General features: G+C 37.7%; 2 protein-coding genes across 6 annotated transcripts; one reads left to right on the plus strand and one right to left on the minus strand.

Annotated features, from left to right (window-relative positions):
* The first annotated feature begins 11,716 nt into the window (after positions 1–11,716).
* GLDN (gliomedin) lies at positions 11,717–27,465 on the plus strand. Its single transcript, XM_021537460.3, has 10 exons — positions 11,717–11,809; positions 15,587–15,638; positions 17,757–17,774; positions 18,301–18,399; positions 18,582–18,728; positions 19,352–19,477; positions 22,181–22,261; positions 22,341–22,466; positions 23,186–23,336; positions 26,520–27,465. The coding sequence occupies exons 1-10, from the start codon at positions 11,777–11,779 to the stop codon at positions 26,977–26,979; spliced, it is 1,293 nt and encodes a 430-aa protein (XP_021393135.2). The 5' UTR covers positions 11,717–11,776; the 3' UTR covers positions 26,980–27,465.
* A 1,498-nt stretch (positions 27,466–28,963) lies between these two features.
* DMXL2 (Dmx like 2) lies at positions 28,964–76,958 on the minus strand. 5 transcript variants are annotated; one of them, XM_021537462.3, is made up of 44 exons: positions 76,804–76,958; positions 68,768–68,893; positions 66,978–67,049; positions 66,237–66,315; positions 65,427–65,583; positions 64,983–65,049; positions 64,052–64,230; positions 63,554–63,737; positions 62,128–62,302; positions 61,190–61,423; positions 60,796–61,073; positions 59,927–60,623; positions 58,163–58,284; positions 57,186–57,275; positions 55,680–55,797; positions 54,810–54,929; positions 54,125–54,352; positions 51,815–53,494; positions 51,420–51,530; positions 50,512–50,681; positions 49,827–49,924; positions 49,500–49,665; positions 48,469–48,733; positions 46,801–47,888; positions 45,545–45,736; positions 44,741–44,817; positions 44,326–44,453; positions 43,464–43,712; positions 41,684–41,865; positions 41,179–41,309; positions 40,604–40,689; positions 40,167–40,368; positions 38,876–38,993; positions 38,032–38,094; positions 37,551–37,637; positions 37,350–37,471; positions 36,556–36,694; positions 35,585–35,645; positions 35,381–35,508; positions 33,696–33,773; positions 33,011–33,102; positions 32,384–32,436; positions 31,555–31,772; positions 28,964–30,431 (listed from the first exon to the last, which is right to left on the minus strand). In XM_021537462.3, exons 1-44 carry the CDS (start codon positions 76,888–76,890, stop codon positions 30,222–30,224), a joined length of 9,207 nt encoding a protein of 3,068 aa, XP_021393137.2. In that variant the 5' UTR covers positions 76,891–76,958; the 3' UTR covers positions 28,964–30,221. The 5 variants fall into 5 exon arrangements, with proteins under 5 accessions (XP_021393137.2, XP_021393136.2, XP_021393140.2 ...); XM_021537461.3 differs by having other exon boundaries at positions 44,326–44,456; XM_021537465.3 differs by having other exon boundaries at positions 44,326–44,456; positions 76,876–76,925.
* Between the last annotated feature and the right edge of the window lie 67,221 nt (positions 76,959–144,179).

Genomic DNA, 144,179 nt, shown 5'->3' on the forward strand with positions numbered 1-144,179 from the left:
CTGGAAGGAAAGAAAAGCTTTATGAGAAGCTCATATTGTCAGGTACAAAACAATCCATAAGAGCCTCTTGAAATCTTTCTGCCTATACTGCCTGGAGACAGGGTAGAAGTTTTCAGACACCACTTTTGGGTACTTGGGGTTGGTGTTTATGTTTTTGGTGTGTTTCTTTTCGATTGTAAATGTTGTTGATGTAAGAAGCTTTATAAAAGATGTTCCACGTGGCCCTGAACACTAACAAAGATCTCTTTAGTGATTTCTTTTATCTGGAACAAATGCAGGCAGAATGGTCAGTTTTCAGTATGACTGAATGCAGCTCCTTAATTTGTGTACATGAGATTTAATTTTCTTATAAACAGGTCTCATGTTTTTGTGCTCTGGGCTTTATTACAACCATCCTTCCCCTGAATAATCCATGTGTGAGGAGGTGCACAGGAGCCAGGGGGCTGGTTCAGCTGGTTTTTGAGGGTCATTTTCACAAGAAATCTGTAAGGAAGAATCTCCTAGTCTTAGGTAATTAACCTCAAACCTTGAGAGGTGTCTCTGCTCAAGGGGAGAGCCACCTGGAGTGCAGCCCAGGGGCAATTTGGAGGAAGCTTGGGTTGGGCTCATCCCAAGATCTGTCCTTGGCAGAAGGTCTCTGTCCTGAGGAGCCACCTTGGGAAGCTGGAGGGGAGATCTGTGCCCTGCAGCCCCACAGGGAGGGCCCAGAGGAGCTCCCCCAGGCTGTTCATGGAGTGAAGTGTTTGGTTCATCAAGTCACAGAATTCAAAGGGTGCAGGGGACTCCTGTGGACTGCTGCTCTTGGGTCACCCTCCTCCTCTGGAGGAGTTTCTGGCCCAGCTGTGGGTCAGCCTTTGCCTCCTTTGGGCCAAACCCCTCATTTTCTTAAACAGTCAAATGCATCTCTCACATCTCCCCCCGAAAATCACTCTTCTCCTTTTGGCCATGTCATATTGATAGAATAGCAGTAAAAACTCCTAATGAAAGCCAAAGTGGAAAGAGTTAACAGTATATATATTTTTCTCTTAGTAGTCTGCCTACATAAGTTCAAATCTTGAGACTATTGTAACCACACTTGTTAATTCAAGAAGTACTATCTATTTCGAAGAAGGGGACAGCATGTTCTTGTCACAGGCAGAAGCAGCTGTAATGGTGTATTATAGGAACAGGTCATGGATGCACTGTCTAAAACTATTTATTAAGTGCCTGAGCATCTACACTTTCAGCTCTTTAGCTGGTGAACTTGTTTTCATTTTATTCCTTTTCCTGCACTGGCATTTCAGCTGGTGAGAAAAAGAAAGAGGTGTGTGATGATTTTTGTCCTTGATGTGCAAGAACTAGTGAGGACTGTCGTAGATTTTCTGTCTTTGTCCGTGGGCATAAGAATAATTTGAGAGCAACACTTTGGAGAGTGGAGAAAGGTACTTTGAGAGACAATCTGTTCTCTTGTCATGGAAAAATGTGCAAGATGTTCAGAGCAGTTCAGGATGAGTCTTCAAATTGTTACAGGATTCTTTGTCAGTTAAATGCTCTTTTTTTTCCTTGTTTTTTTTTAAGCTTCGCTGTCACAGGGATGTGCTTGCAATGCTCTTTTATGTGGTGTCTGCAATAAAGGTGACATAAACTTGTAAACTTGCAAATACTTCCCCTGTTTTTCCCACCAGTTGCTGTCTAGTAGTGCCACATTTAGAAATGCTCCAGTGTCCACTTACTTTTTCTAAGTGAATTTCTGTTATTTGGCAGTTATAGTAGGAGCCTGAATCCACTGCTCTGTCATTGTACAACATCAAATTCTTTTTAATGGTCACTTGGGTATATTGTGGGATGATTCAAGGCAACATTTTTTTAACAAGTGGGGATACTTTGCATGGAAAGTTCAAAACAAACATGCTAAACTTTTGCTGAAATGGAAATGGAAGTATAGCCAAACCTCCCAGCCAACCAAAGCAGCCCTTCTAAGAAAGTTTGGAGAACAAGAGCATTTCCAGTGATGAAGGTGCTGCAGGCATTTTCTCAATAGAATTAAAGCACTGAATACAATCCTAAAGTTTAGCTTGGAAAGAAGGTACGTGGCCATCAGGTTAAAATTCTGCTAAATACTTCCAGCTGTTCTGAATCCTCTGATCTGCTTCTTCAAGTGCTGCTGGTGATATCAATTTCTCTGTTAAGAGAGTTTTCGCTGCACAATCTCTGAAGTGAAGAGGCTCCAGAGATGCCTCTCAGCACCTGCTTTGAACCATGCAGAGTGCACTGCTTGTAGGCACAGCAGGTCTGCAAAACCATTTTCTGTGCACTGGGCTTGTGGTTTATGCAGTGTTTTAGGACTGTATAATTTTGCCTGTAAATCAGACCAAGTTATGAAGTATTTTGGGGCTCCTGTATTTTTATGGCTCCACCTGGTAAAAGCTGCAAGTCAGTTTTGTAGAAACGTGTTTTATGTTTAAGCCCTCTTATGTAAGAGTTTGATGGAATTTTATATTTTCATGCTACACAGCACAGTGTGACAATTGTAACCGTCTGCACAGGAAGCTGTGGGCAAAACCAAAAGAGTTACCTGTGGCTGTTTCGCAGAACAACCAAAATTGCTCTTTGGTTGTAAACTCAGAATTCATGACCCAGAATGTATGGCAAATGCTGTGATCTGTAAAATATTATCTTTAAAGCTGTATGTAAGTATGCTTAGTCCAGGTAATTTCTGATAAGTTCTGAAATGTAAACAAGGCTGAATGTATCATAGCCTGCACAGGTAAGCATTATCTGTAATTATGTTTATCAGCCAGCCATACAATGAAATGATTTCTTGTCCATTTCAAAATTGCTCACAGTTTGTGGTGTGTCTACACAAGTAAAACACATTGTATTTTCTAAAAACCTACTTGTAACAAGATAAACTCAAGCTGAAGAAGCAGTACTGAAATTTATTCACCTGAAGACAACTATTTGCTGAAGATTATATCTAAGACAGCAGCATAAGGGAAATGGTGCAAAATCTTCTTCAGTGTTTTATGGAATCCAGTCAATTTTAATATCTGAAATGTTTGGAATTATTAGTGATTCTGAATTAAGCCTTTGTAAATAATCTCAAACCAGCACGCTGCACAGGGCAGCACTCCACAGAAATAGCTAAGCTAACTCTGAAGGAAATGGCAGCAGAATGGTTGTGTTACTTCAGTCTCTGCCTGGGATAATTCCCTCTGTTTCCTAGTAAATGTTCTCAGATGGAAGTTTCTCTGCTGTGCTTGGGTGAGTGAATCCACTGGCTGGTGAGTGTGATTGATAGGAAATCTCTTGGTCTGTATTTTCTTAATGATTTAGATTGTATTTCTAGGCCCAGGAGATGCCAGGTCCAGTAGATCTTTCATAAAACTAAATAAATGATTGATCCAAGACTTCAGTGATAAGCAGTAAAAATCAGATTAGAGTATTCTAAATTAAAACTATTCTTTTTGAATGAACATCATTGTGGCTTTGCTTCACATAAATATTTATATATTAAATAATCCTCACCTCTACTTGCCAGACTCTGTACATAACTGTAATAAATAATAAACTGTATAAATAACACATAAATGACAATCCCCCATGCATATGAGCATGAATTCTAAAGGTAGTATATAAATAGATAAATTAGGTGGCTTTGTATAGTTGCTTAGCTGTGCAAAAACACTCATCAGCATCCAAATTGCATCAAAAGTAGACTATTAAAAAAGTTGCTAGGATTAGCCCACAATCAGTCTGCATCTCATCTATATTACTGAGGAGTAATATAATCAGAGTGAATATATATGTGAATATATAGAGTGGTGAATCACTCTAGAAGGTTCAGTTTTCTGTTTGGTGGGTTTTTTTCCTTAGTATCTGATTTGGCTGGAGAAATGCTGCAGTTCTTCCTCACTGCTGCACTTCCCCTGCCTAGTAGCTTAAGCACTGATTTCCAGCTTTCCCTCCTGAAGAAATGTGGGAAAAATATGTGAAAATGTGAGAAAATCATGTTTAATTGCATGGATATTAAACATTAGTTACAAACTGTACAAACAGATCACAAATACATTGCATACACTAAATGTTGTGCTCATCTATGTCATTATTACATCCAACCTACTCCTTATAGGAGGACCTCTGCACTCACAGAAAGTGGATTGGGAATGCAGTGCTGTAGCATCCAGTCATTCATGTTCAGAAACCTGATAAAATGACTCTTTTCTCAAAAGTCTTTCTGACTTGAGCTAGTTGTTTAGAAAATTACAAAGTTGTTTTTTTTTTTTTTTTTTTTTTGAGTTATGAGTTGTGGTATTTCTAGTCCTTTTGTGGAATCTTCAGAGTTTTCACTGTGGAGACAAGAAACACAGATTCAGACAGTGCAGTCTGAGAGCTTCTTCCCAGACACAGAATGTGCCAAATTGCTGCCTGACGTGGGCTGAGCTACAATGCCTGCAAAGGAACGGAGCATTCTGCCAGTGCCCCCTCCATCCTGTATTCCCAGAACAATCTGAATGCTGGGGCACAGCCATGTGCCATTTTCAGATCTGCACAGACTTGCACATTTTCTGCTCTGCAAATCAAGGCACACACAGCTCTGAAACAAGGGTGCCTGGGGGAAGGGAATGTGCCCCTTCCGTCATCTGGAAAAAAAACAAGTGCTTCCACACTTTCTCCCTGGATAGGACAAAATACTCAAAATACAGTTTTATGTCTGTACTTTCTATTATTGTATGTGCAGTTTTTCTGAAAATTGTGCTTCTAGATAATTTATATTTAGAAAACCATATTTAAAGTCCAATTTAACAATGAAAATGCATATTTTTATCTCCTGTTTCTTGCCTTGGTTCCTTTTTCTGTTATGTCTTGAGATTATGGAGTCACTGGAATAGAGAGAGTCTTTTAGGAAATGCGTCTAAATAAGGTCTGTTTTAGTATCAGTCTTTCCCTGTGTGGTAATACTTCTGTGAATATGTTTAATTTTCCTTAACTCTAGACATTTATGTCTAAGCCTGTCTTCTGGCCCTGCTGTGTCAGTGGTAGAGAAAAGCAGTAATTTCTAGGAGTGACTCTCAGGTCTGTGTCTGCTCACTGAGTTCCCAAATCTGTCTGTAAGAGGCACTGAGGTGTCAGAGATAAGCTCATTAAAGGTTCCTTTTTAGTCAATGCAGGGTATATTATTCTTATCCTGATTTTGGGTGAATAGATAGTTGACAATTATTTGGTCACTGATAGAAACTTTAACTCTTCTAACTGAAGAGGATCCAATTCTAGATTATTGCTAGATTTTAAAGATGAAAATGGCAGATTGATTTAAATTGCTTCTATATAGCTGCTTTTTATGTCACTCTAATGCATGGTTTTACTGTTTAATTGTCTTTGTTACCTCTCTGTGTCTTTAAAATTGCAATGGTTTTTCCTATCAGGACCTCAAAGAATATATCCTGTGGTTTTGATATGAATTGGCATATAGTGCCTATAAAAATCTACCTAATACAGAGCAATTTTCTTGTGAGTGTTCTGAGATCACACTGCTGTTCTCCATTTATAAATTATCCCAATGCAGTTGGTAATTTATTTTTCATCTGTGTTTGTGGTTATGACTGTTTTCAGTTTTCTGAAAATCAAAGATACCAGTACTAAATTCATTATTTGACATTTCTTCTGCATGACATATTAAACAATGTTATTATATAGTGCTATTTCTTTCTCTTGGCTTTATAAATAGTCTTAAAATGTATATTTATGGTGTCTATGGTTATATATCAAATTAATGTGTTAAAAGTGCTCAAATAGGCAAAATTATATTTAATCCTCTGTGAATCACACTGGTAAATACGAATGACAAAAAGTTGAGGCGAAAAAAGCTGGAACACTGCTTGTATTCAATGTTTCCTGACTGAAAATCTCCAAGAGATTTTCCAGAGAGTGGACAGTGACAAAGAGCTGGCTGAAGCTCTGTGCAGGAGTAGCTGTAAGGTGATGGGTGCCAGGTACAGTGAAACGATGTGGAGACAAGTTTTTGAAGCAGAGAGGAAATCTTCATTCTGCTCTGTTTTATATCAGCTATTTTATTTCTCCCAGTCTGTTATACCTGGGCCACAGAGACATCCACTCTTGCTCCTTGGACAGACCTCTTAAAAGTGGATGGTGTAAGAGTTTCCAGTATGCAAACTCCAATTTTTTTCTGTGTTTTTGGAATACCTTTACCAAAACATATTCTTTGCTGTTTTGTATCTCAGTATGGAGATAAGTTTGATGATTTGCTTGATACTGAATATTTAATATTTAATATTTAATTCCTGACTGTGTTCAGGGTAGTTGAGGAGTGCCCTTGTCCTTTGCTTCCTTACTGAACTGCAAGATTCACTGCAAAAAACAGGGACTATTTTCAAGGATAGCTATCTGGATTTCTACAGTTCCTCTCATTGTTTTCAGATTTCAATGGTGGCACAAAGATGTGATAGATCTTTTAAGTCATTTCCTATTTGTCATGTGTTTTGATCAGTTGCTTTTACTCCCATAATTTAGATTATGAATGGGTTGTTGTAGCCATGGTATCTGAATTGTTCTCTTTCTTTGCTCCTTAAGTCATCTTTGTCTATGGTGCAGCTTTGATTTTTTTTCTAATGTGTGTTGGAGGAATTCTGAGCAATTTTCTGGGAAAATAGTCTTCAGCTGCCAGTGCCCTGATGAAGCATCTCAAAGGCATCTTCCTCCAATTTATTGAATGTGCATTCAAAAACAATGAGACATTTGCTGATGCCACTGAATAGTACTCTCTGTGCTGCAGCCCTTGCAGATATTTATGGGATTTATTTTGAACTTCAAACACCAACTTGACCTACCTATTAAGAAACACTTTTCACTGAGCCCTAATTTATGATTTATAATAAGGCCAGATATTCCAAAGTAACAGCTGGCATATTCTTTCCTCTACATAGATTTGCTTATTCTTGCAGCTCTGTACTAAGTAGGAATTTCCTGAAATTAGAAGTAATTTTTAAGGCATTTGTGGCTGATTCCTCAAGAAGATTTATATATTTGTGCCACTGAAAAGCACAATACAAAATTTAGGGGGTAGGGGTACTATGTCATCTTTTCTACACCTCCTCTGATACAAAATCATGAGAATTATAGTATTTTCTTTATATTTTTATCTTCTTCCAGTATTTTTTTTTTCCTTGAAAAGCAAGCCTGTATCCAATATGCCATAATCTGTGTGGAATGTATGTGCAGAAATGGAGTAGGAGGCATTCTGGTGTGTGTGCCTGATAAAAAGCCTGAATTAATTCTGTGGGGTGAGCTTGATCACAAAACTTAGTGTGGTCTGAATCACTAAATCTGCTATTGTGGCTGACCTATGACTGCTGCAAAGACATTTCAAACCTACGTGTTCCAGTTTTTCTGAACATGAATATGCCAGGACCTAATATGAATTTCAAAATCAAGTCTCTTTTTGCATGTAGTCAGGAGCCTTTTAATATTTTGGAGCTAATTCTTTGCTGTAGAAACAGTGTTGGTCTCAGCGCGGATGTGGGAGTGCAGCTGTGGTTTGGATGGAGCAGCCCTGCTCGGCTGCCGGCGCATCACAAGGTTTGAGCGCCGGGAGCAGCGCTGAGGAGGAAGGGCATTCCCAAATCTCACTGCGGCCTCCTTCCCGAGCACATCCGTGCTGAACACACGGCTGCAGCACTGCCAGCTGGGGCAATGGGAAGGACAAGAAATGTACTGAAGAGCCTTAGCTGCTCATCGCTTTGACAGTCCAAAGAATGGTCTTCCCCCTTCTACTTTGTAGGTTTGGAATGTGTAGTAGCTTCGGAAGGGTAAAATGAATATATCAAACATCTGGTATATTTCTTGAGAAGAAGGGAGATCCAATAAAATCTGTCACTTATCATGGCAGGTTATGAAAGCTTTAAAAGACCTTTTTCCCCACTTTAACTAGTTCAGGAAAAGACATTACCTCCTTTCTGAGAGCATTCATAAAGACTATAATCTGTCTAATCTTTTCATGGCATGATCAGAGGCAGTTTGGTTAACTGTCTCATAAGAGCAGTCCTCAGCAACTTGGTTCTTCTTCCAGCATTATCTACCCAAGTGAAAACAACGTTCCATCTCCAATGTGCTTATCACTGGGACAGCTGCCAAAATAGAAGAGATTTTAGTAATAACAACTTCTACAAATGAAACATCAGTGGGAGCATTAGTTAAGTGTGACACCATCTGAATACATTGTCAGTTTGAGAATAATCAAGGAATATTTTTTTGTTATATACATAGTGAGTAATTTGGATACAAAAATATCTCTTGTGGGAAAGCTATGTTTTATTTTGTGGAAATTTATTTCAGCTCTGCAAAGCTAGAATTCTAAAAAGAAAAAAACATGGTGTTGCTTCTGCAGTTGCATATTGACAGCTTCTTTCTGGTTCCAGCACTACTTGGACAGATTTATGTGACCTTTGTATGCCCTGTCAGTTATGATGCACAGTCGTGTTAGGATGTGCTTTAGAGACACAGGCTCTGAAATGCCAGGAAATAACTGAAGTGCTGCTAGCTGGCATTCTACCTAACTGAGAAAATGATGGATCTAAGGGATAACACTTTTCTCACATGGATTTTAATTGCTACTGAGCAAATTTTTCTAGTTTTTTTTTAAGTAAGAAAATAGTGGTAAGGTTTCTAGAACTTACCAACAGCATTCCCAAGCCTCCTGCTGATCCCTATTGGGACCATTGATTTTTATCACTGTGAAGGAACAGAGGCAGTTACCATGAAGTGCATTGCAGCTGGTAACAAGTGCTGCATGGATGAACCAAAGTCTCAGCTGTGTTACACAGGGACAAGAGATCGAGGAGGAGACCCAGGATTACCAGGCAGTAGCAGAGGATAACATGGAGACATTTGAATGAGCTGCTGTTCATATGGGAGGGGGAACACTCAGTAGAAAGCAGGGACAGGAATGTCCACAGCCCAGTCAGCTGCTCCTGCCACTGCAGTAGCTAAAAGGAATTTCAGTGCGATCTTGGGAACCTCTTTGCCACAAAATTGTGCTGTCAACTGATTCCTGACTTTCAAAAATTGGGCAAATTCTCACCAGAGGTGTAACTGTGTGTCCTAGCAAGACAAGTGCAGGTCTGCACAAACTGCCATAAACCTCTGGTATGTGTTGGAGTCTGGGGAAGAACTGTGCCACTCTGTCATCCCTGCAGGTTCCAGACTGCAGTCTTGGATAGGGTGTCTGCAGTGGTCCAATGGCCCATTTTTTAAATGAACAATGTTCAGTTGCTTTTTGATTGCAATAAAGATAAAACCTTGCAAAATTAAGCAGATGGGAAAGCAGGAGTGTTAAGAGTGCTCTATTGCTTTTGTTATTTTCCAAATTGTAGCTCATAATTATTATACTCTTTTTTTACTCAATCATTGCACTTTCAAATGGATAATAAAAATGAAGTATTGCTGTTTGTTGTGCTGTATGGTCTTTGGGGTGCAGTTCTATGTGCTCTTGTTCAGAAAGTTTTAGTTTGTTGGGGTGATAGGTTCTTACTCTGTTATGCCTATGAATTATAAACAAACCTGCTTAAGATAAGTCTTCTGGGAATTTCTATGCAAGGTCTTATTTCTTTCTCTTCTTTCTCCTTTACAAGACTAATACTATAAGCAAAACTCAAATATGCACTTCTATACTAAGCTGGGACATCAACTGCAGAGTCTCCTGGTTTTGGCTGGAACAAAATTATTTGTTTTCCTAGTAGCTGGTGCAGTGCTGCACTTTGGATTTCTGGGAATAATGGTGACACCACAGTGACACCTTGGCTGGTGCTGGGCATTGCTCACCTGCAGGCAGGGACATGTCAGAGTCTCAGGCTCTGGCAGGTGCACAAGGAGCTGAGAGGGAGCACAGCCAGGACAGCTGAGCCCAGCTGGCCAGGGGACTTTCCACACCGAGGAATGTCCTGCTCAGTGTAATATATTGGGGGAAGCAATTATTCTTGTAACCCTCACTGACATCAGAAAGGCTATTCACATATAGGAAGATTTTGTGATACCTTCAGAAGAGTTTGCCAAGGCCCAAAGCCTCAAATGATTTTTCAGCAAGTGTTTGCATATTTGGTTTTGTTATTATTCCTTAGAATATCTTAGAGGAGGTTTAGACTAGATATAAGAAAGAAATACTTTACGGTAAGTGTGGTAAAATATTGACACGTGTTGTCCAGAGAGATATGTGCTCCATCCCTGGAAGTGTTCAAGGCCAGGTTGGATGGGGCTCTCAGCAACCAGATCTGTTTGAAAGTGTGCCTGCTCACTGCAGAAGGCTTGGGTTAGGTGACTTTTAAAGGTGCTTTTCAGCCCAAACTATTCTTTGTTTCTGTGCTGATAAGCCTTATGCCTTTGGGTGCATGATGCTTTTCTTCTGTCTCCTCTGCCATCATGGGATGAGATGGAATGATTGATCTCTCTTCTTTCATCTTGTTCAACCTATACCTGTTGTGGCAGTTTCATAAGGAAAGTCTCCGATACAAAGCCTGAGGACACCAGCACTTTTTGCAGTAATTTTTTATTTCAGAGAGAGGAGAAATTTAATATGATGGAGTTGTTTTCCTGTCTTTGCTTCTCTACTGTGCTTAGGCAGCTGTAGCAGAACAGTGTATTAAGTTCAGATTTGGTTTGACCGAACAGTTCATCTGTCAATGAACTGTCAATGTAGTGTGAGATTAGCATGAATTGCAGGTCAGAGGCATAGTTAGAATGGAGACAAAATGTTTATGATCAGTTGCAGCAGAGAATTGTCACTGCGGCAAAGGATCAAAGCCTTCTCTTGTAGGAAACTTGGCATTCAAAAGCTGGGAGTCTCTTGAGGTCGATTTGAAGTGGTATCAATGTAAGAAAGTGTATGGCTTTGATTTGAAATGTCAGCTTTAAAAATAGCTTTTTTGAAACGTGTTTTTAGTTCAAGAACTTCCACATTCTTCATGAAGTCATGGTATTTGGACAGATTCTGCTGTATGCTGTAATTAATTTTCTTATCTTGGCCATGAATTAACTGATAAAAAAAATTTGCTATATTAAAGATATTCCATGTCACAGAAAGTTTAGCAGAGTAATTTGGGAAAGGTCTGTGCTTGAATATCTAAAGCAGCAGGTCAATTTTTGTATTTGAGTGACACATGGTATTCGTAAGAGAGCGCGGTGATGGTATGAACTGTAGGACCTGTGTCAAGGATGTGTGTGATGACAGGATCTGTCTAACGGGGGGATATTTATTACGCAGTCTCACTGCTTGACACCTGGAAAAAGCCGTGTACACCGTCAGTCGTTTGAAAGCACGTTTGGGTCCCATGCTGTGCCAGGCGCATCCCCCTCTGGGAGTGACCGAGGGCAGCCCCCGTGTCCTGCCCGGCTTTGCGGGGAAGTGCCCAGCCCGGGTGCGGGAGGGCTCGGCGGCGGCCCCGCTGCCGTGCCCTGCCCTGCCCCTGCCCCTGCCCGGCCCGGCCCGGCCCGGCCCTGCCCGGCGCGGGCGATAAAGGCGCGGCGGCGCGGGCGCGGCGGGGCGATGGGGGCGGCGGGCGGGCGGGCGCTGCTGGCCGCCGTGGGGCTGCTGTCGGCGCTCAGCGCCGCGGGCACGCTGTTCCTGCTGGCGCAGTGGCGGGAGCTCGGCGCGGCGCTGCGGGAGCTGGAGGCGGCGGGGAACGGCTCCGCGCGGGGGCTGCCGCCCGGGCCCGCGCCCGCCGCCCGCGCCAAGCGCAGCCGCCGCGGGGAGCGCGCCCGCGGCGCCGTGCGCGCCGAGAGCGACGAGATGCTGATGATGCTCACCTACTCCATGGTGCCGGTACGGCCCCGCCGCGGGGCTGCGCTCGGGCGGGGTCGGGAGAGCCGGGGCTTGTCCCGGCGGCCGCTCCTGCCGCGGCGGCTTTACCTGGCGGGGATGCTCTGCCCATTGCCCGCCCTGTGAATGCTGGGCCGCGGAGCTTGCAGAGAACCACCGACTTTACAAACTAGACTTTTACACAGGGAGGGGAGTTGGGGGGTTAGTGAAACTCCAAAATTTCGTTTCAATAAGAAGTCTTCCAGTCTCCGACGTTTCTGGTTTTAAAAACTAACACTACTAACAGAACTCTTCGTGTGTTTTGCATGAGGCACTGGACATCTGCTAACACTACTAACAGAACTCTCGTGTGTTTTGCGCTGTTCAGCATCGCAGCATGAGGCACTGGACATCCGCTGATGTCTGACATTTCTTTGAAACTGAAAATGCCCTTCCAGTAAGTGTTAAATTTGAGGTGATATTTGATGGATCAGGAGAACTGTATGTCCTTTCTCTGGCAGAACAGCACAGTTTTTTGCACATCAGTGAAAAGGTGATCTTGCTCAGCAGCAACTAATGTCATGTTAAAAAATTACACAGGTTATATAGCTGGAAAATTTTTAATAGATTGAAAAGCTTTTGAGTTTTGAGTTAGAAGAAATGCAAGAAAAATATTTAGTGGAAACTGTCCCAGTAAGGATTGCAAATCTATATGCACAAAAATGTAACTCAGGCTCTTATTTGAGTATTAATGTTGCTGGTTTAAAAAATTATACACAGAAAATACCTCTTCTGTCATGTTTTCATGGCATTTTTGTTAATAAACTATTGCTATCCTCATTTTATAGTGATAACATCTCCATTAATATTAGGGTTAATGAGAGTGTCAAGCACAAGTGTTCATACCATGGAGTCTTGATAATGACTTTGAGTTTTAGAATATTTTTTTTTTGTTTTTTAGCTAGGCCCTTTAAGTTGTTGTGCTTTGAATTTAGAATTGCAGTGCAAGACCTGCAAAAAGCAAAAATCTGTAAAGTCACATGATTTTGTACTTAAAACTGTCTTTTAAATAACTTATTTTAAGAAGTCATCCCTGAATTTGGCAGCTGCAGTTTGTTTTGCTCTATCTGATACAAATTGCTTTTTTGAGTCCAAAAGATCCATGAATAAAATTACTGGGGAAAGGATCCTAATCCTGATAGGGCTTGAAGACAGTCAATGCCATTTACTGCTAGGTGCCCAGTCTGGGATCATTAGTTGCAGGTGAGTGTCTGGATAATTTTGGCAGTGCCCATTAAATGTGCTAATCTGCTGTCAATAGGTACCATGATTACAAATTACATTAATTTTATTGCCCTTTATACTTTGTGTATATTTGAACAGCATGTGGCCAGACTGTGCACTTGTGTCTCTGAATGTCCACTGTGACTACTGCTGTGTGTGATGTGCTTCATTTATATCTCTGTATCCTGCAGGGAGCTGCTTGGGAGGGTTTGATGCCTTTTTATTCTTACTCCCATCAAACATTTTTCATTCTGGCCACTGCTCAGGAGAGTGTGTGTAACTGTGCACAGAATCATTTGCTCAAGGGGAAAAAAGTCCTTAGAAAAATATTCAAGCACTCCCTCCTCCCACTCCTGCATTTCTGTATTTTGAATCTAACTCCCACCAATGTAATTTGAAGACTTGGCTACTTTTGTAGTGTGAGACAAAGTTCCTCAGAGTTGGTGGGATGGCCCCTGTGACACTGGTGGCCCTTGCTGAACGTGGGCCTGAAGAGAGGCTGGGCTGAGCAGGTTCTCCCTGCCAGGGCCACTGCAGGTACCAGTGTCCCACTGCCCTGCACAGCCCCTGCTCAGGACACAGCTGTGGTGCCCACTGGTCATGAACCTTTGAAATAACCACAGGCAGCAAAAATCATGTCAGCTCTAATAGCATGAGCATAGTTTTTATTCAGGGCCTCTTATTTAAGTATATGTGTATTTATCTTGCAAGCGAGTAAAAATAGGAAACTGGCAAATCTGCTGCTGCAGAAAGGCTGATGGGGGGTAACAGGCCAGTAAGACTCAAAATGTGATTTAAGACAGTGCAAGAGATGGTGGCTACCAATTATCTGAGTAAAATTTCATAGTTTGGGGTTTATTTTATTTTTTTCTACCATTTCTCCATGAGAAAATGAAGATTTTAGCATTTAAATAAGATATTTTTATCTGTAGCTTTTCTTAGTGATGATGCTGGTTGTGAAGGGTCTGTTCATCTTTCATAGCTAAGCTGGAGGTTTTGTCACAGGCTATTTACACTTCTTGAGTGCCATGTTTTTTAATTGTCACCTGAGTTGCACTGACGGGTAAAAGTAGTGCTGCTGAGATAACTGGAGGGCCCCAAAGTGAGCTGTAATCACTTCAACAACCTCAACAAAACTATTTAAATTAAAATGCAGCTAGAGTGCACATGGACAATATGTATTTTACAAATTACAGGGTAGGTGCCAAGTGTTTCTGAGGAGTGTGAAGGAAAAGAAAACAAACTATTATATATTCTGATATTCAAAATCAGTTAACAATTCTCAGCTAATTTAAACTGAGTCTAAAATTTTAAATGTACTGTTCCAGTACAGTCTGGAATCAGTACATTCTCAGCATGTATCAGACAGAACAAGAACTCATTGTCAAATATGGTTTGGTTCTGCAGCAAAAGGATGCTTTCCATTAAACTAATTGTCCTCTATTTGAGTCTGTTAGATTTGGAAGTTTAAACTAATGATGCATTTATTTTAAAAATAATGATTTTTAAATAATATTTTAAAAATAATCATTGACAGTGGCAAATCATCATAAACCTTGCTAGCATTAAACTTCAATCTTTCAGATTGCCTTGCACTTGTTCCTTCTGTCTTTTGGGACTAGTGCATTCCATTAATTTCTATTAATTGTAAATATGAGTAACTGCACAAAGATCAACAAATGTGCAGCTCTGGGTAAGTGGTTCATAAATTACCACACATTGCACAGCCCTGAAATAGTGACCCTTTATTTTCTGGCTATAAACATTAGACTTTCCCATAGAGAGTTGAGGGACCTCCAGAGTTCATGGTTTTGTTTTGATGAGTAGCAAAAAGTTTTAGTGTTGACTCTCATTATGCAGGACATGCAAAGTGAATGTTTGCTCAGATAAGAACTGTGTTATTTTGTAAAGATGTCTCCTCTATTGATAAATTTTAGTCTACTCTAGATTAAAAGCATCTTTATGAATGTGTCTTCCAGCTTGATTTAAAAAAGACTTGTCTTTTTGCTTGAATTATTTTGAGTGGATGAAGGTCTATTTCAATTTTGCACATCTTGGTTTTTCAAAGATAAGAAATTGCTCACTTGGAACACAGATCATCTTTCCCCCTGGGTATGCTTCATTAGAAAAATTTCCATCACTTAATGCAAATATAAAATAAAATTGAATGGAGTTTGTATTGGCTGATAACTGGATTTTAATACCTTCTACTAGAGATAGAGTCCATGCATGGACAACCACATGTGTTCCAGTAATGTGTGAAATCTAATGGCTAAGTGATGTATGGAGTTGTCTGCCCAATATTTTATTCATATTTTCAGTAAGGATTAAACTGAGGTCTTTTGAACAGAACACTGCCCAAAGGGATGGATGTGTTACAGCATTCTGAATAGCTTATTCTAATAAGCACAGAAGGCCAGTTGTATCTTTGGGTTTGGAATTATTTCTGTAGGCAAGGTGAACCAGATACTTTTATGAAATACATTGTTTTCAACTTCAATTTCTTTGCAATATTAGGTCCGAGTGATGGTGGATTTGTGTAACAGCACAAAAGGGATCTGTTTAACAGGTATGTTTGCTGCCTTAAGCATTACACCTATGTTACTTCCAGGAACCCAGAATCAGTGTTTTCAAAGAAACCGAGGTCAATAATCCTGTCAAAAAACTGCTATTTCTCAGAATTTTAAAAAAGGTTAATATGTACTGCTTTGGGACTTATCTGTACCCTCTGAATATAAATGCTGGAATTTAAGGAGCTCAATTGATGCTATTTGGAGCCATTTCTCTTTGACGTAATTTTCATAAGCAAATCTTTTAGACTTGAGTGTTTCAAATACCAGTTGAGATTTAGTCATAATATTTTTGCATATGTCACACTCCAGGCCTAACACAGGAGGAATATGCAGGGGGTAGAAACGTGCTTCCCTTGTTACAACTGCAGTGGAGCAGTGGCACTGAGTGAAGTCACAGGTCACCAGTGAGGACCTGGAGCTGCTGATGGCTGAGTCATGAGAAGATGTGGAAAGTTTTGTGGGGTTTGGTGAAGAGTGGTAGTAGCCAATTTAAGAGCTACAGTCCAGCTTTGAGGTCTGTCACAGAATGAATTGTGTTCCCTTTGGAAATGAGAAGATGAGAAAGAAGCCAGTTTTTATGAGTTTAAAACAATGCTTCACTTGCTGTCTGATTTGAATTTTCAAATGGCAACAGAGTCCATATGACTCAACTGATTAAACATCAATGAGAACTACCATTGTACACACAGATAGTAAATAATATTTCTGAAGCTGTACATCAGTTCTGATTGCAACAGTGGCTGAACCATGGACAATCTAAGTTTTGGGGGTTTTTTGGGTTTCAGACTTGTAAATTCATGTTTCTTGGTGCCTTTTGCACCTTTTTCTCTCTTAACACCACTACATGAGTGGCTTTCTCTGCTGTAGGCCTCAATGACATTTGTGGCTTTTCAAGCACCTTTCTTATGTATCTTATGCTTGTACAGGGAGCCTCAGCTTTAGGGATGAGGAAGTAATTAAATGCACTAATGGATGTAACATACTGTGGAAGAAATGGCCATTTACTGGAAAACTGACAGAAAGATGTTAACTGATATTACTGCCTGTACTGAGTAAAAGGGATGGTTCCTATAATGGTATTGTAAAATGGTTTTCACTTTACTCATAATGCTTTGTAATTAATGCTGAAAATTGTCATCTTTATGGAAATCTAGTAATTACTGTTATTTTCTGTTGTAGAAAGTTTGGTTGAAACAAGACAGTATTTTGGCTGGATAAAAATGTTCACAGTTAATTTGGTTCTTTAATTGCAGCTGTCACCTCTGTAGTCCCCATTTTTTCAATTTTTAAAATTTTTAATGTGTATTGGGGATCACAGATGATGAATCACAGACATTGTTCGGGTTAATCTTTCTCTACTCTTGCCTGACATGTTTGCTTCTCTTTAGGGCCCTACATCTAAGCTGTGTAAGAGAGTGAGATAGATTTTTCTGTATTACAAGTTTCTGACTGACTGAAGCAAGTCCAACTTCTAAATGTACCAACCAGTTTCTATGGGAAGCTTGATCCAGACTAGAAAACTATCACATGTGAAAAGTCTGGCTGTTGATATGAATGACAAGACTTTTTTTTTTTCCTATTTATAGTCTGAGTCCTGAATTGCAATGAAATATCTGTAAAACACAGAGAAGTGTGGCACGTATTTTTAATGTGTATTTCCAACAGGATTGTTAATTGTGACATTCATCAGTATTGTACAGCCAATATTCTTCCACTAGAAGAGGTTTTTGAAGAAAATTTACATAAAGGAAATATGACTGTGAGGTGTCTTGTATCCATGGCTTTGTGAAGGCACCAAGGCCCCTGACAGTGAGGTTACATTGCAGAGGTTGTTGCCAAACCTTTATCAATTGAAATTTGCAAAAAGCAAAATATGTATATGTAAATGTGTTACTCTTTTGGCAAGTATGACTTACTGCTAATGTTCAGATAGTTATTTATGATACAAAGCAGTTAAACAGACACTCATTTTGAAATTAGAGATTTTCTTATGCTTTTACTGTTCTGATCTAGTGCTAATCAGTTCAGTTTGGAATTGTTTTGTTTTCTTGCTAAGTTAAACTTACCATTTCTTCTTTCTTGTGTTTATTTTGTTTTTTTTTCTCTTGTTATAGGCCCCCCAGGACCCCCAGGTAAGACACTTGGACAATTGCAGTAACATTTGGGGGTAATTGAAACAGATTCCCTTCTGAGAGAGGGAATGTTTTCAACAGTTTAATTTTCTAGTGGAGGGAGTAGAACATTTGATCAAAACTAAATTAATATGTTTAAGTAGCATCAAAGTGAAGAGATGAATTTATATATTAACCTCCCAAAGAAATGGATATTTTTATTTAACATTAAAACTATCTTTTAAAAAAATACTGGTTACTGATTACAGCCTCCCACCTCCCCCATTACTTTTCCTCCTTTCTTACTGAATTCTGTCTCAGTTCTCACTGAGATGGTTTCAGGGCTATGTTATGAATGGTTACTTGTTTTCTTTCTCTGCTGCTTAACCTGTGAGTCTGCTTGGAATAATTCTCTATCAGAAAAGTATGAGTTATGTTTTGCTGGGATTTAAATATATCTATAAATGTGCTGCATGTAAATATAGTAGATTTCAGGGTAACTTGCATTTAACAGTGAAAATTCAGTCATGCTGTTTGGTTTGATCAGGGCCTCCTGGGCTGCCTGGCTACAATGGATCAGATGGAATCCCAGGAACTCCAGGACAAAAGGGAGAACCAGGAGTAAATGGAAAAAGAGGAAAAATAGGTACAGCTTCCCTTCGTATTAGGTTACAATGCTGCTTTGAAAGCCAAAGAAATCACAGCTATCCAGCTAAATACCAGTGAAAAATATAACTAGAGTGAATATGGTTTGTAGTAAAAGTATTTATTAATTGGTGCTTAATACTGGAGTAGTGCTCTTGATACTGAAATGGTTTTTATTTCTAGGTTTGCCAGGACCAAAAGGTGATCAAGGACAGAAAGGAGAACCGGGAGAAATGGGTTTACCTGGCAAGGATGGTATGCCAGGAGGAAAAGGTGCAAGAGGATCCAAGGGAGAAAAGGGGGATGCAAACAATGATGTGATATTAGAAGGTATGGAAAAGTGCTCTTGGAAGTTCTCTTGCAACAGTGTACTTGACAGAAAAAGATATGTTCCACTTCTGAAGCATGAATGTGATCTGCAAGGGCAGGACCAACCTGTACAAACAGGGTTTATATACACAGGGAGGTCTGAGTATTGCTATGCACAGGAGATTGTTTTCTTTGCAAAGCAAATCTTCACAAAAACCTTTCTGCTTGACCTTTGGGTTGAAGCGTATGTACATTTCACCCTTTCCAGAATGCTTTCATACATTTGACTTCCTCCTGCTCCTTATTTCAGTGTAGTTTTATTTTTCTATTAGAAAATGAGGGGCAGATTTCCACTCAGTAATACACGAGGCAGCCGAATATAAGCTGTGTAAAATTACAGCAGTGTAGCATCTAAAATTGTAACTCTCTAATGGGCCTGTAATCCAGACAGATAAAATGCATTGATGTCCTACTCCTTGTGAAGTTCTTTTCTAACAAACAGCATTTCAGAGTTTATTGCACCATATTCTGTACTCAGGAACCTCTTAAGAAAGAGAGGCTGTTCTGTGGACACGTACAGTTCTCTGCAGGTTTTTCTGCTGCCTGGGGAAGGGCTGTGTCCTGACACTGCATTTTGTATACAGGTGCAAAAGGTGAGCCTGGACCACCTGGGCCCCCTGGACCTCCTGGACCCCCAGGGCCTCCACGTAAACGTAAAGGTAAAGGCAAAGCAGAGCTTCGGGAGAACACCTACAGCAGCAAATGCACAGGTTGGTGCTTTCCAGTGTTCTTTTCCATTAAACCAAGATTAAACCATTGCTTTAAGGCCCAAAACAATAAGCATGAGTTTAGTTTTGCTGGCACCACTAAAACTGCATAAGCCTAAATCTGCATAAAGCTGAACATGTGCTCAGGTGCTTTGCTGAAATACAGTTTGTGTAAGGCAGCAGGCTACCTTCATGTAAGTTTTTTAATTGTGTTTTGCTAATACTCAGGCAAAGTATTTACAAATTATGTTTTCTATTAGGTGGGATAAATTTGGAAAGTAAGAGAAATGCAGTTGAAATTTTTAGCTTTTAGATAATGAATATTTAATTTTAGATGTAAATATAAACCCCTGATTCTGGACATTGGAGTGTCAGAACAGAGCCCAGGGAGCTTCTTTACAATGGACAGGAGAGAGCTGGAGCAGAAATATCATCCTATTTGAAATTCAGAAATGCATGAACTGTTGTATGAGATAATTGGGCCATTTGCTCAGGTGGCCTCTTCTCAAGTGTTGAAACAAACTGAAATGCTTTGCAGGATAAGCTCTCTGATGGATTTCTGATGGATTTTAAATTGCAGCAGGAAAATGGGAATTATACTCAAATAAGTCTGCAAAGATGAGATCTTCTTTAATGTACTTTTAGGTTTTATGACTCAGCAAACCATGAGATCTTATTACTAAAATTCAATGAATAACCCAGATTTTGTAATTAAATATTAATTACTCTTTCAAGGAAAGAAAATACATATGCTGAATTACAATTGTAATTAACTTTTTGCATAATACAAGCCTGGCTTTTTCTAATTAAATTTTGAATCTGGTAAAACCTAATTTCTTCAAGAGAAGAGAATAATACCTGCACCTGGTAGTGCAGGTAAATTTTTTTCTCTCTGGTACTTTAGTGAATTCTGGAAGAAACAAAACATCTCTGCTCCATCCTTCCCACCTTCCCCCAACAGACCAAATGAATAGCTTTAAATGACTTTTAAACTCCATTAACTCTCAACCAGAATATTTTATGTTAGGAAGCGGCAGGATATTTATCTTGGTTTTTGATGGGAAGAAAGTAGTGAAAATTTCCCATAAGAATCTCTAATTGAAAACTGTCTCTTTAATATTAGTTGCTTTCTCATCCATGCAGCTGCAAGTACTGTAAATATTCTCAAAGGCAAATAGTGCACTCAGCTCTGCTACAAACACTGACCTGGCCCTTGGCTATCCTATAGTTTTAGATAAACTGCTGTACAGGGAACTGCTCCTGAAGTCAACTGCATCTATTAGACTGAGCCCAAGAAAAATCAGCTTGTGCATTGCAATTTATAATTTCTGAAGGGTGATTTCATGTTTTGAAATATTCTCGAAGTATTTTGGGATCAGAAGCTGGAAGGGGATCTCGAGGGATTGGTAAATTCTAGCTGTAGGCATTCAGCTTACCACGTCTGGGTGGATTGTTTGTACCTTACTTGGAGATACACTGTGATCACTTGCAAACCTTCAATGTCATCTCACCAAATGCCCTAGATAATGGATGGGAGAAATACATGTTGTTCTTGCTCCATCTTGGAGTAATTTTCTTCTGTATGAACAAAAGGAGAATATGACCTAAAGGAGAAAACAACAATGCAATATTAGCTGTCCTTTCTTTCCTGAATGTCATGGTACCCTTTCAGCATTACTTTATATTTTTTACCTATTTTTAACTATCTTTGTCACTTAAACTTAATCACAGACCTGTAAATCCTAGAAATATATTAGGAGGCAACAATGTAAATGGATATATAAAAAATGTGCAGCCTGTGTGTCAAGCAGTGTGAAATGCTGGAGATAAAAGTTAAGAATGGAATTAGAAAACAAGACTACAATGAAACCAGCAAAAAGCTGAGAACTATTCTCTGTGGTTATTCATTCTAAGAAACTGAAATGTGCCACATTGTTTTAAGGGCAGAAGAGATACCTGGCTTTAAAGAAAAGGGTCCACAAGTAATTTAATTCAGGCATTGTTTTAACAGTGAATGCTAAGAGAAAATCCAGACAGCTAGTCCTTAAATTATTGTAAGGTGGAGAAAAATATTTCCAGGTGTTTGATTCTAATGTGATTCTAACAATTTCTATGTGTGTAAATAATATAATGTGTCATTTCCCTTAGCTTCTTTAGTGGCATGGATATCAAGCTCTTGCATTATGTACTCAGTGCATGTGTTACTGCTTTATTGCTCTCGGGCATTAACAGCATGAGTAAAACATTCTGTGTTGCCTACACAAGCCACCCTCTCTACTGGTATGTGGGGAATTGTGCATGAAGGTTTTGAGTTTAACAACTACTCCTTCCCATGAAAATGCTTTTTGTCTTACTACTAAATCAGCCATTTTCCAGCTACCTCAGCTGCCTGAAGTTATCTCATAAAAAGGGAAACTCTCTCTTCCTAAGTGGCTACTCAGAAATTCACAGCTAAGGAACTAAATCTGTTGATTTAATTAGTTACTTCTCAAAGTTGACTGTCAGCCTGAAGGCTTCATTTCCTTGGCAGAAGTGAGAGTAAGTCTTTTATCTCATTTTTGACCACACCAACCTAAGCATTTTTTCTTCCAGATGAAGCAAAATCCTAGTTGTCATTCTGTTATTTTAGTGGAGCCACTGATGAGTCCATCTGCCATGTCGAATAGGGTAAAATATGTCATTTTTCTCTTTCTCCCTCCACCCTAGATGAGATATGCGATGTACCAAATGATGATACCCTTGCTGGAAAGGCTGAAGACAGAAACCCAGGTCCTTCAAAAAAAGCTGGTAACCTGCTACAAAGTGTGACTTGAGTACTACTTTCTCCCTGTCACAGATCATGGACATGTGCTTTTTTCCCCACTAGAATGTGTCATAACGTCTGTAGGAAGTCCTGTTCGCTTTGTCAGTGTACAGCAAACTTTTGGAACTTGGATGAGGGAACCTGCAAACATAAGTGATGAAAGGATTTGGCTCACCATGCATTTTTCAGGTATTTTTAGCGGTTGTCACTGACCAAAAATCTGTTGTTATCCTGACATTGCTTCCTCAATCATTTCAACCTAAACTTGTAAGAATGATGAGTTTTTAGCCACATCTTTTTCAGAATATTTTCCATGTTACCTGTTAAATACTTGACTATACATATGGTTGTAGGCATTTGTAGTACCTTTAGAGTATTTTCAGAGTCAACATCAGATTTTTAGAATAGCTTGATATTTGGGTTTTTTACTAAATCAAAATTTAAATGTCTATTGTTTGCAGCTTTTTATACTTTTCTTTCAAGAGTTTATGTTTCCTATAGCTTTACTTCTCTAAATTGTAGCTCAGAGTTTTGCCTTTTCATTTAGCTAGGCATGAAAATGAGCCAACTGCTGCATAAGCTACATTTAGAGCAGGAAAATGTCCAGGACCTAAGTGGGAAAAGGAAATATTTCTGCATACACATCAACTGTGTTCAGAATGAGGACCCATTACATCTGTGGGAAGCAGGCTCTTGATCATCTTTTCTATAGATTCCTTTTGTGTGTCTCTGGATTATTTTTTTCACATTCCAGCAAGTTGAATCACTACTGAAAACACAAATACAGTTGTTTGTTTGCTAGTTGATTGAGATAGACTTTCAGTACAGACTGAGCTTTAGTATAGAGATCTCAAAATTAGCTGAATAAAATGATTGTCCTTTTTTTCAACATTTTCCTCTTTGTTTAGGAAACTATATAAAAGAATATGAAAATTCCAATGCCTTGCTGAATGATAGCTACAGGATCATTAACATCACAGGATTTTTCTATGGATGTGGTCATGCAGTACAAAACAATCATCTCTACTATCAGAAGGGAGGAACTGATGTCATTCTGAAGTAAGTCAAAGATAGCTGGCCTAAGACAAGTGAAGTTGTGAAAGGAGGAGCAATGGGTTGGAGTACCAGAGCTGAAACTCAGAAAAGCAGACAATTCTCCTTGTAGCATTTTGTATTTCTTTTTGGTCCTATCTAAATAGGAAGAATGGAGGAATGGTTCAGAGCTCTTTCCACAACAGAACAACTCATTCTTTCCAATCTGGAACTAGAGTATGGGCCACCAGCCTTCCACTTTGTGTGTGCAGATGTTGTGGGAGGAGAACTGGGAGAATAGCTCAGGACCACTACTCTGCTGTGACAATTCTTTAGGCATTGTTCAGCTCTGTGTCTCAGGGGTTCACCTCTGCAGTTACCATGTCACAGAGCAATAGGTCCCCCAGGATGAACAAGATGTCATGTGCAGAGAAGACAACAAATTCTCCTCTTGGCTATCCTGGGATCCAACAGGTTCTATTGCATTGCTGTGGGTCTTCTTCAACTTGGAATCTTTGCTGTGTTCATAATCACAAGAAATGAGAACTGACTAAAGAATTTGGGTACCAGAAGGATTAGATTTAGAAGAATGAGCTGTGCACCTACCTGCATCTGAGTCAGAAGTGGTTCAGCTGCAGTGTGGGAGGTGTAGGTGGGTGGTTTTGTGACCGTGGCCTACTCATGAAACGTGGCTTTGCAGGGCCCTTGCTGTGCTCTGCTCTGGCTCAGCAGGGAATGCTGCTGGCACAGAGGGGAGCACTGAGGCACCTGCTGAGGACGGGGCGACCTGGAGAATTGCACATTCCGCTGGGGAGGAGTGGCTCCAGTGTTTGAGTTCCTCATAATAAGAAGTTTCTACTACTTTCCTGATATATCTCCCTGAACTAGAACTGAGAATTACATCTCTTATTTAACTTTCTACTGAGGACAAACACAAATCAACCCCCAGATCTCACCTTGTGGGAAGAGCCAAAGACAGTCCAAGGGCAAGTGAAAGATTGCTTGTGCTTTCAAGTTCTTACACGACTCTGATGTCCGAGCCAAGAACATTTACTATACTTTGATGTCTGTTCCCAAGCAGGTGTGAGTGCTGCCTTCCTATATTCATGTGCATGCCAAGGAATGTGAGCAAGCTGCAAGGATTCTATAATATTTAGTCTGCCAAGCACAAGCTCACTTTCTGGCAGCCTCCTTTAAAGAACTTTTGGCTTTTTCTCTGGTAGTAGAAAAAGGCCATCACTGTCCTAAGCAATACATGGTGATAGGGCAGAGATTCCTCACCTTTTCTTGCATACCATTAATTGGGAAATGCCTTCGTGTACAGAGGAACAGAAACTATTTGTGGAATTTTCAAATCCTGAGCTCCGTAAAAGCTTCTGGGAGTTGTTGTATTGTTTTAATGGAAAGTATAGGTGAGGATCTGGTTAGTTCATTTTGCAAATGTTGAAAAAAACATTCAAAGTGAGTTTCTTGTCATATTTAAAAGCTGGTAAAACTAGGTTTGTCTGATCCTTGTGAGGTTTTTTCATGATGGTTAGACCCCCAACATTGTGATTGTTTCATTTTTTTTGACTCATTTCATAACATGCTTTACTATCTCTCTAATTTTTAACTGACTTCATTGATATTAGTGATCAGAAAAGTGTTTGTAGCTTGAGTTCTGGTGGTTGATGAAACTATTACACTATATCTTGTTATTTACCCCAAGATGTCAGAAGGTTAAAAAATTTTGGAACCATTTGGAATTCCAGGTTGGACTGTCTCTGACTGGGGGAGCCCAACAGAACCTGGGAATGAAATCTAACTTTTTTGCTACCTTGAGGATTTTCATATATAACAGGAAAAGATAGGGTGTGGTGTGCTGCAGAAATTGTACATTACTAATGAATCTTGAGGTGCTTTCTATCTTGTTAGCTTTTTATACAAAAGAATCCTGAAGAAAATCTGCCTTTTTGACTGACTAGTCCTGTTAAAGTGTGTCCTTCTAGCCCTTGTATGAGGTTATTTATGGATGTGAAGCAATTAACAAGATTAACAGGGTTGACACATGTATTTCTCAAGTCTCCTCCTGCCTTTAACTGTTTTTTTATTTCACATACATGCTGCTGGAATATGGAGTTGCTGCAGGTGTGAGTTTTCCAAAAGCTGAGGAAATCTAAGCTGGGTATTCCTGACTTTTCTTAGGATGATTTTTCCAATAGATGCTATCAATGCTGCTTAAACAGAAAAACTGTTCTTCCAGTATTGTATGTTCCTGGATCTGAACTTTTCCTGTGATTAAGCCTGTCTTTTCAGAAAAAATATTTGCAAGTGTAGCGGATTCCTTTATTGAGTAGTGTTTTTCCATCATCTCTTTGAAGCATGGAGCTATACAGTGAGAGAGAAGTCAGATACTGAAACATGATTCTTTGCAGAAGGCATTATTTAAAAAGATAAAGCCATGCTCTCCCTGCCTTTGCTGAAGCCCAGTGTTATTGGGTGATTAAATGCTGACAGTAGATGTGTCTCAGGAGGAGCTGATTACTGTCCTAAACCAGTAGAGAAACATGATGTAGCCGCTCACTGCTCCTGCCCTGAGATTACTGACCTATTAAGGAATCTCAAGGAATAAAAACAATTTTATACATCAGAGATGGAAGTATTCAGACTGTCCCATTGAGGTCAGCGTAAGGTCACAATTTTGGCTCTTGCAAAAGTAGGAATTTAATTCCTTTCATGTCTACTTGGGTAAACCACTGCATTATCTGAACTGTTTTCATCAGAGGAACTCTAAGACTAGGTGAAGCTGCCCAGAATTCCTGCTGCTTTGGTCAATCACATTTTCTCCCTTTAGTTCCCACCTAGTCCAAAACAAAGTTTTGTATAGATTCCATTTTGCAATTTTGGGCCTTCACTTGGTATCCAATTCTTTTTCATACCCATTCCTTTTAGTTGCTTCTTTCATCCTGGTGATAATAAAGCTCATAGACTAAATAAAGTGAAACCTACCAAAAACAAATCCATGCTCTTGTGCACCTTTGAGATTGGTTGTTACTCTGTATTCTTCTCTTGATGTTTTGGAAGGTTTTTTGAGAACTTAATCTTAAAAGACATCAGAATGCTCCTTGAACAAGCATTTTCAAGAACACCTCTATCAGTGATTCACACCCATCACGTGTGTGTGATGACCCCTGATCACCTGTATTGAATCCTTGCCATATCTCATTTCAGATTTGGGCTCGATAAAGAGTCGCTGGGGACCCTGCTCATTGAAAATGCCTTACACCAGGGCCGGAACTACCTGTTCTCTAACTCCAAGACGTATTTCAACATAGCAGTGGATGAGAAGGGTCTTTGGATTATATATGCCTCAAGCACTGATGAAAATATAATGGTAGCACACGTTGATGAAGAAACATTCTCAGTCATTCGGCACATCAATACCACCTATCCTAAGTCCAAGGCTGGTAATGCATTCATAGCATGTGGCATTCTGTATGTTACTGACATTAAGGACATGACAGTAAGTTTTGCTTTTGATTTACTGAAAGGGAAGCAGATTGATGCAAGGTTTGAGTTACGGTCTTCACAGTCTGTTCTTGCTATGCTTTCGTACAGTCTGCGAGACAGGAATTTGTACACGTGGGAGAATGGAAGCTTAATGGTATACCCAGTCCATTTTGACAGATGAATATATTTCCACATGCCACCTTTGACTACAGGATCTGTTTAAATCTCTCTGACATACACATGGGGGTCTCTTCACTTGGTATAATCTGTTTGCTGATGGTGGTTTGTAAGTGTGTATGAAAGGGAGATCAGGTGCCTTTGTATAAACACACTTCAATTACACAGGCCATCCTCATCTTTAAAACAAATTGTTGTTCACTATTGCAGATGGCACACAGCATAGACATACTTCAGTTTTTCCCGTTACTCAGCTGATAACTGTGTCTAATGTACATTGATTATTCCATGGTCATGTGCTCAGCAGAGACTATTTGTAACTTTTACTTACAATCATCTCTGCAATCATTTTCTAGTCAGAGATGATGGTCTAATATAAACATCTAAATAAGGAACTTTTGTGTACAAATACCTTTGTCACCTTCATTTAATTTCCAAGGATTCTGTGTGACCATTTTTTCTGGACAAAGGTTTAAAGCTGTTAAAATAATAGGACTGCAAATACTTGTTTAAATAGGGAAAAAGAGAAGAAAGCTTAAAATTTGACAAATCAAATCAAATGTGAATAATCAAAAGCAAAATCCAGCTAAAGGAAAATGGGAATAATAACATTAAATACTGAATAGAGATGAATTGTGTTTCTTTAAAATTAAAGACATAACCTTTATGATTAAAATTTCATTTTTAACAGTATTTGAGTTTTTTGTGTTGCTGCAGACTCTTCCTTGGCTCTCACTGCCATGCAAACTATACCAATATAACTTGCTTATAACTATTTAATAAGGCATATTACTAAAACAAAATGTTCCCACATTCATCCACACAAACGAAATCATAAAATGAAGGGATACTTTTTTGCTGCTATTTTTAGAATCATCATACTGCTTAGTGACTTATATGTTGTTAACCATAAGTCTGAGACTGCCAATTCACATTCAGATTTTTAAGTTAAAGGTGAGAAATAATAGGAACTTTTTTATTTTAATTTTGTTCTGGTATTTCAGATTTCTAAATTTAATGTTGGAACAAAAACCTCTACTGTTGTTTTATGTATCTGGATTCAAATCATGCTCTTGGAAAACCCCTACCTGAATTTCTAAGCTGCCTCTGCATATTGCTAAAGTTCATGGAGTGCACTCAAATACTTAGAAGCAAAGTGTTATTTAAATCCTGACCTGCACTGTTCTGTTTAATACCTGTGTGATCCAGGCCCTGTTGAGGGGATTAATGAATTTGGGAATGTCTGTGCCTGCAGAACCTTGTTTAGCAAATGTGCTGGAGGAATCCCCCTGCTGCAGCTAAGCTCCTGTGACACAGGGATGGCTGGGCTCTTCTCAGGACACTTGCTGTTATCACTAAGGCCTTGCATGCTAAGGAGAGAGATGCAGAAGGGAACAAAAAAATCATAATTAATACTTTGAACGAGTATATACATCAGAACTCACAGACTAAAAAGTCTATTCATACCAGTGTGACACTTCACACTTCAGAGCTACAATTCTGTGGGCTGTGGACTTTTGTGGGGGGGTGTGAAGTTTTGGTTGGTAGTTTTTTTCATGTTTGTTTGATTGTGGTGTTTTTTTCAAAAATTGAATTGTGGTACTAATACCACAATACAGCTAAAATACCCCTAAAGTCAGCAATATACTCAGGCAAACACAGTTCAAATCAGATGTGATATTTTCTAGATAATGTATCTATCTCAAAGCGTGGTAAACTTCTGCATAACATTGTTGAAACACTTGGATCAATCTCTTGGAAAAGGAAGGGCAGGAAATTCTACCTCTTTTCTTCTTGCAGCTGTGGAACTTAATTCTGTTAACCTTGCACTTGTCAAGAACAGCTGAAAATAAAATGTAAACAGCTAATATTTTTTATTTCAGTACAGTCTGAGGTCAAGTTAAAGCTAACTCAGTAAGTATCCAGTCAATGTACTGGAGATTTAGATAAATCTGTTTAAATATAAGGAAGAGTTCTAGAATGGGCTATTTCATGAAATAAAAGTAATTTATTTAACTTACAAAGGGAAAACTAAACAGTGACATTTACCCTTCTTTCTTTTCATACGTCTCCTACTTCACAAGCTGCAATTTAAAATCACCTTTGGAGAAAGGTGCTTTTTATTCTAGTATATCTTACAATACAGCACAGACATCAAAATTTCATTGGAGGAATAAGACAGTTTGTTAACATTTAAATACACAGACATCCATTCCAGTCCTTAAAGAACATGTTTTTTGTTTACAACAGAAAAATACATCTGACAACAGTAGCTAGTTATATTACAAGCAAACAATATTGAACTCTGCATAGTTTATACAATATACTCTGGTAATAATTTAGTTACCAGTTTTATCCACTATTTACTAGCTGGCCACATAAAGCCTGACATTCATCTGAAATGTGGCATTATATGTTCCATTGGTATTCTCTTAACAGCTTCATTTAATGAAGTATTTTCTGAACAAATGACTTTCAAAACTCAAAGCTGACTAGAATGCTGGATGTCTTCACTACAAACATTTAGTGCTTACAATACATTCCTAAAGTAAAGGCAGGTGTCCAATAGAAAACATAGCTCAGAAAGAAAGGAAAATACTGTGCAAATTAAACCCCATTGCATTTAAAAATGTATTGATGTGCAAGTTACAGTATCAACTGTGCAATAATACTAACTGGGAAAAAAAATCTCAGCATAAAATGATACATCTCTCACAGTACGTCCTTGATTGCACATGTTCCACGGCGTTCGCATCCATTACACTTTCTGCAGAAATCAAATACACTGAGTACCCTTAATTAAAACTAAACTATTTTACAATGAGAAGTTGTATACATGCTTCATTTAGTGGGAAAAACCAGAATAAAAGTAATCAAAATCATGTCAGAAATGCTTACTGACTTGTAGAGCCACAGTGCTTGTGAAGTGACTGACAACTGCCAGGATCTTTATAACACTCACAAAATGCAGCTTGTGGGTTACTGAGCAATAACTCCCCCAAGACCAACAATACTGGGTTGAATTCCTTGCTTTTACAATCCAGTACATGCACTTCCACTCCAGTGATCCTTATGGGCATATTCAAAATACACCTGTTGTAAAAGTGTTGGTATTCTCCCCATAATACTTAATGCTGCAGTAACTGATTTGAAAGGAAACACAATGTGTTCTTTCCACAGTGCATATCACTGTGTTTTTAGCTACTCATAGGGACATTATAGAAACCAGGATTAGCTCACAGGATGCTACAGAATGTCAAAAATGCCTGAAGGTACATTGAAAGCATTGGGAAGAACCCTCATTTTCAGTGTGCCATCTGCTCCACAGGAGAAGATACGATTGCCTTGCACAGTCTCAATCTGGGTGACACCAGCACCAATATTTCTGAAAAGGGATTGCTTAGCATGTTCATTTTTAAATGAATGAATTAAATTGTAGCCAGTCAGTCTCCACACCTGTATCGAAAGAATGACAAAAGGAGATCAATATTAAAGGATTTGTATTTTCCACCCTAATGTTTCAGATTCCTGGCTGTTCTAAACTCTGTTGAGAAAGGTAAAGGATATTTTTTTTGTTGCCTCATTGCAACAATTACTATAATCCCAAGAGTCTTGAGAGGCTGCTGATGCAGTGTAAGGCTGCCTTACTGTGGACCAGCTGGGTATTGGGCAGGGTGAAGCTTCCCCATGTTATCTGATCAGAGTCCTTCTCCCAGCTGCCCCCATGAAAGCTGCAGAAATGGAAAAGGTTGCATTTTCATCCAAGATCACTGCTGTCAGCTTTCCAGCAGCTGGAAATGCTTTCCTGCTAATGAATGCTGCAGATAGTAATTAATTAGTGTGCAGAGGGGTAGGAAGCACAGCTGCCTCTTGTGCCCTAAGTAGCAGGAGCCTCAGCAAGGTCAGGCCATGAAAGCTCCTGTAAAGCAGTCCTCCAGAATAGGAAAGAAACTGTATTTACCTTCTCTTTACCATGTTGTATTTCCTTCCCTTAGTATTCAGGTAAAATGGCCCTTAAAACAGGGACTGTATTTCTGTGTGGGGTTTTTTTTTTGTTGTTGTCCTTTTTTTTTGTGTGCGTTTGTTTGTTTTGTTCATTTGTTTTCATGTTGGTGTTTGTTTCTTGCTACTCTGACCTCTCAGTAGCTGTCTGGGGCTATAGCATCAGGAGAAAAAATTAGAACTTGGAGATACAGAAACTTTACACAATGTTGAAGTTGCTGAGCGCCCCCTCCCTGTGTTACAAAGAAATGTCCTACAGCAAAGCCAGAACATTTTTAAGTGAGAGAAAAACAAAGGTAAGATTTCAGAACCATGCACTTTGCATTATCTACTTAAAATCAGTGTCACAATTTTAAGAAGTCTATTCTTTAGAAGAGAAAAAAAACCTACTTGTATATTTCAGTACATTTCAGTTTGCAGTATAAATGTAAAGCAAGCAAGCTATATATCAAGCGTAGGTTTGGGGTTTTGAGGATTGTTTTTGTTTTGTTACTGCATTTATCTGGCTATTTCCATAAGACAGTACACTACTTCAGCCAAACAGCCTCCTCCAGAACCCAGCTCCTCCATGCCTTACCTTCATGTTGCCTTCGGCCGAGCCCGTGACAAAATAGTCCTCGGAAGGATCCAGTGCAAGGGCCTTAACAGCTGACTCGTGTGCTTGGAAGGTGAACAGGCTTTGCCTCTGTCTGATGTCAAAGATGCAGATATATCCCTTCCTACCTCCAGAAATGAGCAGTTGATGCTTGGGTGCATACTGAAGTACTGTGGCACCGTGGTCATGACAAGTGAAGGCTGAAGAAGAAGGATGTCAGAATTTAAAATATTTGAAACTGTAAGTAGCTCTCAATCTTAAAATACCTTTCTTCTAGAAATTGCTACCTGAATATTTTCTAACTCTGCAGACATATTCCTTCATATGGGTAATGTCTTATCAGCTGACAGCTTAGTCCTCTCTTAAGAAATACCTAGATCTAATGCACAAGAAAGCATGACATGCAGTCTAAGTTACTTTAGAATACAGGGTCATACCTGACTTAAAATTTTGAGAAAATATAAAATTCACCATATGAAGTTCAGATAAATTCCTGATTTAGAAAAAGTATAGCTGATCTTGAGCAACCTGGTCTAGTGAAAGGTATCCCTGCTCATGGCAAGGGGAGTGCAAAGACATGATTTTTAAGGTCTCTTTCAACCCAAACCATTCTATGACGTTCTTCATACTTCTCCATATAGAGCAGATTACCATCATGCTAGAGAATATGTAGAACCAGGTGCATGTATCAGTGTGCAACACAAACTTAGATCTGTTCCCCAGTACAAGATCTTCCCCTTGCACCAAATGCACACACAAGCTCTATTTCCTTAGTAAGAAGCAGAGGTTCAATTTTCACCACAGCACTTACCATGTATAAGACTGTTACTAGATGAAACCAAGGTGTCCCAGAGGCACACATTTCTGAGGGAGAAAAATCCAAAATCATTATGGCCTATTGCCAAGTGACTCATGGGGTGACATGACTTCAAAAGTACTCTCATTTTATGTCAGTCTAGAAGGCAGAACTGAACAAACTGCAGTTATTGGAGAGCATTTGCAAAGAACTAAGAGTTTTAATTATTTTCTTTGCTCTTTTGTGATTCTTAGTGGAACTTTACCTTCTACCCTTAAAATGTGTACTGATCAAAGGTTGTGGCAAATAATTGTAGAAGTTATTATTTTCAAAGAAAAAGAATTATCCTGCTTTGCTGAACAGATTTCTACCCCGCAGCAACAGCATCATGTCAAAGTAGTTACATTGGGAATACAACTTGAAAAAACTGGTTAATTATTGACCACTCCTCACACAAACTAAACTTGGAAACAAGTAATTGAAGAACAATCTTCAAAGAAATTATCTGGCAAGTTCAAGCTGTAACAAAACTTATTACAATGAGCCTTAAAATGTCAGCCACACATTAATGCCTAAGAGTTTAGCAAGTTAAGGGAGATGAAAAAGTAGTTTTGAAATTCTTCACTGTTTCTTTAAACACACCTGTTATCATTGGATTGTCCCGATGTAGCAACTAGACTTGAGGAGGTTATAAATGCAAAGTCACTTGTGGTTTTACTGTGGCACTGCCAACTCTATTAAAAATAAAAGACACAGAAAAGTGCAATCTTAGCAGTTGTTATTTGCATCAAATGTAACTACTGTCAGTCTGATGTCAGTGATAGCAAAACACAGAGAGTCTTTGAAACAAAGCTTAAAAACTGACAGTTTGAGAATGGAACAATGGATTAAAATCCAGTATAAAATGAAAAGATACTACAATAAGTGACAAAGAACAAATCCACAGTATAGTGAATGACAACAGCCTGAGTTTTAAATTAATCATGGTCTTCATATTAAGAATCAGTAAAATGTGTTGAAGAGTGTATTTTTACTAAGTCTTGGGGTTATAAAATCATTAGTTGTGGCTCTGATTATTAATTTAAACATGGGCAATGTTGAAGGAGTATTTGTAATTATACTGTAGCTTATTGTTATGGTCAATTGGTTTTACAATTGGTTTTGTATCATTGAAACTCTGCAGTTGTTTTGATGAAGTGTGTAAATTAAAAACCAGCAAAATCAAATATGTCTCATTAAAGTCATACACTCTGGGCCTGTCTCAAGTTTCAAAGACTTTGCTTTCCTCTACAATAATAATAACAATAAAAAAATTCTGTTTACTTACCAGGTAGGGCTTAGGATTTGAGGTGGTTTGGTTTACTTGCCAAATACTTAGAAAACCTTCACCATCAGCAACACCACACTGCAAGGAATAAACTGCATTTATTAGCACGACATGGTGGTTACTGGATGCTTCATGACAGTAAACTGCTGACTTCAGGGAAAAACCCACCTGAACCACAAAGCCTTCCCCTGCAAATTGAGTATCAGTAACAATGATCGTGAAGACAAAAAATAAAAACTAGTCTAGAAGGCAAGTGAGTTCAATGCTGATTGTTTAATGATTATGTAATGATTGATGCTCTCCTGCATACTCAATTCTTTTCTGGAAATACAGAAAGCATGGAAGCTTATCTTGCAAATCCTACTGTTAGATGCTAAAGCTAACAAAGGCATCATTACTCCATGACTCTACTTGAAAATGCTTAAAAAACAAAATGCATGACAGCATGCCATAAAAACATGGTAAGAACAATTATGGAAAGATTGTAGTCATGAATGGTAAAATGAGTGAACTGTATTTATTAACCAAAACAAATAACATTTTATATTGTATATTCTATGCAGCATATTTTGTAAATGTTTCAGAAAATAATTTTAGAAATATTTAGAAATATTTTTTATATTTTCTCTTTTTAGTTGGGTTTTACAAGTCCTGCCTGAATGACCTTCATGTGAAAAACAGCAACAACAAGTACATCTTAATTTCTGACTTAAGACTCATTCCCACATAATGGTAAGATTGCAATATCTCAAAACACATTTTTAGAATAAGTTTTAGAATAAGTTTAAATAACATTCTATGCCACATGAAAATAGATATGTTGAGAGGTACTTTATATTTCCAGCTATGTCACCTTTGCTGTTTTATAGCTATGTACAGTCATGCCCAAACACCTTTAATTAACTTTTTATAGCTTTTAACTATAATGAAGTGAAATATTTTGTCAGTAAAAATGCAGACAAGACCTGTTAAAATAATTGAATGGGCAACATGAAAAACTGAAGAGGTGGGTATTCCTCCCAATTTCTTTCTCCACTCCTCTTTCTGCAACTCATATCCCTCAAAGAGTCACTTCTGGCCAAAGCATGCCTTTTTGTACTCTTTCTGCTCTCCACTCTAGTGGAGTACACTCACAGCCTTCAACTCCTGGGCTGAATTATTCCTGTCTTCCAAGTTCTTCTAGGTAATGCATTCTGTGAAAACTTTATCTTGGACAGAATGCAAAGTGGGAGGCACTTCTTGAAGACCTGTACCTATACTGATTGACAGCTGGACTTGATGATCTTGGGGGGTCTTTTCCAGCCTTAATGATTCTATTGTTGATACAAGTGTACATCTATAAAATAAGGAATCTCCTTAGTTTTTTAAAAAATATTTAATTTAAAAAGGTCACCACATGGGAACACAGATTTTTGAAGAGGGAGAACAAATAGTGTGAAAATGTGGCAAATAGGATATGGGATAGCAGTGTGGAGCTGAGAGAAGAGAAAGCAGAATAAGGGTCAGGGTTTATTACAAAGCTCCCGCATGCAGCCAAAATGCACAACACAATATCATTGTTCTAGGGTAACCCAAGAGTTCTGCATGGCAGCAGTAAAACTGCTTTAGAGGTCACAGCACAACCAAATGTTTCCTTATAAATAAAATCTCCAACCCCCCTACAAAACCCTACATGTTGTACTTACCTTATTTCCCTGGGCATTGAAATACATCCTTGTCACCCTGGCATTTCCAGCCTGCTGGAAGCACACTAGCTGCTGTGGCCTTGTCCACTCAAACATTCGGACACTTCCATCTTGTGCTCCTGTAAGATCTAAGATTAAAAGATGATCATTAATAGTACAGTATTTTGTAGAAAATTATCAATTCCATAATAATGATTCACTTACAATACTGATGGACTGGATGTGAAGCCATCCTCTTGATGTTATTCAGATTTCTTTTAATCAGCTTTACATGAAACGAAGAAAAATTAAAATAATTTTGAAAAAGACATACACTATTCAATTTTGTTTATACTATTACATGGTAAGTGTCCCCTAGTTAAAAAAATCTATTAAGCTAATGTTATTTGAATGGTCCTACATCAGAATTCCCATAAGAAAGAAAACTGTTGGTGGTTTTTCATGAACAAGACAGGACTGCTGGGATAAGTTCCTTGAGCTTTATTGCAGCATCAGTCTCATTACATGGCTGAGACAATTGGAAGATGGCAACAGCTCACGTCTTGCCAGCAGCAGCTAAAGATTTCTTTGTTACAGAGCATTTTAAAAACTTTCTAACCAATAGCATATTGTTAAAACTTACAGACAATTGTTCTAGCCAGTCACTAAAAGCACACGTACACTTGCATCACACAATGCTTGCTTGTATGCTTTCTACTAACAATACACAATACTTCATTATTAAGCTTAAAACCTTCTATCTTGCTAAGCATATTTTTCTGCAGTTCTAAGGTCTATCTTGGCCAAGTCTAAAACTCAAACTATTGTTTCATGTCCTTGCTTACTGTACTATTGTAACTTTTCTGCTTTCAGACTTTGCAGCTGCAGCTCACTCTAATTTTTCTCTCTTTCTAAGGCCTGCTTTCCCAGCTTTCTGAAAGTCTTCTTACCTCTACTATTTCCCACAATAAACCACCCAGACCGACCCATTATTTTCTACATCACAATAATTCTGTGCCACAGTGTATGAAAAAATGCTTAGTTTGGCTTTCTTTTTGACCAGGTCTTGGTTGCTGTTGGCCTTTTTTGTCAATACTGGGTTGACAGTACGATGACTAATGCACACTAGATCTCTCTAGTAAATAACAGATGATAAATAGTCCCCTCTCCTGAGCTACACACACAGAAGTACTCACCACACCAGCTCCAGTGCTGGTTTGCCCAGTGCCTAGCCAGGGCATGGATGGAGATGGCTGGATCTGACTCACTCCAAAGGATGGTGCACTTGAAGGAGCCAGTGTTGTGGTAGAACCACGGAAGTCAACGTCATCAGAACTGGGAAAGAACAGTTCTGCTTTAAACAAATGCTTCTTTGCTCCTAATAATCTTTAATTATTTGTCAAGAGCCTAATGGCAATGGGTAGAGGAAGTGACAATAATGAGACTATAAATTGATAATTCCTGCACTTATGCAGTACAAATTCTTTCCATGAGCCCCAAATCTATCCATGTTTAATCTCAAGAGATGATCCCAGTATAAGAATATAAGCTTCCCTGAGAAGAATATCGTTGGGCTGTCCCTGCCCTGTGTGTGCAGTGTGCAGTGTGCTGGTACAGCAGAGTGCTCGCTGCAGCTGATGCATTCACAGCTCTCAGTGCAGGAATGGAGGGGACAGGAACAACCAGCATCAGCTACCACAGCTGCCCTCCAACCTGCACTGATGCAAGGGAACTGCAGGGTGTCTAAGGTAGCATTTCTTTCATTATCTTATGCACCACATGGGATTTCACCCCACTGCGCAGTGCAAGCATTCCTAGAGACAGTAATTATTCTCTGGCTTTCCTCCACTTGCAAAGCAATCTGAAACCTACTAAAGAAGAGTAATTAATGTTTTTTGTATGCTCCATTTGTGCTTACACAGGTAATACAGACACAGCCTCACAGAAAATCAATACTCTTATTAATATAATCACAAAGAAACAGTCTTACCTTTTAGACTCTCTGTCGTATTCTTCCCCAATCCATATAAATGACTGAGCAGCAAGTAGAGCTGAAATATCAAGTTCTTGAACATCGTGTGTAGATGCCAAAACAATTTCATTGCTGTTTGCCTATGCAGCACAAATACAAAATTTATACTAACTATAAGTAAGATATTTTATTATATTTCTTGTAGTATTTGAGGCGTACCTTGTTAACTGCAAATGCCATTATCATATCTGATTCTTTGTGAATGATCTTTGCTTTTCCTCCAGGGTATCCAAGATCTGCTTCAACCTACAAAACATTTATAAAGAACTTCAATTAGTGTGAAAATCCATTCTGTAATGATACATTCAGAGTGCAAAAATCTATACAAAATTCATGCAAGAAAAGTTCAGTGGCCTTAGCATTGTTTCAGCAGCTAAACTTTAGACTTCTCATACTCTTTGGTGTTCTAGTAGCCAAAAGTGATATTTGAGTGTAAGGAACACAAAGTTGTGTGGGCAGCACTATTTACAAGGTGTTCACTCATCCCAATTATCAGGACATCCAAAGTTAGTTCATGGATTAAAAGCCTGTCACACAGACTACACAGAACACACAGCTTCTGTTAGTCACATTAGAAAAGAAAAGCCAGTTCCACAGAACTTTTAAGAATGTGCTAGAGGTTTGGGAGAAGGGATACTACCTTGTTTTTGTGATCTTCTGCTACGCAGTTTTGTTTGACCTGCTCCACACGATCTTCTACAGACTACATAACATCACACAGTCACAAACACAAAACACATGCACAAACAAATATAAAAAAAGAATGAAACATTCCAAACTAGATTTTAAAGGCCACTCTGTCAGTAAATGATGACAAATGTATTTTTAACTTTTTATAAAAGGCACAAAAACTAAGACAGGAATCTAAACAAACTCACTTAAAATGTAATGCCTCCTAGATGAACACAAAATGTATGATATAGTAAATAAATGGAGGAGTAATACACACACAAACTCCATACTTACAGGAATTCTAAAAGATATTAAATCATATACTTATTTCCCATGATATTTATGTGTTGGCTAAAATTTTTAGTTAGAACATAGCAGTTGTAACTGGTATAATTTGTAAAGCCCCATATTATATATTACTATATAATATTACCTTTATATGTATATATTACTCATGCATATATACATATACACAAATGGGTAGCACATTTAAATTCCTTTTTCAGTATGACACACCAAAAGAAGAAAGAATTTTCAAATTTGCTTTTTACTGTTATTGCAAATGTTCTGTTTATTAGGATAGTATTCAAATACATAAATGTGAGCTATGTCTTGTTTAAAAATATTTGGTTCAGTTGATATCCCAATGAACAACATGACAGTCATGTTGATTTTGAAAAAGATCCAAACATTATTAAATGAGAGAAACTGAAATTTCAATGAAAAATGGGAAGGAAAATTAAATACTGAGGAGACTGAGGAACAGTTATAATTGAGCTTTGTTTTTTAAAAAAGTTACATCCTTCGTTTACCTCACTCTGCTTTCTTTTCTTTGTGAATATATATCTTATGAAAGTCTCCTGAAGAAGTTCTTGCTTCACAAGAAAATGCCAGAGCCTTTTTGCTGGAAGAGCTGAGTAATCCTTTGATCTGGATAAAACAGAAGAAAGAAACAGAATATCCTGAGTTGGAAGGGACCCACAAGGATCATTAAAGCCTAACTCAAGCCTACGAATTCCACTGTGTGCCTGAGTGTTGAACAAACACTTCTGGAACTTTGTTGGTGGGGCTGTGTCCACCTCTCCAGGGAGCCTGTTTCGTGCCCTCCTGGGTGAAGAAGCTTTTTCTAATTACACACCTAAGCCCCCACTGACACAGCTTCAGGCCATTCATTCCCTTGTGTCCTGTCACTGTCACCAGGGATCAGAGATCAGTGCCTGCCCCTCCTCTTCCCGTCAGGAGGAAGCTGTACCTGCAGTGAGGTCTGCTCTCAGTCTCCTCCAGGCTGAGCAGACCCAGTGCCATCAGCCACTCCTCACATGGCTTCACCTCCAGACCCTTCACCACCTTCACTGCCCTCATTTGGATGCTCTCTAATAGTTTTATATCCTTATTATACTGTGGCACCCAAAACTGCCCCCAGCACTCGAGGTGAGGCTGCCCCAGAGCAGAGCAGAGCAGAGCAGGACAATCCCCTCCCTTGCCCAGCTGGCCATGCTGTGCCTGATGCTCCCCAGGATGCGCTTGGCCCTCCTGGCTGCCAGGGCACTGCTGACTCATTTTGCACTGTTGACTCAGTTGTAGTTTAATATATTGAGAAAAGCAAGCTATTTTTGAGTTGAAAACACAGTTCACTATCTGCATTTACAGACACCTCCAGGCATGACACTGTCTAAACACAGGAAGATCAGCCTTAAAAGGACCTTAGTACAACTGTTTTTCTCCTCCCCCAGACATCTGCATGTATTATATAACTCTTCTGTTGCTGGGACACAGTGAGAGACAACTGCTACTGAAAAAATAATAAAACAGGTTGAATAGCAGCAGCCACTGCCCTTGATTCCTACAACCTCTGCTCTTTCCTAATTTTCCTTTCTTGTTGCAACTGTAAGAGGTGCAGCAGAAGAAGCAAAGGCTGCTGCAGGAGACAGGCAGCTGCATAAGAATGAACAAAAAGGTGTGGGAAGATGGTTTCTGTAAAACATTGGCTACTTAGACCTAAGAGCTAGACAGCCTTCATTTGGCTGTTTAACATGAGGAGGAAATCCTCTTTAGAATTTCTGTGATCGAATAATGTATTTTTGCTAGGAAAAAAATACTTACTTGAATGGTGTGTTCTCAGGTTCCATCATTGCTTTATTGCGGAGAATAGCTGGTCCTGCCCCTACACCCAGGTCACTGGGGTAAGTATTGATGTAGTTTGGAGGTGGGCCTTCAAACTGGTCCATTCTATCTTGAAGAATCTGTTCCCAGTGTTCTAAATTTTTTATTACAGCAATGCCCAATGGAGATGTTACAGGCAGATCTAAACAGAAATATTAATGACATAAGGCTCAGAGAAAAAAAATTAAGCTACAGTGAGTATAATACCTTCATAATAACATAAATATTAAAAAAAAAATTGAAAGGAACATACATGTTGGCAATTGTAATAAATAATATATTTAATTATTTTAATTTTAAAGTTAGAATTAAAGCATGAAGCATGATAGAACGCCATATATATATAAAGATAAAATGTAAAGCAGGATTTAGCATACCAGTGAATTCCAGACCAGCAATGGGAAAGAAGTTCTTAATGTTGTGGAGAACTAATTTTACCATTGTCAGATGTAGAAGAGCCCAGCTGTATAAAAAGATTTAGTTGTGTTAAAAAAAACATTAAGAGTTATCTACAGAGCATTTTTCCTCTTTAAGCAAATACAGAGGTTAGAAAAACACTTTAGAAAGGTTGTATTTAACCTGCACCTCATTAAAAAACGACATGCTCAAATCAGCAGTCTAAATCATTATTCTAGAGCTGGCATTGTGGTACCTTATGTTGAGCTTAAAAATGAAAATGGGTGTTTCTCTGTTGTTTTCACCTCCCCAAAAAACTGCAAACCACAGAACTTTAACTTCCTAATCCCGTTTTTTCTGGCAAGTAAATGGGGAACTGTTATTGTGATGAGAATTTGTAATTTCCGTAATCCCATTGCCACAGACAAGTCTGCCCACAGTACTAAAATTGCTTGATGTACGTTGGATGGTGCAAGAGATCCGTATTTTTTTAAATTTGGAAGCAAAGGTAAACATATGACATAATTATTCTAAAAGTGTGACAATTTCTCCTGACCTGTAAGAATTGGCATCTGTGTGTTCCTGAATCTGCACATCAGAGAGGAAAGCATCTTCCTCTTCCTCATCACTGTGAATGCTTTCATCAGAATCGTATATAACACCACTGTCTGATAAAGGGAGGAAAGGCTGCAATGCAAAGCAAAAGTCTGTAAAAAACCAATATTCTCTTCTCTGACAATTATCTCTAAAAACAGTTTATCTAAAAACAAATTATCTCTAAAAACAACTCTCTCTTCTCTGACTTCACTTATGACTCTCACAGAGTTTAAATGACAGCAATTTCACTTATAAGTTAATGTCCTTAGACATACAAATAATTAGTGAGGGGGGACAGTGTTAATCACTATTACTGACAAGAGGCATGTTTAGAAAGTGAGGTAATAGAGTTGTAGGCTCTTTATCCTTTGTTATCAAGATAATATTCTGCACCTTACTACTAAGAATGCTCAAAATTTTCACTTTATTTTTGTCTTTTAAAACTTAGTGGAATTTTCAATTACCTTTGCCATAAAATAGTCCCACATGCTGAGTTCTGGAGGAATAAACTTTTCTTTGTAAGAGGGTCTTTCTGCAGGTACAGGTGGTGGTACATTGCTGTCTTTTACTGGTCTTCCTGGCACCAGCATTCTCATGTTAAACCGACGGCGGTGTTTATCCATTTCTTCTGATGGAAGAGGAGGTGCTAAATTCAGGTAATTAAAAAAAAATTATATTAATATAGCATCTTTAAAATATCTGTATTTTATAACTGAAGCAACTACCACCACTATTATTGGTACTAATTTCTACTCATTTAGAATCAAAGCCAGTCTAAATAAAGTAAGTGTAATCATAAAAAAGTTTAATTCTGATAAATTCAATAATTATGGCATTTAGATATCAGATATATTATAAAAATACATTTTACTTGATATTTACACACTGGATTAATTCTTAGGAGATGTAGCTTTTAAAAAGTCTTTTAGCTGAAAAATTTCTCAAGAAAGAAATAAAGAAAATCAGAAACTTTCTTGAGAAATAAAGTAATATGTAAAATATCACTTAACAGTATGCTGCACAATTAACAGTTACTCAAATATAAATAAAGGAATTCTTACGGTAGCAAAGAAAATATTTGAATAGAAAGACAGGCTTTTTCACAACTAAAGTTTACTTTAAAGTGCTATGATTTAAAATGCCTTATAGTAACCAAAATATTAACATGGAATTTGTTTTTCAAAGTTTTATTGGCCAGGCAACATTGAATATCACACTTACTTTATTACAAGGGAGCTAGGTATTTAAAAACTATTCTGTTTGTTCAAAAAAGCCACTACCAACACTCATCTACACTGCAAGTCTTTACAAACCTTCATTACCATCCTCTGAAACATCAGAAGCTGTAGCAGCTTGAAGGTTAAAGGAAAACAGAATACATCTCAAATGAACATGACTTACAGAAGTCATTCATTATATTACCTTATGAAAATAACTGCCCTAAATGAGTTCAACTTATTCCATGAATGACAAATACCTGTTGTGCATACTTGAAATGGTGCAATGCCTTATTACTGTTTGGTTTTACATTCTGGAGAGATACTGTCTAATTTTTGCACAAATTTCAAGCCTATTGGTGATTTAAAAGTCTGTGTGATGTGATTTTCAGTATTGCTGAAGTTTATCACAAATGGTTGTATCTTTGTCTTCAGAGTCTGAATTCAATCTCCACTTTTGCTTTTCCTCATGCAGCATATTAACATATTAATATTAGCATAGTATAATGCTCATCTTTGAAAAACCCTGCGTTTAGCTGGAGCTTACATATGCATGAACTGTTTCTCTGCCAGATGAAGTTGGTATTTCTTCTCTGTGGTCTTGTGCTAGGTGAAATCCTACCTTGCAATATAAATTTATTTCAGAAATATTGTTTCCTACTTACTGCAGTCATTAAATAACAACACTGATCTCCCATAAAAAACCCATAGGTATTAACACTGATTTATATCACCCGGGGTTTTTTCCCCTAAAAATAATGGCTGAAAGTCCTAAAAAATGTTATAAGTAAGCACCTAATATTACTATGATGACTATAATAACTATACAGTTTTATGGCAAATTTAAAATGTGCTGTATGCCATTACAAAGGACAACTGCAAGGCTATTATTTGTTTCAGCTTTTTAGTTAATGGAACTGTTTTCCTGCCAGTAGTTTCTTAAACACAGTTCTATAAAAGGAAGGAATGTCCTACAAGAAGAGGCATAACATGCACCCCATTAGCGAACCTCTGGGGAGCGGCGTACCTGGGATGTTCTCAGACTGCCTGCGGGGTTTCACCAGCAGCTTCACTCCCCCGCCAAAGACAGCAGCCCACATGCGGCTGTTGAGCGGGTGCGCCGCCAGCCGGAACAGCTCGTTACACGAGTTGGTGGCCAGGGCGTGGATCAGCAGACTCAGGTACACGGCTACCACAGCTTCACACAGCAGGATGTTCAGCTTTGGCTGGTCTTCATCCTGAGCTGAGCTTAAGAGGTTGATAAGTGAGCTCACACCTGCAAAGAGGAACAATTCAGGGACTAAATGAGTAGGAGCACAAATGGACAAAAAGGAAATGTTTTACCTCTACACTTTATGGGAAACACTAAAAGCCACATGATGCTTTTATTCAGATGAAACATGCTGTTTTCTTAAAATTATAAAAAGCCTTCTTGGGTCTGGGACTTTTGCACTGCATTTCTCTGCAAATACTATGGGCAGTTCAGTGTGCCTATGGAATTCCTGCACCACTTCCACAGTTTATGCTTGTACATCAGAACTAGCTGCTTTGACAGCTATACCAAGTACAGCATACATGTAGGACTGTAGTGTGGAGACAACATTGCTAAGGGGTTAGGTAGACTGGAGGAAAACGTTTTGGGGTGACAAATTGTTATTAAGTTTATCATAAAGATCCTGCTCTCTTCTTCAAGCAAGATGTTTGCCATATACAAAATTTATTTTTATTTGCTTTGATATGTGAAAAAGTGAAAGGCTCTTACTGTTTTGAGAATTGAGTTAGAAACATCTGTCAATAATTATCCACTATTTCATCCCTCATACAGTGAAATAATTCTGGAACATGGAGCTGGTCCAGTGGAGCTAAAAATAACCTTATTTTAGTCTCACCAGGCCACTGAGCAGGAGGTGAGTTTGGAGTTGCGTGCTCTTCGATGCTTTCTGTCCTCAGTCTGCGTCGATCACTCAAAAGCAGTCCTTGATAAACCATCCCAGTAAACTGATTTGCTTCTGTTTGACTGCTACATACAAATAAATTTTTTTTCTGATGAGAAAGTGAGTATTCCAAGTGAGAATGACATCAGATTTTCCTACTGTTTAATGAAAAATCCTGAATGGTTGGTTTTATTTTATTTATGTAAAATTGATCGGGCATATCAAAGTTAGCAATCTTTAATGTGTAAAAGTATCTTTACCCATAAACAAACATTTAATCCCCTTTTAATTCACATGCAGGAAGAATTTCCATTTAGTATGCACAAAGTATACTGCAAATGTAGGACTGTATGAAAACTTCCCTCTTTACCTGTAGCTGTGGCTGTCACATAGTGCTTGATAAATGGATGCAGAAAGTGAAGCTGCTAAAGAATGAAGTGTGTACACCTAAAATAAAGAGAACCAATAAGCTATATGTTTTATATAAAAGGTGAGTAAAATACATTCCTTTCTAAAGAGTACTGGAAATGTGTTCTGCAGGACTGTCCTATTTTTAAAGCGAATGCAAGAAATAGCAATTGAATGTTACTTTAAGTTTACAGTACAGTGCTTAGAAAATCACAGCTATTTGTTCAATATAATTTGATGGCAGTCAATACCTTCTAATATTATGTCAAAACAATTAACTTGATTCTAATACAGAACAGCCACAGTAAATGAACATACTGAAGTAGTGATTAAGCACGTCCTGTTATGACAATAAATTTGATGGAATGATTCCTGGAAGCTGTAGTATGTAACACTGCAGTTCAATGTAGTAACAGCTACTCAATATACATAAAATACGAAAAGTTTGTGTAGTCAAGATATAATATTTTTTGTCTAAAATCTGTTTTCTTACCTCAATTATGTGCTTATAAATTCCTTTAGTCTCCAGGAGTAACAAAATAACTGGTTCTGCCTCACAATGCAACAAACACAGTCCAGTTCTTAAAAAGAGGAAATGCAAGGATTTCTTGGAAAGTTCAATGAAATCCGCAGTGTCAAGAAAATGGTACTGTCCAACTGTTAAAAAAGCAAACTTTCCTAAACTCACCCTGTGCTCATTCCTGTCTTTTCCTGATATCTTTCCATTGCATCAAACATTAGGCCTTAGATCAAAGCTATGAATTACCTTGACATCTTCAATATTAGGATGTGGTGGTGATTTCATCTGCACAATAGTGTAAAGTATATCATGGATGTGGTTGTTTAAGTACAGCACAGGATTAGCTATCACAGTTTTTGTGGATGCTATACTTGCAGAAAGCAGTGGTAGTGTTGTGGGTAGTGGAAGCGGAGACTGAAGTTGTTTTACAGTAGTTTCCTGTTTTAAAAGGAAAGATTATCTTTAAAATCATTGATTTGAAAAAAATAGATAATTTTACATTTTAAATATATTTCCCAGATTATTTATCCTCTTCCATTGCTGTCTACTCAGTACCAACAAGATTTTACTGTCAAAACCAAGTTATTATTTACTATATTTACAAGGTTCAGACCTGAGAGACATGTTTGCTGGATCACATTTTGATTTCATGCAGGAAGAATATTTTCATGTAGTTCATTAGGAAGCGTGGAGATTTTCTGTTAAGAAACACTAACTAAAAATGTACTTGCAGTAGCACAAGTTGGTACAATAGTCACTGGTCTGAGTTTAGGAACAAAGCCAAATTTGTACTCATCTGAGTTTCTCAAGGGGATACAAACAGAACTTTAAAAAATTCTTTAATGTACATTCTAAGCCAAGTACCACCAAAAAAGCTGTCTGTTGCCTCTATTTGAAATAGGAGAAATCTACGACTAGAGCATGTAAAAAGACTTGCCCAGTCTCAGATTATTTGTTGTAGCTCAGTGTAGTAGTTAACATTTCCTGTAAAGTATCTGTTTTGTATGAAATGTAGAAAGTGCCATAACAGAGTAAAGATAATAGTACCCTGTCTGACTTTATATTAGTTGCTGAGCCTTGAAGCTAACACCATATCCCTTGTAGCCCCTTTGCATGATCTGCAGAGGTCTAGGAATAAGATTTTGTTTTATTTCAGTAACTGTGAATTTAATTTATTATACCTAAAAGTTTTGACCAAAATTATAGTAACACATACAATGCTCCAGCTACAATATAAAACAGCAACATTTAAATTCCATCATCATAAGTAGCCCGATCCCGAGTGTCACATAGAGATTCTTCAGAGCCAAATAATCCATACTGGGAAAAGCAGCATACTTAAATAGCAAATTCTTTCTCCAAGAACATTAAAATTATCATGACCATTACACTTACAGAACATTACTAGAATCTATCTAGGCACAAACTCACACATTTGACATAACTGACAGTCTAGAACTGTTCACATTCATCAATATAAATGAATTTTGAATTTGCTTTACCTGCTGTGACTCCTGCAGCAAGAACTTCAGCTCCATCCTTACAGATGCTAAACCTCCACCTTGTGCCCCATGAAGGCTACAATAACTGAGAAAAACTCTGAGAAGAGCTTGGTTTTTCTGGAGCCACCACTTCCGTCTCTCAGCGTGTTCTCGCTTTGCCTGTAACCTGCGTCTTTCGATCTGGTGCCGTTCGTACGAGCCGATGTCGGGCTTATCCATAATATCTTCGGGGTCAAGCAGATCCCCATTTACTTTGGTATATGTTTTACAGTAGTCTTTGTCCCCTGTGTCATGGTTGCATATTTCGTGCATAGCAGCAATCTCTTTTTCCAGCCAGTTGTACAGCTGAAATCTGAGCTTTCCTCCATCCACTTCATAACCTGTAGCCAAAGTCCTCAGTTCAGTCATAAGGATTTTCAAACAGGCTCTGAATTTTAGTTGCTCGGCAATAACATCAACCTCAGTGTCTCCTGCCTCAGAAACCTCCCCATGTGGTGTTTGAGCCATGCTGGTGTCTGAGGTCCTCTCATCTTCACTCTTAGAATCAGACTTTTTCATCATTATCCCAACATCCTTGTCTTCTTCATCTGATCCATTTTTGTCTTCACCCCAGTCAAGAGTAAGGGGCTCATCATCAAATTTTACTGCTGGCTGACTCCAGTCAAATTGTGCTGAAGATTCAACAGTGCTCTCCAAAGCAAATGAAGTTGAAATGGGTTTTGACCAGTCTATATCACTACTTCCAGCACCATCCTGTAGGGCTTTGGAATCTGAAATGTCAGCCTGGATTGAAGGGCTGGATGAATCTTTTTCTTCAGCTACAGGTGATTTTTTTCTTATTTTTGGAATTTTGGAAAGGACTTCAAGGGCTAGTACAGGGCAGCCTACTTTAAAGTGAGCATTTGCAGTAGTGAAGAATAATTTCCTTTCTATAAGATTAATTTTATCAACAAAGCTTTTCTCAGTTTTTAGACCTAAGGTGGCGAGAGTTCCTTCTGGTGAGCTGAAGTATCTTCGGATGAGCAAAGGGTGGGTCCGAAGATAATTGTAGAAACTGAACACCACAGGATTGCAGGATTTGACGATAACTGAGGAATTAAACAGATATGACATCCATTGAAAATGCCTTTTAGATGGTATTATTCTGTTTTGCAGTTACTTCCTGCATTAGAGGTTTATCAAAACACACAAACAAAGACAATTTTGGGTCTAGTTATCAAAATAAAATGAAATAATTACTTATTCCCCACAATAAGAATAAAGGTATGAGCTGAATGAGTAGAAAGATACAAATTTTATCATCTGCCTCACAGTTACAATGCACTCAGCTAAGCTATAATGCAGCTGAGATGATCAACCAGGTAGAGATTTCCCTAAGGAAATTCCTATAGGGAATATGAAACCTATGTGGCCACCTGTCACTTAACATTAATCTTGAATAGATGGGATAATACTACAATGCTACAATACTGATAATTCCTAGAAGTAAGAATAAGAATTTAAGTCCACTGAATTCATTACTGAATTCATTACAAAAGTATTGTATGGAAGTGCCAAACAAAGACAGCTCTCCTGAGCTTAGCTGACAGCAGGAACTAAGTTTGGTGTTAGATTAATCTTCTTTTTCTTAATAAGTTTGCCCTATTAGATTAATATATTTTCCCTTACCTGGGTTTTCATCATCGTCTTTGGGTGTTTGTTCCAATAACGTATCCAGTGCTCGTGTGTAATCTTTCATTATCCAGTAGGCAATGCTTCTCAGAAATGGATCAGAATGCAACTTAGTGCAACTGAATCCAGTTCCATCCTTCTGGCAACCCAAAATCTTTTCATAGAGAATGGAGGTGTATGTGACAGAGGTTTCAAACTCTGATTCATACAAACGAGCAATGACCATGGCCAACTGGATGTCTTCCATTTTCTCAAGGCACACCTATGAAAAGCAGTGGGGAAAAGGTTGTTTTATAAAGGGAGTTATATAAAATAAAGTAGATAGCAATCATGTTTACAGAACAGATTTTTTTTTCTCCTCTTATCTGTTCTTTGAAGTATAAATTAATCTTCAGGTCAAAAATGTGGTAAGTGATAGATATCCATCTTGTGTAGAATTACATCTCTGAGGAAGATACATTCTCAAGTGAAGGCAAACATACTGTAAACAAATAGGCAGATATTCTAAAGGTTCTCTAAATCCCGTTCTCTCCTGAGAGATACTTCTTAGCTTATGATCCTTCTCACAGCTCCCACCTCCCTCGTGGCAAGCAGCATTACAGCTCCACTAAAAAGGGATCCCAGAACTGCTTCACAAGAAAACTCTTGACCTCTATGTTTTTACTTAATGTTGTACCAAGAGGTCATGCAGAATAGCTTGAGGCTGAACAGAGTACTACAACTTAACTGTGCAGTTCAAACAAAGTTTTGCCAGAAGGGTCACTGCTCCAAGTACTCCCAAGAGTACTTCCACTTAGGAATGGTGTATCTGAACAATTATTCTGGCCTTCAAATTAGCTTCCCAGTTGCTTTTCACAGTACTGTGGAGACAAATGGTATGTCTGCAGGGCAAAAGGGGGTCCTGTGTGGACATACCATCCCATTTCTGCTGCCACAAATTGTGAAAACTTCACCAGAGGACAGCTTGTAAGGATGCAGTAACATAGGTCAAATTAGAAACTGAAACTTAATTTCTCAAAACCAGATACCTCTATAGCATCTTTTAGTGAACCTGCTAGCAAGAAAAATGCAGCTGACTGCTCAAAACGTTGTTTTCCCAACAAAGCAAAAGCATTTTTTAAAGCAGCTTTACGCCATCGGTCTTCATTGAAGTTGTGGCTGAAAAAGGCAGTCATCTTTTCATCGTGCTGGGACCTGCATAAAGAAATGCAATGTATAGAGCTATTTATTATGTACCTTAGCATACTGTCACTTGAACAACATTACTTGAAATTAAACTCTACTCTTGAATGAGTTCTGCTTTGCATTCCTGGTTCAATTAAGATTTAATCAAACTTCAAGTCAGCAGAACTCACCTAAACAGACCCCACACCACTGCCTTTTTCTTCATAGCAAGGTAAAAAAGTGCAGCATCTAAGGCATCATTGTTCCTCTGGAATGAAGCTTTTGCAACCTGTAGTAAACAAAGCCTACTATTATTGATGAAAATATAAAAGCTGCTTTTAGCAAAATAACCTGTGTTTTGTCATGGAGGAGGTAGGTAAGACTGTATTACCTCTACAGTGCAGCAAAGTCATTTCAGTGAGAATGTTTTATTCCTATATAACAAAGCTCTAGACTGTAAATGCTTTTAAGAGTCAGAAATACAGCACTATTACAGACAGCAACTCCTCTCAAGCACAGTGGGATATTAGCAATGTGCAAATAAAAATATTTTCTTTAGAATTGTTACAGTAACTCCTACTATTAGGTGAAATTCCTCTGGCAATCCATTACTTAAAAATACTTAAGCTAATAACTATTTCTTGAATGAATACTGTTTGGGTTTTATATAGGACTCTCATGTAATTGATGATTGGATTTGGAGTACTAGGATACTCCAATTCCAATTTGGAGTACTAGGATAATTGTTTTGCTCCTGGATTCTTTGAATAAATTGCAACATTTAAAAATGTATTTTTGCATTAGATGGCTTGGAAATTTAGTATATTTGGCACATCTAACAGCATGGAGCTAGAATCTGTAACCAGTAAAAAGTACCTTCTCAATGCACCTTCGGAGAGTGTTGATATTCCTGACCCACCAACCAATGCCCACAGCTCTCAGCTCAGACCACTGTGGGTCTCCCTTCTGGATAGCAGGAATCATATTGATCAACTCCTCCTCAGCCTCAGAATGGAAAGCCCATGCAAAATGGCAAGTTGACAGCCCTAAACAATAACATAAACCAATACAATTCAGAAGACTAAGAGTTCCTAGGAAGTAAATGGATTATTTCAGGGATGCAAAGTGGGGTCTCCAACCCAAGAGCTGGGTACATCTGAGAGACACTGATTCACTAAAAAGGAAGTAGAGCTGTTAAATGAACAGCTGAAGTATCTTTTTGCTTGCTAGGGATATCCTCTCCTCTTTACTTGTTTCACAATTTTCCAGTACCCCATTCATAACTATACAAGAATTACATGTTGAAGGACCAAAGGAATAATACTCTGTTATCACAGAAGCAGACTCATTTTGGGCCAGAAACCTTTCTCTGTTCTTTAGGTGGTAACTTCTTTTCTTTTATTGTCAAATAACTTTTGCTATTATTCTATTTTTGTAATTATTCTTTTATTGTGAAATAACATTTTGTTATTTACTCAGATTGAGAACAAAAAATCCCCACTGTGATGAAAATAATAAAATATTCTTTGAGATAAACCCATGCTCATGTATGCAAATGTCTTAATTCTTCTAGAAGAAACAATGAATTAGATATACAATCTAAGTTTTATCTGGTTGGGCAATCTTCTACTCTACAGCTATACATTTTTTGCTATTACAGTGCATGTAGGGAAGCCTACACCAAGCCTTTGCAAGATAATGGCCTTAATGGAATAGAAAATTAATATGCAGATAATAGCAATATGACATTATAAATCAAGGTAAACAGATGCTGTGAGGGTTACCCTGGTGGAGCAGCTGGACACGGTACAGGGGAGGCAGGGATGTCAGCAGGCAGGTGTGCAGGCGCATGGCCAGCAGGTACCGGAGGCCACATTCATCTAAGGTATCTCTTCCTGTGCCAGAGAAAACACACTTTTAAACATGCAGCTGACTGAAGCAGACATAGATACAAGTTATCATAACAGCGTGTGAGGAATGCATGTTTCTAAGGCTGCTGAGAACCTGAACTACAAGTTATTTATTACGTATGAACTACAAGTAGATACTTATCATCTGTTTTTCTTTCCTGATGTATCTAAGTGACACTAGCTTTCAGCTTTGTTATCCCAAAATAGCCAAAGACTAAGTTTACCTTTGCTGAGAAGAATGTCAATTCAATAATACGTCAGTTACTAACCTGAGTAATTCTTATCTCTGTTCTCATCTAGTTCAGTGCTTGTCGTGGCCACAGTGTCTGCCAAAGCTACAAGGAACATCTGCTCCAGTCGAGTGAGGCCTGGCAAACTTGAGTGCATCAGGTGGCTTGAAAGGACACTGGCGTGTTCTCGGCCAAAGTAAGTTGGCCCATACTGTGACAGATTAATAACTTTGGATTTACTCTCCCTCTTTTCAGGCTCAAAATCTATAAAGTCTTCAGTTGTAACAGGTTGAATCTGGAACAGATCTGAGTACTGATCCTCTGTTTTTCTCTTTGCATGGTCTTCAGAGCCCTGAGGTATTTTAGAAGTTTCTTCGGCAACATAGGTGGCATCCTGATCTGCAGCAAGCAGTGCATACAGTGGCAGTGGGGGAATTGAGTCTATCTCTGTGTAGTCTCGGGTACCATCTTTCCCAGCAGTAATGGTATCCTTGGCAGTACTGCCACTCACACTGATGGTGCGAGAAAGATGGCGTTTAGGACCAGTCCCTTCTCCAGCTTCTGTGTCTTTGACTATTGCAACTTCTCCTGCAATGCATTTAACTAAATGCGACAGAATGGCTTTGGCTCGGCGAACTTTACCCAGGTCCATCAGTTCTAACAACTGGGTTGGATGATACTGGGGTAGAGTAGGTGAAAGAACATGAGCAGCTTCAAAGAGGCCCCCATCCTGAATTACAGTTGGAGTGCCGAAAACATCATCCACAATACCTGCCCCATCAATCACACTGGTCTTCTTCACTACTGCACTTGTTTTGAATGGATCTTGTGTTGTGGAGTCTTCAGAAGTAAAAACATCGCTTTCTCCATTACCAAACTTGACTGCATGTTTCCACTGGGCATAAACATGCATCTCACAGTCCATTCCCACCACCAGTATTCCATCTCTCACCCAGGACAGAGACACAGGCAGGGAAGGAGTGCCATCCACAGATGAAACCAAATCAATGGACCTCAGCAACACCCACTTTGACTTCACACCTTGTTTTATGCTCCCTCCTAGTGGCAGAGTGATGACAGCTACTCCCTCTTTGCTGCTGGTTTGATCTGTTACAATCCCTGAAAGCCTTCCATACATGAAGATGTTGGCACCCACTCCAACTGTCAGTATATGTGAACCATCTTCTTTTGAAACCCAGTCCAAATGCACCAAATGCTTGATACTAGGCACCAGGTATTTGTCTTTATTCAAAAAAGCATCTGACTTACTGTAAACAAATAAATTACTATCCACGCTGACCCTTGAGTCAAGTACACTTCCAACCTTAACTAAATCATCCAGATGAATTGTCTGTTCCAAAACCCACTCTGATCCTCCAGTAGACTCACATTCAAGTATACAAACATGCATGGAAAATTCTTTGGAAACAAACCCATTATGCTGTATGGGTTGTTTGTATGCTACTGCAAGACGTCCTGTGTAAGAACAGCTAACAGCAACTGGCCTTCCTATTATGCTCACTGTACTGCTGTTGTCTTCCCCTTCATCATTCATTAAAGGCCATTTTCTCCAGTGGTACGTCTCCTTCTCCTCAGTTTTGCTGTTCAGGTCAGTCTCTACAGTGCATCTCCAGAACCTCACTCTGTTGTCTGAACAGGACGTTACTATCAAATAAGGTGCGAGGCAGACAGGGTATATTGATGAGGAACTCAAGTGACCTGAAGTCAGAACAAACATATTTACTTTTAGTAATAGACAGTAGAATGCCTATATGATTAAGGCAGACATAACACTGTCTACCTAGTGCTAGAGAACTTTACAACCTGGAATTATTTTTTTAATTTGGATTTGGGTAAGGGCAAATACTATCAGAGCTGGTAACAGTCTTGCAGCTTGAACATTACCTATCATCTGCATTTCTGGTTACTGTTTGAAGAAGATAAACTGGAACTGAACTAATTCAGAGAAGGACTCTTAGAACAATGAGAGGAATACAAAGACAAACAGAAGAAGGTGTTAAGTGCATCAGGTAAAAAACCCACTATATATAAAATACAGGAATTCTAGCAAATGAGCAATTGGGTATAAACTGTTCATTAATAGATTAACACTAAAAGTTACATTTCCAACTATTAGAGCAGTAAGTTTCAGGAACTGCGTTCCTGTGGGGACTTGATATAATTCCGGAAGAGTAACATGACATGGGCATGATGATTTGAAAGCACCTTTTCAGTCCTTTGTGTTTTCTGTATCAGTAAATCAGAATCTTATAGGCCAGGGAGATAGAATTCTATAAACTAGGACATAAATCAGTGGACCAACTGTATAGCAAAAATTGTTAAAGTTACCCGCTGAAGGAGTTGCTCTTACTACTTCCACACCAACAGGAAGATCCAGGGGTTGGCTATACACAAGTCTGGAGCTCAGAATGAGTTTACTAGCAGTCTGGAGGTTAGCAATTGATGAAGATCGTGGTATGGGACTTATGCCAGGTGATACATCTGGAGAAGAATCCACAGTCTTTTGCTCAGGTACACTAAGCTTGTTATCTGCTGAAGACGCTTCAGTTGGTTTTGCTATATAAAAAAAATGCCAGCAGTGTTAAATTGTTTGTAAGGATAAAGCATGAATATCTGATAATCAAATTTATTTGTTTTTACAAGAGCTCAAGTTGCACACAAAATAATTATATGATGTGTGCATGCTGTGTCAGTTTTATTGCATGCTGTGACTTTAAGATTTAAGACATCCATAACATTCTGTAATACCGATAGTCTGAAATAAAGAAGCCACTGCTTAAGCACATTACTCATCCCATTACATTTTTATATTGTTAGTAGTATAGAATGCAATCAGTATTTGTAAGGAACTTTACTGCTTCTATTACATTAATATATTATTCAGAAGATTCTTGATTTTCAGGCTTCTGCTGGGCAAAGGTGATACAATTTGTTTCATAATAAACCAGTTAAGTTTGTTTTATCTTAAGTAATATGACATAAATGTCTAAGAAAATTACAATTACTCACTCACCTAAACAGGCTTGCACAGATTTGAGATGAAGATGCCACATTTGAAGAACAGAACAGCCACTACTATCTTTTTCAATTACTACCAGGTAGAACTTCTCTGAGAAAGGTGGTGGACGATACCCTGTAATTTACATATCATATATATACTATATAATATATATTGATCTAGGGTAGTGAAATTTATATTTAACCTAAATAATTTTTCCATAGCAAAAGATTCTCTAAAAACTACTGGCAATAAAAATCTCATCTTTGAAATAAATGGTTAGATAATAAATCAAAATATTGAAACAGTGTCATTAGTACCATGCTTTAATTGACATTTTGATTGCTTATGACAGCAGAAAAATTACAAAACAGATACTGACTTACAATCTGAGTATTAATGGCAAATCTAATTTATTAGATATTTGCCTTACCATTCAGTTTGAACTATTTTGCCAGATTATAAAGACTCTTCTACCTGTCTTCCTTTTTCTTTTGAAGTTTTAAGTCTACTACCAGACTTTCCAGTGAAATTCTGGTTGTCTTTCCATTGCCTTAACTTGAAAGCCAGATATATTGACATCATTACCTTCAAACACCTATTGAAGCAGAAAATGTGCTTCTGTTCTGTTCACATTTTATATACAACATAAACACTTTGAAAAATGTACTTTGTCATATAAGCTGTTTCACTCTAAGCAATTAAAAAGTTTTTATTTAACACCATTTAGCAACAATTCATATGAGCAATACATAACAGCCATTTCACTAAATTTTACATATTATAATTTAAAAGTAAATTATCACATGCCAGCCAGATTTTAGTATTCTTGAGTAACATGTTTTTGGTACCAATTTAATTAATTTTAGTTATTTTATGCTATACCTTGTGATGGCTGGAAAAATATCTCAGTTTCCTTCCCTTCTGCATCCTCCTTATGTGGCTTGTATCCCAAAATGAAGTCTTCTTGGAAGACATGAAGCAACTGTGTGTTTGAGCCACACTGAAACATTGAGCAATTGTTATGCTTCCAGAACAGTACAATAAAATTTAGTATTAATGCAATTAATTATTTCCTCTGTGCAATCTAGCTAACAGTGAGGAAGACTTTCTTTTATAAAGTTTAAAATTATTATCAGAAAACCCAAATATTTTCCTTTCATATTACAAACAGCATGTTCTAGAACTCATCATTTGTATATTGAAATAATTTCACCAAGGTCTGTCAGGATAGACCAGTTCTGTAATAACACTTCTGCTGCAGTTATTGACAGATGAATTATTATCTGATTCATTTTTATTTATTTGGTGTTGAATAAATAACAGTTGCAAAAAGTCTCAGATTTTTATCCCACTTCAGTGGGAGGAGATGTCTGCAGTGAATTGCTTGGGAAATCTGGAAAAGGGAACAAATTGTAGATTTTCCTTCTTTTAGATATCTTAACATCTATCTTTTCTGACAGCAACATATTTCTTTACAGTAACTCTACCTTGCTACAGAGAAGGCTGCTCATGGTGAAATCCTTCCCTGCTGGTAAGGAAAAATGCATCCTCAAAATAGAGTGATGGCAAAGTTATGCTGCAAAACACCTTTTTTTTTTTTTTTCCCAGACAAACAAGACAGTATTTCTTGCACTGATTTATAACAATTATAGGAAAATGTTCTGTAAATCTGAACTTAAATTCGAAGATTGTATGTTATTGATATGTAAAAGACACAGAAATTTATTGACAACAGAGAAATACTTATTTATAAATGTCAAAACTCCACAGTTTTCTAATTAAAATAGGTAAAACTCACTGTTTTTACAGGCTGCTAACAGAAAACATCACTGAAGCATATATCATCAAAATAACTGAGTAAGAAGGAGGTTCAATTATCCTACCTGATAATTGATTGAGAAGTAGAGCTGTGTTAATTCATAAATTCATCTTACAACACAAACACAAAAAGCTTGAAGTCATACCTGGCTATCAGTCTTACATTTTGGATAGTTAGATCTAGTTTTTAGGTTTTGGCTTTTAAAACTTATTTAAAATTTATTTTTGTTTGTTTGGATTTAAGGGGATTGTAATTATTTCCTTTAAATTATGATACCATGGAAAACATTCTTTAGTAAAGTTTTGTTTTCTTCAATAATTATGCTTAGAAAATATATCTTTACTCTAAAAATGAACTTTGAGCTCTTAGCAGGTAAAAAAATGTTGCCTTAGTAAAATGCTCAAGGCATCTCAATATTCACAAAAATTCAACGCAATCATTGTCACCATAGAGAAATGTAATCTCTTGTATGTCTTTTCAACAGATTAGGCTAATCAGCAAAAAAATTAACAAATAAAGTTATTAAACACCCTTATGTGACACCCTTAAAGAGTCAACCATTTATTTACTTTGTTAGTTATTGCATCGAGCTCAATGATACATCCCGGTCGAGCAGTAGATTGTTGGCTCACAATATTAAACACCTCCCCAATAAGTTTCTGAAACAGAGAAATATGAGTAGAATTAGTATATTTTTCCTTTGGACAGAAGAAAATTGCAGTTGCTTATGATAAACTGATGCTTCCATTTTTTCTTGTTGGCACAAACTGTAACAGTTCTTGCAGCTGTCACTTTGACACTCATGAATAATGTATTTATCAAAGCATGTGCACTGTTGTGAGTCAGTAGCTAGCTCTCTTCATGGGGATGAAACACCAGTTTTTATGGAAGCTAAATATTGCTAATTTAAAGATTTATCCTTGCATAACACACATAATGTGTCTGTGCAAAGAGAAACAATATACCATTTCACTTCTTTTTCAAGCTTCAGGTTTTGTCACAACATGTAGAAAACACCTTCAGTACTGCTTATAAGCTCCTAGAACAGATTCTTCAGACTGTCAGATCTGAATACTGACAGGCGCTGTCTTGCAGGATGGTTTATAAAATAACAGAAGTATGTAGCTGACTCCCTTATATCCCACCATCTCTGCCCTTCCTCATATATAGATGTAACTTAGGTGGATACACCTCAGCCTTGCTTTTCTGTTTTCATCTTCCCTCTTGCTCTTGACTCCACTTTTCTGAGAGGACAAACTAAGAAATGCTATTTCTTCTTTTCCTACCTGCCACAGGTTGTGGAAACTTATATGGGAAATTTTGGTTCAGTGCAGACACTTTTAGTAATAATAGCTGCATTTTTTTCTGCTACTGCTTAAGGACAGCTGCAAAACATGCAACTATGCAAGGCATAAGATCTACACATGGAATAGCACAAAAATCACACAGAACTAAAGGAAGACAAACCACTGGAAGGGAGAAAAAGTGAGTTATGTTACTTGTATCTTAACAGTTTCAAACCAAACCATTGCTACATAAAACTTACAGATGATTCAGGGTCAGATAATTCATCCAGAAGTTTTCGTGCATCTACAACAGCTTGATAGAGCCTCAGATTTTTGCCATCTGATGCAACAAAGCAAGCACTAGCAGAGTTGCAATAGGTACCTAATAGAAGACACAAAAAAAGTCATAAAGAATGGCAGTCAATGCCATCAGGCAGTCTATTACAATCCTCAGTATGTGAACATGCTTCAAACATAATTTTCATAAAGCATTAAAGCAAAAAACCTAAGCAAATGTGTGCATTAATACAACATTATTTGAACTTTGAAATAATCCTCTTTCTGTTCATGAATGTACCCAGAACTCCTTAAAAAAGGTTCAATAATCTAAGCTGAACTCATGTATGTTTACAAACACTACTCACATAAGCCCCAGTCTGTAGTACACCTAAGGGAATGTTGCCATGCTTTACTCTGGTGATGTTTGATTCACTGTCACCTCCATGGCATTGCTTGAAGAGCCAACTCCAGATTGCCAAGGTTGTCACAAACAATTCAGGGTACGAGTCTAAGGAGAAGCTATTCAGCCATAGCTTTCTTCCTTGTTTATTGACTCTAGGCTCTTTGCATAAAATTAACCTCTGTGAATATTCCCTTCTGCCCTGCAGTTGAAAGTGCAGATATAAAAGTGGAAGGAGAAATAGATCTGTCCACAGTTCTGAATAAAATATGAAAAATTCTAAGAGTGTCTTTTTTTGTTTCTCAACAGTATATATATTAGGCTTGACACTCTGATATACATTTTCCTCCAAACTACAAGAATGCAGCTCATTATTTGTATTTAGAACACTTTGTGGGATACAGACAGCCCAGAATGTTACTATGTAAGCAGAGAAATTGAATTTGTTTTATTTTAAATCAAATATATTGTGTATTTATAACTTTACATTAATATAAAATTTAATGTTACACCCACAGTACAAATGGCTTTTAGTACTGTATACAAAGATGACAACTACTACAACAGCATCTTTGTGATAATTAGAAAATAAGTATCTGTGTGGCTGGATAGGGTAACATTTGTAGAAGTAATTTTCTTAATTGCAATGGAAAGCCCTAAAATTAAAAACAAAAACTGAAGACTTGGCCAAGGGCATCAGATGTTGTAGAGTCTGACCTCTGAAAAATTGTTCTTTACAGTTCTGCAAAGTTAATGTAGTCTATTTATTTATAAATATCTTGGGTTCTAACTGGGCTTTTGTAAGCTTCTGGTGGTCTGACAAATTTCAGTAGTGTTTCAGAACCTCCTAAGCAGTTTATAGCAGTTAAAGGAATTTGATAATGCTGATTTTGGCTGGAAATCTTGCCCTATAGTTTTGATGTTCAGGTGGTCCAAATACTAGCTCTGTTCAAGCCACTGCCCCTGCAGCTGCACGTGGCCAGCACCCTAAACCATCAGCACACCTGCATTTGCAAACCACATCAATGCAGAGAGCACTCAAGGAAGCTGCCTGAAGTGCTGGGAAAGGCAGCATCTTGTTCTCTGTGGGAGCAAGGAGTGCTTACTCACACAAAGGAGCTCCTGAGTGGCAGCTGATTCACAGGGACTGCAGACACACTCAGACCACTGCAAGTGATTTGCAGTAGCTTAACCACAAAGTAAAAATGCTTAATTTGCATAGTAAAAGGAAATTTTTGAAAAGTGAATATAAATACACTCCAAATAAAACAGTAATTTATTTTAACAAATTAATTCTACAACTCACAGTGTTAACTCTATAGGGAAACATGCCAGGTATACTCACCAAGGCAATAGCTGGGAATTAGTGTTGGAAGCCAGGCTACATTAGAGAAAGCAGAGGTGTGAAGAGAGTTAATTCGAGCCAGCTCAGACACTCCTCCAGTGTAGGATAAAGGTCCTATGGGGTCTACTCGCCACAGAATCAGCTCACTATAGATTGCATTTGGGTCATGGAATGTACGGGTTGCTGCATTTTTAAGTTGCTGCTTAGAAGAACCTCTCTTATGTTTAATAGGATCCATCATCCTGTTTATCCTGTCAGAGTCCCAGGAAGTGTCTGACTCAGGAGTCAACAGAGCATTGTGGTGAGAAGACGTCAGCAGCAGTGGTAAAACAGAATGGCAGGCCAGATCATTGAGGTGAAAGCGGTGCCCACAGTACCTGAACTTATGGGATACAGTTAGCACAGTAGTGAAGGCTGATTTATCAGCAAAAGTAACAGCCCACTGGTTTAGAGAGCCATCTATATGTTTTGAAATCATCATTACCACAGGAGAAATTATATTCACATTTGCACTGTCCTGGGCAAAGCTTGGTCCTTTACTGGCTAGAGTATTATCTGGAAAGTCCATTGTTTTCTGCTTTGCAGCACTGCTGCTGTCTTTTACAAAGACAGGGCAGGCATACATCATAATATTTTTACTAAGGGAGCTAGCATCTCCAGATGGAAATGCAACAGGAATCCTGGAAGAAAATGAAACCTAAAAAAAAAATAAAAAACCAAAAATTAGAATATAGAACTCAGCTTCAGCCTGAATAAATGCTAACTGTTTTACAGTAAGTACTTGAAATTCCTACCGATGTTCAGGTCTAAAGCAAAGGATAATGTTTGTTAACATCAAAAATAATAAAACCCTTTCACACATGCCATACCTGAACTTGTCGAAAGATGCCTGGAGTGTGTTCATCTAAATACTTCACATGCCACACTAGAAAGGTGCCATCAACAGGATGGATAGTAAAAAGCATATCTGGATTCCTGTTCCATTCCGTTAGGAGCAAGTCGATTTTCCGGTCCAACAAAACTGTCGGCAGAGGCAGGCGTGGGCCCGCTAGCAGAGATGTTTTGGGGCTTCCCTCTCTTTCTCCATCTTCATGTTCTGAAGAGCCTGTACCAGTCCCTGTCTCTGATTCTCTGTCTATAGACAAATCTGTAACAGAAATGTGCCATTTTATGCAAAGATTGCCCTATCAGTTTCCATTCAAAACACAGTATTTTTTAATCTGCTCATAGTACTAGCTGATCAGAACTAACCAGATTACTAACCATGATCTAACTTCATATGTAAGCCTTTTTCTTTTTCTTCCGTTTCTTCTTCCTCTTCAGCTTCAATATCAAAATCTTGTTCTAGTTGTTGTTCTGAAATTTTTCTTAGATGCTGCATGAATACTTCAATAGAGGACGTAAAATGAAATTCTTTATTATTCAGCCAGTGGACAACGAAGCCTCCACTTCCTTCATCTATATTAAAAGCAGTTCCAGCCAACACTGAAGGAATATCTGTGGATATTTTGAAACAAAATAAAACCCTATGTATTAAACTATATAAAAGTATATAAAGTTATATAATAACATATTTTTATTCATATAGGTATCCACACACATTTCACTTATTTTAGGTATAACATAATTTGTGCCTGCAATATTAAAAAGCTAAAGATCAAGATTTTACATCCAATTATAATGAAAACAGATATTTTAAGGTCAAAAAATTACATGAAAATTTATTCTTATGTGAATGGTAAATGGTATTTAGTGGTTCTAACTGCTCAGTTTCATATGTTGCAGTGTTGACTTTCATGTATGGATTTTAGGTAAAGCATGTCACTGCTCTTTCTGCATTATTCCATAAAAAGCACCTGGTTTCCCACCAAAAGACTCTTGATACACCTCTTTTTCAATCACTACATTCTGTAGGATGCAATTACTCTATTCGTCATATACCATAGCTCCCAAACCCAAGAATCAAACATCAACTAGATTGGAAATTTATGCTTTTTTTGCCTTCTGATCTGCAAAGATGAATTTAATTTGCTCATAAAGGTGCTGAAGGTATTCAGAATAAATTCAGCTTAATTGGCCTTAAAAACCTCTATGCCAAATAACAGACTTCCTACAAGTTCCCTTTATCTAACTCAGCTTCCTTTATTTTTTTCATGTCGTGCAAATACATTATTGCAGTCTAATAAGTGGTTGTGTTTCACCTGTATTAGGGTTGATGCTTGCTGCTATGTGGAAGTGACCAAGTGCATTTGCTTGATGGGAAATGTGACGCTGAACTTCATGAGTGCCCTGCTGATCTGGCTGTACATCCGTGTGGGTAACAAGAACTGAAGATCTCCTTTGTCCTTTTCTCATATTTTTCAAATGATGAATTGTCTGTTGTAGTTATAAAAAATAGACTAATAAATATCAAAAACACTGTAAGATAAAAAGTTACACTTATATAAAGCCTATAGCTTCTACCAAAGAAATGAAGACTAATTTCAAAAGGATTATTTTAAACATATTTCAACACAGATTAGTAACACTTATGTACATCTGATCTACCTAAAAGTAAAGCTCTTCTAACAGGCTTCTAAAAGCTCTTTTAATATCTACTCAACAACACCACAAAAATACACAGGATTTTGCACAACATTCATGAACAAGATTAAAATTATCTAAATACAGCAACTTTTGTGATATAATTTTTGTATGACTGAAAATTTCTCAGAGCATGTAAACAGCACAACTGATTGAACAGCCCAAAGTATAATTATGGTCATGATATTTAAGAAGTAAAAACTTGGTCTTATTGTAATAGTCTACAAATGAGTGGTGGGGGTGGGTTTTTTTGTTTTCTTATCTTTCCCTGTTTTTATATTGATAGTGTAGCAATTGAGGATATTAGACCACAATTTTGTCATCTAGAAGGATTGTCTTTATTAAACACACTTGAGTATTTATACGTTTCTTCAGTGTACAAGAAGGATCAACTACACAGATTAGGAGACTGACCAATCACACAACTAAATGGCAGAACAGATGTTTCTCTTTTATCTCGGACACTCTCACACATCCCACGCAGCTTAATTGAAACATTCTCACACAGGTATTTATGGCTGTAGATGATCTTTGGTATGCACTTTCTCATGGGAAAAAGGTGCTTGTTAAGCAATAGGAGCAGCCACTTCTACAGACAGGTTTTGTCTTACTGTAAACTTTATAATAGACTCGCTAAGAATGTAAGACTGTCACCTGAAACAAAATTATCTAATGAAATAACTAGAATTTAAAAGAGTTTATTTACTCTTTTCATTGTCTTTATAATTGCAGACTTTCAGACCCAATCAGAATGAAACTATCATTACCATTCCACACTGAATATTGTCCTTTCCATCGCTGTTAGTTAACTACAGAAAAAGCAAACTGAGTTTTAAAAACATGGTGCTTGAATGCAGAGTTGGAGTCTCTGACTTTTTCAGTGTTTAGTAACTGACTTCAAAACCTGATATGGAATAATTCAGGTTATTTTGTTATGCATATAGAGATTACATAATATACATTCTTAGAGCTTTATATCCTTAAATATTTAAAGTTTTAAGAATCGTGAAATAAAGATTTCACAGATGAAGTATTTACATGTACCTCTAGTGCATGCTGTATAGTGTCCTTTTGCTTTCCAGACTGAGAGATGGTGCTGCTGATGCTGGAAGTGGTGGTTTCACAGATCTGCTCCCCCAGGAGAGTATCTTCGGGTAGCAGCGTCTCTGCCCACAGCCGGCAGATGCCATCGAGGCATGATGTGAGTAACACATTACAGACCAACCCCCTGATGGCAAAGACAGCAAAATTACTGCTTGGGTAACTCAGCTACAGAGACACAGCAGAAATTAGGGGAGTGTACAAGAATTTAGTAGTTACTGTTTTATCCAAATTTCTGCTTCTCCCATAACTGAAGGTTAACATGACTATTGTTATTAAACCTGGTGATACAGAAGTTTTTGGGAAGGAGTTGGTATGCTTTTTTTCTTGAAAGTATAAGAAGAGAAGTCTCATGTCTTGATGGCAAAACATTAAGCAGAATGTTAAAAAAACATCTGATCAAAGGCTTGCTTGCTTTTTGAAAAAAGGCAGCTTTCAAACCTGGGCATGTACTTGCTGATGTTCCTCCAGGAAAATCCTGTCACTGCTCGGGGATGCGCCAAATAAACAAAGGAAAACTGCACATCCTCTGAGCATTTTTTCTTTTCTTCATTCTCTTGGGGCAGGAGAGATGACTTCCAACCAGTCATAGGATACCAAACCTTCAAGAGGCAGTCATCCTAGGTAAAGCAATAAAAAGCCAAAGGTAGCTATAATTAAAAATGTAACAAAAAGAATATCACAAGCGATAAGAAACTGCTGTTCTGGTACTATTCATGAAAACTTGGCTAAGAACTAAAATTATCTCACTGTTCAACTAACAGTAGGTGCAAGCAAAAAGTGCTTACCTATTGAGACTTGTAAACCAAAAAGAATAATTCAAATGAGAGGTCACATTAAAGAGAATTATTAATGGAAAACTTAGCTTGAATAGTGATTTGACAAAAAATATTGCAAACAGAAATAGAATTGATAACTGAACGCAGAATTCACTAAATAAAAACCTTCTTGAATTTATCCAGACATGTGCATATTATACCAATTTAAATGTGTATGTGCTCTATCCTAACAATCTCATTACTTTCAACAGAAGTAGAAAAAATGGTTTATGTATATCTAAAAATTCATCTAGGTATACTACATATTAAAAAAATCATATATATATATATATATATATGTATATTACACATACAAACATACAAGCCTGTATCACTGTCATTCATTCATGTATTCAGTAAGAGTACATAGATAAATCCAATTTATTGTTGCTAAAATCCATGGAGTTACACAAAAATACAGCATTACATGAGATCATAATTTACCTTTGCTAAGACTAGCATAGAATGTATGGTCCACGACTATTCATATTACTTACTTTTGTCAAACAAATAAAGAATACTGCAAAAACTCAATTACTCTTTTTTGTCCTTACCTTCCCAGCTGTTGCGAAATATTCACCATCAGGAGACCATGACATCAAATGTACTGATGTTGCAGTCCTACAGAACACAAGAGTGAGTTAAGTAAGGTCTATTTATTCTAAAATATTACTCCATAGGTATTCAGTCGATTCAGTGTTACTGTTCATTATTTAAATTTAATATTAAATTACGTAAAAATTAGATTAAGTATTTTATAGTTGTTTCTTTGAGCGTACTTTTTGAATAGCAGGAGCATAAAAGTATTTTCATACTTTATTGAAAAGACAGATCAAAAAACTGGTTTAAGTACAGCAAGCCTATGTTAGATCCAAGAGGAGTGAGGATTTTTTATTTGTAATACCTTATATTGTTTGAATTTTAGAGTATTTAAAAGCACATTTTAAAATATAGGTGAGGTAGCACTGCAATTTGTCTTAAAACAAAAATTATCTCACTTGCACTGCCAGACACATTTCCAGTCATTTAGAATGGGGAGAACTTTATCATCCTTGATCTGATTGCTGGCATCATCATCTTCATCTTCCTCTAGAATGTCATCAGACGGAGGGGCCCACAATTGCAAAAAGTCCGTTGCTGTCAATAACCTGTTACCTGAAAGGGAATGACACCAAAGCTATGGAACCAGGATGATGAAGGTATGTGCAAAGATTAAGCCTCTCATCATAATTTGTTGTGAATTATCCAGAGCAGGTTGAAAGCTAAACTTTAGTCCATTTTAAATATTATAGGGTATTCCATCATCTCAACCAGCTAGTTTTATTAAAACATTTTGAATTTATAGTATCTTATAAGAAAGATTACCAAGGTTATTTATTTAGCTTCTCTTTCTGCATTGTTAAAGGGAGAACTTGGAATCATAGAATAGTATTTACTAATAAATGTTGCAGATGTTTAATAGCTATTCACATCTCAAATAAATACACAGACATCTTAGAAAGATTCATGTCTAGGTACACTGTTGACTTTATTTGTGCTAAAATTTTATTTAAATGGTTATAAGTGACAATTTAAGTCAACTTAACACTGTGATTCCCAAACTAAGATCTTACATACGAGATGCAAACACTTGGCACAGCATCTTAACAAATGTTAACTGTAGCCTCACATTTTATGCAACACTGCCTGAGAAGAGGTAATTTAAAATCTGCATATTCAAGCTCTCGCTTTATTACATTAAAAACATTTTGTGTTCAATTCATTCTAGCTACAAATGCTGACCAAATACTTCACAAATGATGCATTACCTTGAGGATCCCAGGCCAGGTTGTAAGTCATAGAACTGAGGAAGAATTGCCCAGTTTTTAGCCACTGACACTTTAGCTGCTGTAGCATAAAAACAGTCAAGGATTAATTCTCATATCAACAGCAAAAAATAAAAATATTGGTATTTCTTTCTATATGAAATTGCTATTGAGCCTGTTGCAAAAGTATTCAGTGGTAGATTGCTAAATCTAGTTTTAATATTTAAATTGTTTTGTAAAATGTAAGTGCATCCCAGGGTGCCCTGCAAACCAGACCTGGATGTGTTCCACATACAAATATTTCTGCAGATTACTATGAACTACTGTGACCATACAGGAACATAAGGGATAGCAGTATAGCTGCCAAAAAGATTGTGAAATCTGCTTGAGAACATCCCCAGTACTCAAGTACTCGGCCATGGCTGTGCTGTTAAAACATTCTGGGTGCATAAAGAAGTCTGTGTTATATTTCTGTACTGCATCTCTGACACTCTTCAAGTAAGAAATACCAGCTTGCCATTCTAGCATGAGCCTCAAGAACAAGATGCTGGGAACTTAGGAGAAGTGCAGTCCACAGTTCATTCAGTGGAAGAGTCTACCCATCCAGTTGTATTATGAATGGTGGAAACTGTTTATCCATTATTCTGTTGTGTGCCGACATAATATAATAAAAATAACTTGCAGATAGACTTTTGCCTCTTCTAAGAGCCTAAACAGAATCAAAATTATGAAATACACACTTACACTGTTTCTTTTATGAGAATTTATACCAAGTGGTTCAAAAATGCAAACAGCGTTTCCATACGATGCTGCAATCTGGGGAAAGGAAAGAGAAAAAAAAAAAAAAAAGTTGAAGACTCAAAATGTAAGGTTAGGAGGCAAGTGGAGTAAGTGCTCCTTAGTATTCCAAAATAGCTAAAGAATTTCCAGCACCTCTTCTATGTGCCAGGGTTATTGAAAAGTGAAATTAATACAAATGTAATTAACTGTGTTATGGGTATATTTTCTTAAGGCAATTGAGGAAAACACACTCTTGAAGAAGCCCACCTTTCATATTTTAACTCTAAACACGGCAGACGTCTCACTGAGTGGCAACTACCAGGGCAACTACTCTTAATGCATAAGAGAAAGTTGATGCCTTCACTGCTTCTGCTCATGTTCTGTGTACTTCACAGCTAACTAATGCATTAATTATTAGTGTCTGTGTCCATAGATTCCACTCTGTATCACTAAATCACTAAATAATAGTTACAAGAAGCGGAAAGAAATGCAATTCTATTTTTAACATTCAAATACATTTTGAGAGGAGATAAATGGTAAATAGAAAAATTTAAGTACATATGTCATTGAACCCCTCAGTTTCTTTCACCCACTTACTCACTGAAATCTCTAAACACAAAATAGTATTTCTTAGGTATTTATCTGGGCCTGTTCCTAATACTCATATTAGGAGTATTTTAACTTTTAAATATCTTTAAAATTCCTCTTTCTTTAAAAGATTTTTTAAAGAAAAACTGTTTAAGTTCCTTCCCATCCAGGATCTGATTTCCTCAAAACAGAAGTGATGCAGAAGTTTCACGACATTTATTATGAAATCTTATTTCTTCCTTAGGGGGAGGGGGAGAGAAGGTTTCAACAACAGTCAGTCCCCAAGTAAAGAACAGACCATGAGTTCAGAGTCCTGAATGCAGAACCATCCAGGGGTTTGTGGTGGTCTTGTAGTGACCATCTCTGAAGCTGGACTCTCTCTCCCACTCTTACTGGAACTGCACTGCTGAAGTTCAATGGCTCTGCCAACTAAATCTGCCCAAATCCTAACTAGAGCTTCCTCAGTACTGGTACCAATTTTTACCCAGCTAATTCTAGTCAGAAGTGACAACTGACAAACAAAATTTGTTCAGTGTTCCTAGAAATTTTTTCCCTCCTCTTTCTAACCTGTCTCTCTAGCATTGTTTAGGGATTTAAAATGAAACCACAAAGCAAGTCAAGGGGCCATGCAGCTATGACAGCTGATAGTGTAGCACTTCTAAACACATTAAATGTGCTGAAGCCTTTCTAACATGTAAGTATTTCAAATTCATTACTTTGCAAGACACACAAGCATGTACACATATGTGCATATATATGTGTAGTTAAACGATTTATCCATTTCTTCTTTAGTTAGATGAAAGAACACAAAATAGAGCCAGTAACATAATTTCAGTACCATTCCAGTTCTGATATTGTACTATATTTAATGCATCTGTCCACATTTTGTGACACCTCTTACTGCAGGTAGCAGAAAGAGAATAAAACCTTTGTTCCAACATGTCTCCTGCTTCCTCTACCCTCTTCACCCCCCCAAATTACTGATAAATTGAAAGAATAAGACTAACACAAGAGGCGTTACTCAGAAAGTCCCAGACCAGTAAACCATAATCTTTATTGTGAAATTAACTCTTACATTCCCTTCATGTATTATGTTTCCATTTAATTATTCAATTTTAGATTCTCAAAATTTTAAAAATTCAATACAGATTTATTAAAATCCTTACCCTGCCTTGTCGCTGGGAGCACTCCACACAACTGACCTGGATGTTTCCATGTTTAGCACCGGGAATAATCTGCACACATTCAAAGTCATTTGCCAGAATAACAATGTCACAACCAGAGCCATATGCCTGAAATAAGTTTTAAAAGAAATAAAATTACATGTTTATTTTAAAAGCTAAATGAACACTTGTTACAGGAGTGATGTTTTTGGAAGATGTAAATATCCCAGTTAAACAGCAAGTTACAGTGTAGTGGGTTTGTTCCTCACTAATTCAGTGAGCAACAAGGAGAAACAAAGTAGCAAGGAAGACCATAACTCTACCAGGATTTAAATCACAGCAAACAGAAACAGTAAATAAACCAACCAAACTCCTAAACTTACATAGAGAACTTGAGCTCTCTGTTTACTTTTTCTTTTTTTGTTTTAGTTTTTAGTTGATTTTTTTCTCCCTTCCAATTCTTGTTGCCTCTTCAAGCAAGGCAGTCAAGCCAGGAGCATTTTTTAATGAATTTGCATGTATCTGTCTTCAATAGGCGTCTTGTACCCCCATCTGTCTTCTTTGTTATTTTTGTTTAAATCAAGATTGTTAAGGGATTCTTTTATATAAGAATGTAATTTCTGGGCTTTTCTGTTTTAAGAAGTGTACATTACTATAAGACTGTAAAACAACAAAGATTTCTTTTGGATATACTGTTGTGCAATATACTCTATATTCTAAATAATTTGTTTACGTAGTAGCTGTAAAACAGTGATAGCCTGCAGCACTTTTTATTGGCAGGATAAATATATACCTGTCTGCCAACCTTTCACCTGTTCTAAAAAGTTTAATCACTCCAGATTATCTGTCCTACTGAGCTCCCACCTTCAGACACAGAAATCTCTCCCTAGGATCAATCTCCACTAAGCCTTTTACAGTTAGAGCTGGAAGTCTCTTTCCTTAAAGTAAGTTTTCCACTGATTCCAATACAGTAGGCAGAAATTTTACAACAGGTGAGTTAAGCACAGAGTGCAAGTCCTCCACAGTTAATTTCAGATGGTACAAAATTACTTATCACTTTAACCTGTTCACAGGATTTTTCACAATAATTTCCAAAATAGTCAGCCCTTGCCCTCTCCTTTGAGATCAATCAGTGTAAAGGCTACTTTTTTGTAAATGTCTAATAGTTGTATTTGTATTGATTTGCCACTAGTGCCCCTGGGTGGCTGCACTAAAATAAGGGTGCAACACAACAACTGGAATTAGAATGGACAGTTTAGGTCTCATGACTTTCTATGCCTACTTCTAATTCTCCTGGGAAGGAGCAACAAGTGAGAAAGGCTGAAAAAAAGAGCTTAATTTAGTGAAAGGACGTCACTGCATGAAACAGAAGGAAACAGCAAGCAGCAAAGCAGAAACTCAGTCCCCAGAAATTAACACACCTTACAACTGGACACACAAAAATGAAAATTGCAGATAAAACAGATTGTCTAAAAGATCTGCAAGGTCATCTCACAGAAATAGAGTGACACAGTGTTGTGTGAGACATAATAACCCACACTGCTGTTCTGGGGAGCTCTGAGGAACTGATACTGGAGTGATTCACAATGTAAGCAGGATTGCTAAAAGGTTGTTGGAGGGAGATTCTCTGTGTAACAGAATATCCAGCTCCTTGATGACTAGGCTATGTGATTATTCGACTCAGTCTGGAAGGGAGTAAATTATTATTAAAATTGAATAGGATTATTTCCAGAATGTAAGAGAATGAAAGATGAGATTCTGAAATAAATTCTGGCATTGAACAGAAAATCCTTTTGTTTTGTTGCTTTCCTATTTTTATAGAGGGTTTCTTTATAAAACAAGCGTCACCATAAGTGTTGAATACTGGATGAAACAGTATAGGCTCCTTAGTAAGAAGGAAGAAGATTAAGACCAGGATGTGAATGCCCAGAAGCAGACAGGAAAATAAAAGCACATCCTCTTGTTCCAATAATTTATTTTGAATTCAAATATTCACAAGAAATTGATTCTCCTACTTAAACTTCAAAGGGTGAGCATTAAAACAGAAAAGAATTTACTCATCTTCTTTTCAATAGTCTTCTTCATAGCTACCAGTACAAACCTACTAAAAGATGTGACTTAAATTATCTAAATAAAAAGAGGTGCTGATCCACTTAAAACGAGGACTTAAACTTTTCAAATCCCCTAGTCACTGTTTGTATTCATAACTTGAGTTGCAAATTTCAAATTACATTATAAATTATACATAACTTATCATTAGTTGCAATTTTATTAGCAAGAGACATGCATGTGTATCTCAGAAATTATAAAAGGAAAAGACTTCTCAACTTCGCTTTCCTTATGCTTAGTGCTCTTAAACATGCCCATTGTATGTGTGTGTACAGCTCATAATGCATGAAACAGAAAATATTTCATACTTGGCTGTGTCTGTTTATTCTGTGAAGCAAAAGAATTTAGTGTCTTTCTATTCAAACATTTTAGTTTTTCATCTCTCCTGTTCCCTACCTGCACTTATTTCACCAACAAAGCATTAAATTTTCAGCTAATTAGCTATTTAGCATATTTTTACACAGTTAAATAAAAAGGTGGTTCTTATTCATCAAGATACAGAGATCTCTTTCCTTTCTGAAATCTTATTACTGTCACTTGCAGCCATCCTACTCTTTGCCTGTGTTCACTGCTGCACCAACAAGTGACTCAGCAACCTGAGCATCCTGTGCCAAGAGAGGGGATCCCTTGGTTCGGGGGTAGGCAGAACCCATTCCCAGCAGCAGGATGCCAGCCTTCAGCTCTAGGTTGTTAGAGCACGTGCTGCTATCTCTTGGTTCTGGGGTCATTTTCTGAGTGTAGATATTTGTTCTAAGAATGTGACTTATTTCTTCAAAGTATATGAAATTTTGAAATTATTTTATAAATTCATTAGAACACACATTTGGAAAAGATCCATATACTTTTATGTACTGAAAGACATTTTCATATTTCATGTTAAGTGCCTAAATACAAGTTTTTCATTTGATTGCTTTTATGATGTCTTCATTACATTAACATGTTTATACTTGAAGAGAACACTTTTCTGCTAAATCCTCTTTTCTTTTGTCTTTAAGCTGGTAATGCAGCAGAAACACCCCATAGTGACAAAGAACAGGGAAGTGTCATAATATTTAACATCAGTAGTTCCTCCTTAAGGATTCAGCTGACAACATCTTCATGAGGTCATTTGTGCCACCACAGGTCTTTCCTGCCAGAGAAACAGAGGCCACAATATTGGTGGTAGCAGACTGACAACCTGCCTAGCCTGAAAAAAGGAATGGAAAATTGGTAAGCCATACAGACAGGAAATATGAAAAATAGAGCACTGAGATACAGTAATGGATGAGAGCAGCACAGAGCTCTTAAATAAACAGAATTATGAGCAGTGACTAAACAAAACAAGTGCAGTAAGAACCACCCACATGGAGTATCTGCCAACCTCCATTTCTAATGTTGCTGATAACTTCAAGGAGAAAATTAAATGGAGTTGTAAAACTGCCAGAATGCAAGGATGACTTTCAGGATCCATAAGCAACTAATAAGCTGTAGTTTGCCAATGTCTGTTCTATCTGTCAAGATCTGGGACCACTGGAATGAACAATTACAAAACTTTAATTGAATGCAAGTGCACCACACGGAAGTAGGACATTGTGTCCTACTGTAAGAGTTTATGCTATATCCTCAGTTTTCAGATAATATGAAAGCAGAACATGCATTCTGAAAGCAGAACAGTCTTTTTCAGCTGCTCATGTTTTCCAGTTTGCTTCTGCAATTAAGAGACAGTGAAACAATTATTCCTTCACATTCTCATCTTGGTTTTTCTTTATACAAATACTTTTCACTGTATAAAAAAGCCAACAAAAATATCTTTCTATAACCTGCAACTCTTTACAAATTAGGCATAAACGTAATAAAACACAAGTCCTCAAGCTCCTGTGTGTACTATCAGGGGTGCAGAAGCATTTAGAGATGGTAAATGATGTGGAAGAAACAGATCTAGCCCACAATACTATTAAAAAAAAAATAATAAACATCTAAAATTACATAAATTAAAACATCTATTGAAACCTGAAGGTCTGTATTACGCTTAAAGGACTCCTCTAGTAAAACAACACTCATCTTTAAGTTTCTGGCAGAAATTCCTCCACCTTCCACTTAGCGATGAAGACACCTGAGTCCTGAACTGTTTCCAAGCTCTCATCAATGGACACAAGGCTTACACTTCCTCCCCCTCCTCCTCCCAAGTACTACTAGAATTACATACACTTAATGCAGCCTAGCAAAATAACTGAGAAACAACTCCCTACTTACTACTAGCCCATGGCCTGTAAAAAAGGCTTTCCTAAATTGACATTTCAGACAAACTCATTATTAAATACTTTACAACATGCTTAAACATACAGAGATAAAAGAACTTAGTAAGTATTCAGATATTAAGCATCTCTAATCCAGTTTACATAAAAACTGTGTAGAACATATAGATATATGTAGACAGTAATATATAACAGAGGGATTTGCAAATAAGTGTTTTAAGAAGGATAAAGCAGTGAAAAAGTAGGAGAACCCGACACAGCAGAGAAAACCAATTCTCAATTGCTGTATCTTGTGGACATCCATGTGAATGAAGATTTCAAAGAGGTAAAAAATTTACAGGTGTGTGGGAAACTCATCTGCAACAGCTTCTGGAATTCATCACAAGCACCTCCAGGCCAAGTGTCAGTACTGTCAAGAAATACGTTAAGAAGCTTATCCTTTTCAAAAATGAAAAATAATAAATGAATTTTTTCTAACTTTTATCAGTAAAGTTCTTAGATATCCCTAAAAGCTGACCTTTTGATTTTTCATTAAGAATGTTTATAATTTTGTATTTTGTGCAAATAGTGCAGAAGTAAATATTATTTCCTGTTTGTCTGACACTTGAAATTTTTATACTTACAGAATCCAGCCTCTAGGTAAATGACATAGCTATTTTTATCTATTCATTTTTAAAACCAGACTAACCTTAGAAACAGTTACATTCTGCTGTAGCTGCTTAACCAGCTCTTTCAGAACAAAAGCTAAATGAAATCAGCTGTGGTTTGAAAAATGCATTTTAGTACCTTTAAAAGCTTATTAGCTTCCAGTTAGACTGTGAGGCATAGATATCTCTTCTGTCAAGGCAGGGTGTGTGCTGTAAGGCCCTTTGCTTAAAGCTCAACCCTCAACCTTCTGTAAACTCACCTGTGGAACACAGTTAGCAATATTTGCTAAAATGAGAATATGAACTAACAGAAAGCTGAAAAGTGCACAGAATTATTCCCAGAACTTCTGTCATTCAGTACTTCAACCCCTTGCTTAAGCAGTATCTTTTCCAGAGCTCAGACAAAGGAGGCTGAGGAGACTGTCTGGTACAAGACAACATTATGGAGCTATTTTGCTTCTAATCACCCTTCCAACAGTTTTTCCTGTGTATTATCTGCTCTACCAGACCCTCCAGCAGGCATACCACACATCTCTGTGCCTCAGCCCTTCCTTGGGAAAGGCTGGATATATGTCAGGATTGCTGCAGGCAGATGTGGGAGCTGAGGGAGGAAAGCACCCTGCACATTCCAGAATAAGCACTGACAAGACCTCTGTAGCCAACCTACAGCCCCCTGTCTATTTCTTTGGATCTCTACAGTTTTATGGCGTTTGTGGGAGTCCTCAGGTGGACTCCTACCTATGTTTTAGCAGGCAGAGAAAAAAACAGTGGAAAAATTATTTTCCCTGTCTTATTGTCAGAAAGCTAGATGACTAGATGACTTTTACCAAAGCTTTTAAAAAGTTGAGTCAGATTGCGTTATCATCTTACCTCTAGCTACACCGACTCGGAAATTAAAAGCTTACCTTTATCCCCCAGCAAGGAGTCATGTAAACAAGCCAAGGACAAACCAAAGAAGGGAAGAATGAAGAACCTGAGAATTGTAATGTCCCTAATCAAGTTAGAAGAAAATGTGTTTCTGCTCTCAGAATCCTAAGATTGCTGGACTTAGGCATCTAAAGTATATTCATCTTAAGAGGAATTTTCTTCTCCTACTCCTCCTCAAGAAAAAAGGGAAATAGTTCCAAACCTATTAACTAGTGGGTACATATATATACATACCCAAGCTATTATTCTGCTGTTAAGCAGAGTATTTTTAACAGCAGTGATTCATTTCTGCACACAAAAAAAGCTGTATTTCAAGTGCCTGTGATGAATCAGTTGTAGCAGTTTTGAACCATTCTCAACGCCCAACCACCAACCAAAACGTGAGTGGGCACATGTGCACACAAACAGCAGCTCCTGTGCCACAGCCCTATGGATTCCCACAGACACCCACAGAGTCTCAGTGTGCTGTGCACATCTCCCTTGCCCTCGTCCTGCTCTGCTGGTGCTGTGTGCCAGTGCCTGACAGGTGCTGGGGCTTCAGAGCAGGGCTGCAGAGTCTGTCTCTGAACCACTCTGGCACCTGAACTGCAAAATCTGCCCCAGGATCTGAGCTGAAATTCTGGCTCCAAACAGCTCAGTGGTTTGGGGGCACAAAGCTCTGCCCATACAGGTGATATAGACTGACAGAATTTGAGGTTAGGCACCAATGAACTGCCGGCAGTCAATGGTAGATTATGATTCTACTAAGTCACACAGGTTTGAATTTCCTAAGAATCTGGATGTAAGACCCTAAACTGTCTGCAGGCAGTTTTTAACTATACAGTTTACTCTAGGATCAAGGCCTAAAAGAGCAGGAAATAATACCATGAATACAGAGAATGAAGAAAAAGCAAAGAAGAAAGTTATAGCTATGGAAGTCCAGAAGATACATTTATAAAAACATACTTATCTCTTTAGTTCCTTGTTTATTGCATTTTAAAAAAATTGGATATAGCAGCCACCAGAGAAACAGTGTGGTCTGTTATATGTAGCTCCATAATTAAAATCCTACCAAGCAATACTGCATTGTTTTAGAACATACTACCTTTGCTCTTGGAAAATTCTTGTATAAACCACAATAGACATTATGATTCATTATTGATGTTATCAAAACTATGACAAGAATTAGCATAAAGTTGTGTTGCATAATATCATATGATTGACTTTTCAAATTGTCATAGTAAAAAGAAACACACTGGAATGCAAATATGAGTAAATGAGTTCTTATATAAATATTAAAAGTAACAGAGGTCCCTTTAATAGCAGTATGGCTGCATAGCAGCAGAACCAGGAAAATAAAGACAAACATGGCACCTTTTATTTCTTAAGACTCTCCAGCATTCATTACTGAAATAAGACATCTATAATAATTCACTGCAAGCTTTAAATGTTTCATGAGTCTGCTGACATTTATTTTACACCAAAAAGGATGTTCTGCATCATTTTGCTTGGAATTGGTCTGTGCCTGGGATATAATCTCGCTAATATAAAATGCAGTAAGACAAGTGATACCTCAAGAATAAGAAACCGATTAGATGGCAGCAGGAAAACACTGCAGAAGCTGATTACTCACTAAAATCAAAGCATACCAAGCGTACATAACCTAACGTAGTGAAACTTACATTAGAAATTGACAATAAACAAAAATAGCTGGTGAATGAGAAACAAACAGTTTTATAAACTACGGGGCTCTTGAAATTCACTTCGTCTATCTCTTTATCATCTCTTTCTATTTCTTCTATTTCTTTTCTAGTTTGAGGGGAGCATTTGACAAATTCGCGTTTTATCGGCCTCAGTAATGGAAGGCAGACGCTCATCAATAGCGGGCAGGCTTCGTCAGAACCCTAGTGCGCTTTGCAGATGAGACACAAACGCACACGCGAACACATTTAACAGGATTAAAAGATGCAGGCAGGCAGGCGCCGAGCACACGCGCGGGTGGTGCAGAGGACGGGGCGCTGGCCGGGGCTGGCGGGCGATCGCCGGCCGCCCCAGCCGCGCCGGTCCCGCTCCGCCCGCCGGGCTGCCCTCCCTCCGCCGGCCCCGGGCCAGGCCGCCGTGCCCAGGCCGCGGCGCCCGTTACCGTGAAGGGGGTGTCCTGCACGCTGCCCACGGAGTACCCGTTGTCGCCGGGGTTGACGGCGCCGGTCAGCACCTGGTGCAGATGCATCGCGGCCCCGGCCCCGCCGCGCCGCCGGGACCCGGATGGCTCCGCGGGCGCGCGCGCGCGCGAGGGGCGGGAGGGGGGCGCGCGCGCGCACGCGGGCGGCGCACGCGCCGGGCAGCGCCCGGATCAGGTGAGGCGCGCTCGCGCGCGCGGGCACCGCCCCCTGCGCGCGCGGGAGGCGGGCCCGGCCGCGCGCGTGCCTGCGGGCGGGGCTGAGGGCTGTGAGGGGCGCGCGGGGCCGGGCCGGGGCGGCGGTCGGTGCCGTGAGGAGGGAGGGCGGGCCGGGAGCGGGCACGGACCGCGGCGCCGCGAGGTGAGCGGGCCGGCCTCGCCGCTCGGGCGGCAGGGACGGGAGCACGGCTGCCCCGGCGTTCGGCCGCCCCCGCGTTCGGCTGCCCCCGCGTTCGGCCGCCCCCGCGTTCGGCCGCCCCCGCGTTCGGCTGCCGCGGCGGCGGCGGGAGGCGTGTCCCGGGAGCGCGGCGGGCGGGGCGCTCCTCGGGAGCGCTGTCCTCAGCCCGGCAGGTGCGGCGCGCTGCCGCACATACATACATATATACATTACATACATGCATACAGACATATATACACACACGCGCGCGTCCGTGTATGTGTGTAGTGCTTCTCAGGGTGGATTGGTTTGTTTCCCTTGGGGATCCTCTCGCCTGGTCAGATCCCAGCGCGCTTGGGATGCTCTCGGGAATGCACCAGCGTCGTTCCAGCAGTGCCCGCAGCGGGGGCAGGATGTGCCCGCAGTGTGGGGGCTTTGGTTAAGGAGTTCAGTTAAATTTCGTGCATCTCACATAAAATACGGCCAGGCTTTTGCTGCTTTATTTGTAATAGCGGCCAAACACTCTTGAAAACTAAAGCCGTTAAGTATGCCTGTCCTCTATCTCAGTGGTGTGGAGAATACTGGATCTGAGAAATCTTTTGGAAGGGATTCTAAACTCTGAGTGGGGGACTAAAAATACTCTGTGTGCTGTGTGTCATGACATAAGTAAAATTCTCTGTTTTCCTGTCCTAGGTCAGTAGAGTCACTGTTGCTAATAATTGAAGCTGCAAAGCTCCCTCTCCTTTAAAGTCTATGGCAGTATTGCCTAAGTCAAGGCTACAAGATTCATCTTACCTTGTACTGCTTCTTACAAGTGTACATCACTTACTACATAAACGAAATACTACTCAAAGTGTAGAGGTAAATAAACACAAAGTCAAGTTACCTAGGAATTGAAAAAACATCATCATGAAAACACTTCAGATTTTGTCTACTCCTGTACTTGTTATAGGCAATCCCTTTAAAAAGACCAAGTGTCTCTAGCTGTGGAAAAAGGAAAAAAGGAAAAAAAAACATCTAGACCTTCAGTTGACCTGGTTACACATGAAAGCACTATCTAATGTTCATGTGCTTCAGCTCACTATTCCATAACTTTTCTGATTGAAGGCTCTTCCACATAAGATGTGTAATTCACAACTGATTTTTATTTTGAGTGAGTTTTTTTTTTTTTTTTTTAATGCCTGCAACAGGACTTAAAGGCAAAAACTGCTTGGTGGAGCTTTTTTGTTTTGGTTAGGATGTTTGTTTGTTTGTTTTAATGAGTGGAACTAAGTCCAGCTAATGCCTGAAAAGGGCAGCTGGCTTCTGGATTGGCAGCTGTAATGAGAATGAACAGTGTGATCAAAAGGAAAGGGCTTTCCTGGTTCTGGTGGCACAAAGTCTTCAGAGAAGGCTGAGTACCTGCAGGATTGATTCAGTCTTGCTCAGTGCATACACGATGAGGGAGATTTTTGGTTTTCAGTGTTCTGTCACCTGATGAGACTAAGACTGACTGTAGCCCTTGTGGCTGAGGAAACAGGGCTACCTCTATGCACAGAACTTTGAGCGAGAGTCATTCTGCACGTATCTGCAGATAAGGCCTCCATATTCTTCCTGAAAGCAAATATTTCTACCTGAGTTTTGCTGACAGATTGTTTTACCCACCTGAAATCATTCATCCTTATTAGTGTCTTAAATACCTCACATTAAAGTAATTTTTAGTCTGTGACTGTGACTTCTGTACCTGAAACTATGAAACACTCTTTCGTGTATATATATATGTATGCATATATAAAATGTAAAATAATAGTAAAAATATGTAAGAGGCCTTCAATCTTTTAATTTCCCCTTTAATTATTGACCATCTTGTTGCTTTATTCTATTATTTTATTTTATTTTTAACTCTAAATAAAAGTTCCTGCAGTCCTTCTGGACTGGCATTTGCAAAGCTTCTTATGAGTTTAGGCTTGTGTTGCTTTCTTGGTAGCTCTTGTACAGGGATATTTCTTCAACTTCAAGGTGCCCTTTTGTGAATTCATCCTCACTTTATAAGTGTTATTGGAAATCTGTAAGGGAGGAATTTTTCTCTTATGCTATTTGCTTTTAGCTTCCCATATGGTACTGTTCTTGAATTTTCCTGGCACCTATATAGGCTGTTTTGAAACATGCAGATCTGCATGTTTACATGCTGTGGGCTTTTTGCCTAACACTTTCTGCAGGTACCTGAATGTATCCTAATCCAACATTTTCAATACCCACTTGCTTTTGGTAAGACCTTAACTACCTTTAAGGTAAAACCTTAACTACTGTTGTAATATATTCCATGCTTCCGAAGATTGTAGTAAGGGTTCTTAAACTGAAGTAAAACCAACCAAGCTTGTAACATTAAAGCTGTCAGTTTTGTTTCCTTTGAACTGCTGATTCAAATAACGTGTGCAATCGTGTGCATTTAGCTGCTGAAAGGCATTGTGAACTTCTTATTATATTCTTCTGTTTGCAATATTAAAACCCAATAAACGTTGTCTTTAAAGATACATTTGCATTTGGTAAGGAAGGAGAGCAGAAAAGTATCTGCACTGTTTATTTGTTTTGTTCTTTAGATGCTCAATGGAGGCTTTGGAAATCAGCACCTCATGTAGAGTACTTACCTAGGTCTTCCAAAGTGCCCCCTGGAACATCTCACTGGTTTCCTGTCTGTACAGGGAATGCATTGTGAAGTGTGCAAAACAAGACTGAATTTGCATTTGCCCCCTGTGTAACCTGTCACAGTTAGGTGTACCTGAAGCGCTGTGTGCCAGTTACTGGGGTTTAGTTTGGTTTCTTGAGGCTCTAATCATTAACTCTTAACTATTCCTGTCTCTTGCATAAACTCTCAAGCTGAACAATTGCTAATTAACCCAATGGCATTTTCTTGTGCTGAGCTCAACAGTGAAACTTATCTCTATAGGCTGTGGCTTGGGTGGTATGAATGTGTTTGCTGTGGGTAATTTGGAAACCACAAGTATTTTATTTGCTTTATGCATTTCCAGGCAGTCTGTCAGGACAGATATGAATCACTTGAAGTGAAGTAGTTATCAATATTCCATCTCACTATCATAAATCTGAGGCATCTTTTCAGCTCTGCTTAGTGTGGAAATTTATTCTGAGATATTGAGGGAGTTTCTTATGGCTAATTGACTTTTAAAAAGCTGGGGATATAAACCAAACCACAAAGTTAATAATAACTGAGGCTATATGAAAGTCTGATATTCTCCTCCACATCCTCCATCTCCCAGTCAGAGTAAAAAGCTGAAAATACAAAGTCTTCTGGAAAATGGAAAATTAAAATAAAAAATATTTTTAAAATTCCTTACACCCCCACTTCAATTTGGCTGCCTTGCAGCTGGTCTTGGTTTAACACCTGTTCATAATATGTGTACGTAGAAAAACCTTTGAAAGTTTCTTGCAATACATAAAGAGCATTAATATTTAAGGTATATGTAGTATTTGAAAAGTGGCATCTATGGAGGATATCTTGAGAACAAAGTGCTATCTATGTATTCAGTTGCTAAAATAATTAATTATGTAAGGCTTCTAAGAGGTAGCAGTAAGTTTGACAGGTGATATGCAAACCTCTATTGACTTCATAGTTTCAACCTGGTGACTGAATTATTTCGGATTTTTATTACTTGTAATAAATAATGAAAAGCAAGTAACTGTTGACAATGAATATTTTTGGAAAGAGGATTGTATGTGCAACAACTCAGTTCTTTGTACCTTCTCTCCAGGAAATGTGAGAGGTCTGTAGAGTTTTCTAGCTAGAAATGCAGAGATGGTTGAGGATTGCTGGGTCCTGTGTCAACATATTGGTGAGGAACATGTGGATTTTCTCTGGTCTTCAAACTAATCTGCAGGTTGCTGCAGTACATGTAAAAGTGAAATTTGATTGACTCCTCATATTATATAGTACTGAGAATCTCTAGGGTTATTTTGGGATGTGAACTCTGTGTTCTGATCTTGCAGACAATGCTGAGATTGTAATAAAGATGTGTGCTTGTGAAAGACATCATCTTCATCCTACAGCTGCACACAGGATATGAGAAATGAATGTAATGCTGACCATGGTTATGTTCTGCAGCAAATATACTGAAAATGCACTCTGCTATCCAGTTATATACCTTAAAAATAAAGGGTGAAATCTGGGCCTAAATAAGGAAATAATTTTGCTAGTGCACTGATTGCTGGGAAGAGTATTTTCTTAAATTTGTGTGTATTTCCTTGGGATTTTGTTGTGCTTTCCTGGTTCATGTCTCACCCTCCCATCAGTTTCCCTTTTCCCCTTTCCATGTCCCTAAACTCCTGAATTCCCTAACTCAGTTTAAAAAAATGCTAAAGTCCCTTGTATATATCGAGGAAATTCTGGACAGCATAGAGAAGAGAATTCAATTAGGCCTTCACTGGCGGTAAAATTTGGTGAAAATATGTCACGGGAGAGAAATGGATGTCATTACCTGCAGTTAGTGGAAGTGATGCTGTTAAAGAGAAGGCTGATGTCTCAAGGGCAGTGGCAGGGCAGTAAGAAGGGGACTAAAGTGGTGGGAGCCATGGACAGGCTTAATTCACTGTGCTCCTCATGTAATACCTCATCTCACAGAAGGGGCTCCCCTTGTTTTACCAGCCTAAAGCATAGACCAGCTGTTTTTTTTTTGTCTAAACTAGAATGGCTGAATTTGGGTTATCTGCTTTTGCCTGAAAAGCAGAGGGCAGTGTTAATTTTGTAGTCATTGAAGGAGTGAAGAAAATACTGGCTCTTCATCGGGTACAATACAGGGAGAAGCCAGACATGAGCACTAATTACTCTCACATGGTAGGTGCTGAGCACCTCTGACAGGTAAAAATGTGTCCATGTGTTGTGAGGGAGTCACACAGGAATAAATGAGTTATAATAAATGGTGGTGATATTTGCCAGCAGCGTGATATGGAAATGCTGCCCACTGCATCACACAGATCTGCTACCATCTGTTCACGAAGATTTGCTACATTAAGAGAAGCAGAAAATGGTATCATTTTGCTTATGGTAAAACTTGTGGAAAAACTTGCTTTTGTTTTTTCTCTGGATGTTTATTATCTCTGAATTCAGGTCAAGTGTCTTTATTCACAATACTTTGAAATTCCATGGATATTGCAAATTTAGGTCAAGGAGCCACAGCTAAGTAAATAATACTTTTTTTCTAGATCTCACCAATATTGATTTTTTTATCTCAATTCTAGCAAATACATAATTGCAGTAATTCAGGCAACAGGACAAACAGTTTGTTATGTGGATCATAGAGTATTTTTTATATCTTATTGATGAAGTAACCACGAGGGATCATTTCCGAATGACCTTGTAGTCATTGTTATCACATAGTCCATATTTTGTTTTTTAGTGTTAAGCAGATCAAATAGAATAATTACAATTGCTGCCATGTTTGTTACTGATGGGTGTTTGCCATTATTCTTGGCCAAATAACATACTTAAAACATTTTTATTTTGAATACTGGCTGTACAACTCAAGTAAGTCTATTTGTAGAGGGTCTCAGACTTAGTGTCAGACACTATTGCAAAAAGCTCTTTGGGCACCAGCTGTGCTGGGCTACTGAACTGTGCTAAAAGATCTCATGCACAGCATGTGATATCTGTAGAAATTACTTTCTGATATTCAAATGCTCTCTGATTTTCTCTATCCTGACACTTCTTTGTGCCTCATTAATTTGTTTTGGAGTCATCAGCTTCCACTTAGCTGAAGAATCTGTCAGTATTTTGCTGGCAATGAGAAGAATAGTTGGTGTGTCTTACCTGTTCTTTCTAGGGGTCCATGGAGCAGGAAACATCCAGGATGAGCTTCTGTCTGTTCCAACAGGTTTTTTACTGGTAGCACCATGGTACAACTTGACTTTCCTGAAAGCAGTGAATTAGGTAAACCTTGAATTTGGCCTGCTTTGTGTCAAAGAGTCAAAGTAATGCTCACAAGGTCAAAAGCAGCAAAATAGTTTCCATTTGGTTCTTGTATTGGGCCTGGTTCCAGCACAAAGATTAATTATTTCTATTATGTCTTGGTACTAAATAAATGCATATAATGTTGAAAAGAAGAGATGCTTAGGAGAGCTGGATCAGCACTGCAAATGATTGGAGTGTTTGGTCTTGCCATCCCCAAGAACGGCAGTAGATATAAATCACCTGCTTTGCAGCCTATTTATTATGGTTTGTACAGCTTAATTTGATGCTTGGGTGCTTAGACCTCTAGCACTGGTGTAAATTCTCCATCTATGCAGTTGTACTAATGTAAAGAACCCAGATAAATTTACAGACCTGGCTGTTGAGTGGAATCTCTGTTCTGAAGAAAATGAAAACATTTTATAGAGAAATAAACCAGAACAACTATTGAACAGGAATTCAAAACCTCAAAGAAATGTGAAATAATTATTTTTATTATTTTGAGTACTAGACATGGAAATGTTTGAAATGTAGTTTCCTCTCACCCCCAAAAGTGAGTAACTTAGGAAACCTGGGAGCTGATGCTAGAAAAACACCAGGAATACTTTCCACTTCCAACTGCAGAGACAAAAATAAACTCTAATATTTTTTTAAATTAATGAAAAATGTCTATGAGTTTATGTTTTGCATTATAGAGCCCAAAGGCCTAAGGGAATTATGATGTTATATGCAGTTTTTTTTAAGTCCTGTTCACCTGGCAGTACAATTTGTAATTTTTTTTGGTGATAAAATACATATTTTCAATATATGTATAATTTGTCAAAAAACATATCTACAATATGAGTCCATTTTAAAACTCTAGTCTCTTGACTGCTCCAACTCACAAAGAACAGAGTGGCTGAATGTTGTTGGCTTTTTCTCTTGTTTCCAGCTGAGTGAAACTGAGCAGATGGGAGTGGGAGAAAAAATGACGAGCCAGTGCAGACAGTGTGAATAATTTGTTAGGTTTTGGTGTTTTTGACTTTTTTGTTTTTTAATTTTTTAATTTTTAATTTGCAAAGACAGTGCATTTACTGCAAAAAGGCAGCAAAAATATGCAGGTATGTTTGGAGCTTTTTTTTTCCATGCTTCAGAAATTTCTTCAGTTGCTGTCTGGATGTAGAGGGAAGGGAAATAGTCTCTGCTACTGTATTTAGCAAGGGTTGTATCCACAGGGTAGTACAACCACCAGAGTTTCAGAGCTCTGCCAGATGGCGTTAGCTGTGAGTAAGTTCTGTGATTCATTTGGTAAAATATTTGTCATGGCAACTGAGGAGCCTCTGACTCATTGGTCCAGTAGAGGTAGAAACCACCACTGGTCTCACCAGATGTGAGGCTGGACATAAGAAATGTCTCATGATGCTTTTCAGACTGGTTACTTTGCTCAGTGAGATGTAATTGAAAATTCTTTTAACTTGTATTTCCATCTCGGGGTTCATCAGGCCTTACATTTTCTATTTAAAAAACCTAATATGTCTCCTGAAAAAATACCAAAACATTCACTAAATTACTCTTGTGGTTACGGTAACTGATCAAAGGAGAATTTAACTTTCATTAAATCCTTTCCTCTCCATATTTGAACAAGAAGTAGGAAGTTTAGCCCAGGAAGGGAATATCTAATAGAAGAATCAAAATAGGGGTGGAGGCTGGAAAAATGCTGGATTCTGTTCCTCTACTAACTCTTAGGGGAAGATGTGCAAGGTGATATTCTGACAATCTATGCTAACCAAAAAACCCACAAACCAGCCTTTTTGTGTGCTTAGTTCTCAGTTATTCTGTTCTCAAACATTTATTCTTCAGTTTCTACGTTAGTGTCCCAAAATTCTTATCTGTCCCTCTTTGCTAGTAATTAGTAAGTAGCAATCTTGCTTACAATCTTACTAAAATAGATCAGAATAATTTCTCAATAAATGCTTGGTAGCTTCCTTGGAAAAATGACTAAGCATCCTCAGAGGCAGCCTCATATAATGTGTTATGTTTCAGGAAGGACTTATACTGACAGAATGGATGTCTAGAGAGACACAGCAGAAGCCTTTGACAAATTTTATACAATTTTTTAAGTTAAAGGAAATATCTAGGGGTATAGATGGCTGCAAACCCTCTCCACTCCTATCCATAAAAGTGAAAGAGTACAAAACCCATATAATGTACAAGGGTCTTGCAACTTAAATACTCAGAATAATTGTTCAAGAATAGGGCTTTCTATGTCGAAAACTTACTGTTCTCAAGAGGGGGACAAGATCTTCAGCTTTGTGTGTTGGTATCAGTGAGGCTTTTAGCTCTCTTTCCAGAAGTATATGGATTTTGCTCTTTTGGAACGGACTGATGCCAGAGAACCTTCAGTTATGAAGTCTTTTTTCTAATCCCAGAGGATCTTCCTTCATGCACTAATGAAGAAAAATGTATTTGGGAAGTAATTCTGTACCAAAGTGATTCTTAGGACTTTAGTGGATGTGCAGTGGTACCACTTTATTGTATTTGATTGACCTCTGTCTGCTTACATCACTTTGGGATCATTCCCCATCTCATAGAAATGCCATTCAAGTATATATCTCTGTTTTCTTTATACATATGTACGTATCTCTTCCTTTTTGATAGAAACATAACCAACATACTTTAATGGCTAATGAAAAACATAAGTATGGATGAAATTGCAGGATAACTTTGTTAACTTACCTGTGCTTTATTTTGACCAGACTGCTTCTGTTTGTGTCATCTTGCAAGGTTTCTTGAATTGAGGGACATGAGCTGGATGTTCCAGTGGCAAGGCACTGTGTCAGGGGAAGCGGTAACATACAGAAATGGTTGATGTACGTGTTCTTTACATTTGTGTTGCTCTGACCCTATTGTGTTGCATGTCAGCCATTTGCTATTAAAATGAAATCAGAGAATAGGAGAGGAAAGGGAAAGAAACATTCTGTCTTCTGTCAGTCAGCATGTAGCTTTCATGTGGATGGGACTACACTGGAATGATGTATGGAACAATGGAGCTGCTGGTGATGACATAAAACTACACTGAGGTGTGTTGTGAGCATAGCGATTTTTTATTTCTTATGCTTAATGTATTCTAGAATGATTGTGAAAGAGAAGTAAAAAATGGATTAATTTTAAATAATAATCTATTTTCAAGAATCAAATAAATGGGTGATGCTTTACTTTTTTCAGACTGAAAAGATCAAAGAGAATAAAAATCAGAATTACTAATGAGAAAAGGAACTGCTTAAACTGCTTAAACTGCTTAAACTGGAAGTGATAAACTTGATCTCAGTAGTTTTGTATTTGAAGTGATATTTTCACAACTGATCCTTCCATACAGAATCAAAGGAGCTATTTAGTATTGCACTTGGAGAACTGAATGTTAAATACAGTTCTACTCTGGCAGAAACTATATCCTTTTTTATAGTGAAAACACTTTAAAAAGGTTGATTTTTTTGTCCCGAGTGATATATCATTTGTTAAGTGATTAGAAAACTGGCAACCTGACAATTGAAAAAGATGAAAGGAAATCCTTTTAATTTGCTTTATTCAGGCTAAAATAGAGCTTTGTTAGTGAAAAGTTAATTTGCTGGCAGCATAAAAAAAAGAACTAGTTTATAGAACCTCACCTCTAAACCCCACTTACAGATCAAACCCACAGACATACAAAGCACAATGAATAGTTCTTGTCAATGCTGGATTTTAGTATCAGTTGATAAAAAAAATGATAACAAAGGATCTCTTGATTTTTACCCTAGGAGCACATTGGCTTTGTTGTTCTATTTGACACCAATTAATTAGGTTGTTCTGTTCTCGGAATGACTGCATAGAAACAGTTGCTTTCATGTATTGTTGTTGTGTGGCAGGATTTTGTTGCTCGCTAAATTGAATATTATTCAGTCAGAGTTGAGGCAGAGATAGTATTGATTCCCAGGAAAACACAGACCTCCTGAGAGTCTGTGCTCCCACTTAGTCATCTGCTTGAATTTAATGCTGGTCCTAAATATGTGGGTATTTTATGAAGGCTTGGGGATTGCCAAAGCATGTGGCAGTATTCCTCCAGAAAATACCTAAGAAATGCAATAAAATGCTGCATTTTTTAATAGAGCATTAGTGACACCCAGTGGTTATATTTGGTCATGAGCTAACAGACATTAAAAAGTTTAGAATAAACTTATAAGATCTTATAAAAACTGGAAGTCAGAGAACCCGTGAAAAAAAATGAGTCTATGGGTCTTTGTCTGGTATATATGCTGCTTATACTTCAGGCTCTGAAGTTAAAGTAAGCTTAAATAATGAGAATGAAGAGGGGAAAGTGCACTTCAAATTTGTTACTAAATGGTTCTCATTTTATCATGGACTTAATGACAATAGAGAAAGTAAAAATTTTGTGCTGTGAGAAATGAAATCCTTTTCCTTCTTATTTTTCTTTCCTACCTCCCCTGTTTATTGACATTATTTTAAAATAATACACTGTATTAATGTATGATTTATTCTTCTCTTCTAGTATGACTTAGGTAGCTCTATACAGAAAACTTCTTTGCTGTCTTAGTCTATTTTCATTCCCTTTTTTCATTGCCCCCCCTTAAATGGTTTGCTAGACTTGGTTAGTTGTTTTGCAAATACATTTAGCAACTAATTAATGTTTGCAAGATTTTTCGAAATTATAGGTCATAAATTGTTTGTCTTCTTGTGCCAACTCTCGCCTTATTCACAAGCAAAATCTGTTCCTGAAGCCAGTTTTACTAAGTTCCTTCAGATTAATTATTTTTATTCAACCAGTAGCAGGACGTCTAAGCATTTGTACAAAACATTAAAATTAGTGTCCTAAATACAGGTGGTCACAAGGACAGTTATTCCAGCAGAGGATACAGAAAGGCCAGAGAGCAGGACTTTGTACCCCAGTGGCACAAAGATGACACATTCTTACCAGTACCCTTCTGGGCTTTGGAAAGGGAAGGAAGAAAGGAAAGGATGATTTGGGGTGGGGGCCTGAGGTGGAAGGTAACCTAATTTGGTTTCTGAGCCTACCTATGTCCAGCTAGGGGATGATGTAAACTTTAGGTTTTATGAGGGAAATTTGGGTTCAGTTTCTTACTTTTAAATGCAACCTGTATAGTTCTAAATATGTCTGCTCATGATGTGTAATGCGGTGATATAAGTTTCCCAGGCTTTGAGAATAAATATATTAAAGCTTAGAGACAGGAGCCAGGTCAGTGCAATGTGCACATGCTTGATTTGGTGGACCTAAACTGTGCCTTCTTTCTCACTGGGAAAGGAAAATAAATCTTTTACTGGAGGGATAAGGAGTAGCTTTATGGAAGAGAGAGAATGTTTTCATTGATTTTCATCAGGATAAAATCCTTCTATGTTTAGGGAAGACTTGCCTATCAGTATGCTAGTTCCTTTTTAGGAGATGCTAAGGGCAATCTCACAGAGCATGGCTGCATTTTTCAGCATCTGTTTCACAAGAGATGATGTTACAAAGGGGCTGATTTTCAGTCTTGGAATGGGCAGCAAAATGCACTGACCACAAAGTAGAAGGCCACTCAAATCTTAAAAGTTTGTCTCCCAAGCACATAGTGTCTGTAGCCTTTACTGTCCATTTCTGTATAATATTGATCAATTTAGAACAAGTAATGTTTCCATTCAGACAGGCTACTACCCTGCTTTATGATTGCAGAAGAGAATACATGAAATTGAAATGAGACCAGTGGGGGATTGATTTTTCTTATACCTGTCTAGCTTTATCAAGACTTGAGCTGAAATATTCAAATATCATGTTTTTTTCATATTCATACCTTTAAGTACAGAATATATGTATCATGTCTCCCAGAGAAATGAATAATACTAAGAGCTATTTAATCATGAACATGGAGATTACTCTGCAGATTGCGGTACTCTGACAGTGCCAGTCAACATGGAATAAGAAAAATTATGCTGGGAAACAAGGTGTCAGAGTTGTAGTTCCTTACAAAACAGTAAACATAGCCCATACTTTCCAAACAACACAAACAGAGATATGAATAGAGAGAAGCAACACCATCTGTTCTTATGAATTAAATTTAGAAATTCAAAATAAAATTTTTAACTTGTAGTTATTTGTGATATCTGATAGATCCTGCATATTATCAATACTGTGATCCTGTCTTGTCAGGGAGACTTGAATTAAGACTATTCTGAAGGTGACTGAGTTATTTAATCCTCTTTCACTTTCAAAAAAAAAAACATGTCTTCAGTTAGGCTATGAAAGCTGGTAGACAGTCACAGTCCATCAGTTCCAAACCTAAAGCCTCTCAACCTTCAGTCTCTTCTGTGTTTTAGCAGTTCTTGGTATAGTTGCACAATGTGTTTTGTTTTGCTATCATGTAAAATCCAGTGAGGCAGCATCCACACAGGTGTGATGGAGTTTTCTCTCCCATAGACATGGCCTTGGGCTATCAGCCTGGAGCTTACAAATGTGAGGACTCCTATGCACAACAGGAATTTTAGCAAAAAACTGGTGCTGTGTGGGAGATGGCTTAAAGACAAGAGAACAAGGGCAACAACATGGCTGTGCTCCTCAGCTGGGTAAAGTAGCGATGCTTTGCAGTGACGCTACAGGACTTTGTCACTCAGTGTGACATTTTTTGGTGTTACAAAGGCAGACAGTGCTCTGGTTATGTACAAATTTCATGTGATTGCCAGATCTTTCAAGGGAGACCTTTCTATGAAATAGAAATGAAATATCTGCCTGCTGCTGATCACTTGATGTCACAAAAAGAGTATATGGATGTGTGGAGGCCACTGGTTTTGTGGGATGAAATGTTTTTGCCTTATCCATTGGCTGAGTACAGGTTTGTGCTGAAGAGATCAGCTGCAAGGCAGAGAGCTTGGACGGGAGCACAGGTCTCAGTTCAGGCAGCACAGACTTATTGCCATTAGTGAAATAACATGCTTGCTCTGCCTGATTGTGTGTGCAATTTCTAAGTTTAAATTGGATTTTAATGCCTCTAAATAACAGCCTTTCTCTTCTCAAATCATGACTGATAAGAAAAATTTAAATAAACTGACAAGAGAATTTCTTCTTTTGCATGAAAAACCTTCAGCTGAGGAGATGTATTTAAAATTCTTGGCTAGTTTCAGATATTTGGAATGATGGAATGTGGGTAAGAGGCTTTTGGTGACTGAATCCAAACTCACAGAAGCCAATGGGAAGAAATACAGAGCATGAGTGTGAAGAGGAACAACTGTGAGCGGGAGCAGGAATGGCACCTCTGCAACATCTTTCTATTTAAAATAGAAGCATATCTGAGTGGTGTAGTCTAAATAACTTCTTATAAGGAGCTTGTGGGTTATTTTAAGTATTTTTAGGCTCTACCAATATTTTAAGTCTTAACTAATGAGCACTCAGAACATAATTTTTAAGTGTTGTTACTTTTTTTGGAGTCCAATTCAGACATAGGCACCAGCCAGCAGAGATGTTGAAGTTGGTACTGAGGCTCCAATTTTCAAGAAGTGGTATCTTGCATAGGGAAGTGTTTACATTTCTTGGCACTAGCAGACAGATAAAGAAAATGGCTGAGGTAGTGAGGTGGGTTTTTTCTTTGGTCAGATTTCATTTTTGGATATAGAGAATCTCTGAAAAATTTCACTCCTATGCTTAAAATAATTATGCATATAAGAAATGTGGTATGTAAATCAGATGGGTGGAGTTGTTCTACTGGGTTGGAACACATGCAACAGTCTTTTCAATTTGAATTCTAAACAGTTTCTTGGTCTTGCATAGGACATTTCTATTTGTTATTTCTGCCTTCAGATACACCAGATTCCAGTCATTATTGTGTGGAGGAGAAACACACACGTGCATGGAATGTGGATTGGTTACCTTTATTTGAAACTGTTTTTCTTATTATCATTCTGAACTCAGAAGAATAAATCATATTGTCAAGGGGCAAGTTAGGTAAAAATTACAGCATATTAAAGGGAGAAGAATGAAAAGCACACAATTCTTGATCAATCTTTAGGCTCACATATGCATTCAAATATACATTATTCACAATTAATTATTATTGAATTGTGGGAACAATTCAGGAAAAATAATTTAAACTAAGCAAAGTATTTCTTCATTACAAATAATAATATCCTTAATCTCTGGTGTATAGAAACTTTCACAACATAACAGTCACTGCTAGAGATTTCTTAAGTATTTATTTACATGTAATACATATTTCTCAAAGTGAACCAGCATGCTGAGTTACAAAATGACAGCATAAGTAACAAAATTATTATTTTTAAAAGAAATATTAGCATTTATAAAATACAGCAGTCATTTCAAAACACATATACAGTGATGAAATTAAAAATAAATATCAATCTTAAGAGTTAGATGTGAAGTAGTGTTTAAAAAAAAGTCCAAAGCTGTTCATGCATACACAATCTCCTAGTGGAGCTAATAATTATGCAATAAGCCCTACTGCTTGTTCTGAATTTCTTATGTGCACATTATGAAAAGAAAATATATAAGATTTAGACAAGTGCATAGTTACAGATTTACCCAGCCTGGGAGTAGGAGCTGAGTGCACAGGTACTTTTATGGAGAAAAATATTTCCAGATTTGAAAATGTAACACAGAAACCAAAATGATGGGACTTACAATTCAGGTAACTTTGATAGATATTCTCCTATTAAGTAACAGAGATTTGGCAAATAATTTGTTGTATTTGTATTGCATTTTAAAATATTTACTGAAATTCTTGAAAAGTACTTATTGGTAGAACAAAATTCATTAATGTGGCGTATTTATGGCACATTCTATCATATTTTACAATGCTATTAGGAAAAAGCTCAGCAGCATTTTTGATATTGGACCTCAAGCAAAGACTATTTAAATAAAAAAAGATTGATTAGTCATTTTATATACTTTATGACTATAGTCATCTTCTATAGTTTAATTTTTGGCATCACCCCAGATATTTTTAAAAGCTCTAAAAATATTGTTTCACAAAAGCTGTAACTGAAATGCACATTTGAATTATTACTTCTTTGAATTGCAGGGCAGCCACTATGACATTCCCTTGAGAATACTCATACTTGTAATAGAGTGCTTATGTAGGTTTGCTAAATGGATTAAACTTCTAATAACTCATGGCTGGTTTTAGTCCTCCAAAAAAGAATCCTTGGAAAAATGAGCCTCAGTTGAAGTGACCATCGCTTTTTAATTTGGAAGTCACTTGGCCATGCTTTAAGGTAAACCCTGCAAAAAAGGGTTGTCTACAGAAATGTTCAGATTACTTGGGTGGACTTCTTTTCTCTTGATGCAATCTGAAATAGATTGATTTAAAGGAAAATTGATTTTATTTTTAAAAATGAATAAACTTAGATACAGTATAGGGGAACAAGATGAGCAATGAAAAAGAAATGAAAATGATCAGTGTAGTTCATTTGAAGAAGTAGCTTTTTGGGTTTTTCTTGTGAAAACTGTTAGGTCAGTGTAACTGACAGATCTTGTGTGGTGACTTAGAGGGAAATGCAGGCAATGCCTAGACAAGTCCTGTTTTCCAAGTTTCAAAGTACCCTTTTTGTTCTTGGATTTATTCACATTTCTGTCAAAAATATGGCAGTTTTGCCAAAGCACTAATATTGTTTAATGAGTTTTGATTCCTGTTCTAATACCTTACTTGAGCAAATCTGAGGTAATTTGAGAAAAAGGAGACTGCCCTGAAGAGCAGCTATGGAAACTTCTTTTAGCATTTTCAGGTGACAGAAAATACTGTATTTTCTTATATTCTTTAAATGAAATCTGTAAAATTCTAACCCACGAACTGCTGCATTTCATAGTTGGGACTTGCTCTGAAGCAGCTCTCCAGAAGTATCCCCTGCCCAGAGGTGTCTGTTTTTAACATTGTGCAGCTGTGTGTGAAACTTGCAGGGTAATTTGTTTTCTATTCCTCTCTGGTTTGGTTTACTTTGCATGTTTCTGTTGATGTTATCTCAGCTTTCAGATCTTCTTCATTAAGTTTTTAGTTCCCTACCTATTGTTTCTGAGTTGAATGAGTTTGAATACTTTTTCATTTGGTTTTGTTTCCTGTTTCCAGTCTATCATACATCCTGTATTCATCAGTTTGAAGCTCATGCTTAAGAGCCATTGCCTGGGCTGAGAAAATACTAATTGCAAAGGTACCAATATTCTTGGGTGTTCTCAGGGACTTCTCTAGTATTGTCTGTGTTTGTTCTGGTGGACCTTGTTTGCCAGTCTTCAGAACTGCTTATTTTGTGTTCCTTATGAGGATCTTCCACTTGCAAGAGAAAACTAGTGATTCAGACAGCTTTAAAATGTAATTTTGTAGTGTTTAATGGTTATTGCTAGAATAGAAGCTTTTTCCTTTTAAAGCTTCCGGAGCAGAGATGAGATGTTTTACCTGGCTTCAGCTGAACAGGATTTCTACACTAAATACTGTTTGTCATTCCCCGTGGCTCCCTGTGGTCTGCAATAGAAAGCTGTCAGGATGGGCTGGCACACCCAGTCAGTCCATCCTGCCGGGCTCTTTGCTGCCATGGCCTGTGGCAGCTGAACCCAGCCCTGGCCAGGGCCAGGCAGGGAGTGCCAGCCCCAGTGGGCAGCACTGGCAGAGCCCAGCAGGATGGGCACGGGCTGAAGAGCACAGCACCTCATACATGCTTGATGCCTCAGACTGAGCAATGCTTGGGGGCACAAAGAGATTTGGGTCCCCTGAGTAGCACAATTTTATCTTATTAATGGCTTTCAGGTTTATCCCTGGACCTGAGACTTGGGATTGTTACAAGACTTGTGGCATCCAGATTGAATTTGTGCCTGGCTTTTTTGGTTTTTTGGTGAACAGCAGACAATATTGAGACTAGAGAAAAATGAAAATATTTGAAATGTCAGTCTCTTAGGGCTGAAGTCCTCCTGCCCTTTTAACCCCTCAGCAAGAGACCTGGTAAAAAGTGGGCTTTATCTCAGCTGGCTGCATACCAGTGACCCATGGCTGCTAACCCAAGGATTTAAAGGACTAGAGAGCTGGAATGATAATAAATTTTTTTTCTCTTAGGTTTTTTTGTTGAGTTTTTTTCTTTTTTTTTTCTTCTCAGAAGAGACATAACACAGGAGGGTTTCTGAATTGGGCCTTGCTAATTGAGAGCAATTCTCAGAATTTCATGGAGGACTACTCTTCAATTTAATAAGATCTTGGTTTTTTGACTTGCAAGTAGGCTAGTCTTTTGTGAAGTTGATTGCAGTTTGTTCTTTTCAGAAGATGGGTTCAATCATGATGCAATTTAGATAACTAAGTTGAAGACTGTCATACTAAAGTGTGTTATGTAGCTATTAAACAAAATAAGTGCACATTTAAGGAATTGCTTTTTGGTGTGTTGTTTTTTCCTTCTCCAATTGCTCTTCTGATGAGTTGAATGAAATTTTGTGGTTGTTTTTTGGAAGCATTAGAATGGCTGGAAATCTGGATGCATATCCAACTCTTCATCAATATCTGGAGTTTGGCAGTAGACACTTCCAGCAGCATAGATGTGTCTTAATAAATTAATGTATGCATATGCATTTCTTCTGCTAAGAGGTTTGCTTACACATGCTTACCCAGAACCTCTGTACTTTAGTAAGTTAGGGAAGCCTCTTTGCAGTGTTAAATAGTGGCATGAGTTATGTTAGTTGTGAAATATTTCCACAGAGCAACTAATTCCACCCATCCTTCATTTTAGTAAACAGTTTTCTCCAAATTAGTTTCATTTCTTATTGCACTTGTTACTTGCTCCAAATAGCAGCTGGCACCTAAACATTAGTTTCAGCATCTATAGAAGCTAAAATTATGAGCTTTTCTAGTATGTGTCTATGTGTGGAAAGTAATTGCATACCAACACATTTTTTTCACCACTGTGATTAAAAAAAAGGATTATAGAATTTTGCTGAAATACGGCATTCCTTGCCTTCTTTCTGAAAAAAAATCTGTCTAGAAGGAGACAATTTAACCGTGAAAATTCAAGCATGATAATTTTCAAAGTTGTCATCAAGTAAGAGTTTGAGTAGTAACAGTTGTAATCCCTTAACTTCAGATTGCAAGTCATTCACAAAAATGAAGCACTTACCCAAATAAATAAATAAATTATTGAGGCAATGCAGCATTCATTATAAAAACACTGAGCTGTGTTTATATTAAAGTCTTTACCTCTCCCAGCAGGAGGAGTCAGAGGAGTATGTTATAATAATACTTCATCTTTATACGGTTTTAGATTGTGTAGTAGGATGGATTTTCCAGCAGAGGGAGAAGTGTACTGTATTATCAGGAGCTGAGCTAGAATTTTGCAACCTCTGGTTTAATGAAAATTCCTAATACTTTGCTTAGAAGACATACTTATTTGTTCTGATTTCTGTTGTTTTGAAATGACAATATATATTTCTGCCAAATTTGTTATCAGTAATTTTTATATAATGGTAGTTTTGGTATTTTTAAAAACATAATTGAATAGCTACATGCCTGTTTTATATGTGATTTTTCCACATCCATAATAGTCTGGTCTAATGAGTTGTACTTCTCACTGATTGCAGTGTTAGATGTTTCTTAATTCTTAATTGAACCATGTTAAAATATGCATTAAGGGACATATGTGTGATAACATTGTTTGTCTAGTCATTATCAGAGTAATCTATGGCTAACAGCTGTAAAAAACCCAAGCCACCAAAACCCAGAGCTGTGTTAGAACAGTGTGTTATGGGAAGAGGAATGTGGATGAAGAGTACAGCATGTATCAGAGGAAGAGCAAAGCCCTGGATGTGCCAGACTTGGTGAATATGTTTTGTCATCACGGCTTCCTTTAGTGGTCTCAGAGCTGTTCTTTTCTGGGCTGCTTGCTCTGTGAAGCACTTCAGCCATGTTCTGTTACTGCTGGTTGGTGATTTGTTGGCAGTGTGTGGTTTAAAGGATGTGTTTTAGTCTGTGGAGCAACGGTATGAAATTTTAGGTGCTATTTTATGAGAAAGAGTAGTGTCATCACCAAAGACTTTTCAGCAATAGAACATTCTGTTGCAGAACATGATAAATTCTGATCACTGCTGTCTCAGCAGTTTCTGCTTTGTTTAAGAGACTGACAGAGAGAGAGAGGCTGATGGAGGCTATTTAAGCTTCAGTGAGGCCACTTTTACTCTCTGTAACAAAATTAACCAATATGGAAATAATTATTCTGCAATAACTACGTGTTCTGTCCTTCTTGTGAGAGTGGCCATGTTCAGCAGTGAAACTAACGGCACTGGGAATATTACTGGATAACTTGTCCTCAGAGAGCAATTCATGTAACACTGTCAAATTACACAATGTCAGTGCAAGGTATTGAAGAACACATTACAATGACAAATTAGAAGTGCAAGGTCCTTTAAATAATGTAGGTTCTGTGAAGGTGGAAACTCATTCAGTAGCTCTTGGGATTCATAGGCTATTTGGGATTTATGAATATGGCAGATATTTTGCTTTTTGAGTCTGGGAGGGGGGACTGTAGCTCAGTAGTAAGGCTCTTGTTTATGTAAGATGAACTTGCCTGTTCATACAAAATGGCAATATAATCCTACTGTCTCCCTTCTACAGGGAATTGGCATGTAACAACTGTTAGGTAATTCCAGGCCTTTGCAGGGATATATCTTGCTTTGGCAGATTACTGAGTATAGTAGCACTGAGCAGGTATTGGATCTCTGTTAGAGGGCACTGAAAACTTTCCTAAAATTGTACTGGGGGTTGGGATTGAGCAAAAGAAGTTAAAAATCTGGATACATAAAAGGATTTAGGTGTCCAGACATAAATTGTAGTCCTTAGGGGAAAAAAAATCTCATTTGCTTCCCAAGATCAGTTTCAAACAGTCTGCTTGAAACCCAGACATAAACCATTTTTATGAGTAAAAACCATGTTTCTCAGGCATCCTTGGCTATGCTTTAGTTCAGTGTTCTTGATAAAGCAGAACAGTCTGGTGCCTACTTCTAGTGGCATGCCATCATTTGGGCCCTTTGAAGCTTTTATTTCAAGGTATATTCTCAAACTAGACCTAACATATTGTGCTTCTCAGTGTTTCAGAAATATTTTCCTGGGTAGTAATTTCCCTAGTGAGTAAGCATTTACTACACACACACCCTGCCCAAATTGGGAAGAAACTATAGTGCAACACTTCAACAATAATCTTCATTTTCAGAAAGTCTTACTGAGCACAGCTAGCTATGCTCAAGGTCTCTTTCTATTGTCTTGTCATCCGTGGATTACTGTTGTAACTAATTGTGCAGGAAAGCTGCTGTAACACCCTTTGACAAATGGGAGCAACGCTCAGAGTAAATACAGGTTAAGTAGAAGCTTTTAATTATTTGGGATCCATTTATTTTCACTTGAAGTAGGTAGGTACTAGATTGAAGGTTCTCTTGGCCAGACCATGATCTTCAAAAAGTAAAGCAAAATGTCCTTGTAGATGTTCTTGAGGTGTAATTGTGGGAAATATTGGTTTTTAATCTTGAAGAAACTCTATTTAGGTAGAAATGATAGGAAAATCAAACTTGTAATAAGATGAGGAAAAGGTAAGGAAACATAAGAGTTTATTTTAATGTAGCACCAGACCAACAATATCTGAAGTTCAGCTGGAGGATATGTAGAGTACCAAAATCCCTTTCTCTTTGAATTCTTAGTATTTGCAAACTTATTTCAGAAAAAAACCCTGTATTGTTTTATGTAATGAGACAGCTGACTGAATTGTAATGACAACATCACCCTCGGTGTGTGGGCACCTCATATGATTGATACAATAAGTTGCACAGCTTTTTGGGTTCTGTATACTATAGTCCAACAGTGACTTGCAAAGTTCACTTGTGGGAAGTGGAGATTTTTGTTAGTGGACAAATATAAAACTGAAAGATTTAAAATTGCTTTAGTCAACAGCAGTGTTTTGTTTTATTTAATTGAAGTTTGGAACCTTGTTTAAAATACCAGATCAATTTAAATATTTGACATAGTATTTTCATTCTCAGTCCATGCAGAATGTTTTTCTTTCTTTGGTCAAAAATATTTACTCTACTCATGGGTAGTTTTGATTGACTTGAAGCTGGCTTTACCAGTGATTCTCTTTCTTTATGCAATGAGGATTTTTTCTGATTTTACTCAGCCTTCTTATCAAGAAGATAGACTCATGCTGAGTCAAGCTTGGCCTGAATGCTCTTTGGCAAGGCAGAGCAGAACCAGTCTGCACTACCGTAAATTTAAAGGGAAAGTAAAACAAAAGGGGAAGATAGTGAAATAGCAATCATTAGAGGGAAGACAGGAGGAAAGGAAGGAAGTAAAGGGGAAATGTACTTTTTAGCATCCTTAGTGCTTCCTTAAATATTTGGTAGGCTTTGCCAGGAAGCAGAAGTGGCCTGAATGCCTTGGTAGTACTTGAAGAAGATGGATAACCCTGCCTCTCTGAACTCCTTCTCTTTTCTTCTCTGACCTCCGAGCTTTTATTTAAGCCCAGGAACTCATGCCAGGGCTTGTTGAGCTCATCATTTGATCTCACAATCTCTCTCTTTCCTTACACACAGCTCCACTAAACCTAGAATAAAATCCTGGCTGCACTGCAAAAGTTGGCATGCATGGCAGGAACTTGTATGTAAAGGTGTGACTGCATTGTCATTCTCTTACCCTAGTGTGCTATGTGAGGGAGAAATACTCAGGTCAGGGTAAGGTTTTGTCATTCTTTGTAAGGCTTTACCTACTTTCCTTTGAATTTTTAGTATGTTGCCATTATTGGTATTGAAATTCTTATCATTCAGTTAATTTTTTTACTGTTACTAATAAATTTCTGTATCCAGATTCACAGTTATGGCTGGGAATGTTGCTGCTCTTTTGTTTTGTAAATATTTTACTTTTTTTTTGCTGCTTTCATTTCTTGCACAATATAGAACAATCTGCAGCTATTTCTGCCTAGTCACACTGACTGCCAACCAATTAAACTCTGGCAGTTTTGTTCTAGTTAGCATCTGCATGTGTTTTCATGTTTCGTGTGCTTCATCTGTACATAAAAATCTGCACTGTGGCCTGATCTAGAATATTTTTTCTGTATTTTGGCTGTTTAATTCATGGAGAGATACAATTTCCAGTTTGATCTGCTGTGAGATACAGTACCTGGCATTTGCATTCTGAAGTCTTGGCTAAAAAGGCATAATGAACATTTAGCTAAATGTCCACCAGTCACATCAAATACTGCTCCAGAGAGGTTACATGTAGCCCTTGCTGTCTCTGTTATCAGGAGACACGAAGACCTCTGACATTGCCAGACTGTCTGACTGCCAGCTGGCAGTGCAGACCCATCACCTCAATTCAAGTGAACTTCAATGTGCTTTATTAATGCTTTGTGCCTTCCCTGCTCGGTGAGTTTTTGTTATGTAACAGATTTCTCATCCTGCACAAAGAAAACGCGCCCACAGGCACCTCCTTTTAAAAATGCATGTTATAGAGTAATTCTGTAAATAATCCCAGGAACAGTTTCCCCCTCTATTAGTCCCATTCCTGCTCTCCCAGAAGGGAAGTGAAGGGTAGGGCAGAATGGGGAAATGTGAATGGTTCCTGTGGCCAGCGTGGCTGGACAGAAGGGGCTGCCACACGACCGCCCAAGGCAGTTGGGAATGAGAAAAGGCATTTTGTGGACTGCCCTTGGCTAGAACAGATGCTCCCCTGTTCCCTCTGGAAAAGATGCTGGGCTGAAAGACCTCATGAAGTCCATGTTATTTTATTTTGATCTCATCCTCTGCTCTCATGTGCTGAGTGATTCTTGAGAGGACCACATGTGATCTGGAAAGGGCTCACACCATGTGCTGGCCTATACTGACTTCTGAACAGTTAAACAGCTCCTGATGCATTTGTGTGTATTTGGGATCAAAAGGATCCAATCTGTATATGTGTGGCTGTGGTGACTGAAATGGGTATTAATTTATCTGAATTCTCAGTTACAGCTATGTGGCAGCACAGAGCTCCAGGCAGGCTACACACTTGTAACCAGTTTAACAGCCCATTTTCTTGCACTAATTCTGCCCTTGCCCTGGTGCTCTTAGCAGTTGAAACTACACTCCAGGTATTTCCCAAGCTACCACACATGCTGGCTACAGAAGGAGCTCTGTGCTAGCCAGGAATTTCTTCTGATCTACAGGAATGCTCAGGGATGAGAAGGTTGAGGCCATTTCTAGCTGCTTTTTGCAGTTTTGTACAGGGTAAAACTCTTGGAACTAACTGAGTCTTGTTCTCATGGGCTCTCATTGTTACATTGTTATGAGCAGAGCAATTTTTCTTAGCTTAAATTCAAACTAGACAAGATTTTTACAGTATGATGTAAGTTTTCAGTAGACTTGCTTGGTCATATTTTTAATCGGATATTTCACTTTTGCACATGGCTGAATAGATATTAAAAGCTGGGAGATAGAAAAGTATAAATGAATTAATTTTGACTGCAAGAACTATGTTAGGGGCAGGCTATCAAATTGTATTCCTCGAGAAAAGCATTAGCTTTGTGAGAAAATCTAGGTGTGGTCTCAGTGATAGAAATGTGTTTGCTGGTGCAAAACTTTATCAGTCACTCTTGCAAATTCTCTCCTTAGTGTGCTGGATTACCTGTGCAAGAGCCTCTTTGTGCAGTTTCTTCATACAAACTGTGACTATATTGTATACATGGAACAGAAGGGAAGATATTTCAGATAAGTTTAAAGATAAGAAAAACTTTTATTTTGGTATTTCCCACACTGACCTAACACTTTTGGTTAGTGACCAAATTAGTAGTAATCAGTTTTATAGCTCACTAGTTACCATGTGAAGTTGTCCATATCTTGCATATGACAAAATAAAGATAAACTAATCTATGTTTGAAATAGCAGCTATTGGGATTTAGCTTGAATTGTCTCTGAAGTAATAACTTATTCCTTGGTACTTATTGCAAAATGAACTCATATAGTTTCCTATTCTTGAGAGTGCCCACTCCTTGTTTATTGGAGGGGGAATACCTCTGAATCAAACTGGATTGCTCTTTCTCATGTTCCTAAGTGAGGAACTAAAGAAGAGATGAGAAACAAGTGATAAGTGAAGGAAAAATGTGTGACAGAGGTGAATAAAGACGAAAAACAAAGTTTGCTTATGACAAATTGACTGCTTCAGTTCATTTCTCACTGGCATCTCAGAAAGAACAGATCTCCTGAGGCCTTGATTTTTCTCTTGGGCTTATATAGAGCACACAGACTGGATACTTAAGTAGTGTAAATCAGCACAGTGCTGCTGAAGATGAGAGATGTGGCTGAGGAACTGGTCTGGGAGGAATTATTCTGGTTCATATGTGGTGTAAGTAAGATGAAAACTATGTGTTCCTTTATTTAGATCAGGTCCTTGAACTAAGGGATCGACAACTGGTGAATAATGTTCTTAGTCGTGCCTTCAGCATGATGCAAGTGATCAAAAGAGCAGAAACATGGAAATAGAAGCAGGCAATGAATGGGATAGAATCACTAAGCAAGAAACACTTTGGTGAAGGCAATCAATACCTTAAGGTAAATTACAATTAATGTAAAGGAACTGGAACTGTAGGAAAGACTTGACAGTGTTCTTAGTCTGATGGTATTGTATCTCTGAAGCTGTTGGTCTTTTGCTCATCCCAGAGCCTGTAATGTGATCTGCCTCTGTTGAAGAAAGGTTCCTCGTACAATTATGTATCACAAACCAATTTTCATATAACAAGATCTGCATTTCAAGTGCATCTGAAGGGGTAGCTGTGCTGTTTGAATGTATTTAAATGATCCTTCATCTATAATTTATGTACATTGCCTGTGTCAGGTACGTATTGATTCCCATTCTATCGGGTGTCAGTTCACTCTCTCCAGAGGTGCACAGAGCAGAGCAGAGAGCTGGTCCTTCGGCTGGAGCTCTATTAAGCTGTAATGATTTGCAGTCATCCATACCACAGCAGCTGTGTAAGGAACTCAGACTGGAGCAGGCTGACCTGTGCAGTCTGGAGTTCAGCATTTCTGTGGAAATGCTTTGCTGTTTCTTTTCATATATCAGGGACACTCAGACATGGGGTGTGGGTGTGTGTGTGGGGGGGGTAATTTCCTCCAGAAGTTCAGTTGTTGTACATACCTGTGTTACTCAAAGATTTTAAATGTGGGCAGCTGCTTCTTGGAGTTATGGAGTCCAGTATATTCCCATATCTGGCTAGGCAGGTTTATGATGTGGATCATGTTTTTTAAAGAATCATAGCATGCACATTCTTTCCACTCCCTGTCCCTGGTTTGTCACAAGATATGAAATCAGCAGTCTTATATTGGGGGTTTTACCTTTATTTTTCTTCATAAGCAGAAAACGTTAAATATTTTCAAGATATTTTAAAAAATATTTTTCAAAGTTGCTGTATCTTTAGTTGTTATTACTGGTCCTTATTATGTGCAGTAGCACTGAGAGTTTAAGTGAAGGGATCAAATGTGCAAAATAATATATAAATACAAAGCAAACCTCAGCTGATTAGCATTAAAGAGTTTATTATCTGGACAGAATGAAGGGCTGACACTGTAGGGGCTCTCCCTGAAATGCCACAAATCAGTCTGTTGCCAGCTGCATGCAATCAATGCTATATAATCCATAGCTGTAGTGAGCAACTGCAGGTGCAGTTTTCCCTGCATTGTTTTGAGTATTCATCACCTAATGAACTGATCTTTCTGTGGTTGTGTGTACCAAAATTGAAAGGGCATTATGACCAAAATCCTGGAGGCTGCAGTAGCTTACTATATCGCATGAGACCCAGAATGCAGCAATTTTGGATGGCTTTTTTATACTTTTTTACTTTTATCTAGCCAAGCTAGATAAATATCTCTGGACTGTGTGAAGCAGGTTTCTCTTGCAGTGGGGAGCTGTGCAGGTGATGTATTTTGCTCTCATGCAGGCTGGGACTCTGCTATAATGTGTAGAAGTGCTGCTTGGATCAGCTCCCATACAAATGGATCCTTAACTCCCTGTCCTTACTGCTATGAATCCATTAAGAGTTTTTTCAGACTCCGCTTGTCAAGTAAGAAAAGCAGGTCTTGTCAGGCATTTGGGAGTGCTTTGTACTTTTCCATGGATGAATTTTCAGTATCTGAAGTGCTGAGTCATGCAACTTGGTAGATCAAGTGCAATTACAGTTAATTTTGTTTTGCCTCCAGTTATGACTTCAGTCCTGAAAAGAAAGCTTGGATTAAAAGAATTTTTCAAAACGATATCCAGAGGGAACAAATACCACTGATTAACTTAATAGGTGAATAAGCATCATTGTGCTACAGAAATATACCTCTAAAGTGGGTTCTCAGTGCTAGAAATCCAAGGGAAGGAGCTTGAAAATGACAGGTATTTTCTCTGTGTGGTTTATTTGTAGACAATTAAGCAGTTGTAGGTTTTGGGTCTCTTTTAATGGGGTTGTTCGTTGATTTTGGTAGTTCTTTTCATTGAGCTTTTTAAATTTTAAGTATTTTCTACAAATAAGGAAAGCCTGGGTATTTCTATTCATTTCTTAGACATTTATTTATGCTTTGAATATTCAAAGTCAGGAAGACTGTTATTTAAAATGAAACAGAATCAGTATAAGAATCTGAGGAAAAGCTGGGAAAATGCCAATTTTTGTTTGGTGCCATTTTTGATGTTTCTGAGATTCACATCATTCCCTGCAGCATGCCAGCGAGGGCTTGTTGTGTGTTGAAGTTCCTCTCTGGCTGGTGTCTCTGTGTTTTCCACCAGTCATGCTTGGACTTCCCTGGGCCTGTTTGGGAACCCAGCCAAGGATGCTGCACTCAGATTTGCCAGTGTCAGCCTGTGCTGTGCATGGGGAACGTGAACACTGAGATCACCCTTCTGGTGATAAATGCTGTGAAACCTTCACAGAAAAAGAGCTCTAACTTCCTCAATTTGCTCATTTGGTGGCTTCTAAGACAAAGGCCTAATTTCTGGGTTTCAGGAGCTTCTAGGCAGGCAGCAGGTGCATGTGCCCTGATAGTGTCCCACTGTCCACGTGCACTGATAGTGGGGCTGAAAACATTAAGTAAAACAGACTGTTACAGGGTTGTGTACTAAGTTAAAATGTGACTTCTGAGCTTCAGTTCTTTACTGCATCTAGCCCTTCATCTCCTGCAAACAGTGTATTATATGCACTGGGACATGTTACAGTTTCTTAATTTTCAGTACATTTTGCCTTAACTTAGAGACTATTGAATTATTTCAGAGATAGGTTGCCTCTCCATCAAATAGATCTTTGATTTTTTTTGTTGTTCTTTTGTTGTTTTTTTTTTTTCCCAGATATGACTGTAAATATTTGAATGATATAGAAATTTTTGTTTCTGGTACCTTATAATGAAGTATCACTTCTTGTTACTGTGCTCAGCAAACCCTTTATTTCATGCCTGAACAACACCTGGGACAACTCACATGAGAAATGCTAACACAGTTCTAACTTGTTTGAGATTTGCCCTTGACTTTTTGTTGTACATCTACAGGCATTTTTATCTGCTTCAGGGAACTCAACCAAGTGGCTTTTGGAAAAAAAGGGGTTCTTTTCCCTTGCACACTAAGCTTTTGGGATAATATATCTTGTACTTGTGGAAATAGAGTGAAAAATTTCCTTTTTAGGCACAAAAGTTTTATCTGTAGCCTACCTGAGCAAAGATGTATGTTGATAATTTCTGGTATTTCTGCACCACTAAACTCCCTAGTTAATGTTGCAAACAGTCTTTTATTAAAGCCTTCTTTTTATCCCATCAACTACACTTTAAAAAATTCTGCTGCCTCAAAACTGCCATCATTAGTCTCAGCTCAAAAGTTTTAAAGAAGGTTTCAATTAAATACAGTCAGCTATTATTCAAGTGGGAGGAGAATAGAAAATTTCTATTACTTTTGTTTTGCACACAATCACTTAGAAATAGTTACTTATGTGCTTCTACTGTGGTGAAGTAGGATTTACACATGCAGAGCTGTTCATCCTGTCAAAGCTTATAGATGGATTTTCTTTCTTCCTACCAAAATAATTGAAAACTAAACTAACCTAAAATCCTATCAAGTTGTTTCCCTTCATTTTAGGAACATTGTTATGGAATGGGAAATATGTTCTTTCTAGGTGTATGGGTGGATTAGAAAGACATTCTGGTGTATATCAATTTATTTTTTCAAGGTATTCTACTAGGTATTGTTGGGACAGGAGATCATATACCTTGTTACGTTTTCCATGATTTCCTGACATGTCAGTAGTATAGGTACAGGAGAAGATACACCTGGGATATTGCACTGGGATACATTATGTCCTTTTGCTGCCATTTCCTGACAAAGAAAAATACAAGCTATTGTATTTTAAAATTTTATTTATTTATTTGGTCTGATATCCACATCTTAGCACTCACAGTATAGCAACATCCTGTAATTAAAATCAAGATCTCACATTTATTTTTAATGGCAAAATCTGATATTTGGACATTTACATTTGATGATGAAGTAGAAGCTGAACTAGAGGCAAAGCTGTCTTCAAAACCTTTGTGTTAGCTCATAATAGTCTAATGTTTTTGAAAACTGTTTTTTTAAATTTAGTATCCTGAAAAGACTGATTTATATTAAGCTTTGACTTTATTTTGGAAGTGGCGTATTTTTTCCAGACTTCAATTTGGAAAATCGTTCGGTTCTGTCTTCTTTAGGTGGGGAAGCAAAATTGGTAAGTTTTGATGAACTCTTTTTGTAGCACTAATCTGTAGATAAAAGGTATTCTGTATGTTGTTTTAATTACTTCAACCATCATACAGCTACAGAATCCTTGAACTTTACAAAGGTCACATTAGTATTTAAGCTCTTTCAGTGGTACATTATGTAGACAGCAGATGAAAGGTAGATTAACTATGTGGGTTTTTTAACATGTTTCTCTTCGTTTTTAATATGAGATCAGTGTTGATGATAGTGCAGTATTCCATTTATCTACTTTAAAATTAATACTATTTACATTATTGTAGGTGTTGAGAGTTTTAAGAAAGTGAGCTTGCTGTAAACTTTAAAACTTCTACTTCACCTTGAACATTTTTTGATGCTTTTAACATACAATGTATGCCTGAATAACAAACACACCTGCTTTTAAATCTAGCAATGTTTTCTTTGGTGCCCAAATGTTTTTCTGCAGAAATGACCTGGTAAATCAAGAGAGTGAAGGAATCCTTGTGAATCTCTGCAACACACGACATGTACCTTGTTCTGGATAGTGGTAAACTGAGATGCCTCCTTCAGGTGCTGAAAGTTAGATCTATTTGCAAAGCAGATCTTTCCCCTTTTCAGCACCTGTCTGCCTCTTTTTGTTTGATGTCATGGTCAGTCAGTGTCTTCTATGATGGCAATTTTTCTTAATAATCTGAGCATGGTTCTGCAAAAACTCTCAAAACTCTTTTAATTAGTTGCTGTCCTTGGGCTGGTAAATGACAGCAAGTATTCCCTCTGTGTCCTTTCCGCAGTGCCAGCAGCGTTTCCCCCAGACTGGCTGGGGCAATGTGCCCAAGCAGCCGGTACGGCCGTGCAGAGCCTCAGCTGGGGCTCCTGGGGGAGCAGGGCTTGTCCTCCCTCGGTGCTGCTGCAGCCCTGAGGGACACAGAGGCCACTGGGTGCTTGACTGGCAAGGCACATCTTCCCAGTGCCTCCATCAACCTGCCCAAAGTTACAGACAAACACTGCGCCCTGCCCACACTGAACAAGCGTGGCGTTGGTCCCCTTTTTATAAATAACAATTCTCTTGGTTCAGTTTGCATGTGTTTCTTCTTTTGCCTCAGAACTATGAGAGCCATTGCTATTGGCAGTTTCATATGTGATTCCTGCTCTTCCTATCTTTTAGTGTTTCCTGATAAAATTTGACTCACAAAAGTAAAATCGTACTTTATTAATGTATGACCTTCAAAAAAAAACCCAAAAAACCCTATTTGAAGTGCAGCTAAACAGAAAATGTTTTCCAGATGCAGTACATTTCTGCAGAGCAGAGTCCACAGCTCTGCAGCTGAAACAGCTGCCCCTTGCTGGCATTGGAGCAGGTGCTTCTCTCATCACTCAAAGCCATCCACTTGATGTCTCATTTCCAGATGTTCTTAAATGGTACCTTGTAACAGGCTATTTTGTACAGGCCTGATTATGTTCTTATCTTTTATTCACTGTTTTCAGGACATATATTAGTTTCCTCTTACAGAAAATAATGAAAAAAGTTGGATTTTAAATTAACTCATAGAGCTTTTTAGGATGTTATTGGATGTATATGATGATATTTACATCAGGCTGCAACATATGAAGCTTATTTCTGTGGCTGTAAATGATTATACTCATGAGGTGGGTATCTCAGCAGTGCTTATCTGCAAGCTTTTAATTTCATCTGTCTGATTAGCACTGTTTATTTTTTCACCTGGCACCCTGTTACTTTTCAAGCTTTCACCTGTGTTTGTCCTCTTAGATGTCCCTAATTTCTCTCAATTTTCTTGACATCTACAGCAGGTGTCTTTGGCCTGAATGCTCTTCAACACCTGCTACCTTCTTGCTGATTCCCTTTTAATATGTATCTCAACTGCTATATGGTGGGGGGAGAGTAAGGTAATTGTTTTTATGTTATGTGAAAATTTGTTGTGATACTTTTTTAATAGACAAGCTAATCTTTCAGTGGAAAAAGAATGGATTCCTTCCCCACCTCATTTTTGCTGGATGTTTTTTTTCTTTTCCTGTCTGTATGTGAAAAAACCCCAACACTTTTCAATTTTATCCTAGTAAATAAATGGGAAATGACCAATGAGAAATAAGATAAGATGCTGAGAAAGATTTTTTTTTTTTTACTTTCTTCTGCAGAAATGAAATGTCACTATTTATTTTGCCTTTTCTTGTTTAAAAGATAAGATATTAAATATAGAGGTTTTTGAAATGCCTTTTTCTTTGCATTTCAGCAGGTGAAGAAAGAAAATCTTGAGGCTTTGGTTTTCTATCTGCTTCACCAAAAATAAACAGTACAGTAACATTGGGAAGGTTATACTACCCTGAGATTCTGAATATATAGTTGTTCCTTTGTGAGACAATAAGATATCAAAAGAAAGTTACTGCAGGTTCTAGACACAGCAGTAATGTTGTGGCAGTGATGGCCTAGGATTTAAGAATTGCTATGTTCATAGGGACAGATAGTCTTTTATGAGATCAGCTAGAATATTCTCCTTTCCAGCCTCTCATGACTGATCTAATAAAAGATAGCTTGTTATTACAAGTCTCTAGACTTAGGCTTTTTTCCATTTTTTTTTCCATCAGCCTCCATCATTCAACATGTGTCATGAACCCTTTCTTTCAGAGAAGTGATGACTCCCATGAATTTCAGTGAAAACTATTTATATCCAACACCTCTGAAAAGCAGTTCTGTCCCTTCTGTCCCAGGCTGATCACATAAAAGTCAAGAGTTCATTCTCCTCAGTTTGAGAAGAATTATGACATTCCTCCCTATTGGAAAGCTTCTGTCTCAGCAGAATTTCTCACTCCACCCCACCTCCTCAACCCCTGTGAGACCCTCTAGCTCTGAATCTGTTTTTCTCAGACAGAGAATGGGGACAGTAATTTCCCAGGTAAACTAGATCTGAAGTTAATTGTAATGATAGATTTATAAAAATAATTGCATCTATTTTCAATTTATTTAGTTTGGGAGCTCTGATTTTTGGGCCCTGATCTTTGGGGGCTGTGTGGCTTGTTTGACACTGGAGTATGGAAAAATAGCTGCAATCACAAAAAATATTTTTATTTAAAAAATGCTTTTGCATTCTAATCATTTGACACTTTTTGTTTTGTACACTGAAGCCTGCAAAAATCCTTTGAATAGTAGATCTATCATTTGTGTCAATTCCCTTGTCTTTCAAAGTTAGCAGACATATGAGATAGTAGTTTCAACAATCAATGATGAGGGAAAATCATTAAAGGTCTATTCCTAAAGAATGATTTCATGGCATGTAAACTTTTTATTAAAACAAAAGCAAAATCAGAAACAAGCAAAAAAAAAAAAAAAAAAAAGAGAAAAGCAAAAGTTTTAGAACAAGCCAAGCTTTCCTCCCCAGACCAAAATAGGCAAGGGGCAGATGGGCACCTTTTATTTTTATCTGACACAACCAGCTCTGTGCAGACCTTGCTGCAGAGTTTTCTGAGCCCTCTGTTTTCTCACAGGGAATATTTTGATTCACAACAATAAATGTTCTACTAGTATGGTAGTAGGGAGAAATAAACGGGAAAAGTATGGGAAATATCTACTTCATAACAGTGTTGTAGTTTGAGCAACATGTCTGACTGGTATCCATGTGTTAAATAAACAATTTGTCTCCTGAATGTTTACAGAGAAGTAACGTGGCTGATTTATTTTGTGAAGCCACTGTGGTTGCTCTACCTTGTCATCAGAATCCTCATGGATATGCAATGCTAGATCAAAAATGAAGGTTTTTTTGATGGATCTGGAAGGAAAACATAAGAATCAAAAAACCCAAGTGTGTGATTTGCACTCTTGGAAGTTCTAAACTCTGAGAGATGTCATTTAAAAATATTTCCTGTTTTCTCTTACTTAGTCTCAATACGTCAGGCTCAGCTAAACGAAGAACTAAATTAAAACTGTCATTTCAGCTCATAAATAACAGATGTCTCACCCATTTAATTATTTATAGTCTTGAATCTTTTAAAAATGAAAATGGCTATACACATTTTTAATGTAGTTCTTGGTAATTTGCTGCATGAATGATAAGATTCCAGATAATCCCAGCACACAAACATGAAAAATAAAACTTTGACTGACTCACTTATCTTATGTGACTGCTTCTTCAATCCCCTGTGACTTTTTTAAAATTAAAATTTAAGTGAAATCTAATCACAACAAAATGATGTTCATACACTTGCATTAATAATTTATCTGCTAGAGATCACAGTGAAGGTAGTATGGACATTAGAGATTCATTTGCTGCCTGAAAATCGATGCTTTCTCTTTTTCCTAAGATTTATCTTTTCATCTCTGTGAACTGTGTTTGGGTGGTTCACAAGTCTGAAACAACAATGGTGAAAGAAATTAAGACTCTGCCAACATTAAAAAACCAATACCCTACCCCCAGGAAAACCACCAAACCCCACTCTCCTGCATTCTGTGGCTGATGATAAAATTATGTCACTTGCCTTAATGACTTCTTCTCTTTTTATGAACACAGCTAATCTAGTGAAAGATGAACTCGGTGGGTTAACAAGGATCCCCTGACAGAGCACAGTGTGCTGGGTGTAAGCTGAGAAAGGAAACATATGGGTGTGGAATGATTACAGAAATTGCAACCTGAGTGCTCTGGGGAAGGTGGGATTGCCAAGGACAGGAGAAAGAAGTCAATGAGCTGAGGACAGCTGCTGGGCCTGGTTTGTGGATGTAAAAGGCACCTTAGGTTTTGACTATGAGTGACTGGAATATCCGCATAAACTGAGTAAGACTTCCTTGGTGTTTAATCAGCTGAACTAATATTGGTGAATAAATGTATAAAAGCATTTCTATGCATGCTAGGTGACAGAGCCAGAAAAATCAATCTTTTGCAAACACTACCCATCTAAACTTGGCTTTCAGCTCACTGTGTTTGGTAAATATTATGTCAACATGATACTGCACAACAAAGGAAAAATAATATACTGGCATCCATTTTCTCAGCTGTAGGGGAATCTAGCTGGCTATTATAATTGAAGAATGATGAATCAGGATTACAGATTTCTGTCCTTAGAAATGTTTGTGTAAGGATTGACAAAGGTAAGTAAAATAATTATTTTAAAAATCTGATTCCATTTGTGGAAGTGTCCCTTTAATGATGTTTTGCACTAGTGCAGGATTGCATATTGCAGCTTCTTACTAGACACTGCCCTTTGCAGCTTTCTAGAAAATATTTTCCATCATTTTGACATTTCATTTAAAATGAAATATAGAAGTATTAGAAATTCATGTTCATGACAGGTATTATTTGTTTGACTTTGAAATATACAGAGAACACACATTAATGCACAGTGACTGAAGTGTTACAGGGGTGTGTGTCTGCATATTCATGGGGCTCTTCTTTACTCCACAAGCAAGTGTTGTGGAATCAGAAGAAGACTGACCTTTTATAGAACTAAAAATATGTGTGTGCAACAATGAATAATTTAAAAAAGGGCCAGCTAAAATGGCTTCCTTCCCTACATATATGTGTATAACCAAGAAAGAATTGTTTTTTCTTGCAAAGATGCACAATTTCACCATGCTTTTTAAGTTGTTTTTGTTTGTATATTCAGCACAGAAATTCTTATTCAAACTGCTTTGCCATTTTGCCATACAGTTACGTCTGCTCTTTCTGGAGTTCCTCATGGGGAATGTGAAGGTATTATACATATGGGCTGGAAAATGGGTAATATTAAGTTTATACTGAAGTGTAAGCTGAGGGTTACTAAAGTGGAAGTTTCTGTTGACTTTTGTACTTTTTAATTATTTGAGAAAGATTATTTGATTAGGAGTCCTATTAACATGGGTCAGATTCTATTTCTTCTATACCAGAGAGGAAACAGGGACACTTTTCTCATTAAAATGCACTATGTACATATATGGTCAGAGCAGCGAGTAAGTTGGTTGAAACTGTTAGGAGTGTGAAGGAGTTTTGATTGACAACCCCTTTTTGTTGACCAGAGGAAGAAAAAGCCTATTTGAATTTGAACTGACAGTTGCCTTTCTTTTTGGATAAACTGCTCTGTGAACAGCTACTCTACACAGTTTTTGATGACCTGATCCACTTTTTCATAAATCCAACACATTGCAGAGTGGTGAGGGAGGCATTTTCATCTTTCCCTTTCTTCATATCAAGCATTTCACAAAGAATATATTGTTACTGAGGAAAGTTATTTTGATTTACACAGCTTTTTCTCAATTTGTCAACCATTTGTATTGAACCTTGAGCTCAGCTGAGTTTAACATTTAACACAGTCACAAAATTTAGTATACAAATTTAAAGCTTTTATAATGCTGATCCTGAACTTATGCCTGTGAGCGTTGAACTGTGTGGCATAGCATCCATGGTCTTTGTAAAATTTAGAGTGGGAAGTTTGTTTATGCAGCTGGAAGAACCACAGGCTTTCCTCCTGAGCTGAGGTTTTACTACTTTTTCCTCCTGAAACTCTTGTCTGTTAAATGGGAAATTCTAATTGTAACTGATCAGCACTTTTTAAAAAATATCTGTTTTTCCTCAACAATTACTGTTAAACTGTTTTTCCCTAACTTAACTTTGGAACTTGGTTAGTTGCCATAAAAGGTACAAGACTCATTTATTTGTATGGGTAATTGTCTCAGCCTGGTGACACTTCTTGTTCTTCTGTCCAAAAAATGTCTATTTAACCATAGTGATTGTCATATTATTAATGAAGGCCAGATTTTTTTTTTCTAGTCTTTGTATCCCTTTGCCTATGCAGTTATTGCAACTGCACATGAATATTGAAAAATGAGCTGAATCAATTATTAACTGCTTATGTGCAACCCCTGAATTTACATGTGCAATTGTACAGTTTGGCAATACTCTGCTTTTGGTAATGCCTAGGTAACATTTGTTGGTGATGTGCATCATAGGAGAGACTCCATGTATTTATGCAGAATAACTGACTAGATCATTACAAGGATGTAAAATCAAACAGGGTTAATAAGTAGATATATTTATAACTGGAATAGACTTTTTAAAACGTTTGATGGAGAAGCAGGACTGTTTCTCAGCCTGACTGTTACCATCTGGAACTGATGTCTGTCTTAAGCTCTGACATATTTGTAGGGTCCTCAAGAACTGCTGAATAAAACAAAGAGTGGGTTGGGAAGGGACTGCATCTGTCTGGTATGCTGGTAGAAGTCAAAGATGATAAATCTATTCTGCAAATTCGTGACAAACACCCATAGACCAAACCACTAGATTAAGTCAATAATCTCTTCTCAGTCTGAAGCTTATAAACCTTGTGGTATTGTATAATTTTGTTCAAATTCAAATAGTATATTTTCCAACTTTCCTTTGCTATTTTCCTTATGACTTCAGCTTCTAGTTGCAATTTCCACAGATCTTACACTCTTCAAAGCCAGTGCTGGATTTTTTCTCAGGCAAAATTGTCTGTGATCAAGAGCAACTGATTATGTACTCTCTCTGCATGCATCAGCATGTTGATTATGTGAAATCTCATGAAGAATTACAGTCAATGCCAATCATTGTCTAGCTGAAGGTCAAATTTTACATTCCTCTACTGATGTCATAATTTTTTTTCTATAGTAATCTATAAACCATGTAAGGAAACCCTGGAATTAGAGTTGTTCGTAACAAAATGTATTTACGCTTTTGACTACTGTTTTGGCATGCAAAACCAGAGTCCTGTTCTTGTTCAGCATGCTATTATTTCTCTAATGTTTATTGATACCCGAGAAATGAAACACTCAGAAGAGCCTCAGGGCAAGGAGTGTTTAGCACTGCAGAGTCTATTAGGCCTGTTCTGTGCAAGGCCTGCATTGGGTACTGAAGAAGGATGTATCCCTGCTCAGTGCAATTCCCATGGCATTATTCACATTCATGTTGAATCTGCTTCTGCTTGAGCATCTGGATTGTGTCACCACTGCAGATGATGCTTTGAGGGATTAGTGCCATGTTTGTGCCCTAAAAGTCCCAGGAGCAGAGCTCATTGGCTCAAAAGAGATTGGCCAAAAAAGTGTATTATTCAAATATCTTTACTCAGTGCTGTGTGTTTTCTGATTATTTAGTTTATGTTTAACATGTCTAATTAATTGCTACCTAGCAATTGCTTTGTATTGGGCTCCCACATGAAGCAGTCATGTGTCTGGCAGATTGAGGCAGTCAACACTTTAATAAATTTGATTAGTAGAAGGGTGTCTTTGTGGAAATAGGCACACAGTGTAGAGAGGCACTGTTAACTCATGAAATGTTTGTCTAACTAAGCTTATAGGAGACTTGGAAAGCCAATAAAATTACAGAATAATGCCTCCTACACTCCCAAAAGCAAAACATACTGGGGTAGTTTTCACATCAGTTCCTTGCCCATGAAATATCAAGGCTAGAGATTTTGAGAAGGCAGTTAAGCTCTATCATATATGTGATGTTTTAATGTTAATTGCAGATGGGTTATCTTATACTGTTTAATATGGGGACTATAAATGTAGCATAGGAAGATTTCCCTCTGATACTGTATTTCTGTAAATTTTAAATACAAGGCTGCTCTGTCCCCCACCCTCATTCCCAGTTATCACCTGCTTAAGGACTAAACATTCCCTTCCAGTTTCTAATATAATAATATATACCAGTGTTCAGAATACAAAGTAAGTAGTAAATCAATTTTGCACTCTTTTTCATAATGTCATAGTAACCTCACTGTATCTACATGGTAGAAATATTCATTTTCCCTGGCAAAATGGATATGCTTTTATTTTGCTTCCTGTCCTCAAGTACAGCTGTGTACAAAGGGGAGCTCACTTAAAGGGCTGGCTGGAAACGTTGTCCTAACGAGGTTAGGTAAGGCTTTGTGCTCTGGTCATGGCTCTGCACGTACAGGGATGTGCACATTGGGGGACTACATTCAAAGCTGACAATCCATTTTTGCAGTGGGATATGGCTAATTCAGGAACTTGGAGTATAGAGTGAATAAAGATTGCTATGCAACACGTCTCAGTCAGAAATGGAATTTTAGTGCAGCTTTTGTCTTCCCATAGATGAGATGTGGATAAAAGAGACTAATGACTTGTCCAGTATTTCTCTAGTAGATCATGGATGTATATTTTTGTGTTAGATGCCTTAATGTTGCAACTAAGGAAGAACCTTGTCATATTTGAATTATCCGCTTTGAAATCACTCTTAATGGAAAAATGAAGTTTTATTATTGTTTACTTTTAGATAATTTTCAGCATGTGTTGGAAATAAATTTTCAAAAAACCCCAACACCGACCAAACCTGAAATCAGTTTGAATTACAGCTGTTGCTCTGATATATTGAAGTTATAAGTTGGATAGTTTTTCCATCCATGGTAGGTTTTATTCTCAGTTGATTAGAGCATGATGCTAATAGCATCAAGATGATGGATTCAATCCCTGTAAGGGCCATTCTCTTAAGTGTTGGACTCAATGATCCTTCTGGAACTCGTCCCACTCAGAATATTCTGTGATTCTGGGATCAGATTTGTAGTCACCAATTCCCTTTATTAGAAGGGAAAATGGTGAATTATGGAAGGTAAAATCCATCTGGAGGTACCATTTCACATTTGCTGACACATCCTCACAGTACCTGTAGTACACCAGCAGTCATGCTCTAATAAATATTTTTCCTGTGCTCAGTAGTGGAAAGGAATGGATATTTTACCAAACAGTCAAGATTTCATGAAGAAGAGACATTTTCTTACAAATTATGTAAATACCAGATCTTATGCTTAAAGAGCATGTGGTGAGAGAAATACCTATGTATTTCTCATGAGAGCAAACTCCACAGAAATACAGGTTCTGTTATGTGTCAGCAGCAATGGCCAGATGAAACCGAACACTGTTTTCCTGCAATTTTATAAGTGTAACAGGATTTTACCTACACAAAACATTTATACACTAACAGAAATTTCTTCTGATGTGATTTATGACAATGTGCCTTTTAGCATTGGACTGATTTTCAGTGGAGGATCTTTTTTCTTGTTAATATTTAATGCTGGTATGAAAGGAAGGCAGGCATAGTTTTTCTCATTTATAAAATTGTATGGTCAAATTGATGCCGTTCTAAGAGAGATGGTATTTCTCATTTAATTTCTCAATCTGCATAGTTTAAATATAAAAAGTCATTGTGGTAAAGAGTATGGTACATTAGTGTGGTCTCTTTTGGGACTTCTCTGTCCAGTGTCAGTCAGCAGGATGATGGATATGTCTGTAAAGTCCAGAATTGGGAATCCAAGATTATGAATTTCTTTCAATTTAACCATTCCCAGGATTACATTTTACTTATTCCAACTATCCTGACTTCGTGATTTGAAAAATTAGATTTGAATTCTTAATCTTTGTATGGAGACAGTATTGTTGAAATAATTATTTTCTTGGGTAAATATTCCAGGTCACAACTGGAGGAACTCATATCTTTAAGAAAAGCAAAACAAAAATAAATAGAAAGTTATAAAATTATTGGATACGTTCACTATATGTTTCAATTTTTGCCTCAATTTTGCATATAATATTTGTGTAGTGAATTTGAATATGATAAAAACTAGTGCCTTATCTTGGCCAGAACAGACAAATATATTTTGCTGGATGAGATCTGGGAATTTTTCTATATATGATTTTCATTTTCAATGCATGTAATAATATTTATAAGAAGCTCTCATATATTTTTTGATATTTGAAAACATTCTTTAACTTTTATAAAGAACCTGCCTGGCTCATGAAATTGATCTGTCAGTCAGGACCTGTGCATCTAGGCCTGGGAAAGCTCTGCAGCAGGAATCTGCAGCCCCACCCTCAATTAATCTTTCCTGAGTCCTCACCCTTAGAAAATTTACAGATTTTGAAGCAGCTCTACATTATGCACTTAGATCTGTGTCTAGAATGTTCACACTTTTTTGTGTCCTGGCACAGCTAATTTTGTTGTTAAGCAATAACCTGTGCAAACCTGCTTCACAATGGGCCAGACTTCACTTCATAAAATCCATTTCGATTTTGTAAGTTTTCTTTGGTCCTTTATGATGCTTAGATTCATATTAAGCAGACTTTTGGTTTCTTGTGGGTTTTTTTTCTCCTTTATTAAAAGGAATTGTCTCATCAGGGCATATCAATAAAACATTTTTATATAAGCTTCTGGAAAAATTAAATTGTGAATATGTAATGAATAGACTTTTTCCCAGGATTAAGCAAGTCACAATAAAAGACTAAAAGACTGTTAGAAAAAAAAAGATCAAAATATAGAAGTGGGAACAGTCTATGCATAGTACTCCTTTAAGCAACTCAATAAGAGTTGAATTTTTTAGTAAGCTATTTAATAAAAAATTATTTTTTGTCAGAATTCAAAATTACTGCTTCTGTACTGTAATTGAGCATGCATACACCTTGTGGCTTTATAAGTATTATCATCAATTCAACTTCAAAGAAAGTGATTATGGCAGATGGCAAATCCAAGGCTCTCAATGCTATTCCACATATACTCACAGAAGATGGGTAAGATGAGAAAAATATCACTAGGTCAAACCAAAATTCTGTCTAGTCCAGCAGCAGATTCTCACAGAAAAGTATTGAAGACCCTTCTGAGAAAAGGGTCATTTTATATTATTACAGCAATCAGTAGTTTAAAAACTTCTAAGTCAAAAGTTATATCTGAACTGTCATATCAAATATCCAGTGATAGACCTATCCTTCAGAAGTTTGCCTAAACCTTGTTCAAGACATTTATAGTTTAGCCCTTGCAACACCTGTGGCACAGATGCACTTTTTCACAGTTCAGTTGTATTTTGTGTGAAGAAATATTTCTCTTAGTATGTTCTGTGCTTAATACCTGATAATGCCTAATAACCATAGTCCTGTTCATCCTCTCTGTGCCCATTTCCTTGCCCTGCTCTAGTGTGAGCCAGCCTGGCCCTTGACAGGGGACATGTGCTTTTAGTTGCTCAACCAACTGTGGTGAACATTTGAGCTTGGCTTTCATCCCTTTCTCTGTCCTCACAGATATGCCTGTTGTTGCTGGCATGTGACACTGGTCTTCATTGGGATTATTAAGGATGAAGGTCTGAACACTCTGAGACTGAAAACAGTGCCTCTGATTTGCATATTGCTCAATTTGCAGATTCTACTGCATTAAAGACACTAAGCTGCATATTTGCACCATAAACACTGTGTGAGATTGTCTCTTGGGTCACTTCATTCCCATAGCCCAGCATATCATTTTGACTGGACAGGTTTTTCCCTTAAGCATTTATTTTTGCAGATATGCAAGTTTTGCTTCCTAAGACATTATTTCCCTTGAGGTTGCTCTCCCTCACAGAAGAAATTATTTATATCTGCAATAGCTTTGATAGTTATTAATGGCATATACTTCATTTATAAAATGCTTTTTTTCCCCCTCTCCCAAAATTTTTTGGGATAAATTGTTCATAGTTCCAAAAATCCCTACCATTTTCTATGTGCTGGGAAGACTCAGGGAAGAGTGAGTGTTTCTCAATAGCAGCTTTGTGTGAAGCTGAGGATGGAACAGAGGATAATGTGCCTCTTTCTAGTTCAGCACTTCTGGGCCATCTTACAGATTTAAGCAGCTGCACAAAATCCTCACTCAATCCACTTTGGATTTGACTCAAATCCTTCTAGAGAATGATTTCACAATTTAGATGATATTTAAAGTCATCCTTACTCTTCCTTATTTCATCACATATTTGGTTTGGTTCACTTTTTCCACTTCCAGACAGGTTCATTCCAGGAAAACACTGTCTCCCAAATGAAAGCACCCACTGCAGTCCAAGAATATTGATATCACAACAAGCTGCTATCTCGGTATTTAGCCAGAGGAGGATTATCCATTGAAGTGTAGATTGGTTTTTATTGCTGGCTGCAGCAGGAATGCTTCTGCTCTGCAGTGTTTTATTCTTTTCTAGAGTATTAAAATGGAACCATAAGTATGAGTCTGTCGAAATAATGCCACTAAGGAATATGTAGTAAATACCTGAGTGGACCTGTGTACATCTTAATAATTCAAAACTTTCATTATATTTTTTCCATTTTGTCATTGTTTCATATGATAGTCCCCTACTTATAATTAAAAATGTTTCATTTCTAGTACTTGGGGACAATATCTGAGATGTAAACAGCCACTGACTTTTGGTACATATTGTTTAAAATTTCAGTTTCATTGGATTTACCTTTGTCTGTAAGTTTGGGGTCTTTTTGTTGTTGTTGTTTTCATGTTTATCATTGCATAAATATCTTCATTTCATAAATTCATAATCCAGTCAATTTGAGAGACAGTTGAAATTAACACAATCTTTAGAGTTTGGAAAGTTGCAGATAAGAACTCTGTAATGCTATTGTGGCAGCATGGAATAAGGAGTGAATTAGGAAATCTGAATTTAAAATAAGCAAATTGCTCAGTATCTCTGCTTTGCTAGTGGGTAATTTGAAACATTACTTATTTATTGCTATAATAATTTATTAATAAAAATGTTATTTATTTATGACATATCCATGCATTTCCTAGGCAACTCATAAAATAAGACTGATATTTACTAAGAAGTGCTTATGTGCTTAGATTGCATAAAATTTCACATTGATAAATGGTAACATATAATCTGTAAATCCAGGATTTTGGTGATGAAAGACTATTATAAAGAGTAGGAAGAATGTAAGGTTTTTCTTAGTAGTGGAATTCTATTAATTTTGAATTTCTGCTTCATCTCATTTTCTAGTTTTATTTGATCTCTTTGGACATTTTTCCTAATTCAATATTTGATTCTCATCTTTACACTGTACGTTGCAGGGCAAAAAGGACATTGCAGGGGAAAATGAAATTTTTGTATTTGATGCTAGAAATGCCTTAAAAATTGCTATGTATTTTAATGAAAAGTGAATTGAAATTATATTATATTCAATATTTCTTAATCTTAGCACTTCAAGCACAAATTTGAGGCAAAGAAAAAGTTAAAAAGCTGTCAGGTAAGGGTATTTTGCTTGATTGGTTTTGTTTGGTGTGAGTTTTTTTTTTTTTTTTTTTTTTTTTGTTTATTTCAATTTTTGGGGGGAGCATTCTCTAATGTTTATTTTGGGCCAAGGACTCTGGGACAAGGAAAAGTGAAAGTAAATGCACATGTGATTATTTGTTTGTATTTCAGTAAATACCAGGGTTTTTTTTTTAAAGACAGCTTTGGTCCAGTAAAATGAATGATGTGAGAGTTTACTTAACTTTATATGTTCACATTTTCAACTGATAAGAACATTGGGTCTGCTAAAATCAGGATTCCCTTCCTGTGACTCAAAACAATCTTGTAACAACAGATCTCTGCCTTCATATTTAGATGATTCATTTTTTATGTTTTAAAAATCACAGTAAAAATGCTGTTTGTTTTAAACTAAGGTTTATAGTAAAAACCTAAGTTGTTTCTCAGAAGGCACAGTGCAAGTGTAGGTGAGAACAGAGGGAAATGGTAGGTGGCAGGTCAGAGTACCCTGTAGTTTTCAGTTAGGATGATCATTTACAGGCTCTGGAACCAAACCATGTTGTTTCTGTCTTGTTCAAAAATCTTTAACACAAATCTTCGCATTCCAGATAAATCCTTTAAATCTGATCAGTTTCTGTGTTTATAGATACACTGAAGGAATGTTCCATCTGAGCTCTCTTAAATGTCTTCTTTAGGATGAGATGAGTTACTAAACTCTATTGACTTTTAAGTAGATTTCTGTTTATCCTGAAGGGTGCCCAGGGTGAGAAAAACCTACAACCTGTTTACAAATGTTAAAGCTATACCTAAATGACCTTAATAGCAATCAAATCTCAAACTGTGAGTTTTATTGTGTTATCATGTATAAATCTCCAGTTTCCTTCAGATTGATAACTATGTAGGGATCTAAAATCTAGCATTTTAAATCATGCTTAGCTGCCTGATCTACTGACTGACTCAAACCTTCCTGCTGGATGACATGGAGAGCCCTTCATGTTGGTGAGAGAGATGGGAGTGACCCAGTGCTTGCTCATAGCCCACAGCTTGAGCTGCCACATTTGGTCACCTGGTCAGCTGGTGGGGACCTTCACCTCAGTCTGTGCAGTTCATAAAAAAATTTGTGACTGGCCCTGGTAGGGGAACAGGAGACATTATTCTGATTTTTGGAAAAGACTGGAGGACGGAGGTTGCTGAATTAGTATTGGATTGTCCTTGGGTAGATTTGTATTCGTGATACAGCAATTGTTTGCATTATTTTTGATCTGCTATGATAGTCAATAGCTTTTAATCTTTTGTTTTATTCAAGTTAAATGATAAAACTAATTTAAATCCGCAGAATCTGTCCCTGCTCTTTTTCTATTCTAAAGTTAAATTGATCAAGAACCAAAGAGATACACAGTTAAATGTGATCTTATACCAAAAGCTTTTGCAAATAGGTGTTTCCATGACCCAAGTGGTTGCCTGAAGCCCAACACAATCATAATCTGAAATGAAAGAGTAGTTAGCTCCTTCATTGCTGAGATGGGAATTCATTAACACTGTTAACAGACTTTGCTGCCTACTAATATTACTCTAAAATGATAAAGTCTTTTAAATGCCTTCCTCACCCATGAATGTATGACACAATCTGATGTTAAAGGCATTCTAGTGAAAGAAAATTCTTCTTTAGGTTGTAACCTGTGATCAAGTGACTATAATAAATGTATGTGTTATATGTTGTATGGCTTTAAATATTGCAGCAGTATGAAATAAGTTGGAACTTAAATAAAGAAGACAAAAATAATAGAAAAAGAATAGAATCACCCATGTCAGAGAGAGAAGGAATGTGCATTCAGTGTAGCTTTCTCAATATTTGACATAGATTTTGATTGTTTTCTGACATTTTTGCAGCTTCTAGCCTCCTCACTATATTTACAATGTAGCATTTGATAGAGAATATATTTATTAAATGAAATTCATTTAATCATTGACTATGCTAACGCCAAAACAAATCCACATTATGGCTTATGAATCACAAACCCACTGGGATTTATCAGTCTATCTCTGCCACAAAAGCTCACAGAAAACATGGCCTTTGCAAAATGCTTCGAGTATTAATGAATCAGGCCCTAAATTCTACAAAGCCAATGCAGTTGGAAATTAGCATCATCCTTGACTGACATGATTCTGTTCAGGCTAGGAAGTCAGTTCTCACCAAATGCGAATTTGACTAACTGAATGTTAGGTTTGTGATGTAACATCTCATCGGCTGCATTAAAAATGTTTACACTCTTGCCCTTCTGATGCTAGGATATACCTGTGTATATTTTCCTGATATAATTCCAGCCTTTAAATACTTACATGCAGGCTCAAATAATCTCATTTTTTTCTAATGATGTTGTGGAATCCTCCACTGGTAATTTCTGAAACCAGTACTTGTTCTGGTTTTAAGCAGCACTGGGGAAATTAAATGGAAGGAATGGGGTTCCCTTGTCTGATGTGCTGGGTTTAGTGTGCTGCTCCAGAGTGTTCCTGGGAAGAGTTTGGTGGAGAAGAGTAGAAGAAAGCAGGGGGTCTTTCAAGGTATCAAAGAACTGCAGATATAAAAGAATGTAAGAAATTTCTACTACCCCATCCTCATAAGATATAAAAGTCATTAAATGGCAGCATGATTCAGTGTTCTATGTTTTCAAAGCCTGTTTCACTTTGATGTTGCTTCTGTGAACAGAATTGTTCCTTAATATTAAAATCACAATGGTACTTCAGCCGTACCAGTGCTGCCTGGTGAGCTTGACCAAAGCATGCCCAGGGTGAGGGAACCTGCACCCCTCATTACACACTGAATTTCACACTGCAGAATTGTTTCCTGGTGATTTTCAATCTTCCTTCCTACAATCGGCATAGGATCAGAAAGTTGTTTTTAGAGGTGGTAGTTTGTGAGGGGGTTTCATTACAGCCTTACAAGAATTTTTGTATATTTAAAACCAGCTATCTTAATAATAGTGTATACTTTACTGGTGTTCTTGCAGCCATTCTTTTTCTTCCTTGATTGTTCATATTTGTGTTAGAATGACAGCCCTGTCTGAGATGTAAATTAGATGCAAAGGAAACAAAGCATAATTTCTGAATTCCTGACTAGCAAGCAGAGTGATAAGGCAGAGAGTAGAGAAGTTTCAAGGGCCATGACATTGAGAATCTTCTCGGTCACCTGTCAGTATTTCACAGTGTCAGCTGACAAGACTGCAAATCAGAATGTTTTAGCTTTTGGTCCTGGATCTGAGCAGGACTGGGTGGTACAGGGGAATAAAATCAGCCAGCTTCTCCATGGTTAAGTCATGGTAGGATTAAAAAATATTTGGTCTTCCTGCTCTGTGTAAGGTTTTCTGTTGCATTCGTCCCTGTTCAGTCTGAGTACAGAGCAGCCATGTGCTCGTGGAGATCATACACTCTGCTCACGGGTGACACAAGTGCCCGATGAGAATGTGTGCCACTAAAATGCAAGATGTAATTAAAACAAATCTGCCCTCACTGAAGTCATACAAAATGCAAAATAAAACCTGCTAATGAAAATATTTTATCTTCATAATTGTTCATTCATGACCACAGGCTAATGCAGCAGAGCCAGGGACAAGGGATAACAAAAGTCTTGAAAACCGTTTTTCCCCCTCTTCATTTCAGCACAATAACACCATAAGGCTGGGCCTTGTTTATAGGAAGGAAGTAAGATATTTTGTCATTTGAGCATAAACATGTTCAATTTCCCAGTTATCATAAAATTGCCAACTGTTCTTTCTGGAAATCCTCTGCTTGTTTTTATCTGCAAGACAGGCATTTTGAATGTTTCTGTCGGTGGTCACGCTGTGGTAACAAGATGCTTCCACCTCAAGGCACTCAGAGTTACCCACAGTAACCAATACCAGCATAATTAGCCTGAAGAAAATGCTTCCTCCTTTTTAGGCCCTGTACAAGGACAGAAAGGTGAACTGCTAAACACTGCTTATCTCTGCTTTCGCACACAAATGAATGACATCTCTGTGTGAGCAACAAAGGCAATGCTAAAATTGTTACAATTAATCAGTCATTCAATTGTGCTGAAGGAGTGAAGGCAATTCAGAGGAAAAGGGCCAAAGCAGAATGTGCAGTTGTCAAGAACTGAGGACACAGATTTATTGAATGAACTCAGCTAAGAATCACATGTATAGTAGAAATGTGCCCCACTGCATGAGAGGCAGTGTCTAAAGTTTTCCTGATCAGCACTTACCACATAAGGAAGCTGCAACTGTTACTGGTTTTTGTCTTATTCTTGCAGCTTTGTTGTTGATCATTAATCTTCTGTATTATAAAGGGGCCTGAATCAGGACACAGCTTCAGTGGACACTTGTACAAACATGCAGCACCTCCCTGCTTTTTTGTGGGAAGGCTTTATCATTACTCTGAAATACAAAAGGGCTGTAAGGAATAGCCAGTAAGGAGCAGTTAGGGACTTGGGGATTATCTAGTTTAGAGAAATGAAGGCTGAGGGGTGACCTCATTGCTCTCTACAGCTTCCTGGGGAGGGAAGGTAGAGAGGGAGATGCTGAACATTTGGAGCCTACCACAAGCAAAATTCTGTTGTGGAAATTGCAAGTTACAGAGAACTACCATGCCTTTTGCTCTGAGTGGAGGTTTTGTAAATGTTGTTGTTTTGTTTAAATTTAGAAATAATTGACTTGATTTAAAATATTTTTTATTAATATCACTTTGGTGCTTTCAGTTTGTGTGCAGTTTTCTAGAACGTTACTGTTTGTGTTTGAGTTCCTTTGTATTTGGCATATCCTAAGGGTGCACTCTCTCTGTAGGAAAGGAACATCCTACAGCATCACAAACATGCTGTAGGATGTCATTCGTCACCAATTCTTGGATGACTTCCAATATTACTTACTTATCTGAATATAATTATTCTAGGCTTTAAATCCTTTTTTTTTTTTTTTTTTAAGGAAATACATAATACAGATTATTTTGCATGGTCTCTAACTATGCTGATCTGTTTGACCTTAGTGTATTCCTGTGCCTAAGCAGTCCTAACTTCTCTTGCAGTGTGTTTGAGCTTGAGTGACAGAGGGCTCTAGTTTGAACTGAATGTGGCTGTAGAGCAATGACTTCATTCTGAGTGTTGCTGTCCTTACTGTGCATGGACAGCTGAGAGAGAACTTATCAAAAACTTACCAGTGTTGTTATATGGTTCCTGAACTGCCTTCAAACAAAACTTCTGATCCCATGAAGACTGAGGGGCTTCTTGTCTGTGTGGACTCTGAGAACAGCATCCCCTCCTTTGCTGCTCGGGAGCTGGTGGACAGCAAGAATTGGTCCCTTTGCCATTGTGCCCCTGGAGGTGGCATCAGCTGACAGTGCTTCATAAATAGTATTCTGTGTTTAACAGCTACCCAGGGGTCTGCTGAGGTTTTGAAATGAAGGATTGAAGGGCTCTCTCTAGAAGCTTTTACAAAAGAGATGAATGAGTAGAGAACAGTACTGGTGGGGCGGGGATTCTTGTACAAAGAAGCAAAGCTGGATCTGTAGCAGTCAAAGACTCAGATAATTGGTGACAGTGCCTCCTGTCCCTCATCTGCTTCTGCCAGAGTGCAGCTCGTACTGTCATCTACTTGAGGCAGATTGCAGTGTCCTGGAAGTTTGACCAAGCTTCAAAGCTTTGACTATCACAGTGGAGAGCCTTGCCCTCAGCAGACAGCCATTTCCTTCTAATGTGGAATACACAGTCTGCAATGTTAGTTTGTTCTTTTTTACAGAGTTCTGGTCTGCAGACGTGTTCTCTAAAGAAGTGTCGTGAAGTATGATGATAGCTGCTGGCACAGCAAGAGAAGAGAGAGTTTAGACTAAACCCATCAAATGAAACAATTTAGTAGAAAACCTTTGATGGTGTTTTTAAATTTATTAAATGGAAAACACTGTGTCAGCCCTTTTAAAATTGTACTTTCAAAAGGGTGGCAGAAAACAGAATGGTATTTTTTCTGCAGGTTCTTTCAGAGTTGACTTTGAGTAGATAAAAGAAATGTATCTCCATTGTTTAAATATTGTTAAAATATGGGGCTGAAGTTTTGCAATCAATTTCTTATGTAGTGCTTTGAATGGGTGAGAAAGCATCCTGGAGCAGCGCGAGTAGTTATGGCTTCAAACCTCGAGGACCTTAGAGACTGGCTGAGTACTCTGTGCTACATTTTGTGCTAAGTTACTGTCCTTTTCGTACCTCCTGTCTTTTGAAGAATACCAGCTTAATATATGTTATTCTGTATTCCTGAATTATTTAAAAACACACAATTATGTAGGCAAGGAAAATAATTCAGTCTAAATGTTAATTTCAAGAAAGTCACCTGTTTGGTGCTTTTTTGTACTCCCTTTCAAAAGAGAGAGTATGTATGAGAGGGGATCCACCTCAGATCCTGCTCTGGTGAGATGCTGCTCCAGAAAGGAGAGTCTTGGTTTTAAAGACCTTGTGACTCCACAAGTTCTGTGGGTTTCAGCTTCTCTTGCTATGTTTGGGGTCCAAATCTGTATTTGGAGCTAGGAAAATGCTGTAAAGCCACGTGAAGTGCTGTTCAGCCTGGCACAACTGAAAGCCAGAACTTTTCTGCTTGCATCAGCCACACCCCATCTGTTTCTCCTTGCCACCTTCACCAGCTTTATCTGCCTAGATAAAATATGAGAAATCTTGCCTTATTGCTCAACCATGGCAAGTTGAGGCTTTCTGAAAATTCAGACTTGTGCTTTTCTATTGCTAGATGGGTAACTAGTTCTCATTTATGCCTCTGTAAACCTAAAAAGACCATAGAGTATTTAATTAGACTTTCCAATATGTTACTTCTATTTAAAGGAGAAGATTTGGGTAATGAGGGCTGTAAACCTGGGCAGAGATGCACAATAGTAAATTTCAACACACCCACTGGTCCTTTGATATTGCTTTTATCTTAATCTGGGTTCTAAGCTTTATTTTTTTAATGATACCTGGATATTCTCAATTTGCGATAACTTAAATAACCAGTTCATGTAAAGTAAAAAAAAAAACCAAAAAAACCAAAAACCAAACAATAATTTAATTGGTAATCACTTAGCTGAAGATTATTAGTTGTCAATCATTTTGGGCCTAAATTTGTTGTACCACAAAGACTATATTATACCTCAAAGATAGATATGATATAATTTAGACTTTTGAATCACAGATTCTTCTGGAAAGTTGAAGTAAAAATCAGACTATGGATTTGGAAAAAAATTTGAGTAATTCAGGGAATCCTGACATTGCTAACATTGAGTGCAAAAATACTAAGGATCTTATTGATTAAAATTCATATAAAATAGAGTGGGACTTTCTGATGTGCCTGAGTGATTTTTATTACATGGGGGTTTTTCAAAGCATATCTTTCTTGTAGACAAGTAGCTCAATAAAATGCATGATAGTAGGGCAAATGTCAGAAAGTTTCTGTACTTTTCAGAGTGGTGATCTCGGTCTAAAATACCAGGACCATTTCCATTGCATTCTGTGTATTTTTATTTCTGGATTTCATTGTCCTACATTGAGAATGTCTGGAATTACAAAGATAATTGCATTGAAGTAAATGTTGTTGAAGCGCTTTAAGAGCTTCTGGTAAACTGATTTATATGCAGCAGCTGTGGGGTAAACTGCACAGTAATTGACCCCATTGCCCTTTTCTGGTTGTTCAAGGTGGAGTAATCTCAGGGGGACCTGTTCATCGCTGCCCCACAATGCAAGATGACTGTGGAGTCATTGCAAGGAATTTGGGTTTAGGCTTATAAAGATTTGTCACTAGCCACTGGATATCATTGGGCTCAATAAAATCAACAAGCTTATAATTCCTCTGAACTATCTAACAGTAACCTAATTTAGAAATGCAAATAAGAAAAACATCTACCATAACATTAAAAATGTCTTAAAATATTACAGATTCAAGTCACAGGAAAGAGTGCTGATCTTGGAAAGCTTGATGCCAATTATGTGCTTCACTGAATTAAAATGAACTCATATTATTAATAAAGACTCAAATGATCTAGTCTGCTAGTCCAACCTTTCATCACCTCATATTTTCATTAGAAACGAACTTTTCAATTACAAACTGTCTTCCAAAACTTAGTACTGACTTCCAAAATTAAGTTTTCCAGACTGTGATTCAGTCACATGAACTTAAATAATACAGAAGAATCTTGTAGAATTTGACACTGTTACATGTCCTTCTCTCTTGCTGCTTCATGGGTCTTTTCACATTAAGTGATCATCTTGTTCGGGCCACTGACAGTGAAAACTAAATCCAACTGTGCAGGGACTTTTAGAAGAATGAGGCTTAGAAATAATCCAGATATATACAAAGAATAACATCTATCAAAAGCAATATTGAAATCTGAAAATTGAAATGCAGCTGTCAGCTCTTCTGATGACTGCCAGAAGCAATGAATGGATTGAAAAATATTTGAGAAAGCTTTGTGCTTTTTTTTCTAGTTTGAAGAACATTTCCTTATTGGAATATTTTATCCTAATAATCCTAAAGGAAATCCTGTTAATTAAGTTGAGAAAATTTGACATGTGAGCCATTCCTGGACTTAGAGGTATTCTTGTGCTGGGAATTGGTAGATGAGGGTTCTACAGCTAATTTTGTACTGAAATTTTTGTTCAATGTTGAACAAAATCTCTGAAAATTTATATAGATATTCAAGCTACCTGTAACACTCCTCTCTACTTTTACTGTCTATTTTTTATCAGAATACTTTAATATTACATGCCAAACTTGGTGGGATTTGTCTTAGGTGGGTCAGATACTATTAATCTGGAAATTGTTTTAGTTATAACCAAACTATAGAAAATAAAAATTCAGAAAGGTTGGCAACTAGTTATCACATACATTTACACCCACACCTGCTATGATGCTTAAGGAATCATAAAAAAGGAATGGAAATGCTGAAGTGTTTTGCAAAGAACTGCTCTGTATCAAATAGCTCTGTAGAAGAAGTTGAATTTTCTCTGCTAAAGCAGTTTAAACATTGTGTTTGAGATAAATAGATTTACTATAAAATTAATGGTGATTTATAAAGGAGAAAACAAAAAATGTTAATTTTGGTGTGTTCCTGGAAGTTCCTTTGAGCTGAGTTCATGTACACTCATGGAAGTCAACATTTTTATTGAAAGCTTATTTTTTAAATTGAACATTGTATTTTCATTTTAAAAAATAGTAAAAAAAATTGTCAGGAAACAATAAAAGACTTTGGAAAATAATCATATATATATATATATCCTTAAAAGGTAAGCCAAAAATACAATGCTATTTGCCTCAGAGGAAGGTAGTAAGATTATATAAATAATGAATATGATCAGAAGTTGGAGAAAGGAAGGAAAAAACCCCTTAGAACAAAAGCTTTATCATTATACAATGACATTAAGTTGCAGGATGTTTTGGTGGGGGGTGGAAGGGTACTGTAAGAGACACAGAAGCTGTGTCCAGCCTCCTCCAGCCTCATTCCTAGGTATCTCCTAGCTAGGAGTTGTTCTTAAAAGAATTTTGTCTTCCTTCTCCGGGATTTTACTCAAGTCTTTCTGCACAGCAGTCTGCTTGTTCACCATTTGTTCTCCTTCTGTCTTCTGATCCAAGTGTTTTGGTCTCAATCTATGTTTTCCCTAGACTTTCCCAGTTTCTTTTTCATTCCTCAAGATCATCTTCCCAGTCTGTTCCCTGAAGGATTGGTGCTCTCCCTGGATATTTGAGTTTGAGAGCTGCCTCTTGTGTCTTGCTTGGACTTAGTAAGGAAAGTATTGAAATAGCAGCAAAGACCTCTTGCCTTAGTTCAGATTGTTCAACTCAGATTTGGCACTGAGCTGAAAGACCTTCTCAGGCCCCTGGAGCATGTCCAGTACAGACAGAAAGGCTGGGAAATACAAGCCCAGGAAGTGCTGGCTGTGCACAGACCACAAGGCTTGAAGTTGGACTTTTTTGAGTGGTTTTCATTGAGAGAGCGAAAGGCACAAGATCTCTGCCAACTTGGCAAGTCCTTATTCTAAAGCATGGGACTTCTTAAATAAAGGTCTTCAGAATCTTTTGCTTTCTAAGCAAAAGCTATTTCCCGTTGCCTTTTTCTCAGGAACAGCTGCAGTATTCTGACTGAAATTTTCCAGGAAATTCAGGCTAGGGGAGACACATCACCCAGATGATTACAGCTTCCTCAATGGTGCAAGTGATTGAGAACAGGGTCTTCACTAGGGACACAGCATCAACCTTAACTGAAATCAGTTCTGTAGGGAAAATTTTTTCTACTTTTCTGTGCAGGTGTTTATTTCTTAATTCTTCTACTTTTAGTACCTGTCCCTTAAAGCTTGTTATTCTCTTCATGTTTCAGTAAGCAAGCAGTGACATGAAAAACACTTGACAGTCAAGTCTCTCACAGTTCCATTTGAACCCAGCAGAGGAAACTTTGTTATCAGAGTCTTTTCAAGCAAAAATTATTATTATCTGGGAGGAGCTCAACTTGATTATTAGATTGCCAAGCTTTGTGCAAAACTGTTTACATTTGCAAGCCAGCAAAATTGATGTGGAACGCTGTGCTATATAACCAAGAATTGCATTTTTCCCAGTGTCTTTCAAGATAGAATTTTTCCTGTTGTCTTTATTTCATTAAAAGCTAAATGACTGTCATTATTTATCAGTAATTTTAGAATATGTTAAAGGTTATATTTGGGATAATTTTTTTAATATGAATTTTTAGGTTTGTTTGTAGTACCTTTGTTCAGAATTGCTGCTTTCATGCTGGGAACACTCAAAATCACTCCTAGATACAGTTGCATTGAAAATAGGTACGTATACATGTTTAAATTCACGTTTGTTTTTATTGTAATGAACACAACTGAGTACAGCAAGCTGGTGTGGCATGTACTGTTCCACAGGTGGCTGTGCAAAACAGTCAGTGCTCCATTACCTGTGTGAAATGTCTGGAACACTTATGGAAAGATATTAAGTACAATAAGATTCTAAATTCCCGTTATAAAGTTTTGGGGTTTTTTCTATATAACTTGTTTTGTATTTCCCTGCACTTGGAATAACAAGAAATCCAGAGTAAGCACAAAGACTTTGGAGGCACAAGAAGGACTGAAAAATCCTTCATGTAAAAAGCACAAATTGAAGATTTGGCAATGGAGTACATGGGCATCTGTTCCTGGGCATAGCCTTGTGTTTCGGTGGGGCTGACAGTGAGTGAGTTTGGTAATGCTTCTGGTCTGCAGTTTGTGTGGAGCCACCTAAAGAGGACCTGGCACTGGTTGACACAATGTTTAACTGAGACATAGAGGAATGAGAGGATGTGGAGGCTGACTGACTTCCCCACAGGGTCCATATCCTTGAGCTTTTTGGTGGGTTTATGTATTTAAAACAATGTACAAATTTTGTCTATTCTATACTCCCTGTGTATCTAAATGAAATGTTTTGTCCTCCAGAATTATTGCTAAAAGTTTGTTCCTCTGCTTATTAGTTGTTACCTCATGAGAGGATCTGCTTTGTCCTGTCTTCATACTGTGTTTTCCTATTATCAAAATATACCCTAACACCATTATACATGGAAGTTAGAGACTGAAAATGTGGTTTTTCTATAATTTTTTTTTCAACTTTATAGTGTGGTTTTCTGTAAGGATGAAGATATTTGGTGACATTTACTGTATGTGGAAGAAGCTGGAACTGGTCAAAGATGTTAACAGAGGATGGGGAGTTAATGCATCATAAACTTCTTCATAATATAAGGTTTATCATTTTGGGGAAGTCCATCATATAATTTAATGTCGTGATGGCACCAACAGTTAAAATGCTTCAGTTCTTATTATTAAATTGTTAGAGCTTTAATAGCAAGTGGCTGTGATGACAATTTCCAGATCTCCTGGGGAAGTGTGGTATGATTCAGCAATGTCTGTCACCCAGAGCCATCTTGCTTGTGCTATGGATATTTTTTTTCTGAGTAGTAACACTTGTCTGGGATAGCTATGTGAATTACCCCTTAAGAAAAGACATAAAATATTTCTATAATTTATTTCCAATTACTTATACTAAAACATTTATTGCAGCATTTGCTATTTCAAAGGCACTAAATGGAAATATCTAGGAAAAAAGTCATTAGTCACAAAAACTATTTTTGGAGATGTTTATGGTCAATCAATATTTTTTTCCTATATCATTTACATTAGAAATGAGTACATGCCTGGAAGATAAAATGTTGTGTAAATTCATGACTTCACTTAGCTGGCAGTGGGAAAAGGAGTGTGCAAAGTTTGTAGCATCCCTCCTGCCTTCATTGGGAACTGCTTCTCCATACTGAGTTTTTAATTCTGGACTCATAACTCTGAACTTCCAGATTGATTCTTTGGCTTGGAACTGCCAGCTGATGGGCAGGGGGAAGGGAGTTTATCCATCCATATGCAATATCAAATAACATCCCAAGATGTCACTTCATAACATTTTACTTAAATGCCATGGTATTCTAAACAGTGGCCTGAAAAGCATGCTGAAATGGAGCCTTCTGCAACTTTGTAGACATCTATTAATGGTTACTGCTGATAAATGATAGTGAAAAAACAGCTTGATGAATTGCAACTTTTTCTTAGTGTAATACATTCTAAGATCTGCTGCTTCCTCAGATAAAGGTTTTTTCTTCGTTTGTGTGCTTTGAGCTGAGTACAGACACTCCCTTACTGCTCTGAAATGGGTGTTTATGGTTTATGCAGGACAGGAAGGCATTTTATCCTGGGCTATGAGCTCATGGGCAGAGTCCTCTGAGAAAATTGTCCGTTTGTTTGTGACATGAGAAACTTTGCTGGGTGTTCATACCCTGATATACCCTACAAGATAAATTGCATTTTTTTTACTGAGAGATAAGCACCTTCACCTGCTCATGGGCTGAAAACATGCACAATTACCATAGAACAAGTGATGCAAATTAGTTTTCTCTTTACCAAAGTGTGTATGTGTCTATTGTGTCTCTGATAAAATTGCTTCAGAATGTAGTACTATCAGGCAATTATGGAACTAATATGGGAAAGAAAAGTTTCTCTTTAATCTTTATCAAATGGTATTTATACAACAAAGGGATATCAATTCTAGATTTATTGTTGTAATGCTTTAAAGCATAAGGATGCATGCTTTTTATTCAGTTCTTACTAATAAACTTGTGTTTATCCTCATTATCCATAGATGTCTAACCTGTCTAGTGGCTGGTGTGAATAACTGAAAGAAGAAAATTAAGAATTTGCTTCCTGTGTTCTTTCATGCTGATGAAACTCAATGAAATGAACAATCACTTAAGCAAAATACAAAATAAGGAGTAAATTTTTGAAAGTTCAAATGTATTTAAAAATTCAAATCCTTTATTTTACTTTTTTCTTTTTGCAGTATTTGCCATCTCTCTTAGAAATCCAAAGAGAACATATTGGTTACCAGGAAATGAATGAATCCATATCCTCCAGAGGCAGAGTTCAGTTGGGGAAAAATGTCAAGATATGGAGAACAGATATCAATGAACATAAACAATACTGCTGTGAGAAGAGAGCTGGGACTACTCAAGGCTCACATGAATTCCTACAGTAAGTACAGCTTGAAGGTTAAAGGGGCTCCTTTGGGCAGAAAAATCTTTGAATAGTATATTTTTAAACAAAATCATTTTCATAAGTGTTCAATCTGAGTCTCAAAGCCAACTTGATCTGTGTAAAATTCAGCCAGAGGATATCCTAGAAAGTTCAAAGTGAGGCTTAATGCAATTGCACCTTGATGCAGAAACCTTTGGCATTTTTGTGGCTTATCAGTATTTTAGGAGTAATATGGCATTTACATAAAATCATTAGGGAGGAAATGAACAGTGTGAATTGTGAAATTCTTTGTTATTTGGTAATACTGAAAAGCAGATGTGAAACACATGGCTGAGATATATTATACAGAGTTTTTGGGGGAATTTTTAAATTTAAATAAAAACACATTCAACTTTTTCTGTGAAGGTCAAACCTTTAAAGAAATACAAGTATGAGACATTTTCTTTGGAACAAGTAAGACATTTAAAAATAAAAATTCTACTTAGAAATGTTAGAAATTAGTTCAGCATTGTTTTGATATTTCCTTCTTTTTGTTTTGGCTAGGCCACTGATTTTTTCAGTCAAATCACTGTCCAATGAGTGGGTTTTTTTTACAAATTGGTTAAAGTGTGAATGAGACTTATTTTTAAAGGTAGGCCTATGAATCTTTAACATATGAGCTCAAGTTCCAGCAACTAAACATGATTTCAATTTTTGTTGATTGGCATATGAGGGGCAGCTATACTGCTTATAATAAAAGTTTTTTAAAAAAAATTCCTGCTTTTTCTAGAACTATTATCCATACTCATAGTACAGATCTCTGCATTTCAGTTTGAAAAGCAGTGGCCTGTGACCTTTTACTCAGTAAGTGATTTAACCCAAATTTGTGGTGCATGTTATTTTAAACTTCTATTTATTTTAAAACTCCACAGTGACAAAACATCTGTTTACAGCCTCTTGAACACAGTGAATTCTCTGTGTTCTCTTTAACCATTTTTCATCAGGGCTGCTGTGATATCAAATCAGTGAGAACTCAATAAAGTGTGATAATATGTGAGAAAGTCACTGAGAGTAGAAAGTGCCAGATTAGTTGATTTCTTGCAGTATTTTGTGTCACAACTGTGATTTGAAGGTCCAAAGGAATATTTGTTTTCCATCAGGTGCTCATGTTTTATTTGTTTCCTATGTGATATCTGTTTGGTTTTTATAATCTGTTTGCATCTGTTATAAAGTGATTATGTATTTAGGACCTCAGGATAAACCAGTAATTATCCTGAAGGTGTCATTGACACTGCACTGTTACGAGTACCCAAGACCTGCTATGGTAGGCACAGTGGATCATCTGCTGCCCTTTTTATTAAAGAACCTCAGGCTTTTGTATTGGCTTTTTAGCAGTCATATATGTTTGGAAAACCCTTTTTGCCTCATGGTTAGTATTATGTTCTGCATTATTATCTCCATCTTTTAATTATATCTCCTATGTGTGCTCTCCCATGCAACTGCAGCAGTGCTCCTGCTTTAGACCCCCCTAGTGTACAAACATAGGAAGATGCTTTTGGAAGGCAGCTACACCTTAGGATGTCCATTAGCATTTCCCAAAGCAATTTGTGTCCTTTCTCCTGTGACAGAGATATCGATCAAATGCCTGGTGAGTTAAATGGTTGCAGCTTAATCATGTAAACTTGTGCATTGAGGATTCTATTGCTGGGAGTCAGTGCTGTAATATTTTTCTACCCCTGACACAGAAATCAGTCATGATTTCTGCCTATCTTCCAGCTGATTTTTCCAAGCTCTGTGCCATAGAACAATATATAATTATGGAATACTTAAGAGATTTTGTTGCTGTATTTTTTCTGGCTGCTGTAGCTACTGTAGCCTGTACAGATTTGCCTTTCCCATCTTTTCTGTTAGCTGTTCTGAGAAGGGAGAAAACCTTCCTGCTGCTAAGCATGTTATCTGCAGAGTCGATCTATCTGTAGAGTTCTGAGAAAAAGTCAAATGACAATATGTCAGCTTTGCAGTTCTGGAGAAATTATCCCACATTACCCTGGCAGTGGTAATAGTTTACAATGTTCATGGGCTGTAATGGGCTGTTTGCCTAAAAGGGCTTTGACAGTTTTGCTGAACTTAACATGTACTTAGCTAAGGGATGATCTTTCTTCACTACATCACTTGAAGTTTGAATAGGTCACATTTTGATAAGATGTGTTTGATTTACTGTGAAGCTTCTGTATAAAACCTCCTTTTTGCTTACATATTCCTCAAAATATTCATTGTATTATTCTGAGAGCAAATATCTAATTATTTGCTGCTGAAAGCCATATAAGAACACCTCTGAAATTTCTGAAATAGTTTGGTGATATCTGCCACAGTAAGTTTACATCCAAAATGAATAATACAATGGAAAGTGATTTCATTTTGTGGGTTTGTTGAGCTGGAGTCTAGCTTTGTCATAAGACAAAAAAAAATTGGAGCCTTGTGGAGGAGGTGTGTGTTGGGGAGCTCTTTTCAGGGGCTTCTTTGACTTCATTATATCCAGGTGTGGAACTGAACATTTGCTGATGCCTTTGATATCAGGTCAAACTTTACAGGTACTTCTAACCTTTCAAACACAGGCCTCTGAAATACAGAGAGTGCCTCTGAAATAGTTTCTTCTTACAATGATATTTCTTCCAATTACATATAGCAGAAGATAATATTTAGAAGAAAAAAACCTGCTGCCATGATGGATGGAGCTTGTCTGTGCTCTTCTAACCAGTATCACCAGATATGATTTGTAGGACTGCCAGGAAGAACTGTCTTTGGTACGAGTTGCACTGCAGAATGGTCTGGGCTTTTCTGCAGGATTTGGATGTCTCTTACAGTTGTGTTCAGAGAGGAAGTGTTGGTTATGACAGGGCAGGCCAGCACAATGAGGCGATGAAACATGAGCACCGTAATGTCTGTAATTTTAACACCTCTACCAGGACACTTGTATAGAGTTTAAGGCCTATAAAAGTTAGTGTAAAGAGAAAAGGCAAAATGAAGAAAATATGTTTAAGAGCATTTACTGTCATGTAAAATTTCTCTTATGGTGGATATAAGGTTAATATAAGGCTCTTCACACGTAAGCATCTGAAGCAAAGTTGTCTGAAGCTGTCATGACAACACTAAGCTCCGGAATGGCTCATTTTTTGCCATTTTGAAAATGATCTTAACTGAGTGCCACCATACTGGGAACATGAATGATGAAAAATAATGCTGTGTGAAGATACTGCACAAGAGAAGGTAATAAGTATGCTTAAGGAAACTGTTTCCCTGAGTTGGAATCTAAAGCCCAGCTCTTTGGCTGTGTCTTTGGCTATCCTCCAGCTGGCAAAGCTACTTGTGAATTGTAGCTCTTTGTTTTTAAATGTATATAAAGTCCATATCCCAACTACTTTTTCTGCAAGCAGACCAGTTGAGCAGATCAGCCCCATTGTCTGAGCATCTGAGAATGCCCATAAAGTATTGTAAGAAAATGATGATAATTCTGTTCCTCCTGTTGTTTGGCTCTAAAAGGGGGATTTTCTTAGCCTGGGCCTTCAGCCATCCATGCTTATGTTTGAGAAATGGTAACAGACATTCTGTTTATCACTCGTGATAGTTGCCCATATGCCATGTGTGAGGTATCAGGTGGAACCATCCTTCTCTGTATCATAGCAAGACACACCATGAATTTCAACCTGGCTGAATTTAGAACTCACAGAGTATATTCATTTGGCCAGAGGGCATCCCATTAAGTGGCATAAGGAAAGTCTCTTTCAATTGCTAAAGATCTTTCTTGCAGTAATCCCTGCTGCTCCTGGGAATTGGATTTGGGAAGTTAAACCAAACCTTTTTCTGGCAGCTCTGTGACAGTGCCTCCAGGGCTGCTAATGTATTAGGGAAAAATTCTTCCAAGCTTTCTACAATGTAACATTTTTGTTCATAAATATATCAGCTGGTTCTAATGATACTTGTGAGATATTGATGCAGTAAGTCAGGGTGGCAGAATCTTTGTTCATAGGTGGCAGCTCATGAACAGCTTTAATTCCAGCTGCTTAGAAAGAAACAAGAAATGTCTGAAGTTAGACACTAATCAGAAAGTTTTTGCAGTTAAATGAAACACCTGACTTTTCCTTCCACTTCCACGACATTCCTAATGATCTGATATTTGCTATACCAGGCAGATCATCCCTGTGAATTTATCTGTATGTCCATTCTTTATCTGTATGTCCATTCACAGTTCTGCACCTGTTTCAGTTTTGGACACAGCTAGTGTTGATATTTCCTCTTGATGGGCTATTTTATTCCCTATCAGTCTAGTACTTCCATAGTCATCAGGAGTCTCAGTAAGAGATGACTTAGCTGTTCCATGATAAATAAGTAGTAAAGAATATCAACTGCTGGCATCTTGCTTTATCCTGTTGAATCATACAGGAAAAATTTTAAATGTAGCAAACATTAACATGTGTCTTTCATGGGTTTAATATCCATTTCAACTTCCATAATAGGGCTGCATCTGAGTGAACGGAATATTTCCATTCTGAAAATGACTAGTGAGATTCATGTGTTTGCTTTCATTCCCTCTGTCTGCCTCTGCTCACCATTCTTTCATAACAAAGCTGTCCCCAGCTTGCTTTTCAGTGTTTCAGATCACATAAAGGTGCTGACATTCAACACAGAGATAGTACATTTGTTTATTTTTCAGTTTACTGAATGCATCTCCCAACATAAATTTCAGTAGGTGAAGAAGATAACAGAGAATATTAAGCATAACAGAAACAGCTTTACAGCAAGTGAGTTCACACAATCACTTGTGCCACAGCTAATGGGATGCCCTTGCAGATATGCTGACAAAAGGGCTGTTTTAAGTCCTGCCCCACTTGTGCTACCACAAGCCCTGCTGACTGCAGGGTGACAGCCTCCAAACTCTGCAGGCAAATGCTCAAAGGGCAAGGGCAAACCACAGTTACCTACTGCAGGGACTTGCAGCTGCAGTCATTGATTTCCTGGTGCACAAATGAGAAATGACATCAGATGAGCTTTGTGCTGGAGACTTGATTAAATTGAATGCTGCACCAGACAGAAAGGATTACAGTGATGTTAGGTTTCTAAGAAAACGTAGCACGAAAGTTTAGGCTGTACCTCTGTCAGTTGAATCTGACAGCACTGGTCTGCCAGAAAAACTTCTGAAGGTAAAGACTCCAGTCTAATGTACTTTGTTTACACTGAGCTTATGGTTGTTTAAAATCTGTGCATATGTTTTGATAGAGGAGTCTAACTGACTTCTGGTATTTCAGATCTTAACACTGATTTAGCTTCTTATTACATATGCACAATCCACCAAGTGCACATTCCTGTCTAGGTGCTGTAAATGAGCTACAGTGTATGAATCTCAGCATGTAATGTGATAGCACTTTACTCATGTTGGAAGTAATGACTGCATTATGTATTTCTTGCCCAAAGAGAAATAGCGTGACTTCAGGCAACAGAAATTAACAGTATGAAGCATTATTGTTTGTGATGTTGCTGATGTTTTAATTGCTGATCATTAATCTGTGTTCTTCAACTCCAGTGTTGGTGAAATTATAATTAGTCCAGTGTGTTTTGCTGAAATGTAGAAAACAATCAGTCTGCCACTAATGATAGGGCACGTGGGACTCTGAAACTGAGTATCAAGTCAGTACTTCTGTTCCACAGTGCATAATTTTTTTTTAATATTTATATTTCTGGAGCAAAATGTACTTATCAGGAGAATAACTTACACTAAAGAAAACTTACAGAATTGAAAAAAAAGCCAAACAAAACCTTGTATACTTTATTTATTTCCATCTAATGACATAAAGATGCAATTCCTGTACTACAGTACAGGGGAAAAAATTTGGACATAAATCTTTCTGGAAATGTTAATAATGTCATAGTTGATCTTAATTTGGCCTTTACTCTCTCATATGCATGCTTGCCTACTCAATTAGAAGTACATATACTCCACTTATTGTATTACTTTTTATTCAGGCAACGATCAATTTAATCACAAGTTGACTGTCATCACAATACATGTGCACATGAGAATTCCTGAAATTTAAGACTGTGAATGTGTTTAAGGATTATTTATGTTGTCAATCTAAATGTAGCTTTGCTCTAACACCATATCATGTTCACTTACGTCACTGCAAAAGGAATTGAAAAACTGCAAATTCGTTGTATGCCTGTACAAGATATTCACAGAGGAATATTTAAGGGCTATAAAGCAGCAGTTATAATTTTGCATTGTCTGTAGTGGCTGGACTTAGCCTCTGTGGGAAAGATGCTACAGTAAACCAAGGTATGACTGTAAACTTTCAAAAGTGAGCTGTTAGAAATGCAAGTGTGGAAGATCCTTATTTTCTCCAGTTTACCTGAAATCAACTGGAAACAGGTTTTAATTCAACAGAACAAAAGAGCCCTTCAAAGGTGACTGATGAGTGTCCTACTGAAGGCTTTTCACATCGTAAAACAGTGCTTCAAGTGCACTGAGCTCACATTGCTACATTTTGCCTTTAAAGCATCTATAACCTGGTCTGGGTTGAGATGAAGTCAGTGAGGTATTGCTACCTGCTACAAAAGAGAGGCTTGAATCATTCTTTTAATGAGGCAGGGGCCAGCTCTCATTTGACAAAAAATCTTTTTCTAAATAATTTATCCTGACTAGGAATTCATGCACTTTCATTTAAAGAATAAATTTATTTCCTATTTAATACCAACTCTGTAACATTCCACTAAACTACTTTCTCCAGGAAAAAAAAAAAAAGTATTCTTGTTTAGGACAGAAGCAAACAAGTGTTTATTGAGAAACTATTTTGTGTAAGTCTAAACCCAGATGTTTCCACACTAATCTCTATAATCTGTGATGACATCCCTATTGCCACAAGACACATGAATGTCAAGCTCTACATGACTTCTGGTTAGAAGTCTCAAGAGAGGGGAACAAATAGCCTTGGCTATTACATGACTTAGGAATTGTTAAAAGCTGCCCACTGTTGGTGTTAATCCATGCCAGCTGCAAAGAAGATTGAGATGGGGTAGCTCTTCAAATTAATGTTGTTGTTGTAGCAAACCTTGATGTCTTTTGCTGTTGTTGTGAAGACAACACTAATTTCATTGATTCATTCAGTATTATGCTGATTATAGCTCCTGCAGAACATCTACATAACCTAATCAGTCCTTTCCTTCCTTGGCAAGTCCATTTTTTGTGTTTCTGTGAGATTACCCAGCTCCCTGAGTGATGAGCAGTGCCATTTCTTGGCAGGATGTGACATTGCTTTTAATAAGATACACTTCAAAGCATTGTGCCACACCACACCAAATATCACTTGAAAACAGCAGAAAACCTTTCACTTTCATTTCTTTGCTTTTCATTTTTTTACACCTTATCTTGGAAGCATTAAAGGCAACCAGCTTTTTGGCTTTCATGCCTCTCTGAAGATGTAAGTGCCACAATGCTAATGCCAAAAGAATCAGAATGAAAAAGTCCCTGAAAGGAGAAAGGGTGGGTGGGAAACAGGAAAATGAGCAAAGAAGAAGATGAAAAGGGAGCACTAAGGAGAAAAACTATTTCTTAATTACACTATGAACTTTCTCTTGTGAATCTTGGATCTCACCCTAATTAAAGTAATTGGCATGTAGCAGTGTGATCCAGATGGAATTCAGACACATTCTGTACTGGGCAAAGAGGCTTTAAATTTGCATTTGCTAGCTAGCTTGCAAAAAAGCTCTTTTTTTTTTTTTTTTCTCTTCCATTATGTGCAAAAGGAAGAAGGGGATTACATGGTTGTTAAGAAAGAGAAGGCACGTGAATGCAAATATATTAATTTTTCTTTAGGCTCAATATGTTCACCTTGCATTCAGAAGGAGTTAGAGCTCCTGCAGGATGTTCCTTTGGTAAATCCTCAAAATATCTTAGACTATTCTGTTGTTCAGGGGAGCTTTTGCCTAGTCTGTAAGTGTTTAAATAAAGTATCATGAAAAGGTTAAAAATTGACAGAAGTATAGTGCAGGACAAAAAAAATAACTTATTAATAACTAAGCCTGCAGGAAATACCAAACCTGCAGGAAACAAGAGCCATGACCCAAGAAGTAAGAATACGAGGACATGATAAATTAAACAACAAATCCAAAGAACAAATTTCCTTGAAATTTGTGCTCATTAACATAAGATCCCTTCAAACTCAGCTTGTTCTCTGATTCTGTGAAAATACCCACCCACAGGTTGCCCTTACTTACAAAAATCTCTTCCTCATTGAGTGTAAGTGGCAAAATAAGTGTGCATTGTATCTTTAAACAGATGAAGTTGCAAAGACCAGAGCTTTAGGTTGTTACACACATGGGAAATATACAAATTTTGTATTGTTCCAAGTGTGTAAAAATGGGCACCTGGCATAATGGAGGTGTGCTAACTTTGTGGATCCTCCACTTAACACCCATCTCTCTGCAGATGTGAAATGAAATCGAATATCTCAGTTCTGTGTGTGGATCAGCATATTGCACAGGGTGAAGAGCCTTTATTTGGGACAGCAGAAGTAGACAGGGATAGCTGGGGACTAACGTACTTAGGTCATCTCTGTCCACTAGTTAAACACAGAAACTGTGACCAAAACCACAGGACAGTTTCTTGGTGAAAGAGGATCATTCTCACAAGCAACAGTACCCTTTTTCTTCCCCTTTTAACAACATTTAAGACAACATGGTGATTCCTTTGAAAGATGAAAAATTTGAATATGGGTTTGTTCCTTTAATTTCATCCTGTCACCTGTGCAGGGGCAGAAATTCCAGGAAGTGCACTCTTGTCTCCTGTCCTTGTCAACTCTTCTGTCTTTGCAAGCAAAGAAAACCTTTGCTTTTTCTTCTTCCACTAAGCCATTGTCAGTTTTTCATTTCCCTGAACCTGTTGTGAGATCAAAGGAAGGGGTCATTGGACGGGAGAGCTGCTGCAGTGCAACTCAGCAATGGAAAGCCAGCAGAGTATCACAGCTTCCCTGTGCTCAGTGACCCTTCTTCCAGAGGTGAGGTCAAAACACTTGACCCTGCCATAGATGTACAAAGCTGAAAGGAGAGCTTGTACTGGAGTGCCTCGAAGGAGGCTCAGCTCTCCACCCTTCTCACTAGGAGCTCTGCTGAAACCCAGTGCAGCCAAACAGGGGTTTAATTAAAATTACACTAATCTAACAAACTACAAATTCAGATTAAGAGGTAAAAAACTGTGTGTAAATAATTATTAAAATTATTCTCTCAGGCACTGTTCCTTATTAAAGGTTTTCTAGACTTTATTTCTGATGAAGTAGAACTAATGGTGATTAGTGGTAGAGGTCACACATGCTCTGTGCAAGTTTAGCATATTTCCTAAGTCTAAGTCTTTGTTAGAACTGCAGATAGCTTTAAACTCAGTTGCAGCCAGGAAAACACAGACTCAGGTGTACTTTTGTGTGTTTTTTCTGGCATGAAAACATATATACAGGTGAGATTTTTCTTGTGGTCATGTTGTACAGATTTTTGTAATTTCATTAAAAGTTGTCCCTGGTTGGCACCAAAAATTGTTTTATTTTAAAAAGTTTGAAGTGAGTTGAATAGGTTCTACTAGGATGCTCCATGCTACTTATAGGAAGTAGTTACTGACTGATTTGTGATCTGCTGTTGCAGTGTGCCTTGGCTTGGGCATCTACAGAGATAAGCAAATGACACTTATTGTGTGCAAAGTGAGTGTGTAACATTTGGTAGGCTGGATCTTGTAGGTTTTGGAATGTTTGGATTTTTTGTTTTCTTGCTTTCAATGGTGCTGTTTTTATGGCACTTGAAGTTCTGAATCTAAGGAGAAAGCTGTGAGGTGAATAGATGGTGGTCTTGGTGCTTAGAGCACCATTTCCTGTTGTCCTTTTGTGTGCCTGACAGGTCTGATATTTTATGGGGGGAAAAGTTATAATTTTTTTTTTAAGTTAGGAAAATAAGTCCAATGAATCCTGCTAAAAGGCAGCCTCATACTGTTGTCATTAATGGCTTCCCCTGAGAAACTGGCAAATTGATAAATTAAGCTTTCCCTCTGTGACAGCCTTTCACACAGTCAAGATGTAGTCCTAACTTTAGTCTTCAGCAGCAGTAAATCAATCTACTACAGAAATACTTTGCTTTTCCTACCCAGGTACAAAATAGAGACTTGGTGTGTCAGTTCTCTGTGTTTAGCTCTAAGTCATTTTGGTAATCACAGGAGGCATAAATTTTGTATTTATGTTGAAATGCATCCCTAATTGAGATGTCTATATTGCTTCAAGCCTCTCTTCTTGAAAACCAATTAATAAATTTCACACTAGAACACAGTCTTTTTATTAAGACTCAATTAAGGAAGATATAATGAGGCCAAACTAGGTGAAGCTTTTAGTGTGTATTATACACAGCAGATCTTGAAAGATAGATGCAAAGTCAAATCTCACTTTGAACCTGCTTTCATCTAGCAGCAGTAAAAAATCTATATATGCTGCCTGTACTAGCAAGAAGTTCATAAATAAAAAAACTAAGCAAACTGAAATTATCATCCACAAGTACAAGATGAATTTTAGTTATGTCCCCTGTGAACATGGGAAACTGATCCTTATTTCAAACTTTTTAATAAAAGCTGATGTCTTATTTCATTAACTATTACCAGTTACTACTAAATAATTATAAATTGCACGCATTGCCTTTTTTTTCATCTCCTCCATTTGCAAAGATTGTTTTAACAGTTGTTTA

The sequence above is a fragment of the Lonchura striata genome, chromosome 11 (assembly GCF_046129695.1).
Source record: "Lonchura striata isolate bLonStr1 chromosome 11, bLonStr1.mat, whole genome shotgun sequence".
Classification (NCBI taxonomy): Eukaryota; Metazoa; Chordata; class Aves; order Passeriformes; family Estrildidae; genus Lonchura; species Lonchura striata.

Coding starts and splice junctions, on each gene's coding strand:
- GLDN (XM_021537460.3), top strand. CDS start 11,777: ATGCTGATGATGCTCACCTACTCCATGGTGCCG. Junction 18,729..19,351: donor CAATGATGTGATATTAGAAG/GTATGGAAAAGT, acceptor TTTTGTATACAG/GTGCAAAAGGTGAGCCTGGA. Junction 22,262..22,340: donor AGGTCCTTCAAAAAAAGCTG/GTAACCTGCTAC, acceptor TTTCCCCACTAG/AATGTGTCATAACGTCTGTA.
- DMXL2 (XM_021537461.3), bottom strand. CDS start 76,890: ATGCATCTGCACCAGGTGCTGACCGGCGCCGTCAACCCCGGCGACAAC. Junction 48,734..49,499: donor CACTAAAAGATGCTATAGAG/GTATCTGGTTTT, acceptor TGCTTTTCATAG/GTGTGCCTTGAGAAAATGGA. Junction 32,437..33,010: donor GGACAATCCAATGATAACAG/GTGTGTTTAAAG, acceptor TTTCTCCCTCAG/AAATGTGTGCCTCTGGGACA.